The following is a 105,000-nucleotide window of genomic DNA, read 5'->3' on the forward strand; positions in this document are numbered from 1 at the left end:
GAAACATCAATGTGAGAGAAACATCAATTAGTTGCCTCCTATATGTGCCCTGGCTGAGGTTCGAACCCGAAACCTGTGTATGTGTCCTGTCCAGGAATTGAAACTGCTACCTTAGGGTGTACCAGACAACAATCCAATCAACTGAGCCACATCAGCCAGGGTGCATTATTATTAATTGTATTATTTTCCATACGAACAATTGTAAACCTACTTTGCCCAATATTTATGTGATGCTAAAAGTATTTATATAAAAACTACAAAGCTTCTCAATTTAAATTTTCATCCCTCTTTTGAGAGTTAGAAAAATACAGCTTCATTTTTTCATATATAGTTATCAAGATTATTCATTATGAGTGTACCCAAATGTTCATAATAGTTTAATATAAATATATAAAGCTTTTAAGTTCAACTGACCCATAGTGTATTGTATGGCCACCAACTCTTAACTTGTGGTTTTTTAAAAAAATATATTTTTATTGATTTCAGAGAGGAAGGGAGAGGGAGAGAGAGATAGAAACATCAATGATGAGAGAGAATCATTTATTGGCTGCCTCCTGCACGCCCCACAATGGGAATACAGCTGGCAACCCCAGGCATGTGCCCTGACCAGGAAATGAACTGTGACTTCCTGGTTTATAGGTTGACGCTCAACCACTGAACCACGTTGGCTGGGCTTAACTTGTTTTTATTATTTTTTTTTTTTCCTGACTTTTCTTACACCTAATTTAAAATAATAGTCATGCCTAGAAAATTATGTGTAAAATAATAAGACCTCTGTTGTTTTTTACTCTATACAGTAATCCCTCCCTTATCTGCGGGAGATATGTTCCAAGACCCCCAGTGGATGCCTGAAGCTGCAGATAGTACTGAACATAGTATACTCTGTTTTCTTCCTATAAATGCATACCTATGATAAAGTTTATAAAAATTAGGCAAGTTCATAGTTACAAGATTCATTCTTACTGTTCTTATCTTAGCAACCTCAGCATATTTTCTTTCCTTATTAAGTCAAGAACTTTCACCTTTTCACTTAAGGAAGCACTTTATGACTTCTCTTTGGCATATTTGAATTGCCAGCATCATTACTCTTGAACTTTGGGGCTATTAATAGGTAAAATAGGGTTACTTGAACACAAGCACTGCCATATCACAACAGTCGATCTGATAACCAAGATGGCTACTAAGTGACTAACGGGTAGGTAGTGTATACAGCGTGGATATACTAGGCAAAGGGATGAAGCAGGACAGTATGAGATTTCATCACACTACTCAGAATGGCATGCACTTTAAAACTTATGAACTGTTTATTTCTGTAATATTTTGTTTAATATTTTCAGATCACAGTTGACCGTGGGTAACTGAAACCACAGAAAATGAAAGCATGGATACAGGGAAACTACGTCAGTTCTCCTAAGGCAGTGGTCTGCAAACTCATTAGTCAACAGAGCCAAATATCAACAGTACAACGATTGAAATTTCTTGTGAGAGCCAAATTTTTTAAGCTTAAACTTCTAACGCCACTTCTTCAAAATAGACTCGCCTAGGCCGTGGTATTTTGTGGAAGAGCCACACTCAAGGGGCCAAAGAGCCACATGTGGCTCGCGAGCCGCAGTTTGCCGACCACTGTCTAAGGCAAATTCCTTTCCAGGGTCCTTCGTTACCCTGTGTATACTGATGATTTTGACCTATAGCTCAGAGCCAGATAGATCCAAGGTTTTCTGAGGCCTGAAGCTTACACAATTGGAAGACCCTCTTAGGAAAGTTAATATAGCTGTTTAAATATAGAATTGTTAGGGCTTGTCTCAGGTCCTTGAAGGGGCCTTTGCAAGAGACCTGAAGATTACTTCATCAGCTTTACAGCAAATCTGCCTCTGTGCTATAGATATACCTTAAACCCAGATATTTTTCTTAGTGAATACAGAACTATTCTCAAGTTGCCTACTAGATGGATATTTCTTTTTTAAAGTCCCCCTTAAAATTAACAGGCCCACAGTTGAACTTGGTGTCTCTCCTTCCCACTCCTCCACCACTATCACCAGGAACTTGCTAGTTTTCCTATATTCTCTAGATCAGGAAATAGCACCTAGTTGCAGAAGTCACCTCCCTATCCAAGCAAACCTTAAACCTTGACAAGTCATCTTCTAAACAATTTGACAATCACATTTCTCTAGTTCATTTACTTTTCTCCAGCTCTAATCCTACTCTAGTTCAGACCATCATCTTTTTTTAAAAAAAATTATTGTTGACAGTATTATAGATGTCTCCTCATCTTCCCCCATCCCCCCCACTTTGCCCTCCTCCACCCAGCTCCAGCCCTAGTTCAGACCTTCCCCAAAATATTGTCTGTGTCCATGGGCTATGCATACCTGCATATATGTTCTTTGGTTAATATCTTCCTTTTCCCTCCATCCCCCTCCGCTCTGAGATCTGTCATTCTGTTCCATGCATCCATGCCTCTGGACCTATTCTGTTCATCAGTTTATTTTTTTAATTCAATATTTATTGTTGAAAGTATAATGTATGTCCCCTTTTTTTGCCCATTGACCTCTTCTAGCCCGCCCCTGTCCTCCACCCCGGCCTTCACCACCCTATTGTCTGTGTCCATGAGTTATGCATATATGCACACAAGTTCTTTGGTTGATCTCTTCCCACTCACTCACCCCTGCCTTCCCTCTGAGATTCCATAGTCTGTTCCATGCTCTGTGTCTCTGGGTCTATTTTGTTCATCAGTTTTTTTGGTCATTAGATTCCACATCATGTGAAATCTTTCTCTGACTGGCTTATTTCACTTAGCACAATACTCTGCAGGTCCCTTCATGCTGTCTCAAAGGGTAAGAGATCCTCCTTCTTTACTGCTGCATAGTATTCCATGGTATAAATGTACCACAACTTTTTTATCCACTCATCTACTAATGGGCACTAGGGCTGTTTCCAGATCTTAGCTATTGTAAATTGTGCTGCTATGAATGTAGAGATATGTACATTCTTTCTGGTTGGCATTTCAGATTTCTTTCTTTTCTTTTTAATATATCTTTATTGATTTCAGAGAGGAAGGAAGAGGGAAAGAGAAATAGAAACATCAATGATGAGAGAGAATCACTGACTGGCTGCCTCCTGCACATTCCCTACTAGGGATTAAGCCCACAACCCAGGCATGTGCCCTTGACAGGAATCGAACCTGGGATCCTTTAGTCCACAGGCTGACACTCTATCCACTGAGCCAAACCAGCTAGGGCTGTTTCGGGTTTCTTGTCCTAGGAAAACCATCAATATCTTTCACCTAGATTATTCCAACAGCCACCTAATGGGTCCCCTAGCCTCCAGTTTTACCACCTTTCAAATGATTCTTCACATTCCAACCAAAGTTACCTCTCTAGAATACACATCTGATAGTGTTATTCCTGACCCTGAATACTTTACTGTACTGTACAAACTTCATTATGTGTAAGAAATGACTTGGCAGTGCTGTGAAGGGGAAAAAAAGCACACCAAAAAACAGTTTGGGGAACTTTAACCTAGTGATTTTGACTCAGTAGATCTGGGGTAAAATATAGGAATGGGTATTTTTAACAAGACTCTTAGGTGATTCTGAGGTAGGTAGTCATACGTTAAGGCACAATGTTTAATGGCTCCCCAGTTCTCCTACAAAAAAGTTCAAACTCTTTAATATGTCTTCCAATGCCTTGTACAATCTTGCCACTGCATACCTTTCCAGCTTCATTAATGACTTCCTGTACCCTAGGCTTAAGTTATACTGAATTTCCCCACATTTTTAAAGAAATGATCTGTTCTCCCTTGTTGATCCTACCCCATCTATCCATTCCTTCCAATAAACCAACCAAACACACAAAACCTCCTGCCATGCCAATTCCTATTTTCCATTCAGTTTAGACATTAATTCCTCTAGGAAGAATACTGATTTCCAAGTCTGAGTTAAGTACCCCTTCTAAAGGCTAGCATAGCATCCTGTATTTTCCCCTATCACAGTACTTATCTAAAGTAGTCTACTGACTTATCTGTCCTACTGAATCACTGTCTTGTTCTCCAATGAATCTCCAGGTGCTTAGCACTGTACCTGGAATATAGTAGGCACTCAATAAAAATTTATTGAATGAAAAGTAAATGAATGACTTTTACTTAGAAGAAGTATGAATGAACTTAAGAGAAACAAGCTAACACTTTTATTTATGTAATGGAAAATATGTATACCAATGAACAAATGCCAGGAGGGACAACAGAAAAATAACTATAGTAAATGAGCTAGTAAGAAAATGAACAAAGGATTTAAGTAAGCAGTTCACACACACACACACACACACACACACACACACACAGTTTATTCTCATCAACTAGACAAATGCAAATTAACCAATGATCTTATTATTCCACTAGTGCCCCAGTGCATGGATTCGTACACATTGAAAGGAAATTAATTAGAAGGTGGCCATTGGGGTGGGACTGAGCGAGATGGGCTGGACATGCCCTGGATCCAACTTCCCATGGTCCCTCCCTGGATGGCCACACCTGGGGTGGCGCCGCAGCTCGAAGGGTATCTGCGGAGTGAGTGGGGTCCCTCCAGCAGGTGGGATCCCTTAGCCTGGCCTGCATGCATCAGGCTGAAACCAGTTCTCTGACATCCTCTGAGGGGTCCCAGATTGTGAGAGGGCGGTTCTCAGGTGACACACTCCGGAATCGGGCTTCCTCCTCTCTGGTTCCGGGGTGCGTCACCCAAGAACCACCGTTGCCAAGTCACTGCAGCTTGGCAGTTCCTGCATTGAATGTCTACCCCATGATCATCAGTGTGCATCATAGTTACTGGTTGGAGTGTCTGCCCCCTGGTGGTCATTGCATGTCATAGCTACTGGTTGGATGGTTGCTTAGCCTTTTATATATATAGATAGATAGATAGATACCCATCAAACTGGCAAAGATTTAAGTCTGGTAATACCAATTTTTGGCAAGGATGTAGAGAAACGAGATCTCACACTGTGGGTGGCAGGGTAAGCTGAAGGTATATTCCTAGAAACTCTAGAATGTAAGTATAAGGATATCCTTTTAACATTGTTTATAACAGTAAAAAAAAAAAAAAAAGAAATAATCTGAATGTCCACCAGTAGTGGCATATGTATCAATGAAATACTTTAGAGCATTTAAAAATAGTTACACATACAAATATGGATAGTGCCTCATAGTGAAGAATAAAGAGTTAATGTCAGTAGTGCCAATGTTTAGAAAACAGAAGTAAAAAACAAAGGATCCAACACAGAAGAAAAGCAGAGGATAATGGTATAACTATCATTTGATTCCCTTAATCTGCTATTTTCCAACAAATTTCTTGTCATTATGTTTGATACGTGATCTATTATTAAACAACAATTTCTCACCTCATACAAACTCATTAAAATAAAACTTTAAAAATAATTTTATTGATTTTAGAGAGGAAGGGAGACGTAGAGAGATAGAAACATCAATGATGAAAGACAATCATTGATCAGTTGCCTCCTACATGTCCCCCACTAGGGATTGAGCTCACAACCTGGGCATATGCCCTGACCAGGAACTGAACCGTGCCATGCTGATGGAGCAAAATAAAACTTCTTTGAGCTTTAGCAGTACTGACTGCAAAGTGCTATCTTTTTAGCTTTTTGTATAGTTTTTGGGATTGTAACATTGTTTGATCCTACATTAATATCTACAAAATCCTGAATAACATTCACATTAATTTCATGTTTTAAAAATTCAATGAAATGATGCAATTTCTCCCCGCCATCTATCCATAGTGAAATTATTTCTTCATAAGGCCAAGGAGGTGATTCTAATAAATCAAAATAATTAAAAATGCCTTGTTTCTAATAAAAGACATAAATTCATTACTTTTTAAAAATACATTTTTATTGATTTCAGAGAGAAAGGAAGAGGGAGAGATAGAAACATCAATGATGAGAATCACTGACTGGCTGCCTCCTGCACGCCCCCTACTGGGGATGGAGCCCGCAACCTGGGAATGTGCCCTTGACCGGAATCGAACCTGGACCCTTCAGTCCACAGGCCAACACTCTATCCACTGAGCCAAACCTGCTAGGGCTAAATTCATTACTTTTTATTAACATACTAGAGGTCTGGTGCACGAAATTTGTGAAGGGGGGGGTCCTCAGCCCGGCCTGCACCCTCTCGCAATCTGGGGCCCCTCGGGGGATGTCCGATTGCCAGTTTAGGCCCAATTTGGCCTAAACTGGCAGTCAGACATTCCTCTCACAATCTGGGACGTCTGGCTCCTAACTGCTCGCCTGCCTGCCTGCCTGATTGCCCCTAATCCCTCTGCTTGCCTGCCTGATCACCCCTAATCCCTCTGCCTGCCTGCCTGATCACCCCTAACCACTCGCCTGCCTGCCTGATCACCCCTAACCACTCTGCCTGCCTGCCTGATTGCCCCTAACTGCTTGCCTGCCTGCCTGATCACTAACTGCTTGCCTGCCTGCCTGATCGCCCCTAAGTGCTCAACTGCCTGCCTGATTACCCCTAATTGCCTCTGCCTGCCTGCCTGATCACCCCTAACTGCTCATCTGCCTGCCTGATCGTCCCTAACCGCCTCTGCCTCGGCCCCCACCCATCGTGGTGGCCGCCTCTGCCTTGGCCCCCACAGCCGTGGCTTCATCCAGAAGGTCCTCTGGAAGGACATCCGGAATGACATCCAGAAGGTCGTTTGGCTGTCCAGTCTAATTAGCATATTACACTTTTATTATTATAGATTCTTGTGCAGAGCTTCACATTTATTTTTATTAAAATGGAATGTCTTTAAACTTACCTGACAAATCTTTTTTTTTTTTTCTTTTACAGAGAGGAAGGGAGAGGGATAGAGAGTTAGAAACATCAATGAGAGAGAATCATCAATCAGCTGCCTCCTGCACACTCCCCACTGGGGATGTGCCCACAACCAAGGTACATGCCCTTGACTGGAATCTAACCTGGGACCCTTCAGTCCGCAGGCCGACGCTCTATCCATTGAGCCAAACCCGTTAGGGCCCTGACAAATCTTTAATATGAGATTCATGCTTTCTACTACCAATTTAAAACTTTCCAAAGCTTTTATGGTGCATTTGATTAAATTTTTTACTTTATGTTAGTTCATCTTGACTGCAATACAATTGAAATTATGTCAACATTAAAAAATTTTATTAAAAAAAGAAAATAATGAAAATTCTTCAAAAATTTTCAAGGTTTTGCAAGAAATCAATGTTAGCTAATCCCTTTGTCAAACCAGAATTTAACAAAAGAGAAAAATGCATATTTTATGAAGGATATGACTGACATAGAGCAGTGGCAGTTCATAAACGACATGTTGCCCATCTCAAGCATTGTACTTGAGCAGTTTTAATAATTTCAATTTTTTTTGCTACAGTTTCTAGTTTAATTTTATTTTTGTTGGGTTGGTGATAAAATAAATTTTATCCAGAATATTTTTAAACAATTGACTTATTTTATTTTAGGTACTGAATTGCAATAAATGATTTAAACAGTGCCAAGTGATGACTTTAGGAAAATTTTCTAACAAATTTGTAACTACTCTAGACTTCCTTCCCACTACTGTAGGAACACTATTACAACAAAAATGCAATTAATTTCACTTTTAATTATTATCAAAGGCCTAATCATTTAAAGCAGACAATACTGAATTAGAAATATACTCTGTTGTAGCTGATACCAATTATTTTGAAGTAACAAATATCATTACCAGTAGAGAAACTGACTCAATTGCATATTAAAGATTCATTACAAAGTGCTTTTCTTTAATTGTAGATCCCTAATCAATGATAGCACATAACTGTCATTCTCTTCTATGATACTCTTAAATAGCTTCATATAATTTATTTTGCAATATATTTTGCTGTTCTTCCTTACTGCACTGTATCATGTATGTAAACAACTGCCTATATCCACTTCATCTTTCTCTTTTAACTCTATGCCCCCTCACTATTAGACAAAGACTACTGTGTTTTACTAAACTATAAAGAGTATTAAAAATTTTTATGATAGTATCAGTGTCTTTATTTAATTTATACAACAAATTGGCAATTGAGTCCTTAGGTGCTTACTGCAGCAGCACATATAGTAAAACTGGAACGATACAGAGAAGATTATTAGCATGGCCCTGAGCAAGGATGACATGCAAATTCGTGGAGCTTTCCATATTTAAAAAAAGAAATTGAGTCATTAGTTGATGCATCTGACAGATCTTGAATTATGATACAGTCTTTTTAAAAAATCATGTTCCCTAATTTACTTATTTATTGGCAGAAATTTGCCTACTAGTTTTATTAATACCATCTCAGGTTACTAAATATGACTTCCATTCCATGGACCAATGGACATGCTTTTCTGTTGTTACTCCTAAATGCTGAACTATCAAACAATTCTTACATCCATTCTTTTATTTAAGCTTTTTGTACCATTCTGAAAACACTCCTTTTATAGCCAATTTCATGCTACAAATGTGACAGCTCTGAACACAGAGTTGGGAATAGATACATTACACAGTATCTCCATACAAACAGATAACCTCGAGAGCAGAGTTATTAGTAAAATGAAGTTAAAAAAATAAATGAGTTTCGAATGTTTACCTGTTCTTCACATATTTAACTGTATATCTATAAATTTGATTTTTAATAGTGTTTATGCTTAATACCTGGCTCATAAAATCCATGAAAATTTAGCAATCAGCCTTGCAAACTGGTAAAAGCCAACTGTGTGTACAGTAAGGGAGGCTTTGGGAGAGCAAGTAATTTCCCTGAGTTGGTAAGTGGCTAAGTCAAGATTCAAATCTAAGTCCAAAACTCTGACACAGGTTAGGTTTCTTGGTGAATAAGGGCCATAATTGGCGTGTGTGTGTGTGTGTGTGTGTGTGTGCGCGCGCGTGTGCGCGCACACGCACGCATGTCTTAACTTGCAGGGGTTGGGGCATATACTGAGGTAACTCCACAGGCAAGGGAATTCATTTTCTGGACTACCATCTTATATTGATACCAGCGGCCCAGTGCATGAATTCGTGCACATTGAAAGGAACTGTAGGCCTCGGTGGGCACAAGGGCAGGTCTGGGGCCATCCTCCACACCCCCACCCGACCCCTCCTGCCATGGTCCCCGGTCCCCAGTCTGCCGGCAGCCCCGCTCCCACTGCTGCCACTCCCACACACTGAAGGCGCCAGCCCTAGTCGCTTCGTGCCTTTAGCAGGTGTGAGCTGCAGCTGCTGCCCCGATCGCCCCTCAGGAGCATGGGGAGGTGAAGAAGCCCTCAGAGATGATCAGGGCCAGCAGCCGCCACTCGCACCCGCTGATGGCGCCAAGAGATCAGGACCAGCACCAGGCGCCGGCAGCAGGTGCAAGCACCGGGAGGGACCGTGGCAGGCGGGAGCAAAGAATTTTCAGTAACCACCAGAGTCTGGTCCCGATGACAGCGACCGGCGCCCCACCTTGGTCTGGCGCCCCCGATCACCTGCTCCACCATCCCGCCGCAGCCAACGCTCACCATGTTCTGTGCATGCCCCCTGGTGGTCAGCGCAAGTCATAGTGACCGGTTGTTCCGTTGTTCCAGTTGTTCTGCTGTTCGATCTATTTGCATATTCACCTTTTATTATATAGGATTGCACACTCTTTTACATTCCCGTTCTGACTGGCAGTTTTGCTAGAGTCTTGATGCTTCATACCTATCCAGGAATCAGTCTAGGCTGGATACTTGAAGGAAGAGGGAGCAACTGAGTGGTCTATCCATTATCTGCTATTGGACATTTCTCTTTTAAAAATTTTTAAATTGCCTTAAGGAATGTAAATACAAGTGTTTCCCACCACAAGCCTCTTAACCAGGTGTCCTCAAACTATCCTGCCCGACGGGTGCCGCTACCTGTCCTGCTTAGCAGCCGACTCGTCCCCGGCCTGCAGTGCGCATAGGAATTTGTTCATAGCTTTTTTTTTAAACTATAAGTCTGGCCCTCCAATGGTCTGAGGCACAGTGAACTGGCCCCCTGTTTAAAAAGTTTGAGGACCCCTGCTTAACAGTACTACATGAAATTCCAAAAAGCTTCAGAAAACTTGTAGTCTGAAACCTTACTACACTTTGGGTGCAAGAAAAGGAAAGGGCACGCTTCAGTCCCAGGAAACCGGGGCAAGAGTTTGGGGACAGGAGAACCAAGTGCTAGCCTTCTTAAAGTTCTCAAAACCTTTCACACAGCCTTTTTCTGAGAACTGTGTGAAAGGCTGGCGCTGCTGGAGAGCTTGCAGATCTGCCCTTGTCCAACCCCTTCATTTAAAAGGGGACACTCTGCTCTAGTGGGGTGAAGCGACTTGATGAACGTCAAGTGGTCGAGGCAGCATTAATTTATAGCTCTTTCCACTACAACACACGGCTTCCTCTAAAATACCCTCCCTGCCAAGAACTTACCCCGAAATCACCAGGAACCTGGTTGGGGACTGGCCTACAGTTGAGAGCCTAGGTAGGACAAACCTCCCAGTCGCTCCTGAGGCAAACTGCAGTAACTGAGTCAGAGTTCATTAAGGTCAAACAGAGATGCACAAAGCCCAAGGCAGTTAAGATATGTGGATTCCTCAGCGAGGAGACTCGGCCAAGGGCTAAGCAGCCCCGCCTCTCACACGCGCGGCGGAGCAGCGCGAGCAGCAGCGAGGGCAGGGCACGCAGCGGGCGGCGCGCACGCTCGCCCCGAGGCCGCGAGGGAGGCGGGCTGACGTGCGCGCTCTCGCGGCGGTGGGCGGGGTTCAGGGCGGGGCTCTGAGCCGGACCGGGGCGGGGCCGCAGGAGCTGTAGGTGCTGCTGCTAGGTCGCGACAGGTGCGCGAGGCAGAGCGCCTGCGATCCGGGGCAGGGCTGGTACCGGTGCAGAGAAAAGACCGCTTTTAGCCAGGTAAGGGCCTTCTCCCTCCGCATCCTCCACAGCCGAAAAGTAAAGCGCGCGGACCGCGGCTTTCCTCCACACCGTCTTTCTCCCGCGACTTCAGGGGCGCGGGGAGCACAGGGAGAGGGAGCCCCTTACCCTCGAAAGAGGGAGTGGAGAAACCGCTGATTCTCTGCTCTTTCTTCACTTTTGGGTACTGCTCTGGGGTTGGAAGTAATTATATAGGGCTGAGCCTTTGCTGCCTGAGGGAGGAAGCTGATAGGAACTCCCTCTTCTTAAATCGGGAACACTCCTTGCTAACTATATATTTTTTGATGTGGTGGAAGGAGGTGGCAGTTCATCTATATTCAAAAGAATATCCCAAGAAAATACTATTATGATATTCAACTGCTCTTTTCCCCTCTTTATTTTTAGCCATTCCCTCCCTCTTTGACTTCTCTGCCCTTCCATTCTGCCAGTTAAACTCTGTTTAAGACACTTACGTCCTTTTGAGGTGTGTTGAGAATATAGCAGTCCTTGCAGCCGGATGTATCATCCCCGAATCGCTATCGTGTATATATTGCTGGCACCTGTCACTAACGTACGTAGGTGTTAATATAAGGTAACTGTACACCCTGACTAAACTTGAAGTTGTAGGTGCTAGGAGCGAACCATCTGGCGCTTGTCCTTGCCTCCTTCTGGCGCTTACAACTACTGAGTTTAGCTGATCCTGGTGAGAGATATTTGAACTACTATTGTCTTTCACTTAATTCCAGCTTTCAAAAGCCTACCTAATCCAGATGGTTCTATCAACTTGACTCTTTAAATTAGTCAAGGTACTTAGAGAGTTATCAGCCTTTAAGACAATGCCTCTGTAGGGGGTCGGGGTGTCTTCTTTTGAATGAAAGAGTCTTTCTTTTGCTCTTGATTTCAGTGGTTAAATAGAATACTTTTTATCTGCATAATTACTAACACTATTCACAAATGATAAATTCACAGTTTTAGGAACTGTGAAATAATACTTTCTTTTGAGGTTTGATGTATACACAAAAGAAGATGACCCTAACAAACATTTCTCAGTTCCTGTGGAGTTATAACCTGGATGAAGGATGATCACGTTTTAAGTATACCTTCAAGAAGTTGCAGAGTTAGAGGGGAGAAGGTTTTAAAGGAAAAAATAAAGAAAGCTGTGCATGCATATATATTTCCTTGTGTTGCATCAATAGAAAAACACATAACATGGCAATATGTAATTACTTTAAAAACATTTCTTTTTTTTTTTACCATACATTTATTAAGTGCCTCTTGTTTTGTCAGTTCTACTGTGAATTCAAAGTTCCAAATGGCCAACTGTAAAAGAGCTAAAAATCAAATGGGTTAGGCAGATCAGTGGCTATAATTTACAGTGTTGGTGAGGTCGATGCATAGGTCAGCCCAGAGTGCTGTGGGAGCGTGGAGAATAATGTTTGTCTGTTTTAATTCTGTCTTTTAGTTTCCCTTAAAAACAAAACAAAAAAGTAAAAAACCACAATAGTAAAAACCTTTGAGTAATAGGGTTCTCTTCAATTCATGAATTTGTATCATTCATATTTCTTACCTTGCATTCTGTCACCATTATGGCCTTTTCAAGATGGGCTTATGTCCTGTTGCTGGCACTGTAGCAGTTCAGTAAATAGTTGGTGGAGCTATTTTCACTGTTCTCTCATGAGCCTGGAAGTGTGGTTATCAGGTAGTTCCTGAACTGTAGAGCTACTGGGAAGAGAATAGAGTATTGGCAACATCAGTAAAGCAGTGCCACATTGTAAAAATTGCTCCATTGTGTAACTTTGTTTAACTTGGTACATTCAAACTTTGTTCTAGACTCTGGTTAAAGGTGGGCCAGATTTCAACCTTCTAATAATTATAAGAAAAGAAAGCTTCAGAAGTGAAAGCAATTCTATTAACAGCATACCTTGGTAACAGAAGATACTTTTTCTTGCTAAGGTGTCCTCAAAATGTCTTTCTCTTTCTTTTTTCTTTGGCAGCAGGGATAGGGTGGATAGATGGGTAGAGAAGGAAAGAGTCAGAAGTGTTTGAAGATTCTTTGTAGAGTCTTGATTATCTGAAGTCTGAGCAGTCTTGAGTGCTCGTCATATAGCTGTAGGCTTTTTTTAATTGCCTACTGTGTGCGCCAGTGCCCTAGTATACAGAGGATGAACATGACATGGTCCCTTCTCTGTGACTGTGTTTTTCATTTTTTAAGTAGAATTGTGAGTTAATAATACAGGTGGTGGTTGTTTCATTTAGTAATTTGAGCCATGACACTTGTTGGACACGTTTCTTTGACATTGCTTACCTCTTTTCTTTCTGTTTACACTCTAGGAAAGTGGTCTCCAGCAGGAATTTTTAGAAAGGTATATTTGCATGTAATTTGGGTACCTACAATGATTACATTGTTTTCTTACAATGTTTTCAAGTACAGAAGTTCTTCAAAGACACACAGACAAAAAAGAATGTTGAGAGTATAGGAGATCATTGGACAAGTTTACCATAAAAGGCCTCCTAACCACAGATTGGGAGAATTTGTCATTATTTATATTGACCATGAAACTAGTTTTCAGGCATTCTTAATTCCATACACTCAGAAGTAGATTATCTTTATTTAGATTGGAATTGTACTCCTTCTGCAGATAGAAAGGTGGGTAACTTGGTTCTGAAGTCAGGAATTTCCATAAGAAAAGACTGTTGGTTTTGTTTTTTTTTTTTAAGGTTGCTCTGATCTTTCACTGTATTTTTTTTTATAAGAAGTTAAAGTACTTTATTTTGGATTGTGTACAGTAATCTCTAGGTGACGTTAAATCACTTAACACAGACTCTCAAAGTTCTTTAGTAACAAATGAGTGGTTGTAAATTGAGTAGTTTCTACTTAATGATTGCCGAATTGAGATTCTATGGTAAATGGTGCTCTTGGTAGGACCATACTGATATGTTTATTCTGTGGCTGGATGCAAAGTCCTTGAGCCTCAGTCAAGTTACTGTGCTAATGAAGATCTCTTCTCATAAAAAGGACAAGGTTTGACCCAACAAACAATTCATTATTCAGCATGTCAAATGATTTTTTTTAAACTTGAAAACATTTCTAGAGACTTCACATGTCCAGTTTTAAGAAGTTAACATGATACCATGAAAATTTAGATTATTTTTATTTTCTTTCAAAGAATTTCTTAACAATGCTACTCTGACACTGAGAACTTTCATATTTTGAAAAAAAATGCAACCTTTTTTGTACTTCTGATAACAAGTTTTTCTATTATTTATCCTATAACAGAGCTTACTATTTAAAAATCTTACAGTCTCTCAAACATGTTTTCTCTTGCATGCCAAAGTATTGCCAATTTTTGTTTCATTACCTATAGATCAGTAACCCAGATATGCTTTTACTTGGCTTTAGATTTCTACAATTTTTTTTTTCTTCCATAAATTGAAATCAAGCAAATGGCCCAGGAGTTCTTTTCCTCATAGTCAATTTTACTGAACAGGTAACACTTGCTCAGATTTAGCTTCCATCTCCAGTACTAGAGGAAATCTGTCTGCCTATACATAGTCCCAGTGATTTCCCTCTAATGGCCCTGTCACTGTCCTCCTTACCACGTGGCAACATTTGACCAAGAGGACAACTTTTCTGGTTCTTCCTTTCATTTGGCTTTCTTGATGTGATTCTACCTGGTTCTCCATCTTCTAGTCGAACCACTTCCTTTCTTGGTCCTTCATTAACTCACAGTCTTTTTGCCCCTTAAATGTGGTGTTTGCCATGGCCCTGTCCAGAATCTTATTCTCATTATACTCTTTCCCTGTGCATTTTGATCTGCTTTAACACCTCCATGTGAGTGACTTGCAAATTTATCTTTAAAAAAAAACACGCATTAAGCCTAGCTGGTGTGGTTCAGTGGTTGAGCGTGGACCTATGAACCAGGAGGTCACGGTTCAATTCCCGATCAGGGTTGCAGGTTCGATTCCCCAGAGGGGGGCGTGCAGGAGGCAGCTGGTCAATGATTCTCTCTCTTCATTGATGTTTCTATCTCTCTCTCCCTCTCCCTTCCTCTCTGAAATCAACAAAAATATATTTCAAAAACACACGTTAACAATATAATATAATATAATTCTTGTTTTATTTTCACAAATACAACTATACATTCACATTTAGAAAATAAAAAGTACATATACTAATTATAAAAAACCTGGGACCAAATTAATTATAAAGAAGATAAAATATTTTATCTGTTCCAGGGAGAACTATAATCTGATGTATTTCCTTTCAGTCTTTTTTTTCTTTGACGCACAAACATACACACACTCACAAACATACAGCTAATTGGGTTCATACTATTACAGTAGATACAGTTTTGTATCTGCTTTTTTATTTACATTATGTCATAGTTTTTTATGGCATAAAAATCATTTGAAAAAAATTTAGTGGATGTTTAATACCATATTGCATTGATGTTGCATAATTTACCTGTGCACTTGGGTGTTTTGATTGTTACATTATTAATAAGTGAAAAAATTTGAGGATAAGTTTATGCATAAATCTTTGTACAAATCACTCATTATTTCCTTAGGTTAGATTCCCAGAAGTTGAATTACTGTGTCAAATGGCATGAAAATTTAAAAATACTAAACCTCCTGCCAAATTGCTTTTCATGAACACTAAGCTAATTAACATTCTCACCTGCAGTGATTGTGAGTGCCCATCATATTGCATTCTTTATAACATTGAATATTATTTTTTAATCTTTACTAATTTGATAAGCAAGAGTTATTTAACTTGTATTTCTTTATTGGTGAGAGTGAACACTCTTCATACATTCATTTCAATTTCTTCTTCTGTGAATTGTAATTTGTTTAATTCATTCCCATTTTTATTTGGGCCTTAACATTATAATTATGTTGTTTTTCTGTCTGGGGTTCTTTCATTTATTTGGGGGAAGAGAGTAGAAGTTTGTATTATTGAGTAAGTGGAATGACAAAGTAGAAAGTGTACAAGAAGTGTAAATTGTGGTGTTTTAAATGCCCATTGCTTTGAGAAGCCAGAGCTTGTGATGGCTGAAGCAGCACTAAAAACAGAAAGGGTACTGGCTGGCTTAAGAGTCAGGATTCCCAACTTGGTGTTGGAAACTAACCACCTAGGTTATCCTGAGTAAATCATTCATCCTCTCTGAGCTTCATCTGTAAAGTGAGAAGGTTGGGCTCTTGATCGCAAAGTCTGTACAACATGGATGACTTTTGATCACTGCTCACTGTATATTCTGAAATTATTTTATCTGCCATTCCTAATCTTCATCCATTTTAAATATAACAGAACCTGAGGAAAGACTGGGTACAGCAAAGGCAGTTTTCACAGGGGTAGCAAGGCTTAATGGAGCCTGGTGGCAATTTAATGGTTTGCGCCCACTGGACAATAGAAGTTGCATAGATTGACACTTGGCAACTTGATAAAGTAAGTCTGAAAAGCCCTGCTGATCTATGCCACAAAGCACCATCATCTCTAGTGAATGTAAAGCAAGTCTTATATTATGATAAAAGGTTTACGTTGCCATGCCAAGTTATTTAACAACTTTCACTATTTTGTAGGGAAATTATTTTTAGTGTTTTTCCTTGTGATATGTGTATAAGCTCTTCATTTTAAGAATATCACTTCTTTTGTTTAACTAGACAATTGTCTTTTAGTTTTATACATGATTTATTATTACTTATCTATAGATCTTTTTCTTTGGGATTCTTTTCTTGCTTTCATGCTTAAAAGTCTTTTGTCATCCAGAGGTGGATTAAGTATTCACTTCAATTTGCTTCTAATTTTTATGGTTTTACTTTTTTTTAAATATATGTTATTGGTTTTTTACAGAGAGGAAGGGAGAGGGATAGAGAGTCAGAAACATCGATGAGAGAGAAACATCTATCAGCTGTCTCCTGCACACCTCCCACTGGGGATGTGTCCGCAACCAAGGTACATGCCCTTGACCGGAATCGAACCTGGGACCTTTCAGTCTGCAGGCCGACGCTCTATCCACTGAGCCAAACCGGTCAGGGCTATGGTTTTACTTTTTATATTTAACTAGAGGCCCAGTGCATGAAATCTGTGCACTGGTAGTGTCCCTAGCGGCTGCTGGTCAGGGCCTCCCTCCCTTTCCCCGGCCAGCCTCACCCCCTGGTCGAACTCTCAGGCGAACTCCCGGTCGAGGGGACAATTTGCATATTATGCTTTTATTATATAGAATTATATAGGATTTTTTAATTTTTCTTTTTTACTTTGGAATACCAAACCAGTATGTTTAGTGCCTTTGCATATCTCTGAGCTTCAGATCCATATTTCCAACTACCTGGTAGACCATGTGGGTAATCCTTATATACCAGGCACCTGCATCCACCTAGTTTCCCTAAGGAAAAGGACTGAAGTGTTCCTTTTCTCCTCCCACATTTAATCACTAACATTGGTTTATTCTACCCCAACAGTGATAATGCCTCAATGCCTCTTTCATGTCTTCTAATTCAGATTCCCCTTTTTTACTAAAGTTGCTGAGCATCTTTAGAGTTGGCTTCAGTTTTGCTTTTTCAGTCATTAAAAAAAAAAAAAATAGAACACTGATTTTCAAAGTATGGTTTCCTCAATTACATGTTTCAGAATCACCTGGAGTGTTGGTTAAAGAGCTAGTAGATTCCCAGGTCCTACAGAAATCTACAAATCAATATATCTGGGGAATAGAAGTACCTGAAGAGATTAATTCACACACTTAAGGGGAACCAGTGCCCAAGTCAAGTCAGTAAGTTTCTCTGCATGCCACTCAAGACCCCCCACTCCCATACCCTGGCAGCCTATTTTTCCCGGCTTATCTCCCACATCACTACCCACCCACCTGGCACTGTAGTTACACAATGATTCCTGGTTTCCTGGACCCACCCAGTCTTTTCCTGCCTCTGTGCCTTTGCTCATGCAGTTCCCACAGCCTTATGCTCCTCCCCCAACTCCTGCTAAAATCCTTTTCCTGAAGAGCTCAAATAAAATACCAATTTAAAGAAAAAAAGCCTTTTCTAATTTTTCTTAGTTGAATCAGTGGCTCCCTGCTTAGTCTTCACTTAGCACTTTATGTTTACTTCTTTTTTTACCTTAATGCTGTCACTATTTATGAATTATTGCTTCCTTAAAAGATTATAAGCCTTCTAAGTAAGAACCTTGCCTCTTCATTTCATAGCTATTATTCATATAATAAGCAATTAAATACTCAGTACATGAAATATATCTCATCTTGCAAATATTATTATGTAACAATATGTTCAGCTTCATATCACACTTAGAATAAAATTGAAATATTAACCATTCATTTCTGTCTGTCCCGTGTTGCTCAGGTTGAATGTCAACCTATGAACCAGGAGGTCACGGTTTGATTCCCTGTGAGGGCACATACCTGGATTTCGAGCTCTTTCCCCATTAAGGGGAAGAACCAATGATTCTTTCTGATCATTGATGTCTCTTTCTCTCCCTCTCCCTTTCTCTCTGAAAACAATAAAAATATTTTTGAAATATCTTAACCATTGCTTATAAATCCTATTCAATCCAGCTTTCATTCATCTCTGTGATCACCTCACTTCTTATTCACTCACTAGCTGTATTTTTCCTGCCTCGGGGCCTTTACCTCTGCCTGGAAAAGTCCCCCATCTCTTCTCCTCACCTGGTTGGCTGCCTCTTTCCTCCCCATCATTCAGGTTTCACTCAAATGTCATTTACTCAAAGAGGCCTTCCCTGACCACTATCTAAAACATCTGCCCCCTTCCCTACCACCACTCCAGTTACTCTTTGTCTTTCTTCACAGCATTAGTCACAGTATGTGATTATCCTGCTTCCACAGTAAAATGGAAGCTACATGAGAGTAGAGACCTTGTCTGTCACTTTTAAGGTTGTATTTTTAACAAATCTGCTTGACAAGTGGTTAAATGCTCAATAAATACTTGTTGAATAAATTAATAAGGCTTGAAGATAGACTTTTCACTATAACAATTCTTGTTTTGGTTCACAATCCAAAGCTTTGTTGTTGTTGTTTTAATGGACAAGAGCTGAGGTAGTTCCCCATGAGGGTTCAAATCAGGTAGCAGTCTCTGAGGACTTCTGAAGGTAGCAGGACAAAGGTTTGGATATTGTGATAGGCAGGGCTCAGTTCCATCTGAGTGCAGGTTTTCCAAGGTGTTCCCAGGATCCAGGCCACTGTTTTATTACCTGTCAGCCTCTCCTTCCAGAATTATTACTGCTAGCCAATACTATATTTTTAAAATTTATTTCAGAAAGGGGAAGGAAGAAGGAGAGAGATAGAAACATCAATGATGAAAGAGAATCATTCTGCATGCCCCCTTCTGGGATCGGGCCTGCAACCTGGGCATGAGCCCTTGACCATACTCAAACCTGGGACCCTTCAGTCCACAGGCTGATGCTCTATCCACTGAGCCAAACCAGCTAGGGCCAGTACTAGTCTTTTAACACTCATTACATTTTTTTTTATATATATTTTATTGGTATTTTGCAGAGAGGAAAGGAGAGGGATAGAAAGCTAGAAACATTGATGAGAGAGAAACATCGATCAGCTGCCTCCTGCACACCCCCCACTGGGGATGTGCCCGCAACGAAGGTACATGCCCTTGACCAGAATCGAACCCGGGACCCTTCAGTCCGCAGGCCGACGCTCTATCCACTGAGCCAAACCGGTTTCGGCACACTCATTACATTTTTAAAAGCAAGTATAGCAAAACTAGAATCCAACTGACTAGAATCTTCAAGCATCCAGAAGTTTTCTTCTGCTTTCCTTCTCTAGATGAAAAATAAGGAAGCCACAGAAAATCTTCAAGGAAAGTATATTTTCATTATACTTACTATACACCCTGAAATAGGACAGTGTATTGATTGGAAGGACAGTCAATAACAACTTTAAACAAGGGGTTCTTGTTAACAACTAGTTGAGCCAGACAATGTAACTAACCAGTTCTAATATCTTCCTATTTCTCTCCATTGGGTAACCTTATTTTTTAATTCCATTTTTTCTTGAAACTGAACAAAAATTTTATTTAAAATAATAATAGCAATTTATGATCTTTCAAAATACTTTTACTTTTACCCTCTAATTTAATCCTCATAGCCATGTGAATTATTTTCTGTTTTTTAGATGAAGAACCTGAGACCAAAAGAAATTGATTTCCCATGCCAACTAAAAGGTCCCTCAATAAATCTCTCCCAAAAGCTTTTTTAAACAGCACCATAATTTGATGTAATTTTAGAAGGTAAACATTAAAATTTAATTAAAACACTAACATTAATATGTTTGTAACCAGTCCTCATTAAGAAATAAGATCCATAGCATCAGTTAAGATTAGCAGAATTTTATCACTTCTGTGGCTGTGTGATTGGTAATTCTTTATGTGAACAGCTTTGGTTGCCCTTGTCCTTGATTAAAGCATTGTTCCGTGTTAGCTTCTCAGGTTTTTTTTCAGAAAGGGAAGATTAGAGAACTTGCCTAGAGAAGAGTCACTTTTCAGTAAACCCATTTTAATTCTCCTGCTTAGGGATTGGTTAAATTGATCTGAGTTGGCTTTTCAGATTGAGCAATACCTGAAAAAAACACACCATCTAAAATTTCAGATAAGAAGAATGGAAGCCAGGCCCTTCCTGGAAATGGCCAGGAGTGAAACTAAGAAGCCCTGTATTTGGAGAAATCTTGCTTAATTATTAAGGACAAAGGACTGTATAAGGAGGGATATCTTTAACGGAAGCAGCCTTCTTAAAATAATTGTTTATATTTCTTCTGCTTTGACATTGTGAAGAAGACTCCTTTCATTATCCACTTTGTCTTAATTAAGCATGTAATTGGCAAGACCTGTGAGCGTATAGGCAGATATTCAATTATGTAGGTGGGCCTTTGTCAAGATATATGGCAACTGAGAACTAGCATATTACTGTTTTTCATTTGTATAACATATTTATTGAGCCCCTACACGGTTCTGGGCACTGACATTTGATGCACCTAATGATGAAGTATGGAATGGTACAAAGGTTAAAGGAGAAACAGGCTGTTCAGAGTAAACCTATGCTTTTGTGGCCTTGGTCAACTCTAAATTTCCACATTCTTTTTCCAGTTAACTATGCTTTTCTCTACTTTTCCCCTTAAGGGTTACTATCAAAATTATCTGTTTTTCTACTTTCTGAAAGAGATTTTACTTACTATGTATGAAAAAAACCCTTACTCACTTGGATTATGTTGCCCTTACCATGAGTTAATTATCAACTGGGTGGAAGGGAAGGAGAACTAAGTGAATATATAACAAATTAGATTTGAGAGAGAGAGTTAGAATTAAACTTGGATTAGATCTAGTAATTTCTTAATTTAAAGAAAAAAAAGATATGATTCTTTATGACCTAAAAATTTTAAACCAAAGTCAGTTTTTAAAGGCTGCAACTGGAGGTTATTCTTTTAACTATCTAAGTAAGATATATGAAGATTACCATGGTGCTCTTCCTCCCGGGAGCTTGCTGGTGCCTCTCCCTGCTTTCTCCCCCTCCCCTGCCCCAGGCACATTACCATTAGCTTCCTCACTCCCAAGCTCCAAGGGCCCTCCCTTTACCTCTATAATTTGTTTCCTAAACCTATTTCTTCTAGAAATTACTTTATCTACCTCTGTAATTTACCCAATAAATGTTCTCTTACAACAACAAAAAAGATTACCACATTTTTGTAAAAAACTAATTTGGGTTTCAAAAGCACCAGAGGATACTCAAGTGAATGAATAAAGTAAGAGAAGCCATGTAAGGTGATCCTTATATCATTTTCAACTTAAGAGTTTTTACAAAGGTGTTGAGAACACCTAAAATTTGGCCCTTACAAGGTATAATTTGACAGATTTAGATGTTTTGGTGCAGAGAAATGGTGTCAGGGTTTGGAGCAGATCTGGAGTTCCTGGTACTCACTATCAGTTTCTCAAAGTATTAGAGATATTGTCTCTTAAATTTCAGATTTAACAAAAATAAGTTGATCCTGAAATGCATTGTACAGTAGAACTTTATTCTCTGTGCTGGAGATCATTTTGTTTCTATGCCAGCCTCCTAAAAAATGAGTAAGAGATAACATTTATTTAACCTCTCTAGATCTCAGTTTCTAGATATGTAAAATGGGACCATGATATTCTGAGTGTGTTACTGAGTGTGAGGATTAATACCTTTATATATACAAAACAATTAAAACAGTATCTGACATATGGTAAGTGTTCCATAAATGTTAGCTACTTTTATTGTCATAATCGTTATTATTAAGCACATATTTTAGCACTGAGCTAAAAGAACACTTTATTTTTTAAAAATATTTTGTGCCAAGGCCGGTTTGGCTCAGTGGATGGAGCGTCGGCCTGCGGACTGAGGGGTCCCGGGTTTGATTCCGGTCGGGGGCATGTGCCTTGGTTGCGGGCACATCTCCAGTGGGAGGTGTGCAGGAGGCGGCTGATCGATGTTTCTCTCTCGTCGATGTTTCTGGCTCTCTGTCCCTCTCCCTTCCTCTCTGTGGAATATCAATAAAATATATTTAAAAAAATTCTTTAAAAAAAAAAATTTTGTATTGATTTCAGAGAGGAAAAGAGAGGGAGAGATGGAAACATCAATGATGAGAGGGAATCATTGATCAGCTGTTTCCTGCATGACCCCCCCCACCTCAACCCACCCCCGCCCCCCACACACTGGGGATTGAGCCCACAACCTGGGCATGTGCCTTGACCGGGAACTGTGACGTTCAACCACTGAGCCACACCGGGCGGGCTAAGAGAACATTTCAGAGATGATGAGGCTGAGGCTTTTTTCCTACTGTTACCTAATAAGTAAGTGGTAGGCCGAAGATGTAGGCCTGAGCTGAAAGGAACCTGGGCAGAGCTGGCCTAGATATGAAGCATTACCATTTCTAGTTTCCTTTTCTTTTTTGGAGTCTTTTTTGTGAGTTTATTTGAGCCAAACTGTCAAAGTTGCCAGGAAGCAAAATCTCAATGGATTGAGATAATGCTCCCACCATTCCTACTTTTGAGATACTTAGGACGATAAGACTGGCCCAGACTACCCTCAGGTTCTGGGAAGATGTTAGCACTAAGTTGTTAGAGCATGGACATTAGGATCTCTTAGACTGTTTCAAATGCTGGATCTGCCTCTTACTAGCTGTGTGACCTTGAGCAATCTATTTAACCTCTGAGCCTCGATTTCTCCTGTAACATGAGAACAATAATATTTGTTTCATGGTATCATAGGATTAAGTGAATAAGATCAGCTGGAATGAATCACCTTGCATAAGACATGTACTCAATAACTGATCCCCAGGCTTATGCTAAGGTGGCCCAAACTTTTGCTTGATTCTGACACAGTCCATCTAGATGGTGGGTGATTACGATCTGTGTCTGCCTCCCTGCTCTGGCCTAATAACTCTGGGATCAAGCCAAAACTAAACTCTCAAATCTGTTTTTACATGGGAATGTAGGGGACCCTTTTCAGAAAAATTAGAAGTGTTTGGACTCCACATGAGATATTCACATTGTAAATATAATCCTGATATTCAGAGAACCCTCCCTTCACACATACCCCCCCCCCCCAACTGAGAGGCATTAGACTGGCCAGTTGAGGGTAGCAGCTGGAGCACAACCCCAAACAGTGATCTCAATGCCTGGATTGTCATGCGGTGTCAGTCAGACTTCTCCGAGGACTGTGCTCTAGTGGGAATGTTAATGAGCAGTCAAGGGGTAGATGTCCTACAAAAGGGAACTCTACAGAAACGAGGATCTCATCTGTATAGCCAAGCAACAATTCTATGTAGAAAGAATATTAATGAGATCTGGATAGGAATCAGACACCAGGAAAGGACAGCTGCTGTGAGAGGCAATTTGAATTGTACAATGAATTACACATGATATTCAGAAAGTCCTTGTGCAATTTTAAAAAGTAATTAAGTTGTAGAGATAATAAACAATTTATAATCGAAAAGTAAATGTATTGAGTGGCCAATACACATTTGAAAATATACTCAACCTCCCCCATGATTAAAGGAATGAAAACTAAAACAATCATGTATTATTTTTCCCACATCTAGCAGATTGGAAAAAATTAAAAATGTTTAATAATGCTTAATATTGACAAGGATGTGGTGAATCAGCTTTCTCTTTTAGCTGATGGTTCAAATATAAATTGATGCAAAAATATATATAAACTCAAGCAACTTTTTTGGAGAAACGTTTGGGAATGTCTATTAAAATTTTAATGCATAGGCCTTTTGAACTACAAATGCTGCTTCTAGGAATTTATACCATAGATGCACATCTCCAAGTAGGCAATAGCAGAGGCATGTTCGTTACAGCCTTGCTCTCAATAATGAAGAACCTAAAGCTACCTAAATGTTCATTGACAGGGTCCTGGTTAAATAAGACTATTTTGGAGTGAAATAATAAGTGGTCCTGAAAGGTTGGAGTAGATCTGTATGTCCTGATGTGGGAAGATGTCCAAGGGGAAATAAATAATGGCTATAAAGCACATTAACATAAAACCATTGTCATTTTTTTAATGTGTGTTTGTGCATGATGTGTGTTAGTATCTCTGTGCCTGAGTTTTCTCATTTGTAAAATTAGCATCATAATAATATCCACCTCATGACTTATTGTGAAGATAAAATGAGATACAATATGTAGAATGTTTAGAACAGAGACTGACACATAGAGATATGTGTTTATTATTATTATTATTATTACTACCACAAATAAGCAATATTAGGAAGCTTATATTCCAAAGTGTGACAGAGGTTATCTTTGGGAAGTAGAATGGGCTTGGGGGAAGGGGTGGACAAGAGCAGGCAGACTTCTATTTCTTATTTCTTTTATTGATTTTTTTTTATAGACAGAGGAAAGGAGAGGGAGAGAGAGAAAAACATCAATGAGAGAGAATCACCTATTAGCTGCCTCTTGCACACCCCCTACTGGGGATCAATCTCACATCTGGGGCATGTGCCCTGCCAGGTTATCAAACTGGCAACCTCTTGGTGCATGTGTCACCACTCCACCAACTGAGCCACACCTGTCAGATCAGATTTCTATTTCTTTTCTTTTCTTTCTTTCTTTTTTAAATTCTAACCCGAGGATATTTTTCCATTGATTTTTAGAGAGTGGGAGAGAGAGGGAAAGACAGAGAGAAGTAGCAATGTGAGAGAAACATATCAATTGATTGCCTCCTACACGAACCTTCCCCCCCCCCCCCCCCCCCCCCGCAACCAGGGCTCAGGCCAGGGAGGAGCCTGCAGGCGAGGTACATGCCCCTTGACAGGAATGGAACCTGGGACCCTTCGGTCCATAGGCCAATGCTCTATTCAAACCAGCTGGGGCCAAACCAGCTAGGGCCAGACTTCTATTCCTTATTGCTTATGATAAGCAGACCCATCTCTTGATCAATCATTCTGACTAAGGAAGTTACTGAAGAAAATGACAGCTCTGGTTTGGAGTGCTTGTTGAGACTTCTGGAGGAAGAGAGGTCCCCAAAGGAAAGGAGGAGGGTGAAGGAAGGTGGGGCTGTGGGGAGAAAGGCGGGATGCTAATGGATCTCACCTTGGCTGCTGAAACTCTTTTGAAAACCACTAACATAATTAAAGATTAAAATTTTTTAATTGTGCAAGAACCTTATAAAGGCCCAACAATTATATCTGGACTTACCCTTTTTGCAATTTAATAAAATTTTTACTAACACAGTGATTTATGTTTAATTTGACTTTTGAATTAAAACTACAAAAAGTAATTGCTCAAAGTGGCCAGAACAAACATTTAAAAAGAGGTAGTTTTTCTAATAATTATAAAATTAAAAATTTAATGGTTTAAAGAGACCCATGTCATAATTTTTCAAGTTTCATCCAATACTGTGGCATGTATCAGTATTTCACTTCTGTGGCATGTATCAGTATTTCACTTCTTTTCTTTTTTTTAAATATATTTCTTTATTGATTTCAGAGAGGAAGGAAGAGATAGAGAGAGATAGAAACATCAATGATGAGAGAGAATCATCGATTGACTCTCTTCTGCACGCCCCCCACTGGGGACCGAGCGCGCAACCCGGGCATGTGTCCTTAGCCAGAATCAAACCTGGGACCCTTCAGTCCGCAGGCCGATGCTCTATCCACTGAGCCAAACTGGCTAGGGCAGTATTTCACTTCTTTTCATGGCCAAATAATATATGTACCTTTATATGGATAGACCACATTTTGTTTATCCACTAATCAGTTGATGAACATTTGGAATGTTTCCACTTTGGGGCCATTGTGAATAATACTTTATGAACATCCTTGTACAAGTTTTTATATGGACATGTGTTTTTATTTGTTCTCTTGAAGATACAACATATGTTCTCTTGAAGATACAACACCCCCCACCACCACATATATCTAGGAGTGGAAATGTTGAGTCATTTGATAATTACATGTTTAACGTTTTGAGGAAATACCAACTATTTTCCAAAGCAACCGCACCACTTTACATTCCCATCAGCAGCATATGAGGGTTTCAGTTTCATCCTCACCAACACTTGTCAAGCAATATTTTTCTTTTCAAACAATAATTCTTAACCACATCCCACAATAAAAAAAATTAACATTCTTACCCAGTTTATATACACACACACATAAACAAAAGCTTTATAAAAGAATACCTATACTATGTGTGATGCATTCTGACATTTTCTATTTTCATTCTAGTCTTTTTCATTAACGCAAACAAATAAACATGTTAGTTCTGTCCCACTGAACTGATTTCACAACTCACTAATTTTGTGACCTGCTACTAGAAAAACTCCAGGCTATTTTACTAGTATCCCTTTAATTTTACACAAAGAGGAAATTAAGGCCCTGGGCAGTGGCAGCTCGTCCCAGGCTAACCCCCTGAACCTGTCTCCAAGGCCCCCTATTCTCTGACTTTCCAGTGAGCCACGGCAGCCCAGCCTAGGCTCCCCTGTTGCTCTTCTATGCCCTAAGTGTGTTTTTGCTTTGGTCAAACAAGTTCTTGCTTACTTTCCTACACGCACACACACAAAGATTGCCGGTTCGATTCCGGTCTGGGCACATGCCCACGTTGCTGATCAATCAATCTCTCTCTCTCTCTCTCTCTCTCTCTCTTTCTCTCTCTCTCTCTTTCTCTCTTTCTCTCTCAACCACTCTCACTTCCCCCCTCTCTCCCTCTCCCTTTAAAATCAATAATAATAAAAATCTTTTATTTCAGTGTTTTTCAATGTGTGATGGGTATACCTACAATGCTACAATCACTTCAAGGTTCTTGTTAAAATGTGGTCTACCTAGGCCCTCCTCCAGACCAAATGAATTAGAATTGTGGGATGAGACCTGGAAGTCAGTATGTTAAACTTCCTAGGTGATTCTTATATACACTCAAGGTTGTGACCTACTGAATTAATTTTCCTTCTTTTATTTCTCACATTAGCTCCTTTTTTTGGGTTCTAGAATTATTATTTGGCGTTGTTACCTGAAAAGCCAATAGTTATTTGAAAGAATTAGCATTTGTAAGAAAATACCTGTATTGCACTGGCTGGAGTTGCTAAGTGGTTAGCAGCCTTGGGCAAACTACGGCCCGCAGGCCGGATCCGGCTGTTCTATCCGGTTCTCTTGCTCTCCCCTCCCGCTCCTTTACTTTGAATTTATATTAGTTCACACAAACACTCCATCCATGCTTTTGTTCCGGCCCTCCGGTCCAGTTTAAGAACCCATTGTGGCCCTCGAGTCAAAAAGTTTGCCCACCCCTGGGTTAGAGCCTTAGCCCCTGCACCAAAGGGTCTAGAGTTTGATTCCTGGTCAAGGGCAAATACCTGGGTTGTGGGTTCGTTTCCTGCCCCTAGTTGGAGTGCATGTGAGAGGCAACCAGTCAATGTGTCTCTCTCACATCAATGTTTCTCTCTCTCTCTCTCTCTCTCTCTCAAAATCAATAAAAGTACATATGTTCGACCATGTGGCTCAATGGTTAAGTGTCAACCTGTGAACCAGGAGGTCACGGTTTGATTCCCAGTCAGGGCATGTGCTTGGATTGCAGGCTCAATCCCCAATAAGGGGCGTGCAGGAGGCAGTGGATCAATGATTCTCACTCATCATTGATGTTTCTATCTCTCTCTCCCTCTCTCTTCCTCTCTGAAATCAATAAAAATATACTTACTTATTTTTAAATATATTTTATTGATTTCAGAGAGGGAGGGAGAGGTAAAAATATATTTATGTTAAAATATATTTTTATATATTTCAGAGAGGAAGGGAGAGATAGAAACATCAATGATGAGCGAGTACTAGATCTATCCCAAACACTGATTACATTGTTGTTGTTTTTATTAATCCTCACCTGAAGACATGCTTATAGAGAGAAAAGGGGAAAGAGAAAAAGAGAGGAACATTGATGTGAGAGAGAAACATTGACTGATTGCCTTCCATATGCGCCCTGACCGGGGATCGAACCCACAGCCTAAGTATGTGCCCTGACCTGAATTGAACTGGCAATCTTTTGATATACAGGGCGACGTTCAACCAACTGAGCTACTCTGGCTGGTCCACATTGTATCTTTTTGGTGCATGGGACAATGCTCAACCAACAGAGCCACACCAGTCAGGGCTAGATCTAGCATGTTAGGAACTTAAGACGAACCTCCTAGAGCAGGCTCCAGGGGTCAGGGAAGGCATATGGAGGAAAGTGTCATCTAAGCTGGGACCTGTAGCATAAGACCATGGAGGAGAATGTAAGGAGAAAGGCCAGGGATCAAGAGAGATAAGTTGGGTGTGCCTAAAGATATGAGAAAAAGTGTATACAAAGTCCACATGTAAAAAAAAAATAAAAGAGTTGTGTGAAATACTACTTACTGATTAATAATAATGATGATAATATTAAAGATTTATTGAGCATTTATTAAGTGCTACGAGTATAGTACATACTTGTCATTTAGGAACTTGTGTGTGTGTTTTTTTTACATATATTTTTACTGATTTCAGAGAGGAAGTTCCTTGCCGAGACTGGGCAAGCAACTTCTTTTAATTCTCAAAACAATATTATGAGGTAGGTTCTTTTCCCCCAATTTAGAGAGTAGGAAACAGAGTGTAATAACTTGCCCAAGATCACACAACTACTGAGTGGTATGAGATTTGAACAGCTAGATTTAAACTCCAAGGCCTGTCCTCTTAGCCTCTATGCCATTCTCTCTGCACTGTGTCATGTGGTAGACATTATATATAGAATTTTTTTAAAAAATATATTTTATTGATTTTTTTATAGAGAGGAAGGGAGAGGGATAGAGAGTTAGAAACATCGATGGGAGAGAAACATCGATCAGCTGCCTCCTGCACACTCCCCACTGGGTATGTGCCTGCAACCAAGGTACATGCCCTTCACCGGAATCGAACCTGGGACCCTTCAGTCCGTAGGCCGACACTCTATCCACTGAGCCAAACCAGTTCAGGCTATATATAGAATTTTTGATAAGCCAAGGTAGTTGATGGTACATTTCTCAAGGAAGTGAATAAATTGCCTATGGTCAAAGGAATTGGAAAAGGGCAGAAAAAGAACCTGTAAGTCCTCTTTTTAACTTCAGACATTGTACACATTTTGTTATATCATACTGTCTTTTATGTTACATTGTTTTGTTTGATATAAGCAAAAATACATATGCCATTTCATCTTTTGAGAAAAATTATTTGTGTTTAAATAAACTTACTTTGAGGGGTAGAAGTAAAGGAGGAGGATACATATGATTCGGGCTGTGTCTTCATGGGACATAGGAAACTATCCAGCATGCAATGGAAATTCTAGGACTGGAAGTCAGGAAAGTTAGGACTTAAGATACAGCTTTGGGAATCATCTGGTGTAAGTGACCTTTGATGACTTGAGAGTGGCTGAGCTCACCCACAGAAAGGAGAGAAACTGACACTTGACTAATGCCTAGGAACAGGGGTGAGTGGAGGGCCAGAGAAGGGATTCAGTGAGAAAACTGAGAATGGTTTGAAAGATAGGAAAGGAATCAGAAGAGTTCCATTTAAGAAAAAAAACAAGGGAAAATAAAATTTCAAAAATGAGGAACTAATTAACAATTCAAATGGCAACAGAAAATGATAAAAACTGAGATATGGTCCTTGGATTTGAGTTAAGAGATCTTCAGGAGAATGTTAGTAGGATGGTAGGAGTAGAAGCCAGAGCCAAGTGGGCAGAGGGATGAATAGAAGATGAGGAAGTGGAAACAGTGAGTATCTGGAGATTAAGGTTTGGCTGTGTAGGTAGGAGTAAGGTGAGGAGGTAGTTTGAGCGGGGGAGGGGGGGAGGGGGAAGAGGGGGCTGGGAAGGTGAGGGGGTGGGGGGGGAGAAAGCTTAAGAGAAAAAGGGGTTATTTATTTCATCCATATATACAAATTTCAAATATGTATACACACATATCAGAAATGTGAGCGTGATTTTAGGGCAAAGTCAGAGATGGAGGTGAGACGAGGTTCTGGGAAGATAGAAGGGAAAGATCAGGGGCTCAGATGGATTGTCATAACGCTTATTTTTCTCCTGACATATAGGCAAGATAGGGGGAAAGATGATTCTACCCAAGTGTACTTTTTTTTTCCTTCTTCTTTTATCTTTGAGTGGTAAAGTGTGAATCACTACAGATGAATGTAAGTGCCAGGTGAAAGTTGCTCTGTTTCTTTGGTAAGCAGTTTCCAGAAGTGACATTGTTCTCATTTATACAATCTGTTCTTCATTATTATTCCTCTAAATCTTAGTGTTTTTTATGAACAAAATATCCTTAGAAGGAGAGGAAAAAAATGTTATTAAAGTGAATTTGCCTTGATGCAAACATCTATGTCCTTGTTGAGCCCTGGGAATTTGGTCATTGTTATAATTTTCCTATTGTCTGGGATACATGTTTCTACAGAGGCCTGGCTGAAGGTCTTCCAAGAACAGTAGCAATGATTATCCTAACATGCCTACAGACTTGTCTGTCACCATGTTCCTGGATAATAGAGCAGTGAGTCTTTTATGTATAGTATTTAAAGTTATTTAATGGTCCCATTTTTTTATATCACTTGAGTTTATCTCAGAGTTTAAATAAACTAAAATTACTAATCCACAGTTCTGAAAAAATGATATGTCCTTTCTTGACAATTAGTTTTGGACTGCATAAATAAGTATTTTTTTGTACTGATAGTGTTTTGGATAAAATTTAAATCTTCATGCAGTTTTATTCAAGACAAATTTATAGAGTTCCTTTTATTTATAAAGCAATATACCTGATACTAGAAGAGCAAGAGGTCCCTTGACCTCAAGAATCTTTCTTGATAAAAAAGATTGATAAAATTATAAGGCAAAGGAAATGACCTATGCCAGTGGTCGGCAAACTCATTAGTCAACAGAGCAGCAAACCGCGGCTCGCGAGCTGCAGTTTGCCAACCACTGACCTATGCTGATTGGGAATAGGTCAGGAGCAGTTCAGGAAAGGTTCTGCGAGAGGTAGTCTCTCACTTGAGTCTTGAAAGGCAAATAGATTGAGGAAGGGGTAGCATTCCAGCTGGAATGAAAAAAAAAAAAATACAGTGTATTAAGGGAGTAGATAATGGTAATGGCATAATTTTGGAATTCTAGATTTCTTTTTATGTCAAAATTCTATGGAGATAGGCTTCTCACTATCAGAGAAAGAAGTTACAAATAAATAAAAGGGAATATGTACTAGAATGAACCTTCTGGTGCTAGATTGGAGTCAAAAGTATCACTATAAATTTATAGTTTAAAAATATGTATACAGACAGGTAGATATAGAAATATAGATATGTATAGATACATAGGTTAATATACATATATATTTCCTGGTTCTGTCCCCTAGAAGCAGTGACATATCAGTAGTAATGAACACACCAGTACCCAGATCTTGGTTTCTCCAATAAAAGGAATCAGGCACTTTGGAGAAGTTGTTGATTCCAGGGCCGGGGCAGGGCAAATACAAGATAAGTCTGGAAGAGCTTATAGTGCTGGAAAGTGAAGAAATGCTCAAACAATAAAAAAATAAAATAAATTGGTAGTAATTGGAAAGGACACCAGGGCCAAGCTGAAAGAGCTCCAAATGGCCAAAGGTGGAACAATTTGAGCAAGAAAATAATTCAGGGAACAAAGTCTGTAGTTTAGTTAATGGTATTGTACCAATGTTTATTTTTTACTTTTGTTAATTATATTGTGGTAATGTAAGATAAAGCTAGGTGAAAACTATATGGGAACGCCCGAGGATATTTTTCCATTGCTTTTCAGAAGAGTGGAAGAAAGAGAGGGAGTGAGGGGGAGAGAAAGGAAGAAAGAGAGAGAGAGAGAGAGAGAGAGAGAGCTGTGAGAGAGACACATTGACTGGTTGCCTCCCACATGCACCAACCTGCCCCAGAGTACTTGCCCTTGACTAGGAATCGAACCCATGACTCTTTGGTGCCAGGGCCAATGCTCTAACCATTGAGAACACTGCCAGGCTATATGAGAACTTTTTAAAAAATATGTTTTTTATTGCCCTAGCTGGTTTGGCTCAATGGATAGAGCATTGGCCCACGGACTGAAGGGTCCTGAGTTTGATTGCGGTCAAGGACATGTACCTCAGTTGCAGGCTCCATCCCCCTTGTGGGGTCCATGTGGGAGGCAACCAATCCGTGTGTCTCTCTCACATTGATGTTTTTCTTTCTCTCTCTGTCTGTTCCACTCTCTCTGAAATCAATGGAAAAATATCCTCAGGTGAGGATTAACAAAAAAAAAATAATAAAATAAATATATTTTTTTTATTGATTTCAGAGAGGAAGGAAGAGGGAGAGAGAGATAGAAACATCAATGTCCACACTCAACCACTGAGCAACACTGTCCGGGCTATCTGGGAACTTTTGTACTATCTTTGTAATTCTGAAAATCTAAAATGATTTCAAAATAAAATGTTTTTAAAAAGCTATTAGCTTCTAAAATTTTTTTCAAGTATGTGAATTTAATCACTACCTTTTATACAAAAATATAGCATTAGAAATAAATGTAGTTTATATTCTGGAAATAAAAACAAAACATTATGTGGGCATATATTTCACATTGCTTTTATTTAAAATTTCCCTTTGTGCCTTCAAGATTGTTAATGTTTTTTTCCTTTTAACTAGTTGCTCCCGTTTATCTGTTGACATCTAAACTGAAGAGTTTTTGGTTAGTAACAAAAAAAAACTTTAAAACTCTGCAATCTAAAAAACAAAAAACACTCTACAATCTATTTCTAAAAAAATAACATTTTCTCTGAACAAGTGAGTTTGTTGTACAATTGACCCTTGAACAATGCAGGCAAGGGTGAGGGAGCTGACCCCCATGCAGTCAAAAATCTGTGTAGTCAGGCTAGTGTGGTTCAGTTGATTGTTATCCCGTGCACCAGGAGGTCACCGGTTGCGTTTGCAGTTAGGGTACATGCCCAGATTATGGGCTCGATCCCCAGTAGGGGATGTGTAGGAGGCAGCTAACGGATGTTTCTCTCTCTCCTCTCCTTTCCTATCTCTGCAGTAAAAATAAATAAGAAAATTTGCCCTGGTTGGTGTGGCTCAGTTGGTTGGGTGTCATTCCGTTCAGCGAAGGGTTGCTGATTCAATTCCCAGTCAGGGTACATGTCCAGGTTGTGGGCATGCAAGAGGCAGCCAATCAATGTTTCACTCTCACATGAATGGATCTCTCTTTTTTCCTTTCCCTTCCTCTCTCTCTAAAAATCAGTAAAAAAAAAATATTTTTAAAAAAGTCTGTATAACTTTGTACTTTTGGACTCCCCTAAAACTTGACTGCTGTTAACCCGAAGTTTTACCAATAACATAAACTGTCAATTAACACATACTTAGTATGTTATATGTATTATCCTAATAAAAGAGTAATATGCAAATTGACCATCATTCCAACACACAAGATGGCTGCCCCCATGTGGTCAAAGATGGTTGCCCCAGTGTGGACACAAGATGGCCACCACAAGATGGCCAGCAGGGGAGGGCAGTTGGGAGGGACCAGGCCTGCAAGGGAGGGCAGTTTTGGGTGATCAGGCCAGTAGGGGAGGGCAGTTGGGAGGGACCAGGCCTGCGAGGGAGGGCATTTGGGGGTGATCAAGCCTGCAGGGGAGGGCAGTTAGGGGCAATCAGGCTGGCAGGGGAGCAGTTAGGCATCAATCAGGCTGGCAGGGGAGTGGTTTGGGGGTGATCAGGCTGGCAGGCAGGCGAGCAGTTGGGAGCCAGCAGTCCTGGATTGTCAGAGGGATGTCCGACTGCCCATTTAGGCCCGATCCTACCAGGGGTGGATCCCTCTAGATCTGTCCTGGTAGGATCGGGCCTAAACGGGCAGTCAGACATCCCTCTAGGGGTCCCAGATTGGAGAGGGCGCAGGCTGGGCTGAGGGACACCCCCGCCCATGCACGAATTTTGTGCACTGGGCCTCTAGTTTACTATATTCTTACAATACAGTAAGCTAGCGGGAAAAAAGTTATTAAGAATATGGACAAGAAAATGTTAATGGAATTTACTGAAAAAAAATCTGCATGTAAGTGGACCCGCACAGTTCAAACCCATATTGTTCAAAGGTCCACTGTACTTTGCTCTCTTTAATTTTTCAAGGCTATATTCAGGCAATAATGCCTCTTGCACAAGTAGCCATCTCAGGAGAGAGAGATAGAGAGACAGAGAGGGAGAAAGAGGACTTAGATTGGGCTTATAAGAACAGGATTCAGGAATTTATTAGTGGCGGCTCATTTGCTTTTGTCCCAGCCTGGTTTCTGGGAGCCAATTCATTAGGTTAGGTAAGCCTATATCAGAGTAGGTTTCCTGGAGCAGCTAGAGACCTCACTCTAAGCAATAGCTGAGGAAGCTGATACCTGGGGCCAAATATCCCAGTGAGTCATTGCCCAACCCTTAAACTTTCAAGGACCTTTGTTCAGAGATCTTTTTTTCCAGGCTCCACCTCACCTGTAGAATGTTTAGCTATTCTACCTCAACCTATCTAGTATGATAACAAAATAACAAAAAAAAAGAACTTGAACTGAGAATTAGAACTCTGGCTCTCATACTAACTACCTGGTGAGTTTGGGAAATTATTGGACCTTTATGTGGTTTAACTCCCTTACTGTAAAAAAAAAAGTGTGGGGGGGATTTAATTACTGATTTCTAAGCTGCTCTCTTGTAAAATTCTGCACATGTATCTAAAGTTAAAGACATCTTCCTTCATAGCAAACGATTCCCCATTCTATGTATCCCCTTTTTATTTGATATGCCATTGTCCTTATAGTCTCTGAGGCTAAAATCTTAGTTATTTTTGTTACATCTGTTTCCTTTAACTCTTGCACACAACTGTCAACCATTCCAGCAGTTCTTTGTTCACAGTCAAAGTGGTAATAGAATGCATATGACCTTAGAGGTTGGGTTTGGAGTCTTGTTCACATACAGAATGTCCAAAACTGCAGAGAATTTTTATAGAGTTTATTTAAGCCAAATTGATGACAATGCTGGGAAGCGAAATCTCAAATACTACAGAGAACAGTTTTGCAGTTTCTTTTTTTTTTCTTCAAATTCCAACTTCTATGCAAACTTTTATTATTGAAATTGACGTTTCTTTTATGCATTTGAAATTAAGAAGGGAGTGTAAGAAAGATTACATGAAGATGGGAGAAAGCTAAGTGGGGATTGGTTTATAGGTTAGTTAAGATTATATGCTTTCTTGAGGATGGTTACACCTTGGAGGAGTATTACTTCTGGCATTTCAAAGGGGTGCATGTGAACAATGAACAGGGTTTGCTCAAAAACCTTTCACTAAAGAAGTTACAGACCTGTCATATAATTACCCACCATGACCAGTCCAGTTAGGAATTTATGATCAGATCACCCTGTGAGGTTATCTTCCGAAGAACTCTTTTTTCGTCAACAGTCTGAAACACTGGATTCTGCTTGGGACATACACTGAGTGGCCAGATTATTATGATCTCTGAATACATAATAATCTGGCCAATCAGTGTATGTGTGTGTGTGTGTGTGTGTGTGTGTGTGTGTATGTGTGTGTGTGTATATATATATATATATATATATATATATATGTATATATATATATATATATACATACATATATATACACACACATATATATTAGAGGCCCGGTGCATGAATTCGTGCATGGGTGGGGTCCGGCCAGCCTAGCCAGGGGGAGGGGACATGGGTGGTTGGCTGGCCTGCTTGCTGGTCAAACTCCTGGTCGAGGGGACAATTTGCATATTAGCCTTTTATTATATAGGATATACACTGAGTGGCCAGATTATTATGCTTTCAGAGGTCATAATAATCTGGCCACTCAGTGTGTATATTAGCTATTTGACCTTAGGCAAATTATTCCACCTCAATGAAACACATTTTTGAAAATGGAAATCATACTCTAGGGTTGCGAAAGGATTAGTTGAATTAGTAAGTGACCAATAAGTGATAGCTGCTGTTACTATTTGTTTTGTAACTTTATTTATTTATTTCCATCACCATTTATCCCCTGCTGCTGTTATTATTTGTATATGGCAGTGGAAAAAATATTCAAGGATATTGTAGCAGCCCAGACTGAATACCTTCTTCTGAGTGGGTCTTTCAGGTGTTGGTACATGTCCTTTTCACTCTTAGCAGGATTTCTGGAATTAAGGAAGTTGTTCTAAAGTCTGAGAATAGGACCCTCATTTGAAAGTATGTGGGGGGAGATATCATACCGTTCTTTAATGTAAACCCATGAAAGCCAAGATAGTCACAATGGAGGGTATTTCAAGTGGGCCCAAGTATCTCTGATAGAACAAATGATTATTTCTGATGCTTATCATTCTTGGAAGATACTTGCCACTATATTCTCATTGAAAGATAGTTTGTCTGAGTTTGCAGCTCGGGGTTCAGAGATTTTGCTACCCAATTTTCTACCTTGGCTGAAAGATGATTTTAATCATGATTTGTTACTTGTAGTGGAAAGAAAATTGACTATGGAATCAAACAGAATATGGGTTTAATAGCTAAGTGATCATTATAAAGTTATTTAAACCTCTAAATCTCAGTTTCTTCATTATAAATATAAAATAATAAACCAATTTTGTAAAGTGGTTGTGAGGATTAAGTGAGATATGTACTTCCCAAAAGTAGATGTTTTAAAATGTTTATTTTCTTCCAAGAGTCTGATTTTTAACATTAGCCTTGATTTTTTAGCTTCCTGTCGTGTATCAGTAGTATTTGTATTCTGACATGTATATCTCAACATGTGTGAAACAAAATTCATCATTCTCCCTCTTCTTCCCATATTCACTCTCTCTGTTAATGGCAGCAACATTCAACATTATTCAAGTTTGATGGTGCCAGTTTTGATTCCTTCTTCTATCCTAAGTCCTTTTCTATTCTAAGAATGATCAATTCTCTTTCTTTCTTTTTTTTTTTTAATTCTCACCTGATGATATTCCTCACCCCCCCCCCTCATTATGTTGTAGAGAGAGTGGAAGGGAGGAAGGGAAAGAGGGAAAGAGAGAGAGAGAGAGAGAGAAACATTAACGTGAGAGAGACACATCAATTGGTTGTCTCCCACATGCACCCAGACCAGGGCCAGGGATTGAACCTGCCACTGAGATATGTGCCATTGATCAGAAATCGAACTTGCGACCTTTTGGTCCCCGGGTCGATGCTCTAACCACTGAGAAACTCAGCCAGGGCTCTCTTTCCACCTTTCTATTTCCACCTATTTTGATTTTAACCTTGATTACCTATCACTTAGACAGTTTTAGGATCTTCTTGACTAGTAATTTACACTCCCATCTTTTCCCCTCTTCTCAAACTACACACTGCTGCAGAATCATTTTTTAAAACATGGCTTTTGCCCTGGCCAGGTAGCTTAGTTAGTTGGAGCATCGTCCCCTACACCAAAAGATTGTAGGTTCAACTCCCAGTCAGGACACTTACCCCGAATGTGGGTTCGATCCACGATTGGGGCCAGTTCGAAGGCAATAGATCAAGATTTCTCTCACAGCCGAAACCGGTTTGGCTCAGTGGATAGAGCGTCGGCCTGCGGACTGAAGGGTCCCGGGTTCGATTCCGGTCAAGGGCATGTACCTTGGTTGCGGGCACATCCCCAGTGGGAGGTGTGCAGGAGGCAGCTGATCGATGTTTCTCTCTCATCGATGTTTCTAGCTCTCTATCCCTCTCCCTTCCTCTCTGTAAAATATCAATAAAATATATTTAAAAAAATTAAAAAAAAAGATTTCTCTCACACATCAATGTTTCTCTCTCTCTCTCTCTCTCTCTCTCTCTCTCTCTCTCTCTCTCTCTCTCTCTCTTTCTCAAATCAATAAAAAACATATCCTTGGGTGAGGATTAAAAAACAACTAAAAACAACAACAGCAACAACCCAAAAAGTCTCTTATTAGGGTGCTTACTTTTTCAGAAATGTTCTTTGTCCCACCACAGAGACTGAGGAATTCACTACAGAGTTCTTTTCTTACAAATGCACATAATGAGGCTCAGGGAAATTATTTTTTAATTTTCCAAAAAGATCATATCTGTGCTAGGGAGTGGCACCTTAAGATTACAAGACCTCAGCTCACTCACAGGCTAGTTCTCTCCACTATTGGAATATGGCCCAAACTCTAGCATAGTTTTCAAGCTCTTCCCATTCTATCTTTCCATAGCTTATCTTCAACTTCTAGTGCACCTAGAGTCTAACTCCATTGAAGTCTCCTGTGCTATTCCAACTCCCTAATGGTGTAATACTGTTCCTCCCACCCTCACTTGTTGAAATTCTGTTGTGTTCCTAAATCCCAAGTCAATCCGATGTCTCACCCACCAAGCCAGAAAATCAGGTCCTGTACTCCAAAACATGCATTGCCTCTAACCACATTCTGCCTTGTGCTATAATTATTTATGTAAACGTTAGCAAGCCCTATAGATTATGCACACTATTTGGGTAGGGCCCTCTCTCTACACCTGTCGGAAGTAGTTACTCAGTAACCTCATACCAGGTGATAGTTTCCTTTATTTGTTTCATAGGATGCTAATTATAGTGCTAAGAAATAACTATGCTTCTGTGAAGAGAAGTGTGATCAGGATGTGAGCCACCTCATTCCTCGATTATAAAGTGTGCTTACCCTCGCCTTATACCAAAATAGATGTTCTGACTTTTCTTAACTTTCTGGACAAGAGTAATCAAAACCATGGAATTAGACTTAGGAATTAAACTCCTTTTCTTAATCATACTCAGTCCCTCAAATAATTTATACTTTTCCTTTTTTACAAACAAACTTGAGAACATATCTTTTGTATTTTTTTCTTTGATTCAGAAATGATCGCTGTAAAGAACTGACATTTATACCCACACCTATGCTAGAAGCATAATTGTACCAAATAATGTTTTAAAGTGTTGGTCATTATTTTCTAAAGGGTTATTACTGTGGTTTTACATAATGAAGTTTAGTTGAATTGTTTGTTGTTTCAGTGTCTTTTTCTTGTTAGGGAAAAGGCTGACAATGTTTGGTGGGTTTGTCAGTTATAGACTGGAAAACAAATAGAGAAATATCATATAGTATTTAATACATTCAGGTTTATTTCAAAGAACATGTATAGAATTAAGGTTATTTATCCAGGAAGAAGAGATAATATAAAAACCAAACATTTATTGCTTACTTATTCTATGTCAGGGTATTTATCTTCTTTATTCCTCATAAGAATACGATGAAGTAAGCACTATTATAATGGGTGAAAAATCTAAGATTTAGGGACAGACACAGCTTTAAGTGATGGGGCCAACACCCATTTAGATGCCAAAACTGTCTCTAATACAAGAGCTCCTTACCATTAGAGGGTTCTATGTTGGGTTCCAACTTGGGGATTATAAAACAAATTAGTAAACAAAAATAACAAAACTAGTGTTGTTTTCACACAGAGCTTTAGTTGGGAGAACAAATACTACACGTGAAAAAAGAAGCCCGGTCTTTTAGGGCTGCCTATCACGCACTTTGTATCATAGGACTTTTAGTGTGAAATGGAAGCCCAGGTTGCTTGGATAAGCGCACGGTGTGTTCCGCTGTTGTCAAGGCTGTTGGAAGGAGTACCCGAGCCATACGTTCTACCAGATCAGTTATGCTCTGCGGTTGTAAAGAGAGCTGCAAGTAGTCCTTTCATCTATATTTTTCACTCTTTAAATAAGGAAACTATTGACTCATTTCTAATCTCATCTCTTCTGGACAAAGGTTGGAACTCCTTTGGTAATTACTGGGGCAAAAAAAAAACACACACACACAAACAAAACAGGGTAGGGACCAGGTGATATCAAGGGCAAGGTTCTATGCAGTCTTTGACTTGAAAGGATTTTAGGAAAGGATTTAAGTATAGAGGTTTTAGCCCCCTGAATTTAAAGTCATTATAATTTCTCCAATTGTTAAAAGGCTTAAAATAATAATAATTATAACAAAGCGGTTACTAATATATTATACTTTAAATGCTCTTAATACTACTGTAGCATACCTAGTATTTTAAATATATTATCTCCTTAAATCTATATCAAAAGCCTTATAAAGGTAGGTAGTATTCTCATTTTTTCAACTGAAGAAACTAACACTGAAAAGATGACATATTTGTTTAAGGTAACAAAGTTATGATTTTAACTGAAGTCTAACTTGCCTTAAAGCCCTTGCTCTTTGTATTATCCACGCTCTGTCCCCAGCACTTTCCCCAACAACAAGTAGTCAGTGCTGCAGAGCTTGGGGAGAGAGGGCAGCCAAAAGAAACTTGGATGTAGGTAGAACCTAATCTGGACCTGAGTCTACAGAGATGCTGATTGTACCTCCCCGGGGATGTAACTCAGAAGAGTGGAACATTTCACTCCAAATGTGACTTTGGAACAGACTTAAGTTCAGGAAAAGGCCAATCGATGTTTGCACAGTAGGGTCAGTCATAAAATGATGGAACTGGAAAAGACCTTTGAGATCATCTGGTCAAACCTTCTCATTTTACAGGAAACTACAACCCAAAGACATTGAATCATTTGACCAAGGTTATGGTTTTTGAGAGAACTGGTAGAAGATTGTGGTCTGCTGGTCTAAGACTCTCTGCTCACTCTCAACATAACACTGCCAGTGCTTGGATGCTGGAGAAATCTCTTCTATGTCTCATATTCTGATTTCCTTTATTTAATAGGTATTTCAGTATCTGCAGACAAGATGGAATCAACTCCATTTAATCGACGGCAGTGGACTTCACTATCATTGAGGGTAACGGCAAAAGAACTTTCTCTTGTCAATAAGAACAAGTCATCGGCTATTGTAGAAATATTCTCCAAGTAAGTGCTGATTCTGGTCCAAAAGGACCATCTGTCTTGAGCAAACATTACCACCTGTCAGGGAAATCAGTAAAGGAAGTACATGGTATCAAATGGCTTTATTGAGCTCCTTTTGTATTTTTTTTAAATATATTTTATTGATTTTTTACAGAGAGGAAGGGAGAGGGATAGAGAGTTAGAAACATCGATGAGAGAGAAATATTGATCAGCTGCCTCCTGCACGCCCCCCACTGGGGATGTGCCCGCAACCAAGGTACATGCCCTTGACCGGAATCGAACCCAGGACCCTTCAGTCCGCAGGCCGACGCTCTATCCACTGAGCCAAACCGGTTTCGGCACTCCTTTTGTATTTTAAGCACTATATAGGCACTGTGGAGAAGGTGGATGACTATAATAATCGGGAGACACATTTTATCTTTGAATTTTTGTTTAGTTGGGGAAAGAAAAAGTTACAAATTCAAAAGATAATTATAAAACACATAATTACCAAGCAAAATATCACAAGTCCCAAATAAGTAGGAATAAGACCTAGATACAGAGTAAGAGAGAGAGTGACCATCATGGACAGAGGCTAGTCACAAAGGCTTCCTGGTTGAGATGAGTTTTAAAGCAAGTTTTGATTTAGTTGAAGAGACTGGAATGTAAGGTGCACTCTCTACCTGCATTGTCCACTATAGTAGCTACTACATATATGACTATTTTAATTAAAATTAAATAATATTTAAAATTCAATTCATCAGCTGCACTGGCCACATTTCATTACATGTAGCTGGTGGCTGCCATATTGGACATCACAGAAACATTTCATCATTGCATGAAGTTCTGTTGAACATTGCAAACTATGTAGGCAAACTGTTGGCCACTGGCTGCATTTTAGTAAATAAAGATTTACTGGAACACAGCCATGTCCATTTGTGTACTGTCTATGGTTACTTTCATCTACAACAGCAGAGTTGCAGCAGAGACCATATGGCCCTCAAAGTCTAAAATATATACTATCTGACCCTTGAAGAAAAAGTTTGCTGACTTCTACTCTGGACCATGAGTTCTTTGATTTGAGGGTCCCTTTCCTGCTTATTTTGAAATTTTTTCTTTTTTTAAAATATATTTTTATTAATTTCAGAGAAGAAGGGAGAGGGAGAGAGAGATAGAAACATCAGTGATGAGAGAGAATCATTGATTGGCTGCCTCCTGCATGCCCCCTACTGGGGATCAAGCCCACAACCCGGGACCCCTCAGTCCGCAGGCCAACACTCTACCCACTGAGCCAAACTAGCTAGGGCACCTGCTTATTTTGTATCTCCATTGTATAGCATGTTGACTTGAACATAGTAGACACTCAACAAATATTGAAGAAATACTATCTATATATATAAAAAGGCAGTGACCGTGACAACCGGAACAACCATTCGACTGGTCACCATGCTGTGCTAGCATAGATGCATAGACACAGGTAAAGTCTATGAGTGAACTAAGAATGAACAAGACAAATGCTTGCCTTCATGGAACTTGCACTGTAAGAAGGTTAGGTCAGGGATGAGAATTCAAAATTGCCACCAGCACAGACCTGAGGTGCTGCTTCTCAGAGTGGTCAGAGATACACCAGTAGCGGACTGGGGGTATGACTGAAGGGCTGGTGCTGACATGAAGGCGGGGCCATTCTGGATTTCCCAGAGGAGCCAATGGCTGCCTAGGAGGTGTGTGCCGTGCCAGCACAGCCAAGGTTTCAGCAAGTCTGAGGGAGGGCGGCGAAGGATGTAGAAAAGACAGACAAAGAGAATAAACTGGGTCTAGGTGGATCTTCCTGTGCCTGGCTGAGGCCACAGAGAAAAGATCCAGACAGCAAGCTGAGCCTTTATTTTATAGCTAGAGGTAAACAAGGTAGTGGTCACCATAGTTACAATGTTCTTGTGAGTTTCACTTGTTTTGGCAGCACTTGCTGCATCTCCCACAGCCCATTAACTACTCAGATAAGATCTAGGGGTGAGTTATAAGGTCAAGTTTAATTATGCTAAGAGGGCTGTGCCCTCTAAGCTGGGACTTGTTTGTGGCTTTCCCAACAGGTCAGTCTGAGGCTTAACCCTATAGCCACTCCCTACAGAGGTGGAGCTTTTGACGCTGACTGGCATAGAAACCGACCAATCAGAACCAAATCTGGGTGAACTGCGAGGAGCCAATCAATGGCTGCCTAGGAGGCAGAGCTTTTGACGCTGACTGGCATAGAAACTGACCAATTAGAACCAAACCTGGGTGAACTGCGAGGAGCCAATGGCTGCCTAGGAGGCAGAGCTTTTGACGCTGACTAGCATAGAAACCAACCAATCAGAACCTAATCTGGGTGAACTGTGAAGGCAGAACCTAAGGTGGGGGCTGAGGAGGGGTTTTAAGGGCAACAGCTGTTTGGTGTAAGGTGTAAGAAAGTGGTTCAATTTTTTAATAACCAGTTTGGCAGTATAGTGCATATGGCTGGCTATCAGTCCAGATATAAGGGTTATGTATTTTTGTCTGCCAAGAGCATCTCCTCCTGCTGAAAAAGGCTCCCCACCCCCATTTAAGCAATCCTATCCTATATAATCTATCTATACTAATAAAAGGGTAATATGCTAATTAGACCGGGTCGACCAGCCATCTTCCGAACGTCTGACTTCCTTCTGGACAAAGCCATGGTGGTGGGGGCCGAGGCAGAGGCAGTTCGGGGCAATCAGGCCGGCAGGGGAGAGCAGTTAGGGGTGAGATCAGGCTGGCAGGGGGTTAGGGGCAACCTGGCTGGCAGGGGAGGGCAGTTGGGGGTGAACTGGCCTGCAGGGGAGGGCAGTTGGGGGTAAAATCAGGCCGGCATGGGAGGGCAGTTGGGGGTGACCAGGCTGGCAGGGGAGGGCAGTTGGGGGCATTAGGAAGGCAGGAAGGTGAGTGGTTAGGAGCCATTGGTCCTGGATTGTGAGAGGGATGTCCGACTGCTGGTTTAGGCCCGATCCGCAGGCATCCCTGCAGGATCGGGCCTAAACCGTCAGACAGACATCCCCTGAGGGGTCCTGGATTGGAGAGGTTGCAGGCCGAGCTGAGGGACACCCCTCCCCCCTTGCACGAATTTCGTGCACTGGGCCTCTAGTCTATATATATATATAAAAGCCTAAGTGTCCGAAACCGGTTTGGCTCAGTGGATAGAGCGTCGGCCTGCGGACTGAAGGGTCCTGGGTTCGATTCCGGTCAAGGGCATGTACCTTGGTTGCGGGCACATCCCCAGTGGGAGGTGTGCAGGAGGCAGCTGATTGATGTTTCTCTCTCATCAATGTTTCTAGCTCTCTATCCCTCTCCCTTCCTCTCTGTAAAATATCAATAAAATATATTTAAAAAAATAAATAAATAAATAAAAGCCTAAGCGACCGTTCAACTGGTAGCTATGATGTGCACTGACCACCAGGGAGCAGACGCTCAATGCACAGGCATGGAAACATGGAACAGACTGATGAATCTCAGAGGGAAGAGCGGAGGGGGTAGGGGAGAGGGCCGGAAGACATTAACCAAAGATTTAATATGCATACTAGAGGCCCTGTGCACTGGTGTGGTCCTTCGGCTTGGCCTGCGGGGATTGGGCTGAAACTGGCAGTCTGACATCCCCCGAGGGGTCCTGGATTATGAGAGGGTGCAGGCCAGCCGAGGGACCAGGCCTCTAGTGTGTAAATAATAAACCATGATGGCAAATACATTGACTTTGCTCAATAAAGATGCCACAGTGGGGAGGAGCTTAGGGAAGATGGTAGTTTTACCTCACTAGTAGTTTAATTGATAGGTAGCTACAATGCATTTAAGAAAAGGATGGTAAACATTTGAAGAAAGTAATTCTGGGAGCTATGTCTAGGATATAATTAAATACCAATAAGAGGTTCTGTAATCTACAGTATCACCTTTTCTTCAATAACAAATCCATCAAGCACCTGCTGTGTGGAAAACACTGCCCTTTCAAACTGTTGACCTTGGTTATTGCTTAAGGTGAAGTGAAGGTTGCATGAGACCTCCTAGCCCTTTTACCTTCTACATTGTGCATTTTATATTGCTGTAATTTTTGTCACACATGTATTATTCTTATATTTAAAAAAAGAAAATTAATGAAGCTATTTCAGACAAAAAGGATTAAGATCTGAAGGCTATTAGGACTTAATCCCTGACCTCAAGGAACTTAATGGTATGTTTAGTATAGTTTATATACAGGGTATCCCCCAAAAATGTATACACACTTAACAGCTGATAGCTCAATTGATGTTTCTTTCTTTTCAGATTTAACCCATTGGAAGTAAAAATTATTCAAAGTGTGTATACATTTTGGGGGCACACCCTGAATAAAGAAGTCCCCAAACTTCTGCATCTTAAGGATCACATGGGGTACCAGTTATCTATGCTGCATGAAAAAAAAATCTTCAAAGTTTAGTGGCTTAAAATAATGAGAGCATTTATTTTGCTTATAAATCTCTAATTTGGGCAGAGCTTGCCTCTGCTCCTCTCAGCATCAGCCAGGGTGGCTCAAAAACTGGTGACCATAATTTTACCTAAAGGCTCACTCAACTCACAAGTGAGGAGGTCGAAGCTGGTAGGCATCTGGGCTCTCAGCTGAGGCCCTGTTTGGAACACCATGTGGCTGCTTGGCTTGGTTGGCTGCATTCAAAGGGCAAACATCCAGACACAGAGGGAGTGAGGGAACAAAGGAGGAAGGGAGTCAGGGTGAGAGGATGTATTGCCTTTTATGACCTAGCCTCAGAAGTTACACACTTTTGTCACATTCTCTTCATTAGAAGCGAGTCACGAAAGCTGGCTCATATTCAGAGGAAGGGAAGTTTGACTCTACTTTTATTTGTTTTAATCCTCACCCAATGATATTTTTTCCATTGATTTTCTTAGAGAGAGTGGAGGGGAAGGAGGAAGGGGGAGAGAGAGAGAGAAACATCGATATGAGAGAAGCACATCAATTGGCTGTCTCCCGCACATGCTGGGGATGGAGCCAGCAGTAGAGATATGTGCCCTTGACCAGGAATCGAACCAGAGATCCTTCAGTCTGCAGGTCAATTCTCTAACCATTGAGCAACTGGCCAGGGCTGACTACTTTTTTTTTTTTTTAATTTTTATTAAGGTATTATATGTGTACATATCTTACCATTGCCCCCCCCCCCCCCCCACTCACATATATGTCCTCACCCCTGCTGACTACTTTTTAATGGGTGGCATTTCAAAGGTTGTTTTGGATATGTTTTTGTTTGTTTGTTTTTTTCATGATAAAGCTTTTTGTTCAAACATTTTTTTATTATTGTTTAAAGTATTACATATGTCTCCTTTTCCCCCTGATTGATTCCTCCCTGGCCACTCCCACCCCCCAGGACAAGCCCCCACTGCTCCAGTGTCTGTGTCCCTTGGTTATGCTAATATGCATGCATACAAGTCCTTTAGTTGATCTCTTACCCTCCCTCCTCCCCTGCCTTCTCTCTGAGGTTGGACGGTCTGTTCAGTGTTTCTCTATCTCTGGATCTATTTTTGTCCATCAGTTTATGTTGTTCATTATATCCCATATATGAGTGAGATCATGTGATATTTATTTCTCCGACTGGCTTATTTCACTAAGCATAATGCTCTCCAGGTCCATCCATGCTGTTGCAAATGGTAAAAGTTCCTTCTTTTTTAGAGCAGTGTAGTATTCCATTGTGTAGATACACCACAGTTTTTTAATCTACTCATCTGCTGATGGACACTTAGGCTGTTTCCAAATCTTAGCTATTATAAATTGTGCTGCTATGAACATAGGGGTGCATACATCCTTTCTGATTGGTGTTTCTGAATTCTTGGGATATATTCCTAGAAGTGGGATTACTGGGTGAAACGGGAGTTCCATTTTTAACTTTTTGAGGAAACTCCATACTGTTTTCCACAGTAGCTGCACCAGTCTGCATTCCCACCAGCAGTGCACGAGAGTTTCTTTTTTTCCACATCCTCGCCAGCACTAGTCGTTTGTTGATTTGTTGGATATGTTTTAAAACCATCCTATATGGCTTCCCTGTCTCCTTCCTCCCCCTAAAGATTCTGATTCAGTATGTCTGGGATGGAGCCCAGGAGTGTTTTTAACAAGTATCCCAGGTGATTTTTACCTCTAAGGAAATTTAGGAAGCACTGGTAGTGGAAGAGAGGGATTTGTGAACTTGAACATAAAGCAGAATGATAGACTGGCCAGCATAGCTCAGTGGTTGAGCGTCAACCTATGAACCAGGAGGTCAAGGGCATATGCCTGGGTTATGGGCTCGATCCCCAGTGTGGAGCGTGCAGGAGGCAGCTAATCAATGATCCTCTCTCATTATTGATGTTTCTATCTCTTTCTTTCCCTTCCTCTCTGAAATCAATATAAATATATTTTTAAAAAATAAAGCAGAATGATAGGTTCATACAAAGGACTGTAGAAAGCAGAACATGAATAAAGGAAATAGGAAAGCAAGCCATCTGGCATGGGGAATAAATACAAAGGGGAGAAGGGACTGGAAGGCGATAAACAGTGGAAACAATTGAAGGTTTTCATGCAGGGAGAATATCATGATCAGACTTGTATTTTAGAAAGATGCTTCTGGCAAAGGTGTAAAAAGTATACTGGAAAGGGAGAGATTGATAGCACGGAGACAAGTCATGAGGGTCTCTTGAGAACCAAAGTGAAAGATATTAAGGGTGGGGGGCAGCAGGGATGGAAAGGAAGGGAAGGATTTGAGACAGTGTTGAGATGTGATTAATGGAACTTGGAAACTCCCTGTTCTGTAGAGAAACTTCTCCGCATTCTTACCCTTTTCACCCTCTCTAGCCCCATCTCTCTTCAACTGAACTTGGCTTTTCCTTGACATGCATTCTGTCTCTGAGTAGTGTCTGCCTGCTCTTTCTGCACATGCTTCCCTGAAATATTCTGGCGCCAGGAGTCAGGGGTGCTACTCCCCTACATCTCCACTACTGTTTCCCATCTCTTGTATTTTGTGCCTTTTTCTGAAGTTCTAACCCTGTGCTTTTAGACTCACAGCTATCTATACTATAATCCTCTTATCCTCCCATTTGTTGCATTGGGGGGTCAGCCTCAGGGTCAAGCTCCTTGCCTTCACTGGGGACACTAGCTTCCAGATTCATTCTCTTCTCAATGTTTCTCAGTAGGGGTGCTATTAGCATTTTAGATGAGGCAGGTCTTCTTTATGCAGGATGTTCATCATTTTTGCTTTCCTTCAAATGCTGGTAGCACCCTGTGACATTGTGACAACCAAAAAAAGAAAAAAGGGGTGGAGGAGAAACCCCAATAAGATTCCCACACTTTTCCAAATGTCCCGTGGGGCCAGTAGTGCCTCCAGTAAAGAATCACTGGTCTGCCCTAGCTGGTTTGGCTCAGTGGATAGAACATCATCCTGCGGACTAAATGGACCCAGGTTCGATTCCAGTCAAGGGCACATGCCTTGGTTGCGGGCTTGATCCCCATTGGTGTGTGTGGGGGGGACGTGCAGGAGGCAACCAATCAATGATTCTCTCTCATCATTGATGTTTTTATCTCTCTTTCCCTCTCCCTTCCTCTCTGAAATCAATAAAGATATATTTTTTTAAAAAATCACTGGTCTACATAAATGATCTGACTGATATTCTGGACTCACAATTTCTTGATCTCCCCTACTTCTTCAACCTGCACCTTGTCTCTTGTGCCCCTGTATCTAAGCCCAACCCCATCATCACCCAGACTCTATCTCTGAAATGTTATATTTGGAAAGCCTACTCCCTGATTAGAGCCTCCTGTGCTTCCATATGTTATTCCCACTGATCCTGCTCTTTGGTCACACCAGGACACCCAGGCTGTGGATGTCGGTCCCCTTCCTGGCTTCACTTCCTTCCCTGCCTGACTTGGTCAGTCATGTCAGTGAAACTCTCACACTTTCCTCACTTCCCTTCTCACTTCTTTACCTTGTCCTTGTCCAGCTCAGTCAATTCTCAAGATAGAGGGTTTGAGTCTAGCAGTAGCACTGATGAGAGTTAGGAAGTTGGAAAAAGCTGTTCATCTTAGGGGCTTTCTTCATTTTGCAGTGAGAAAGTGCAAAGGGATCTTAGTGATCGTTGTAGCATAGTAGTTTGTCTTTTCTCCAGGAAGGTTATAAGGGCAAATGGCAGTTATGCAAAACTGTAAATCCCAAACTCATTAATTAGAATTAATGTGCCCAGTACTCTTGATAGAAATAGAGACTACTTCTAACCCTAACAAAAACCCCATGAGGGAGGGTCATTATTCCTGTTTTATAGTTGAGAAAACTGAGGTGTAGAAAGTAACCAGCCCATATTAGTATTTTGTTTCTGCCTGTTATTTTTCTTCTGATGCTTATATCCTAACTATTGAACTGGCTTTGAAGGATGAATAGAATTTTATTTGGTTGGTTGGGAAGATAGTGGTGACATGGCCGAGGAAGGGGTAACAGGAAGTAAGGCACAGAAGTAGGATAGGGCACGATGTGAAAATCAGATATCTGCCTGGATTTCTTCTCCAGGTTTCTTACTAAGTGGAGACATATTGCTGATATTCCTTAAGGCTGTTAGGGTTCACTCACTGTAGGCTCCCAAAGCAGATTGCAGGACTGTGTTCTACAAGGCATATATGAATGTCTACTTCCAACACCTAGTGACCTGATTTTCTCTTATTTTTTGAAACACTCTCTAGTATGGAGTTTGGAATTAGTAAATCCTATACAAGCCTACTCAAGAGACTGTAGGAACACATAGGAGATTTCTGATCAGAAATTAATATAAAATTTGGAGGAAACTTAATCTGGCAGACGTTCATAGAGTTAGCTGGGCTTTGCATTTTTTTGTGTCAGTGAAAATGACTAGCATTTAAAATATATTTTAATGAGAACACTTTCTCACTCTGTAAATAAAAACTCATATCTGAATATTTTATTTCATTATTTTTTTTTAAATATATTTTATTGATATTTTACAGAGAGGAAGGGAAAGGGATAGAGAGCTAGAAACATCGATGAGAGAGGAACATCGATCAGCTGCCTCCTGCACACCCCCCACTGGGGATGTGCCCGCAACCAAGGTACATGCCCTTGACCGGAATCGAACCCGGGACCCTTCAGTCCGCAGGCCAACGCTCTATCCACTGAGCCAAACCGGTTTCGGCTTATTTCATTATTTTTTAATCCTTACCGAGGATATGTTTTTATTGATTTTAGGGAGAGAGAAAGGGTAGGAGAGAGAGAAACATCGATGTGAAAGAGACACATTGATCCATTGCCTCCTGTGTGCACCCCGGACCAGGGATCAAACCCACAACCTAGGTATGTGCCCTGACGGGGAATCAAACCCACAACATTTTTGCCATTCAGGATGACGCTTCTACCAACGGAGCCACCCACCCAGAGCAAATCTGAAACTGCTCTGGCATGAGGACTTAATAGCTCCCTGGGCTACAGGGTTTTTGACATGACACCACTAATTCCCCAGTGCTCTTGAGGAACGTGTGAGTCATGTCCTCCTTTGTTGGAAGTCCTTGTGACAGCCTTCAGGGGCTTGCTTCTTGTCAAATGTTCAACCACTTTCAGTTTTGGGTTCACTAAGGAATATTCTTGTGAATTTAAGGAGTATGTGCTTTTTCTAATTCAAGCATCTTTAATACATATTTTCCCTAACATGGACATCTTTTTGTACTTTTTATGCTGTTAACAATATGCAGTTTATGAGGGTGCTGTGGATCCCCACCATATTTTTCATGAATTCCAGGTGAGGGCTAAAACACCATATTTTTCATGAATTCCAGGTGAGGGCTAATTCCAAGTCTGGAATTCTTGACTTGGTAAATTTGTGATGAATCCAGTCCATACAAACAAGGGATTCCACGCCTTTTGTCATAGTATGTTATCTCCCTGGGGGCCTGTGAACTATTGAGCGCAAAATCCCAGCCAGGCGTGTGGTGACTGTTCTCTGTAGAAGCCATCGACAGGAAGTTGAGCAGAGGAAAGGCCGCTGGGTTTTTCTAATTGTTAACAATGCATTTACATGTATATGTATATAAGAGTAATTTTTCTAGCATCAGAGCTTGTCTCATGAGTACTTTATAGCTCCAGAGTTTTCTTTTACTAAACTTCTCTACTGTGTAAATAACTGAATTTGAGGTAAGGAAGGGCCTATTGATGGGTCCATTTGAATGGCTAGCTTGGATTTCACTTACCATTGACTTCAACAGAACATAATCCTTTGCTTGATTAAAATTTGACTCTTTTGGTGGAATTTTGTTTCTTTGCAGAAGGTTCCTGTTTGACTCATACATTTTTAGAATTAAAGGGAATCTAGTTCAGTAGTTTTCAAACTCTCTTAATGGAGTTCTTCAGAGGAATCTCAGGGGACAATTCTGAGAAAATGGGAAGATCTAAAGGGCTGAGCCTGAGCCCTTTCACCATAGTTGTCCTGCTTTGATCCCTTTTATATGTTAGGTTCTAAATAAGATGTCATTTGAACAGAGTATTCTGCAGCGAAAAGAGTTTAAAAACTACTGATCTGGCTAACCTTCATCCCATTCCTCTGACAGAATATGAACTTGATGTCCAGCAACTACGACTGAAGATCACACCCTACATAGTGGCAGAACACAGCACACATATTCCTCCCCCTCCATGGTGCCTTCCCCCATGTCACAACTCTTCCCACTCTTGTTACCTACTCCATAGTCCCAAGGAAGAACAGGGTTTATATTTAGTTTTCTTCTTCAGTAAGAAGAGAAAAAAAATTGACCCTTAGATCTTCCTGGTTAACCTCTTTGCTTCTTTGTAATATTTTAGTGGTGAAATTGTTCCAGGAGAAAAGACATTGACTAAAACTTGGGAGTTTCCATTTTCCCTTTTTGGCTCAGTGTTCCCTTTGCTCTATTTGAGGGCTTATAAGTAAGAGTCATGGCTCAGGAACTTTGTTTTCTGGCCTTAGAAAAGTTTGAGACACTGTTATTACTCCCCAGATAATTTTAGCATCCTCCATCAGCTGCCTGCCTCACAGCTGAGCATTAATGAGCAGTTGCAAAATTAAATTCAGCATGTGAAGAAGAAAAGACTGAAGGGCAAAAAAAAAAAAAAATCTGGGCAGGGAAGAGGGATGATATTTTAATCATAGAAATCTCATTGCAAATATTTCCTCCTCAACTTTAAATCTTCAGAATGCCTCAGCCCCTTCCTCAAATCAATAACCTTCATATTTTGTGTCAGAATAATGCTAATTGCTCTAAATGCCTTTGAGGAAAGTCTGAGGCCAGAATCCTGGTTTAACACCAAATTCAAAAGAATTACGCCTTAGCATCTCTTAGCATTCTGTAAAAGTAGCAAGAACCCGGCTTGGAAGAAAGCAGTGATGTAGAACCTGTCTCCTTTGAATCTACTATTTTGCAAGTACTTAATTACAAATAAAAGGTGGGGATATTTGGTTGGGAGTTTCAAAACAATTCAAGACAGCCATCAGTATATATAGATGCTTCAGTGCTAAAAGGTCTGGACTGAAGATGAAAATTAATTTGATCTTCTTTCTTTAAATCTGTGTTACTGTTAAGACAGTAAAGGGAGCCAAAACTGGTTTGGCTCAGTGGATAGAGCGTCGGCCTGTGGATTGAAGGGTCCCGGGTTCGATTCCGGTCAAGGGCATGTACCTTGGTTGCGGGCACATCCCCAGTGGGAGGTGTGCAGGAGGCAGCTGATCGATGTTTCTCTCTCATCGATGTTTCTAGCTCTCTATCCCTCTCCCTTCCTCTCTGTGAAATATCAATAAAATATATTAAAAAAAAAAAAAAGACAGTAAAGGGAACTTCTGAACTTATTTACCCAACTACCCACAGTGTAAATATTTTGCCTTGGAGAACAATTGACTAAGAATAAATCCATTTACTGATTGGCTCTGGCTTTCATATATTGTATTATTGCTCTAATATACTGAAGATGATTACCAAGTGTTGTGGAAACACAAGTTCAAGGCAAGTTCTAAGTGCCTTTTTAGCTATAATCCACTGTGTTTCTGCAGTGGCATTTTTAGGTACTCTCTCGGACATATATGTATTAACACAAGTTGGGAGGGAGGGATATATGTACAAGGACATTCACCAAAGCACTATTTACAATGGCAGAAAATTAGAAGCAATCCAAATGCCTATTAAAAGGAGTATGGTTAAATTAATTATACTGTATTGGTAATGGAAGAAGATTGCCAGGGTAACCAAGGGCTTCTGTGTTGCTAAATCGAGATGTTTGTTAGCCTTTGTCTTGCATGACTTCTCACCACTTCTTCCTTCCCACATTTTTTTCTTCTCTTGACCTCACTGGCAGTTTCCTGGTTTTCCTCCTACCTCTCTGCCTGGTCCTTGCCATTGTCTCTTATCACCTCTTCTTCCTCTTCTGACTGCTAATGTTAGGGTCTCCAGGACTGAGTTCTGGGCCTTTTCTTGCACTACACACACTTTGTAGGTGATATCATATACTCCTGTGCTTTAATAATATCCATGGGCAGACAAGTCCTAAATTTATAGTATTAGCTCAGATTTCCTTCTGAGCTCTAGACACATGTATCTAATTACTGCCACCATCAAATGGATGTTTTCGTTAACATGACTAACACTGACCTCTTGATCTTCCCTATCCGCAAATTCACTCCTCCTTCAGAATTCCCCATTCCAGTAAAGTAAATAGTACTTCCATTGACCCAGCTGCCAGAAATCTGGGGATCACTTTGACTTCTTTTTCCCCTACCTCTCATCACCAATCTTGTTGATTCTATCTCTGAAATATGTTTCAATTCTATTCACTTTTCTTTATCTCCAATGCCACCACCCTGGGCCAAACCAGCATCATCTCTCGCTAATGCCACCTCCATTCTCAGCCCCCTCCAGTCCATTCTCCACATAGTATCCAAAGAGCTCTGTTAAAAACATGAATTGGATCAATGACCATTCGTTGTACCTAGGATTTTTTAAAGTTTTTTCCCCCACTGATTGATTTTAGAGAGAGGAAAGGAGTGAGGAAGAGAGAGAGAGAGAGAGAGAGAGAGAGAGAGAGAGAGAGAGAGATCAATTTGTTGTTCCACTCATTTATGCATTCATTGGTTGTTTCTTGTATATGCTCTGACCAGAGATCGAATCCACAACCTTGGCATATCGGGATGACGTTCTAAACAACTGAGGTACCCGGCTAGGATTAAGTTAAAAACTCTTACAAAGACCCTGCTTCCAAGCGTCATCCCCTTTCTCAGTGCACTTCAGCAACACTGGGGGGTCTTTGTGTGCCTATACACGAAACGCTTTCTTGCCTTGGGGCCTTTGCGTGTGCTATTTTTCTGTGTCTGGAATGTGTTTCTTGCCTCATTGTGCCTGGCTAATTCCTTCTGGTCAAACTTCAGATCTCAGGCTAGAGGTCATTTCCTCAACGAGGTTTTCCTTCACACACACACACACACACACACACACACACACACACACACACACACACACACTGACCACCCCTGCCCTTTCAGTTTGTTCCCTTTGTTAGGTTACTTAATAATACTCTTCTTCTTTGAAGGATTTATCACTGTGTATGTGTGGTATGTGTATATGCTTATATATGTGTAAATATACATGTTTTTATATATATACTTGTGTGCTTATGTGTTTAATATCTAAACTGTAAGCTGTTTGAGAGCAGGAACTATGTCTCCTTTGGCTATTTATTTCACTACTTTTTCTCTAGTGCTTAGAACATACTTCTTAAATGAAAACTTCAGCTGTTCTAAAGTGGAGAAAGGGAGATGCAGAATAGTATGTACAATATTATCCCATGTTTGTTATTATTTTAAAATTTGTATGTTTTAGGTATTAATCCCTTATCAGATATATGACTTGCAAATACTTTCTTCTACTCCACAGGTTGCCTTTTCACTCTTTGCAAAGCTTGATAGTGTCCTTTGATGCACAGATTTTGTTAAGACTAATTTATCTGTATTTTCTTCTGTAGCCTGTGCTTTTGGTATCATTCTGAGAAATTGCCTAATCCAATGCCATGAAGCTTTGCCCCTATTTTTTTGACGACTTTTATAGTTTTAGTTCTTACACTTAGGCTTTTAATCCATTTTGACTTGATACTTGTATGTGGTATAAAGTAAGGGTCCAACTTCATTTTTTTTTTTGCATGTGGTTATACAGTTTTCCCAGCATCACTTATTGAAAAGTCTGTCCTTTTCTCATTATATGGTCTTGGCACCCTTGTTGAAAATCCTTTGACTATATATGTGAGGGTTTATTTCTGGGCTCTCTATTTGATTCCATTGATCTATATGTCTGTCTTTTTTTTTGTTTGTTTCTTATTCTTTTCTTTTTTTTTTTAATCCTCACCTGAGAAATGTTTAGAGAGAGAAAAGGAGAGTGGGAAGGAGAGGTAAGGCAGGAGGGAGGGGGAGAGAGAGAGAGAGAGATGAGAAACATTGATTGGTTGCCTTCTATACATGCCCTGAATGGGAATCAAATTGGTAACCTTTCCATACACAGGATGATGTTCAACTAACTGAGCCACACTAATTGGGCTATATGTTTATATTTTCTTTTTTTTTAAATATATTTTATTGATTTTTTACAGAGAGGAAGGGAGAGGGATAGAGAGTTAGAAACATCGATGAGAGAGAAACATCGATCAGCTGCCTCCTGCACACTCCCCACCGGGTATGTGCCCGCAACCAAGGTACATGCCCTTTACTAGAATCGAACCTGGGACCCTTGAGTCCGCAGGCTGACACTCTATCCACTGAGCCAAACCGGTTAGGGAGGTCATTTTCTTATTAATTTGTAAGAGTTCTTTGTATTCTAGTGAAATTAGCCATTTTGTGTAATACAAGTTGCAAATATCTTTCCAGCTTGTTGCTTAACTTGTACATCCTAGCATTAATGCAATGCCGTATCCTTTGACTAATCCCAAGGCAGTTTTACACACGTGATCTCATTCAGTCTCCCTGCAACCCTGAAAGTAGTATATAAAATCATTTTCTAGATAAGAAAACTGAGGCTTAGAGAGGTTAAGTGACTTGCCACACATCATAGTTAATAAGTGAAGAGACTGGGACTAACACCCCAGACTTTGCGGGTACTTTCTGCTCTACCCAGTTGTTTCCCAGCATTTGGCCTCATCAACTTGGATATGTTGTATCAGAGCAGTTGACAGGAACAGCAGGAAGTGAGGGCTACTCTGATTCTCTGCTTCTTCTGATAGAGTTGTTAAAGACAGTTGCTGTCAGACATAGCTTTGAAAAAGTCATTTTCTTAAAGATTGAAATAGTAAAAGTAAAAGTTTAACTTGAGGACATTCTCTTTTTTTCTCCCCTTCTCTGAAGGTACCAGAAAGCTGCTGAAGAAGCAAATGCGGAAAAGAGGAGAAATGTAAGTACTCAGAAGGCCCGGGGCATGTGAGGCCTCAGGAGCAGAGCCTGTGTGGCCCAGCCACCTGCAGCCTCTGTGGGGCTTGGGCTCCATGTCAGCTGAGCCAGGCACTTGTGCCAGCTGGTCTGAATTGTGAGCCATTTGCTCAGGAGAACTTGGCTTAGGTGGAGGGAATCATTTTTTCACAGATGTACTCCTTTTGAACCACTTTTTCTTTCCTGAATTGAGTGAAAGACAGAAGGCCAAGTGCTTTGCCTGAGGTTACTAAAATGGCTAATTCTGCTCAAATTAGGATACAGGGCTTCCTAGGCCGCAAATCAAACACCCAGAATTTCTGTATCTCTGCATTTAAGTGGCAGCAGCTATGCAGCTATTGTCCTCCTCTGGGTTCATTTGAAACAAACTTCTTGACCCAGTCTAGTTAGCGAGTTTCTTAGCTGCAGGATCCATCAAAGGCTTAAGCCTCAGACCAAGCTCTGCTCGTACCCATTCTCTGCTCTCCCTGCCAGCTAACTTTCCAGCTGGGCTGTATGGTGTATTTCTTTTGAAATTTTACTCATTTAATCTTATTGCAGGGGTCGGGGGCGGGGGGGAATTTCATGTATTTGGACAAGAATTCTTTAATTTGGCTGGCATTATGAAAATATCCTCCTGGCAGTTTTGAGTACCTAACCTATTTAAATTAGTATATAACATGCCCCTGTCAATTTGTTCTCTCTAAAGGGGGGGAGGATGCTAAATGGGTCCTTAGCTTAATTTTCCTGTAATTCAAAAATTGGCCCTAGCTGGTTTGGCTCAATGGATAGAGCGTCAGTCTGCAGACTGAAAGGTCCCAGGTTTGATTCCAGCCAAGGGCACATGCCTGGGTTGTGGGCTCAATCCCCAGTAGGGGGCGTGCAAGAGGCAGCCAATCAATAATTCTCTCACATCATTGATGTTTCTCTCTCTTCCTCTCCCTCTCCCTTCCTCTCTGAAATCAATAAAGTAAAAAAAATAAAAATTGGATCTCCTCAGGTGCATTGTAAGAAAAAGTTACCATCATTTCACTTAGATGCTAGTTTTTTAAAAATCTTTTTATTTATTTATTTATTTATTTATTGTTTTATTGTTTTATTGTTTTATTGTTTTATTGTTTTATTGATTTCAGAGAGTAAGGGAGAGGGAGAGAGAGATGGAAACATCAATGATGAGAGAGAATCATCAATCAGCTCCCTCCTGCAGGCCCCCACTAGGTGCCCAGCTCCCAACCAGGAATCCAACTGTGACCTGCTGGTTCCTAGGTTGATGCTCAACCAATGAGCCACACCAGCTGGGCTCAAATGCTGGTTTCTTTTCTTTATTCCTTCTCTCCCCCTTGCCTGCTATTTCCCCCCATTCTCTGTCCTTCCTTCTTCCCTTTTACTATTCATTTAGCAAATATTCAAAGAGCACCTACTATGAGCCAAGCCCTGTTTTAGGCATTCATACAGACTACCTCCCTGCCACCATGGGGTTTAATTTACATTCTAGTGAGAGACAGACAAATAAAGATATTGTGTCCGTTGATGATTAGAACTATGAAACACATGTAGCAGCTAAGAGAGATAGAGTGTAGAGAGGTCAAGGAAAGGTTCTGATAAGGAGACATTTGAACAGAAATCTGAAGATGTGAGCCAGGAGAAGAATGATTCAGGCAAAAGATAAAAGCACATGCAAATGCTCTGAGGCAGAAACCTTCTTCGTATACTTGGGTAATAGGGAAAGCAAGGCAATGTAGGGCCATTGTGAGGACCTAGACTTTCTTTTTCTTTAAAAATAATATTTTTATTTATTTCAGATAGGAAGGAAGAGGGAGAGAGGTACCAGAACATCAATGATGAGAGAATCATTGATTGGCTTCCTCCTGCATGCTCCACACTGGGTATCGAGCCCACAACCCAGGCATGTACCCTGATGGGGAATCAAACTGTGGCCTCCTGGTTCATACGTTGACGCTCAGCCACTGACCCACACAGGCCTGGCTGAGGATTTAGACTTTAACCCTGATGGAGTGTTTGTATGCAAAGGAGTGATGTGATCTGGTTTAAATTTTAAAAAGAGGAGAGACTAGAGCTACAATGGCAGAAGTATGGAAACAAATTATAAGACAACTAGAGGCCTGGTGCATGAAATTCGTGCACGGGTAGGGTCCCTAAGCCTGGCCGGCGATCAGGGCCGAAAAGGGCCTTCCAGCTGCCAGCCGGGGCCTTTCTTTATTCCGAGCTGCCCCCTGGTGGTCAGCACACATCATAGCAAGCGATCGAACTCCTGGTCTCCTGGTCAAACTCCCAAAGGGACACTTTGCATATAAGCCTTTTATATATATAGACTAGAGGCCCGGTGCACAAAATTCGTGCATGGGTAGGGTCCCTAGGCCTGGCTGGCGATCAGGGCCCATCTGTGGGGTGACTGGTGGGGCAATTGGGGGGCCCCGACTGGCACTTGCCTTGGCTGGCCTGGCACTGCCCACTCACCGGCCCCGCCCCCCACCGCTGCCAGTTACCTCAGCAATTGGGGGGCTCCCCGCCGGCACCCACTTGGCTGGCCTGGGGCCTGCGGGCTGGGGGCAGCTCCTGCATTGAGCGTCTGCACCCTGGTGGTCAATGTGCATCATAGCAACCAGTCGTTTCGCTGGTCATTCTGCCGTTCGATCGATTTGCATATTAGGCTTTTATTATATAGGATTGTAGTGATTTAGGAAAGATATGGCAATGGATTGGACTGGAGTAGTAGCCACATAGGTGATGAGAAGTGGTCAGGATTTATACCGAAGGTAAAGAGAAAAAGAAGAATCAAGAGTGGCAACAATGTTTTTGGACCAAACACCTGGGAAAATGTCATTAATTGCAATGAGGAAGACCATAGTAAAAGCAGGTTTAGAGTAGGAGAAATATTAGAAGCTCAGCTTTGGACTTATTAAATATAAAAATTTTTAGTAAGATATCTCAATGGAGATGTCAAATAGGAACTTGGATGTACAAATTTAGAATTGGAAGAGATCTGGGCTGGAGATGAGAAGAGATATATATCAACATGTCAGTGGTATTTAAAGATGCATGGAATGCATGAGATTACCTAGGGAGGGAGTGTAGCTAGAGGGAAGTTCTGAGGACTGAGCTGAAAGGTACCTTGGTGTTTAATGGTTGGAGAGATGAGGAGGAACCAGCAAAGGAATCTGAAGGAGAGCAACTGGTGAAATAGCAGTGAAACAAGAGAATGTCAGGAGTCAAGTGAATAAAGTGTTTCTAAAAGGAGAGTTCTCAACAGAGTTAAACACACAGGCTGACAATTGATAGTTGGATTTGGCAACATGAAGATCATTGGTCATCATGTGCTGTTTGGGAGTGGGATAAAGGCCTGATTGGACTAGGATCAACAGAAGTTGACACCACAAGTGTAAAAAAACAATTATGGAGCATAAATTTATGGAGGAATAAGATGTGCTTCCTGCCTTCATGGGACTGTTCAGAGTTTTGAAAATAGAATTTATAATCCCAGTGTGATAAGTACCATATTAAAGAAATACTCAAAGTGCTGTGTTTTAATTTAGGAAAGATTTATAACCTGGGCTATGCCATGTCAAGGAATGCTTCCCAGAAGTGGTGCCTGCTTGAGCCCAAAGGACAAATAGGAATTAGCTTTAAAAGTAGGGTAAAGGAGTGGCAGAGGAAGCAGCATGTACAACGTGGAGGTATAAGAGAACAGGCATCTTTGACAGTTGAAAACATAATTGTCACATTCACCAAGATAGAGAATTCGGGGGGAAAAAACACAGATTAGTCCAGGCCAGTGTGGCTCAGTTGGCTGAGCATCATCCTGTACACCGAAAGGTCGCTGGTTCAATACCTCATCAGGGCACATGCCCAGGTTGTGGGTTCAATCCCTGTCAGGGTGCATGCAGGAGGCAACCAATTGATATTTCTCTCACACATCAATGTTTCTCTCTCTCTTACTCCCTCTCCTTTCCTCTCTATCTAAAGTCAATAAAAATATATATTGTTTAAAAAGAGTAAAAAAAAAAGGGGGGGGGGATATTAAAGTGTAAGGAATGAAGGGAAGAGAAGGGAGACTTCAGCTTTAGATAAGGATGAGTGTAAGGTGCCTGTAGCATTTCCAGGAGAATTAATAGGTAAGGAGAGATATCTGGCTAGACTTACAGGTTATGAGTTATCAACAGATAGCAGGGGGCTGAAACCAGATCATCTATAGAGAATATGTACAGTGAGCAAAGAAGAGGACATAAGACAGAGCCTCAAGGGACCCCACCATAGAAGAGAGGAACAGGGGAAGAGAAAACTATAAAGAAAATTGAGAAGTGGTCAGAAAAAATGGGAAGAAATCTAGGAAATGGGGGTATTGCATACACCATGGAAGGAAGTAATTTTCAAAGCTGGGAGTAATCAGTAATCTAAAATGCTGTAGAGAGATCAAATAAAATAAAGCAGAAGTGTCCATTGCACTTGACAATTGAGGTAAAAGAATGTGAACAAGTAATTAAAGAAGAAACAATAAACATGAACAATGCTTAGCCTCACTAATAATCAAAGAAATTTAAATTAAACTATTCATGAACTATAAATTGTAATGTAAATAGCTGGCAGACTTTCAAATGGATAATATTCAGTATGTGATGAAGTATGAACTCATACACTGTTAGTGAGAAGTCAGGCAATACCTATTAAAATATTAAATATATTTCATACTCATTGATCCAGCATTTCTACTTCCAGAAATTATCACCAAAAAAAAAAAAAAATCACAAGAAAAAGAAAATAAACTTAAAAGATACATATTGCAGGATTTTTATAATACTGAAAACTTTGAAATAATTCAGATATTCTCAAAGGAATGATAAATTATGGTACATACATTCAGTAGTATATTGTGTTGTATATTATAATATATATAGTATTATACTATATGGGTAAGATTTCATGTACTGACATGGACAGATATCAAAAGTACATTAAATGATTAAAGCAAGGTACAGAACAGTAAGTATAGTATGATTTTATAAAATAAATATAGTTTATAAAAATAAGGGGGAAATTGAGAGCATATACACCAAAATGTTGGCAGTGTATATCTTGGATGGGAGGGATGGGGGTGTCAAATAGGGAAAATTATAGCATATATTCAAGACATGTATGTATATATTCCTATATTGATTTGTGACTTTTTACTCCCAATAAGTTTTTTTATTACTTTTGTAATTGATAAAAATAAAATAACAAGATGGAAATTTTTAAGAGGTAATTTGTGATCTTGATTAGTGCTACTTCAGAAATATTTTGGTAGTAGAATTAGAGTGAATGGAAAGGGATCAAGTGGAAATAGCAGCTACAAGACATTTAACTCTGAAATGCAAGAGAAGCAATAACTAGAGAAAGACATAAAGTTGAGGGAGGGTTGCTATATTTTCTAAACAAACTTGTTATTTTGAAATAATAATGAGCCTACAGTAGAGTTACTAAGATAGTACAGAGAGTTCCTATATACCTCCACCCACCTAGCTTCCCCTAATGGTAACATCTTACATAACTATGGTACATTTATCAAAAATTAAGAAATTAACATTGGTGCAACACTATTAACTACAGACTTATTAGAGCTTACCAGTTTTTCCACTAATGACAGAGGGTTGTTTTTAAGATCCACTAGACTTGTAATAAGTCTGAACTGTCTCCTGAAGAACAAGAAGTGTCCATATAAATTTATAGAAGTGACTGACCAGGTGAAAGAATACTTAAAACATTCTACCATGGAAAGCAAGTTAGAGAAACATTAGGGAACAAGTAAGTAAATTTGTTCCTTTAGCAGATAGTGAGATAACCTAACTTTCCAAAAAGTTACTCCTCGTTTTCTCTTCCTCTCCCACCTATTCCTAGGACCCAGAAACACAGACCGTTAATACCACCACCAGTTATATTTCCAGGTTCCCTTCAAGCATGGAATATGCCAGTTCCTGAAATCTGTGCTGCCTGGGCACTCACCTCCAAAATGACTGGCTGTCACTTTTCTGAGCAGCTCTCAGCCTAGGAATTTCTTCCCTTCCTTGGAGGCTGTACATCCAGGTAGTCCATGTTTCTAATTCCACTGCTGTGTCCTACCAAACAGCCTCCTGCTTTTTTAAAAACATATTGTGTTGATTTCAAAGAATAAGGGAGAGAGACGGATGATAGAAACATCAATGATGAGAGAGAATCATTGATAAGCTGCCTCTTGCATCCTCCCCCCGCCCCCCCGCAAGGATCAAGCATGCAACACAGGCATGTGCCCTAACTGGGAATCAAACTGTAACCTCCTGGTTCATAGGTTGATACTCAACCACTGAGCCATGCGGGCGGGCCTGCTTTTAATATGAACATTCCCATGTCGATTTCAACATTAAAGCTCATTCGACTCAGCCTCTTCATTTTACAGGTGAGATAACTGAGACCCAAAGAGAGAAAGGGACTTATTCAGGGTCATACATCTCAGAGTGACAGAGCGAGGGCTCACCCTAATTCCAAGTCAGATGCTCCTGCAGAAAGGACACTGTGTTGGATCTCCTTGGTGTTCCTGATCTGGATTCAGGCAGCCAATTATGGTCTAGAGGCAGATCTGCCAAGATTCTCAGCCTTGCTGGGTAGAATGAACAGTGTGCTAGATGTCACTTGGAAAAGAGAGGCTATGTAGCAACCAAGGGCCCTTGAAAACTTGCAGCATTCTTGACTTCCCACTGCCTTAATCTAAGAAAATAGTTGGGAAAAAGTTAAAACCTTGATACAAATGACATCAACTAGGATCTTACCTTATTTTGTGTCCCCACACTTACAGTGTAGAACAGTAGAGACTATAGAGAAAGGAGAAAGAACAGTAAGAGACTTTAACTCAAGTTCAGGATTTGGGAGATGACTGGGTTCTGTGGATGATCGCCATTGTGAGATAGGGCTTAAGGGGTAGAGGGGATCATCCATCTAATAATAATTACGACTTACTGGGTGCCTATTTATGTCAAATGCTACATTACATGCTTAATATATCCTCATTTATTCTCCACAGTAGCCCTGGATGGTAGTTTCCAGAAATTAAGAAACTTGCCCAAGGTCACTTGGTTGGGTGGAGCTGTGTTATACAAGTAATACATATTTATTGTAGGAAATAAAGATAAAGAGAAGAAAATATAAGTGACCCATAATCCATTATCCAATGATAACCCAGACTATCTCAGTCCAATACTCTATTCACTGTGCTGACCAACCTGCTTTTAGCTGTCCTTTTTGTTCTGTACTTTCTTGCATCTCTTTCTTCCCCAGAAAGACTGTAGGCTCTGCTCCTTCCCCATTTGTGCTTCCCCTGGGTCCTAAAGACCTGAACACCTGGCATGAACTGGAAGTGCTGCCAGGAATGACTTAAGGGTGTGGGGCCTTTAATGCTGTCAGACCACACAGCCCTGCCCTTCCCCTTTTTGTCTCCACTCCAGCACTTTTGAACTTGTATCCTTAAGTGCTCCTTTTAATAAAAGAGCACATTTGCTCCTCCTCAAAATGCCCCATAGGGATGTTCTCCACCCAGGCCCTTGTTTGGGACACTGCTGGTATTCTATCACACATCCCTCTCTTCTCAGTCACCACGAGTAAAGTAGAAATGACAATTTTCAAGCTGCTTCCAGTAACATCAAAATTATTTCATATTCTGTAGAAGCTTTTTTTGTGATATGAAGATGTCTAATTTTATTTTTATATTCATTTTGTTGCACAATGAGTACATATTTATTATAAAAAGAAAATACAAATGCCCATAATCCATGATTCAAGGGCAACCCATTAATTTCTTGATGTTTTTTCTTCTAGAATACTTTTCTGTGCTTAGATTTATAAAAATACATGTGTATTACAAAATGGAATCATGCTGTCTCATAATTTGCCTTTTTCCACTCAAAAGCATCTTTCCATGTTAATAAATATACATCGATCACATGATTTGTCTCTGAGAAAGGTAGTGTCCAGTTACCGAGGCAGAATGCCACTTTGATTCTCAGGGCTCCTGTCTGGGCAGGGCAAGGGCAAGGCAGGTAAAGTTGGAGACCAAGATGACTCATCCATTGTGTGGCAGGAGGTACACAGAGCCAAGAGTGCCGCTGGCAGTTAAGGTAGCACCAGCTTCCAGAGCTGGGTTTTTTTATGTGCTTTTTTTTTTTTTTAATTCTCTCTTTCCCAACAAGAAAACTTTTCATGCTGCTTATATCTCTGATCCATACGTTTTCCCCCAGTGAATCTTGTCAGCTAAGTTTTAACACTAAAATCAAGCAGTTGTTCTGTAACTTTTTAAAAAACCTTTATTAAAAGTATTACATATGTCCCCTTTTCCCCTACTGACCCCGTTGCGCGCCCCCCCCCCCCACAAGCCTCCCCCTCAGGCTGTCCTGTAACTTGTTTTCAAGCCTTGTAGCTACTTGATGAAGTGGCTCTCAGCGTGTGTTCAGAAGAGGAATAGGGAATCTTAATTCCCAATATAGCTGCTAATCCTGTTTAATTCCCCCGGAAGTCGTTCACTACTAGGTGGTTTGCCTTTTCTTTCTCAATTGAAAGATGGGTGAGTCACAGACTACAGGAATGGAGGGCAAGAAGGGAGTATTGGAATTTGTGGTTTGTTGGGAAGGTGGTGCTGCTCTGTTTAGGAGTACTTTCAGAATATGCAATGCTGAATTTTATTTAAACAAACATGTTTCCTCTGTTATTGTGGAACAACATTGACAGTTTCCAGGTTGTTTTCTATCTGTCTTACATTTTGAAATTAATTCCATTTTGACCCAGGTGAAAGTGAGCTCTTCTGAGATATTTAAATATCTGTCCTTCAATCAAGAGAGTGGGTGTCGGTGCTTTCATATGAAGCCTGGATATTTCTCAGCCAAAGAATCTCTAAAATAGTGACTTTTCTGATAACTGAAAATTACACATGGACAAACATGTAGAGAAGAGCAGAAAAGAATTAGATTTTTACGTAAAATTTGACTGTTTCTATGCATGTAAATTGTCAGATATAATGAAATATTGTTTATGCAAATACATGTAAAAGCCTGGTGACTTCTTTAAATTTCTACAAATAGTAGCAATCCTTGATGCTACTCTCCACAATTAATGTATTCTGTAGTTTCAGCTATATTGCCTTTTTGTTTTTAAAATAATCAAAAAAAGCAGGATATACCATATAATTTTGTGGCATGTAATGATGAACTTTTATTAATGCATATTTACAGAGTTTAAAGTACCTGGTGTTTGCTTCTTCTTTCTCATTTCCCCCATTGATCTTTGGATAAAAAAATCTCTTGTCTCCAATGTAACTGTCATTAGATCTGGGCTCTCCTTTCTCCTCATTTTGTCCTTATAAGGCTATCCTGTTTTATCACTTCCTGCTTCAGCTCCTGACTTTTTCTCTCTTCCCCTCTCCCTCTCCTGGGTGGATGCTTTTTCTCCATGTGGCAGGGCTGTAACTGTTCACAGCTGTCTGAAACGCCAGTGGACCTGGGGCAGCTTGGAGTTTTAACTTTCATTTTACAAAGAACATCATGTTTGATTGTTTCAGCAGGCAAGTTATAACTGGCACTTACTTCTTGTTCTTCTAGAACACCGAAAATCTCCCCCAGCACTTTAGAAGGGGAATCCTGACTGCGTTAAAGAAGAAGTGGGAGAACCCAGTGCTGGGAGCTGAGTCTCACACAGACTCTCTGCGAAACAGCAGCACTGAGGTCAGACACAGAGACGACCATCCTCCTGCTGAAGTGGTGAGCAACTCTGCCTCTGGGGCCGAAGCTAACCGAGGGGTACAGGTCCATCCCAGACCTAGACTTGGATCACCTGCTGAAGCCCATATTCAGGATCCGTATCCCCGCATTGAGGACAGTGAACCTCTAAAAGACCACTCAACAGAAAAGAACAAAATGGAAAACTGTCTAGTAGGCGAATCCAGGCATGAAGTAGGAAAGCCCGAAATCAGTGAAAATACAGAAGCTACAAACAAAATAGAGAAATACAATGTTCCGCTGAACAGGCTTAAGATGATGTTTGAGAAAGGCGAACCATCTCAAACCAAGGTAAGGATTGGGAGCATTTAAAACTTGATACAGTCATTTCTCATAAACAAAGCTGGTTTTCTAATCCAGACAGTTTGAATAGTGTGGAGCATGTGGTCTGTATGTCTTGAATCAAGTTCAGTGAGTTAAGTAAAAATCTCGAATTATTTGCATAGATGGTAAGATTTGTGAGGTTCCAACCCAATTTCATGTGAAATCAAGCTCACACAGGGCTTCAGGTTGATGTCTAGAAATGAAGAGAGTTTGATGCCAATGTGATTTTGTGTTTTTTTACGCTTGCCCTTTTAATTTGTCTTCCTGTGTCTTTTGTCGTTTGTTGGTTTGGGGGGTGGAATTACTGCTGAATCGTTCTCTTGGACACAGCTGCAGGCTGAGTGTTAGGGCCAGATTTTAATGTTAAGACTGAGGCTTAGTTGTCTCTGCTAGCTGAATCCTTTCTCCTCTTCTCAACTTCCTCATCTGTGCCTTCCAACAAATGTTTTCTATCAGCTAAAATCCTCTCCCAGGAAAAATCAATGAAGATAGCCAGACTAGCTGTAGCCTTCAGGATTTTTGACTTGCAAATGCACAGGGTTGCATTTTCCTACAACTGTTAATGAAATTTGATCCTCCGTGTGGATTGCAGACCAGGTCCCCAGAGGGAATTACTTAACTAGAAAATGAGTTACATATGCTGGTGACTTATAACACAATCCAGGGGCTGCAGAACTGGTAAATTTTTCCAGTTTTCTCATACTTTCCTGCATATCTGGCTTTGTACATGAGGATGGTTTGTTATAACAGTCATTATAATGAAATAAACAGATATGATGGGTAGCAAAGCCATCATTTACTTTAGATTCCATCTAGATGGGAAAGCTGAATTTTTTTAAGCTAAATAGTTGGCCCAAATCCCTATATTTGTGAAGTAATGGTATGAAGCGTTCTTTCTGAGATAAAAAATAACTATCCTAATCCTCAATTATATATGGGGTGACTTAGTCAATTTCTTCCCATAACTTACAGTTCCTGGAGCTTTCCTGCCTAGAAACATTCTTGAGTGTTTAGGGCTCATCTATTTGAGAATGTAGAAAGAATTTTTTAAAGGTTTTAAAACCTAGAACCCTGATCTGTAAATGAGTTTTAGCTCTATTTTAACACTGAAACCAGTTGGCAAGAGATGTAACCACAAAGCAGTTTTACAACTTTTCTTAAACTCTCATCCTTCCCAACTTTTAGTCCTCTAGGCCTGCCAAATCCCTCTTTCTTCTTTATGGTCTTAATAAAAAAAATTTTAAAATTTAAATGGGAAAAAGAATTTTAAATGGAAGGAAAAAAATGTCAGAAATCCTAAATAGAGAGGAAGGGGCTTTGTTGTGACTCAAAGCGCCATTGTAAGTCTCCTCCTCACAGACCCTGCTAAGGGGCAGAACAGCTGATGTCATGCCACAGCACACACAATGTAGGTTCAGTGCAAAAGGCTGCTGCATGTCAAAACTGGCCTAAGGTGGGAAATGACTGGGATTGCAGCAAACAAAAATGCTGATTATGTGTAAGGATCTGGTGAGAGACTTTTTTCTCATAAGTGCCTGCTGAGAGATGGGTCAGAACAAGCCTGTCTCTTTGTGGCTGGTCAGAGTGGAGAAAAAATTTCTTATATAAAGAATTGTGAGTCCCCAACCCAATTTCATAGGCACTGAGCAGCTAACGGTCTAGGTTGGGGGTGGGGTGGTGGTTGTCCTAAGATTAGACTTTTTAAAGTGCCTTTTTAAACTTCTGAAATAGTCATTTGTCACTTAATGGACTGCTTAGGGAGTGTAATACACAGCAGCCCTTGGTTTTATTAGCTGTTTCTAAATAAGTAGCATTATCCATGTTGGAAACAGTATAGATTACTTTTAAAAGTTTTGTCTAATATTTCAGTAAAACTGTTAAAATTTTGTCTAAGGCTGAGGAATAACTAATCAGTTTGAAACTAGTTTATGGTTATTGTTAACATAATTTCAGCTTTAATAAGTATAAGGCTATAATCAATTTAATTAATTTGTTGTTCCACTTGTTCATGCATTCCATGATTTTCTTACATGTGCCCTGACCAGGGATGGAACTGCAACCTTGGTGTATCTGGAAGATGCTCTGTTGTAGGTGGCAGGAAAGGTACCAGGTGTCTGACCAGTGGGATCAGACCAAACCTGGGTTCAGCAACCTCGGTACTTGGGTTCTGGCTAGGAAAGAATTCATAGCAAGACCCAAACTATAAGAGAACACTTATTGGGTAAATTACAGAGATAGAAAAAGTAATTCCTAGAAGAAATAGGTTTAGGAAACAGGCTCTAGAGGTAAAGGAAGGGCCCTTGGAGCTTGGAAGTGAGGAAGCTAATTGAAACGTGGGGGGTGGGGGGAGGGTGGCACTCGGTCCTCCCTCCTAAGTGTTTTAAGGGTGGAGATTTTAGCGGAGGTCCCAGGGGAAGATCTTAATAGAACATTTCCAGGTGTGTTCATTCAGAATTGTGGTCTCCACTGGTTGATTGGCTGGCACCAGGGCAGGGGGTTATTATTCCATGCAGCTGGTCCTGAGGTCAGCCTTGACTGGTTTTGCTACTTACCTGGGCCTGGAGCTGAAATACAACTGAGGCCTAAATGTTATCTCTCAGTGGGAAAGGTCAGGGGGTCCAAACCTCATGACCAGTGATATGCTAGAGGAAGTAAAGTCATCCTGGGGGCAAGGTCCCATGCTATAATTGATTGTCCATTGCTAGCCACCTGGGGCTTTCCACCCTGGTGATCTTCTGTACCTGGCCCATTGTCCTTGCTCTGCTCATGTTTGTCTGCCTGCAACTGTGGTCGGCAAACCGCGGCTCGCGAGCCACATGCGGCTCTTTGGCCCCTTGAGTGTGGCTCTTTCACAAAATACCACGGCCTGGGCAAGTCTATTTTGAAGAAGTGGCATTAGAAGAAGTTTAAGTTTAAAAAATTTGGCTCTCAAAAGAAATTTCTATCGTTGTACTGTTGATATTTGGCTCTGTTGACTAATGAGTTTGCCGACCACTGGCCTACAACATAACCAACAGAGCTACCTGACCAGGGCCTCATGGTATAGTTTAGTTCTTCTAGTTAGTCATATTTTAGTTGTGTTAACTTGTTTTAGATTACAAAGGTAAAATAGTACATTGGCTAAGACAGAAATAACTGAAATAAAAATGGAAGTTTCCCTTGTCCCATCCCCTTTTCACTTCTTTGCTACTTCGCTCCCCTTAGACTTCTAAACCCATGAATTTCCCATAGAATTTCTGTTCCTCTTATTATCAGGATCATTATATGAATGGCTATCATCAAAAAACCAACAAAACTTCACTTGTTAATATGAGAGAACAACTGTCCTTCAAATAGTCCAAAATTTTTGTGGTTTTCCTTCTTATAAGTTCCTGGAAGTGACGCCTAGTATTTTGTGTAGCTTTATATAACACTGGTACATACCAGTGTGTATGTGTTGGTGTAGTGGAGCAAGCCCTTGAGAAAATAAGGAAAGTAAGCTAAAGTCTGATCTGTGGTCATCAGCTATTTTATCTATAACCAACGAATCTATAATCTGCATCAAAGAAACATTTTATATTTGCCTTCTTGAAGAATGGGTAGGTGTCTATAGGGAACCTCTACATTGTTATAAAATTACCCATAACATTTTATCTTCTCCTTTCATAGTTAATAATTGTGTGTGTTCCCTTATCTACTTAATGTCATCTTAATAAGATTTTTTCTTATGCTTTCTTAAGGTCTCAAGTAAATTAGTTGGAATTAAATTCCAAGAAGAATACAGTTTTGAGGATGTTCATAATTGGTATCATTTGCATATTTTTAAATCATAATTTTAAGATGGGCTTAGAGAGGAAAGGGATTTGAATACCTGTCAACATTACGGTAGTCATCCTAGTGTAGGGTAGTATATCTTTAATTTGCTTATCAGAATTATAAATCTTAAATTGACCCAGCATCCTACCTCCATTAGATACATTGTTAGTGCCTTAAGTAAAGATAACTGGTTTTGTTAAATAAACACAAGAATTATCCTTATTTTTCTATCAATGCCATCTTTCTCGTGTATCTTATTAAAACTAAATTTTGCTGATTTATTACTATTCACTCTTGAGTAGTTTATAGCTTCCGTGATTTCAAATGTAAGAATAACCTCTATATAGTGGATAATTTCTCATAAAGACCTCATACTAGTATAAATAATTTTTATTTATCCCTACTTAGTAACTGAGTAACTGTTTGGTCTTTTGTGGTAAGATGATAATGGACCCAGGTATAAAGGTGCCAGTCAAGGAATTCTGATCTTTTTCACTGTTTGTTGCCCTAAATAGCTGTCCTTGATGTGCCAACTGGTGACCAGTCATCTCTTTTCTGCTTACTTTCATGCCAAATAACTACTTAACTGGTTTCTAACTGGTTTTCATTACAATAAAACATGTTGAAAAGTAATAGCAGGAAACTGGAACATTCTCTAAGCAATGTTGGCTACATTAGAGTTTGGAGGGGTCAGAAGGACATCATTTACCTTCCAAATATTTACCACCTCTGTCTTCTTGCTATTGGACTCAATCCTGGGTTAGACAACATGGTGTGCATCCAGATGAATGTATTAGTCATTTCCTCTAGCCTTCTGACTTATCAATGAGTTACAAGGTGTGAGAAATCTCTATCATGTTCGTAATCCAGCTCACTGCTCTGAGGCAGTTAAGATATTAAAATCTATATTTTATAGATGGAAACAGCCAAGGTCAGAGGACTTAACTGATATACCCAATGTTCTGTGGCTGATTAATATCACAACAAGGACTGAAATTGTGTAGTAACCTTTCTACCATATAACACTGTCTTTATGAATATTATAATAACTGTTTATTGGATAAAAGCAACTGGCCATGGCCTTATACAATTTTGAAATCTAAGGAAATTAAAACATCAAGAGCTGTATTCTGAAAGAATTTAGCTCTCTATCATTTCTCTTCCCTACATTTTATAGTCTCTTAACTAAATAAAAAACATGAGGGCAATGAAGAGAAGAAATACATCATAATACAGCAGATTTGTACTAAAACTCTTGAATTAGAAGCTTATGATTTGGGGAGGTTTGGTTTTCTTATATAAATGAAATAGTCATCTGAACAATTTCTCTCTCTCTCTCTCTCTCTCTCTCTCTCCCCCCCCCCCTCCTTCCCTCCCTCCCCCTCTTCCCCTCTCTCTCCCTTTCACACACACACACACCCTCTCTCTCTCTCTCTCTCTCACACACACACACACACACACACACCCTCTCTCTCCCTTTCTCACACACACACACCCTCTCTCTCCCTTTCTCACTCACACACACACACACACACACACACACACACACACACACACACACAGTAAACCAGAAAGGAGAAGAAAAAGCCAAGTAAACCAGGAAAAAAGAGTAACCATCATCAGTTGTGCACAGTAATATCCTTATCATTGCATAACTAGTTTTCACATGGTTTTAGTCACTGTATACTCACTGTTTTGTATGCTTATGCTTTATCTTTTGTTTTTTTATATAGACCTTTCTGTGTATCTTCCTAGTTCATGTAGTTATCCTTATATGGCAACATGGTATTTCATTATACTGTTTAATCATTCCCCAGTAATTAGGTTCTTTTTTAGCCTAATAAAAAAGCTCTAAGCGCCAAAACCGGTTTGGCTCAGTGGATAGAGCGTCAGCCTGCGGACTGAAAGGTCCCAGGTTCGATTCCGGTCAAGGGCATGTAACTTGGTTGTGGGCACATCCCCAGTAGGAGGTGTGCAAGAGGCAGCTGATCGATGTTTCTCTCTCATCGATGTTTCTGACTATCCTTCTTCCTTCCTCTCTGTAAAAAAATCAATAAAATATATTTTTTAAAAAAAGTTGTTTTTTTTTAAAAAAAAAAAAAAAAAAGCTCTAAGCATCTTAGCAGAAACATTTTGTTTTAGTTATTTGGGATGTTATCATGGTCAAAAATTATAATTCATTAAATATTCTTCTTACATATTTTCAGCTTGTTCTCAAAGACTATATTATTTTAAACATCACTAGCACAATCTAAGGACATAGTCAATTATCCAGCACCTCATCAGCATTGGTTTTACCATTTATATGTGTTCACTAGTGACCCGGTGCACGAAATTCGTGCACGGAGGGGGGTGTTCCCTCAGCCCAGCCTGCACCCTCTCCAATCAGGGACCAGGGATCAGGCCTAAACCGGCAATCAGATGTCCCTCTCGCAATCTGGGACTGCTGGTTCCTAACTGCTCACCTGCCTGCCTGCCTGATTGCTACTAACTGCCTCTGCCTGCCTGCCTGATTGCCCCCAACTGCCCTCCCCTGCCGGCCAATTTGGTTCTGATTGGTCGGTTTCTATGCCAGTCAGCGTCAAAAGCTCCACCTCCTAGGCAGCCATTGGCTCCTCACAGTTCACCCAGATTTGGTTCTGATTGGTCAGTTTCTATGCCAGTCAGTGTCTCCGGGCCTAACTCCGGGCCTGATCAGAGAGACGGGGCTGATCAGCAGCCCCCTCGGAGGCCCGGAGAGAAACAGAGGCGTGGCTGCTGGCGAAGCCCGGAGAGAAAGAGAGAGGCAACGGCTGATCAACAGCTGCCACGGAGGCTGTGGACCAGAACCTGCCTCTCTCTTCAGGCCTCTCTCTTGGCCTGATCTGCAGCCCCCTCAACAGTCAGTGCTGGGTCGCCACGGCAACCCAGCACTGACTGCAGGACTGACTTCCCATGTTCAGTGGAGCCTTCAGTCGGTCATTATGGACCCTGGGTTTTTATATATAAGGATATTAATTTAATAAGTATGAAGTAATGCCCTCGCTGGTGTTGGTTGAGTGTTGTCCCATGTACCCAAAGGTCGCCAGTCAGGGAATCATCCTAGTCAGGACACATGTGCAGGTTTCGGGTTCAGTCCTGGTCAGGGTATATGCTGAGGCAGCTGATCAATGTTTCTCTCCCTCTCCTTTCCTCTCTAAAATCCATAAAGATGTTTTAAAAATAGGTATGAAGTATTACCTCTCTTTCCTTTTTTTTTCTAATTGTAAGAGTAACACATAATTTTTGTAGAATTCTTAGAAATACAGAAAAAGGAGAGACATCGCAGCACTGGAGATGAGTGCTCCTTCTCTATGTGTTGATTAACTTAAATGAGGTCTATTTTTTCTAAGAAGGTCCTTGGAGAAGGCAATGTTTATCTCACAGTACTTTGAGAAATTAAGGCCAGCCCTATGATAACCATTCATAGTTCAGCAAAGTCTCATTTTTCCTTAAAAGTTATCCTTCCTCCACCCTTGACTTTGGAGGGATGAGAGTCTGCAAGAAGGTCAAAGTTGAAAGGTTGAAGGAACTGGCTGAGAGAGGTAGGAGCCTCTTAGTAAATTAAGGTGTTGGAAAATCAAATTTTAAAGAGAACTTATTTTGAAAATAGTATGGAGGGACAGGAAATCTACTTTTTACTTGACACTTGGGACCTAACTTACTTTATTTCTTAAAAAAAAATTCCAGAGAAAATAAATGTCATGGACCACTAGCTAAAAGCCCCAAACTCTTACTTTATTATTTGTACACGTTGATTTGTTTATGGATTCACAGAGAATGTTTAAATAGAGTTACTACAGTCAGCTGACAGGAAGGAGGACATGTGGGGTGGGGTTAGGTCAAGCTGTAGGAAATTCCAGAGAGTCTTAAAGTGTCTTGTCTTTTCTTAACAGATTTTGATGATTAAGGCTCCCTCAAACATCTGAATAAAAAGAGCTGAAATGTGATAAAATATGTTACAGAAGAGTGTTTCAGTATCACAATTCCTGTTTTTTTCTTTCTGTGTTCCTCTGCTTCCTTGAGAAATATTGGAGGAAACCCCTCCTTCTTCCTGTACTTCAGATTACCACTGGTAAAATGAGGGTCATAAAATTCATAGTAAATGCATTTGAGAAGTTGTTATTCTGGATATTTGAGTGGTTTGGAGGTGAAAAGGTATTTAGAAAATGCTTAGTGCTTCACCTGGGATCTCATTAAAAGCAGTCTCAGATCTCTATTCCTCCTCAGAACCAGTGTCAGTGTAACTTCGATTTCCAGAGACATTTCTATTTTTCTCTAAGACCAAATAGCTTTGCACAGTCACTTTTTTAGTACTTGAAAAAAGGTAATATAGAGTATTGCTATCTCATGAGCCAGAAGGCTTTTCTTTTTCCTAAAGGCTCTTTATTTAACCCAAAGGTTTAAATGAAAAGCTAGCAAAGATTAGAAATTTTATGCATTTAAAACCAAAGAAACGCTCTGCCCTGGCAGGGCATATGCACTGGTTCTAAATGGCCTTGCTCCCAGTTACACCAGTGCAGGGCCTTCCCACATGACTATAAGTACAGACAGAAAACTGAACACTCAGCAGATTACGAATGTAACACAGACCCTTTGATTTTTTAAAAAATATATTTTTATTGATTTCAGAGAGGAAGGGAGAAGGAGAGAGAGATAGAAACATTAATGATGAGAGAGAACCATTGATCGGCTGCCTGCTGCACATCCCCTACTGGGAATTGAGTCTGCAACCTGGCTATGTACCCTGACTGGGAATCAAACCGTGATTTCCTGGTCCATAGGTCGATGATCAACCACACCAGCTGGGCCACATACTCTTTGAATTGTACTGAAACTTTACCTTGACAGGATGTAAGTATTTAAAATATTGCTCTAGTATTAAGAATGCAGAACTTGTTCGCTTTCATTTTTTTTAAAAAAAGTGTATTTTCAGGCTTTCTCTCTTTTTGAGCCCTGAAAATTCTAATTTTTATAGTGATCATCTTACAGTGCAGCAGCATTTGGGATAAATCTTTGGAATTTCCTTTACTTTAATTATCTGCAAATGAGAAATGTTTTGAAAACAGAAAAAAAAAATATGTATGGGAGGGTATCCTGCCAAATTTATCTTTTCCCTTTGGCAAGTGATCTTCATTTCCATATTGGGGGCTGGTCTCGGAGCAACAGTAGGTTGCATCATATGAGTTACCTGGATATGATTAATGATGCAGCTGACCTGAGTATAATGTGGTAAAGTTAGAGTTGCTATAGTTTATCTTGATTTTCATTAAAAATAGATTCAGGGAGCATTTGATATTTTGCTCTCAGGCATATGTCATCTGTTTTGGCTCAAACAAACTCATAAAAATAAAAATAAAATCTATTCAACTAGCCCAGCCAGTGTTGCTCAGTGGCTGAGTGTTGACCTATGAACCAGGATGTCACCGTTTGATTCCCAGTCAGGGCACTTGCCTGGGTGGCGGGCTTCGTCCCCAGTAGGGGGTGTGGTGTGCAGGAGGCAGCAGAACAATGAGTCCCATCATTGATGTTTCTGTCTCCCTCTCCCTTCTCTGAAGTCAATAAAAATATTTTTATTTTTTAAAAAAAGATTCAACTAATAATGTTAAGTAGCAAAGCTTATTTGAGGTAAGTTATATTAATTGTATATTGAATTTGCAAGAAACTATATTCTTTTTGGTATGGTACAAGCAAACCAATCCTTGGCTCTGACTTCTGAAGTGGTAAGTTTTTTTATGGGGGGATGTGGGGGCACTTAAAATAAGGGATAGTTCAGTCTTAAACTTTATTGTTGAGTTGATTAATCCATTGAACTTAGAGGTTTAATAGCTATTTACTAATGTTGAATTCAAAAGGGTACTAAGTCTGATCTGTTATACTGGATTTCAGTTATCTTTTCTACTTCATGTTACCTTGAGATGTAAATGATAGGATGTGGTTGAAGGCTCTCATTACAATCTGAATAAACATGACATGCTGTGTTCTATGGAAACATTCTGTGACTATGTGCCTTTCTATTGAGTCACTTTTCCAGGCTTAAAAATTATAATTTGTAATTTTAATTAGAGATCTACCTTAGATAGGAGAGATAGAAATATAGTGATTTACAGGAATCACAAAATACTTCACTAAAAAAAAAATGTGTATCATTCACTTTTCTATTTTTAAAAAAGGCATAGTCTCTTGCCCTCGATAAGCTTCCAGTCCAGTAGAGGAACACAGAGCAGTTTGATAAGCATTGTCATGGAAGTGTAACCAGGTACTTTGGGTACAGAGGAAGAACAACTTAGATTTATGTAGGACAGACTTCACAGAGGGAAAGTTGCCTAGTTTACAGAGTCTTGAAGGAACAAGCATTTGCTATACAACAGAAGGATAAAACGGTAATCCAGGTAGAGGGAACTAATTTACATTATCATGCCCCTCACAGCAGTTTGCTTTGCATGGAGGGTAAAGGGTGAGGAAGAAAATATACCCAAAGAGGGTAGGTAGGGGCCAGATCTAGAACTGGTCTTCTGTGACATACTAAACACATTAGATTTAATTCAAGGAGTGATCAGGAATCCTTAAAGAATTTTAAACAGGCCTGGCCGGCATGGCTCAGTGGGTGAGCATCAACCTATGAACCAGGAGGTCACGGTTCAATTCCCTGTTGGGGCACATGCCCCGGTTGTGGGTTTGATCCCCGGTAGGGGGCATGCAGGAGGCAGCCCATCCATGCTTCTCTCTCATCACTGATGTTTATCTCTCTCTCTCTCTCTCTCTCTCTCTCTCTCTCTCTCTCTCTCTCTCTCTCTTCCTCCCTCCCTTCCTCTCTGAAATCAATAAAAATATTTTTTAAAAAGAATTTTAAACAGGAGAGTAACATAAATTATATTTGGGGATAATTGCTTTGTATTACTTGGGATAATGGCAGCATCATAGAGACTTGATTGGAAGGTAGAAGAACCAGTTAGAAAGGTAATCAGTAGTCCATCTACTGCAGCAGCAGCAGAGATAAGGTAGGACATGGAAGGGAAACAGCAGATATTGCTGTCAGGACTTGGCACTTTGGAGATGTATGTCATTGTGATCTGGGACATGAAGATTCCCCTCAATGATGTTTAAATTATGAGGCTTTCTGGTTAAGCTGGTTAGGTACTGATCGTTAGCAGAGACCATAACCTTGATAGAGTGAACTTATTTTTCCCTGGGCACTTGTGAACATGTAGTGCTTACTGATAATATGGAAAATATATTCTGTGGAATATAAAAACAAATATAAAATTTAATCTCTTCTGGATTTTTATTTATAAAGGAGATTTGCAGTCCTCCTTTTTGAACATTGCATCAAGATTTCCCATCTTCTATCAAAATTTATTGCTTGGTTTTGTTTTCCAAACAGATTCTTCGGACCCAAAGCCGAAGTGCAGGTGGAAGGAGGATCTCTGAAAACAGCTATTCTCTGGATGATTTGGAAATAGGGCCAGGTAAGCAGAGAGTTCTATGTGCATGACGTTCTCTGGGAAGTACTCATTAGTAAACAGTATCTTTTGGCCTCAACACCAATGCTTTTGAAGGAAGAGTGGTACAAATTAAATGGAAGCCTACTGGTATTGGAGAGATGTCTTTCTCCAGTGCTAGTGGGAGTGATGTATCCCTTTCCCCATTGGGTGCTGCGTACTTATGATATCGAGAAAAAGAATTTTCTGAGACTTGCATGGGAGGATGAGTGACTTTTATTTGCATGTAATTATACCCTTGGGTTTCAAAGTTCCATTTCCCTTAATCCAGTCATGGAAGACATGTAGCTGGGGATTCAGTAGAGCTAGAAGCAAAGCCAGTGTCCAAAGTTTCCTTTCCGTGGTGGAATTGGGTGGGGATTAGCATCAAGCTGGTTGCAGTGCTTCAGTCCACAGTGTGGGGTCCACATGGCCACTGGCCATGTGGGCGAATGCAGGAGTGTGAGAGTCCCGCAAGGCAGGAGTTAAACACGAGCAAGCAAGAGGCAAGAGTGCAAACCAAGACTGGCCGGCAAGGGCTGGGCAGTGATTGAAAGTCCACCCTATGAAGCAGGAGGTCACAGATTCCTGGTTGGGGGCACATGCCCAAGCTGCGGGCTTGATCCCCAGTGTTGGGCATGCAGAAGGCAGCTGATCAATGACTCTTCCCTCATTAATGTTTCTATCTCTCTATTCCTCTCCCTTCCTCTCTGAAATCAATAAAAATATATTTTTTTTTTTTAAAAAGGAGTGTAGCCAAAACCGGTTTGGCTCAGTGGATAGAGCGTCGGCCTGCGGACTGAAAGGTCCCAGGTTCGATTCCGGTCAAGGGCACGTACCTTGGTTGCGGGCACATCCCCAGTAGGAGATGTGCAGGAGGCAGCTGATCGATGTTTCTCTCTCATCGATGTTTCTAGCTCTCTATCCCTCTCCCTTCCTCTCTGTAAAATATCAATAAAATATATTAACAAAAAAAAAAACACCAAAAACTAAAACAAAAAAAAAGGAGTGTAAACCAAGACAGTGAACTCCTTTGTTTAGGAGCTTAAGTACCTCAAGTCTTCCCATGCTTGCAGTGGCTACACTACTCTGGCCAATGATCTGTTCCCAAGTGTGAATGACAGGCAAGAACCTTTCCTTTATCGCCCAGACTTCACTGGGCATGCATTTAAACTGCAGCTTCCTGGCAAAACTGTACAAATGACTATAATATTTGGCCTTCACTTTGCTCCTTTCCTGCTAATTAATAACTAGGTTAAATTACAACGGTATCAATACAAGCCATTCCCAAATGTCATTGCTCTCCACAAACAGCTTCTCTGTATTTTTAATCCATCCTTGTTAGTGGTAACCTGTGGTAAATATCTGGTACCTTTGCAGGATTCCAAGGGAAGGACTACAGAGAATTTTGGCTCCATAGTCTTTTGAGGCTTGAGGGGCTTTCATGGATGGGCAGTATCAAAATTGGTTATCCTGATCCCTGGTCAGATAGCTCAGTTGGTTAGAGCATTGTCCCCATACACCAAGGTTGTGGGGTTTGATCCCCAGTCAGGGCACATACAAGAATCAACCAACGAATGTATAAATAAAAGTGGAATAGCAAATTGGTGTTTCTCTCTTTCTCTTTCTTTCCCCCTAAAGTCAATAATAATAAAAAATGTATTTAAAGATAGGTTATCTGTACTACCAGTGGTAACAAAACACCTTAAGGTTGGAATTATTATATTTGAAGGGCATATAAGGGAAAATACATTACATTACAATAGCCCCAAATTGAGAATCTTGAAACCACTAAAGTCATATTTTATCTTCTAATAAAGCATCTTTTTGCATACTTTCAGGTCAAGTGTCAACTTCTGCATTCAATTCGGAGAAAAGTGAGACTAAGCGAAACCTGGAGATCCCGCGCCTGTCAGAAACCTCCATAAAGGATCGAATGGCCAAGTACCAGGCAGCTGTGTCCAAACAAAGCAGTTCCACCAACTACACCGTATGTGTTCGGCATCATTCATTTATTCATTCATTCATTCCTTAATCCAACAAATGGATTAAGAGCACAGGAACTAGAAATGTCACCAGACCCTGACTTGTGAGCCCTGGCTCCTTCCCTTGTCCTCCCAGCCCCTATTCCCTTTTCACATAGATCCTACCCTAGCTTTATTTCCATCCCTATCATGTTCTATCCTGTTTTGCTTTCCTGGGCCTCATTCCTACCCCACTCATTTTTTGTATAATGTTACCATTCAGTAATGTCATAGAGTTTTTCTGTCTCTTCTGCTTAATCTTGTTGTTAAAGAAGTGGTATTTTATTAGTTTTTACAGAAACATCTATTTTTGTTTCTGTTTTTGATTAAAGAAAGGGCAAATAGTGGAGAGAAATATCGTATATATTTGACATTAATATGGGTGGGTTTTTTTGAAAATTTGTATTGATATATAATTCATATGACATAAAAATCACCATTTTAAAGTATAATAACTCAGTAATTTTTAGTATATTCACAAGGTTGTGCAACCATCCCCTGATGGTTGTCTAATTCCAGAACATTTCCATCATCCCAAAAGAAACCCCATGCCTGTGCAATTACTTCCAATTCCCTCAGCAGGCACTAATTTACTTTCTTTTCTTTATGGACTTGCCTATTCCAACATACTAGCTAATAAAAGAGTAATATGCAAATTGACTGTCACTCCAAGACACCAGATGGCAGTTGTGGGCAGTTAGGAGTGACCAAGCCTGCAGGGAAGGGCAGTTGTGGGGGGGACCCCGGCCTGCAGGGGAGGGCAGTTGGGGGGGCTAGGCCTGCAGGGGAGGGCAGTTGGGGGGGACCAAGCCTGCAGGGGAGGGCAATTGGGGGGGGGGACCCAGGCCTGCAGGGGAGGGCAGTTGCGGGGGCTAGGCCTGCAGGGGAGGGCAGTTGGGGGGGCAGGCCTACAGGGGAGAGCAGTTGGGGGGGACCCAGGCCTGCAGGGGAGGGCAGTTTGGGGGGACCAGGCCTGCAGGGGAGGACAGTTGGGGGGGGGCTAGGCCTGCAGGGGAGGGCAGTTGGGGGGGACCAGACCTGCAGGGGAGGGCAGTTGGGGGGGCAGGCCTACAGGGGAGAGCAGTTGGGGGGGACCCAGGCCTGCAGGGGAGGGCAGTTTGGGGGGACCAGGCCTGCAGGGGAGGACAGTTGGGGGGGGGCTAGGCCTGCAGGGGAGGGCAGTTGGGGGGGACCAGACCTGCAGGGGAGGGCAGCTGGGGGCGACCAGGCCTGCAGGGGAGGACAATTAGGGGAAATCGGGCTGGCCAGGGAGCAGTTAGGCATCAATCAGACTGGCAGGGGAATGGTTAGTGGGTGATCAGGCTGGCAGACAGAAGAGGTTAGGGGCAATCAGGCAGAGGCAGGCAAGCGGTTGGGAGCCAGCAGTCCTGGGTTGTGAGAGGGATGTCCAAACGGGTGATCGGACATCCCTCAAGGGGTCCCAGATAGGAGAGGATGTAGGCTGGGCTGAGGGACCCCCCCCCCATGCACGAATTTCGTGCACCAGGCCTCTAGTTTCTTATAAATGAAATTGTATAATATATAGCCTACTTAATCTTTACTCTTTGTGATGTGATGATTTTCTAAAAAAAATTAGAATAGTGGATGAGAAAAGGGGAGAGAAATGACAAGATGATGTGCTCAGTAAGAACAAAGAAATTGGTCTTCTAAATAAATTGGAGAGTTTTTCTATTTTATACTTACCTAGGCTTAACTGGCAGGATGACACTATGGAACTGTTTAATTGAAGTTGCCTTTTAAATGCCATTTATTCATATGTACACACGCATATATACACATGTACACATACCTATATATATATATCTTTCAAATATTTGTTCCTTCTAAGATTTCAAATTGCAATCCATTAATCTCTTTTTTTATTATTATATTTTATTTCAGAGAAGAAGGGAGAGGGAGAGAGAGAAATAGAAACATCAATGTTGAGAGAGAATCATTGATCAGCTGCCTCCTGCACGCCCCCTACTGGGGATCGAGTCTGCAACCCGGAATCAAACCCGGAACCCTTCAGTCGGCAGCCAAACCGGCGAGGACCATTAATTTCTTGATGTCCTATTTTTTAACAAAGTTGGAAGACTAGTATTGAATTTTATTTGTTCCCAGCCAGACTGAAACTGCCTATTAGAAATTGTAATGTGTATTTCACGAGTTGAGCCTTCTTTTTCCCACATTACTAAGTATGCATTCTCCAGTAGTATTTATTGGTGGGCTAAGTCTCAGGGCGATGAATGATTTCATCTTGATTTTTCACTGTAATTTTAAGAAGAGATGTGTGTAAATCAACAGTGAGTGTGAAAAGTGAGCAAACTTAGACTTCTCTTAGAAGGCAGGTCAGGAGATACAGCAAATCGGTGATCTGTGCAGCTCTGTTCCTTCCTGTTGCAGGATTTTGCTGCTTCTCAGTGCCCTGCTGCTATAAACATTCCGACCAAGTGACTCCCTAAGTGGAAAAACCTGTTCAGTGACCTTTTTTAAAAAACTCCTAATAGAGTTTCTGCATTGCAGTCTCCATCTCTGAAACTTTTAAGAGTTGAAATGCTTTAGGAATTCTTATAAAAAAGTACATTTTATCTTTTCCCCAAAGAATTTCTCAGGCCCCCTACAGAGGATGGTTGTAACAAGGCACATACTCTATGGCAGTGATTCTGGAGGCTGGGCTCTGAGATGGGGTCAGGAATGAGTGGTTGGACTGTTGTACTATTGTCTTCTGCAGTGCTGGCTGCCAGCTCCTTCCTATAGATGCACCTCCAAAATGTGTGCCTTAATTTGGAATTCCACACCTGATTAAGTCAGTCACACTCACACTCCCTTCCATTGGCCCTGTGGCCATAATTATGTTTTCTCCCCATGCCTACAGAATCACAGAGAACAAAAAGGTACTATATTTCTAGCAGACTAATGATAGGAAATGTTCATAGTTATCTACCTCTATATTAATTTTGGGTCTAATATATAAAGTTAATTATAATATTTTCCCCCAAGTGTTCTCAAGGAAAAAAATTTGATTATGCTTATTCCTATGATAGTATTAATGCCTGCTTGGTATGTTGAGGCTCTGTTATGAGAAGTAGAATAAGGTACGTCTTTAGTACAATGTATGAATTTTATGCAAAAAAAACATGTTTTTTTAAAGTCTCACTAAAAAAAAGGTTGTTTTATAGTTATCATTAAATATATATAATTTGTTTTCATACGTATACATCATCCCTGTCTCTCTTTCCAGGCCGGGCATATATATATATATGGTCAGTATATTTTCTTAATTATTGGCACTTGGCATTTCCTTTCCCTGCTCCAGAATGGTCTTTTCTGATAAAACTCACAAGCTTTGCATTCCCACAAGCTCTGCTGCTAGAAGAGTGAATCACAAGAACATTGTATGCTGGGGGTGGTCTGTGTGTGTCTGTGTTGATGTGCATATATTCTAATGAGCATCCGGTTTTAGACTAGTGTACAAATATTTAACTCCGAGGTATGTGTCCACAAGCTGCTTTTGTCGTTTCACAAGTCAGTGGGTTTTGCTTGTGAGAATTAGGGGGTTGATTTGATCTGAGGCCTCTTAAAAGAAATTTATTTTTCACATTCCAAGTTTACTTAATAGATATGCCATGAAGAGAATAGTGAGAATTTATTTCATTTTATTATTTTGAGAATTAAAAAAAAAAGTCACAGACTATTTTTATTTTCTAGAATGAATTGAGAGCCAATGGCAGTGAAATCAAAATTCATAAGTTGGAACAAAAGGAAAATGTGCCCCCAGGTCCTGAGGTCTGTATCTCCCATCAAGATGGAGAAAAGGTGGGTTTAAAAGCCTAATGTCCAGTTGCCAAAGAAGCATGTGTTCTAAATTAGATGCTTAAAATTAGAAACCACTCTGACTCTGGGCTGTAGAGTGTCTGGGAATTTGGTAACAGCTGCCAAGACAGATTGTTGTTTTTGCAGGTCACATAATTTTGGTTGGGGAGCTCTGCAACTTATAGCTGACCAAATAATGAACCTTCATTGGAAAATTCCTTTGCTCAGCAAATGCTTAGGGGGCATAGAGCTAAAGTGATTTTTGAAAATCTGTTTTGATTAGAAATGTTATCTTCAAAGTATTTGTATATTATTAACTTATTTTATGCAATAAAATTTCATTCTTTCACTCAGTATTTTGAAAGGTGGGCACTATGCTAAGCATGGGAAATGCTAAGCTTAAAAACTAAATATGAACATACCATTCTATGTGGTCTTTATCTGCAAGGAAGCTAATAGTAGAAGGGAGATGAGTAACCGGTTGGCCATCATAAAACAGTGTGACCTCTGCTGTCAGAGGGCTATTCAGGACTGTGGAAGCTGAGACTAAGGACACTTGCCCTAACTTCCTCAGGAAGGTCATGTCTGAGCCAAGTCCTGAAAAATGTGTGGAAATAGGCAAAGTGAATAAGTAGAAGTTTGAGTAAAGAAAGAGAAGGGTATTCCAGACATAACAGAGGTTGGACATTGGAGATCTAAACTAAGATGACTTGGCTGACCTGGGGAGGTACATACAGGCCATGATGAGAGACAGGTGGAGGGAGAGGGCCAGAGTGGGTCTTGAAGAGCTTTGTAGGCTACCCTTAAGAGTTTGGGATGTAGCCCTGCAGTGGTGGAAAGCCAGTGTAAGATTTTAAGCAAATTAGATTTGTATGTTATGCATTTATTGTTAGATGAATGGCTTAGTTGGAATAAGTAACAATATGACTATCAAGTGAATTTATCATTTTTCTTTTCCAATCCATTACCCAATCTCTTTTATCTTTTGGTCAATATTATAGTGAAATGTTAAGTTAGTTAAGGAGAAAGAGCTTTCAAATCTATTACAGTAATTAATCTTAGGAGAAAAACCATTGTTTCTGTTGTACATATTGATACCTGGAAGCCATTCTTCCAAAAGGTGAAGATATCATTAAAATAGTTCTCAAACTTATTTCACTCTAACAGACTTTATTTTTTAAATATATTTTTATTGATTTCAGAGTGGAAGGGAGAGGGAGAAAGATAGAAACATCAATGATGAGAGAGAATCATTGATCAGCTGCCTCCTGCACGCCCCCCACTGGGGATGGAGCCCACAACCTGCGCATGTGCCCTGACTGGAAATGGTTCATAGGTCGATACTCAACCACTGAGCCATATCGGCTGGGCCCTCTAAAGTTTGCTGTATTGACAAAACACTGACAGGAACTCATGAAATACACTACACACTTGATTGGACCAAAGTAGTCACACAGAAAAATGATCTCAGATTAATGGCTACACAAGTTGAATCATAAAATAGAACAGGAAAAAAAATTTTAGAAAAATTAAATCACTTTACTTTACAAAAAATCACAAATATATGTTGAAATAATAAGACAAAATACTTGGCAGTAATGTGTTTCATAATCATAAAATTACCAAATAAATTACATACATCCTTGCAACAGTGGGCTCAGGCATCAGTCACATGAGTCACATGTCCTGTATCAAGTGAGTTCTCTCATAAGGCTGCCTGGGTTTCTCATTTTTTAAGTGGAAGATTATGTCTTAAGAATAACAAAGTAAATATGTTTGGAATTTTTTCTTATGGCTTATAAAAAAGACATTTAAAGGAAAAATATTCCCAGCATTGAAATCCCCAGTGTACCCTAGGAGCATAGTTTGAGAAATGATCCTCTGGAAAACAATACATGGATTGTCCCTATATCTAATTTCATGTTTTCTTCTTGATTGGATTCATGCTGGTTTGAAATTGGAACTCTGAGCTGAACTGGAGGATCGGAACATTTTAATTATAACCTAAAAGAGCTTCAGTGCAACTGAATCACGAATTGGGGAGTGGGTGGGGAAGAAAGGTGTTAAAGATAGGGCATCGTCTTCAAGCACACACTGTGGGTTCATAAACGCTTGGCTGCCTTAAAATTCATAACATTTTTCAGAGCCTCAGCTATCCTTTTGGTTGTTTGCCTAGTTTTGGTTAACCAATACCTAAGAACTATTTGAACTTTGATTTGTTACAAAAGGACATTATAGTGCGAGGGCAAACTTGCCTCAAATAGAATATTTTGTAAAGGTATTGTTCTTCCCTTTCTTGTCCTGTGAATGAATTTGTACTTTCCTTTAATGAAATGTTTGAGCAAAATCTCACGTGCTCTCTCCTGGCTATTCCTGCAGTGAAGTCATCTGGTTGGACATGTACAATGATGTCATGATTGGCATTAGCTTTACCTTTTAGGTTCAAGGTGACCAAATTAGAGGAGAAAAGAAGAGCATCCTGGGATAGATACACCCACTAATTAGCAAGAATTGAAGAGCTTTTTATGGCCATGCATGACTCAGAAATTTTATTTCATATCATTAAATTAAATAATGCATGTAAGGTCATCATTTCAGTGAGCATAGTAAACACTCAGTAAATATTGGCTGTTATTATACTGGTTCACTTTATACTATGTCAGAATTCCTGTAATGAAAAGAGAGTAGTGGGGAAGAACCAACCATGCTGAAATTCAGGTGCAGTCAGGCAACAATTTAATGTCCAATATTTTATCATCATAAATGTATTCAGTCATTAGGCAGCCTGGTATAAACTCTCAGCATCGCACATAAAGTCCCTGACATCCGAGTGAAAGAATTATTACAGGTAGAGCCCATACTCGGTCCCTACTGACCCCTCATTATTTTGAGTGTGGAGGAAGACACCAGGAAGGCTAGGGACCAGGAGAAAGGACAGAGAAAGCTAGTAGAAAGTTCTTTATTTAACCTTGATGGTTTCTGGGGGGAATCTGCACCTACACATAAGATCTGTCATCTTGCTAAACACTGCTATTTTGAGACTAGGGTTAAAAAGAGAAACTAACCTTGAAGGTAATACCAGAGGTTGGTTTTAGATACATTTGTTGTACAGCTATCAGAAAGTCTTCTGTGCTAGCAGAAGCATGTATTTGGTTGGGAAATAAGGAATTAGGAAAATTAAAGAATAATAGTAGTTTCTATATGTAAAGACTTTATTTTGCCTTGGAGTGAGTTATGGTTTATGGTGAGGAGCTTTGCTCTCCATGATAGAGGGTTTGTTTGCCGCCGCCCCCCACCCCCACCCCCACCCCAACCCAAACCGGCCCTTTTTGTTTTTTGAGAATCGAAAGATATGGTTTAGAAGTTCTTTCATAAAGACAGATGATGCAGGATTTTGGCAGTGGAGTGCAGTCTGCTTCTGGCCTTACTCTGTAATTGAGAGGCATGTTAATATCCTCATAAAAGACATTTTGCTGCCTCTTGTTTAAATGCTCAGCTGTTCTGGGGCCCGTTATTTCCCCCAGGCAGCCAGTGACTGACTGGAGTCAGCAGGTTTCTATGGCACTAACAGCAGCTTGTTCATTTATTTTTAATGTGATTCTTAATCCCACCCCTCTTTTTTTGTAGGTTTCTGCAACTGAGAATAGCCTGGCAGTCCGTTCCCCCCCTGCTGAAGTTGACTACCGTAAGCATTCATTCTTGGATCTGGAGGGTGTCCCCATTGCTGTCAGTGCTGAGAAAGTAACATTAAATTCAGCCGATCAGATCTTTCCCTTGGTTTTCAGGAGTGATGCTTGAATACCCTTCACACATTTCATGGCTTAGGGAGAAGTTAAATTCAACTATATATTACTAACTTGGGGCAAACTGAACACTTTTTTAAAAAATATGGGAGAGGGTAGAGAAACATCAATGATAAAGAAACATGGATTGCTGCCTCCTGCAAGCCCCATACCGGGGATCAGCCAGCAACCCAGGCGTGTGCCCTAACCAGGAGCAGAACCAGTGACCAGTCTCGTTTCATGGGTTGACACTCAACCACTGAGCAACACCAGCCGGGCAAAAATCTTTTCAGGTTTAAAGCTGTAAAAACTAATTTTGAAATTTCATTTAATATATATATATATATATATATATATATATATATATATATATATATATAACGTATTTTTACTGATTTCAGAGAGTAAGGGAGAGGGAGAGAGAGACAGAAACATCAGTGATGAGAGAGAATCACTGACTAGCTGTCTCCTGCATGCTCCGCTCTGGGGATCGATCGAGCCTGCAACCTGGGCATGTGCCGAGACCTCCTGGTTCATAGGTTGATGCTCAACCACTGAGCCACGCTAGCTGGGCTGAAGTTTCATTGTAATAAAAGTTTAGCCAAAGATTTCATTCATTTACAGGGATAAAGAATTAGTATTTGAGTAACACATTAAATATCTTTCCCTACTTATCTAAATGTGTACCATAGTCTACCCTCTAGACCAGTGGTTCTCAACCTTTCTAATGCCGCGACCCTTTAATGCAGTTCCTCATGTTGTGGTGACCTCCAACCATAAAATTATTTTCGTTGCTACTTCATAACTGTAATTTTGCTACTGTTAATGAATCGTAATGTAAATATCTGTGTTTTCTGATGGTCTTAGGCTCTACAGCAGTGGTTCGCCTAAGACCATCAGAAAACACAGATATTTACATTACGATTCATAACAGTAGCAAAATTACAGTTATGGCCCTAACCGGTGTGGCTCAGTGGATAGAGCGTCGGCCTGCGGACTGAAGGGTCCCAGGTTCGCTTCTGGTCAAGGGCATGTACCTTGGTTGTGGGCACATCCCCAGTGAGGAGTGTGCAGGAGGCAGCTGATCGATGTTTCTCATCGATGTTTCTAACTCTCTATCCCTCTCCTTTCCTCTCTGTAAAAAAATCAATAAAATATATTTTAAAAATTACAGTTATGAAGTAGCAACGAAAATAATTTTATGGTTGGGGGTCACCACAACATGAGGAACTGTATTAAAGGGTCGCGGCATTAGAAAGGTTGAGAACCACTGCTCTAGACAGAGTCTAGAGATTTTCCTGTTTTGTTAAATTTCATCACCTTTTCATCCTATTTTGGAGTGATTTTGAGTTTCACTTTGCCCAAAGATAAAAAACTTTGATTTTCTCTTTACTATATCCCCTTTGATTCTGATCTGCAGTATTATATCTACACTAACAAAAGAGAAACATGCAAATTAACCATCACTCCGCCATGCTTACCAGCCAATCAGGAGGGAATATGCAAATTAGAAGGGCAAAGATGGCGGCTGCCCAGCTGCTCCAGGTGCAGGAGTGGCCGGGCGGGGTAGGACGCCTGCTATGAGAGGGAGGGCGGGGGGCGGGGGGACGGGCGAAGAGATCTACAGGAGGGTACTCCAGAGTCTGGAGCAAAGACGAAGACTGCAGACTCCCGCTGGAGTCGGCAGCGAAGCAGCGAAGACAAAGATGGCAGACACTGGCTAGAGCGAAGGCCTGGGTCCCCGGTGCCAGAGGAAAACCGGTGCTGGAAGCCAAGGGAAGGAAGGCCTATTGCACAAAGAGATTCGTGCAACAGGCCTCTAGCATATACATATTTGGATTTCTACCTTCTCCCTTAATTAGTTTATTAGACACTTAAAAACTCAACAACTAAAGTAAAGCTAAACAAATCTCTGGTAAACCCTACCTTATAATTTTAGAGAGAAACTTTTGCTGCTTGAATCCAAGAATATTTCTTTTGCAATCATTTTGCTTGGATAGAAATTTTTCTGGTCCTGGGCAGTGTGGCTCAGTGGTTGGCCTATGCACCATAAAGGTTGCAGTTCGACTCTCAGTCAGGGCACATGCCCAGGTTGCTGGCTCAATTCCTGGTCGGGGGCATATAAGAAGCAGCTGATCCATATTTAGCTCTCACATAGATGTTCCTCTCTTTCCCTTCCTCTCTCTCTAAAAATTAATTTAAAATATTAAAAAATATTTTTTCTGAGTTTTGACTAGGTTTGCAAAACTTTTTTTTTTTTTTTGAAAAATGAGCCTTAATCTTTTAGTACTTTGTTGACTTAACTCTATATTATGAGGAATTATTTTATGTTTCCTTAGTAGCTGTATAAATGGCTTTTCTGTGCCTCTTCTTAGTTTTCCACATTATGAATGTATTGGCAGGAAGTTAACTTATGAAGGTGACACATCAGTGATTTTGAAAAAAATTTCATGGAGCCTTTTTCCATAATCTTTAGCCATGGACATCTGCTATAGGACTAACCAAAAAGATAGTGTCAAATCTCTCTCTCTCATACACGTTTTGAAATTTCTGCTCTCAAGCACCCAGAAGGAGTTAGTGGGAATGGTAACTACCAGGACGTCATCAAAGACTATAAACAGCCTTTAAAAATGACAGAAGTGTCCTGAGGTCCAGAACCCTGTCCATCCCAAGCACTAAGTTGTTTGAGTATCATCCCCTGCACTGAAAAGTCACCAGTTCAATTCTGGGTCAGGGCACATGCCAGCATTGTGGGCTTGATCTCCGGTAGAGGGTGTGCAGGGGCAGCTGATCAAAGTCTCGCTCTCACATTGATGTTTCTCTTTCTCCCTCTCCCTCGCTCTCTCTCTATCTAAAATATAAATATTTATTATTTTTTATATATATATATATTTTTTATTGATTTTCCACAGAGAAAAAGGGAGAGGGATAGAGAGTTAGAAACATCGATGAGAGAGAAACATCGATCAGCTGCCTCCTGCACACCTCCTACTGGGGATGTGCCCACAACCAAGGTACATGCCCTTGACTGGAATCGAACCTGGGACCTTTCAGTCCGCAGGCTGACGCTCTATCCACTGAACCAAACCGGTTTCGGCTAAATATTTATTTATGTGTAAATATATATATAGAAAAATATATACACTGAGTGGCCAGATTATTATGATCTCTGAACGCATAATAATCTGGCCACTCAGTGTATATCCTATATAATAAAAGGCTAATATGCAAATTGTCCCCTCAACCAGGCTGGCCGGACCCCACCCATGCATGAAGTTATGCACCGGGCCTCTAATATATATATACCAAGTGGCCAGATTATTATGCGTTCAGAGATCATAATAATCTGGCCACTCAGTGTATATTAAATATATATATCTTTTTAAAAATGACCAAAGCTACAGGGCAGCAAGTTCCTTATATAGGGTGGTTTGGATTCTGGCAGTTTATGACAAAGGGTGAGAAAACCTCCTGGCTGAGAACCTGATTTGTGAGAGACCCTAGGACATAGCTTTTAGCATTAGAATATTCCATAAGAGAAAAGCAGTGTTTTTCCTGGTGTTGAAAGGACCTGTTTTAGTGAAGGTCCTTTCTTTGCTTTGGGGAGGAACCTTTTCTCTGACTTCCCATGACGTCTAAAAAATGTCTTCCTTTTGTAACTCAAGCAGGTAACTCCCAGGTTAAGAGTGAGGTCCAGCAACCTGTCCATCCCAAGCCACTAAGTCCAGATGCCAGAGCCTCCAGCCTTTCTGAGAGTTCTCCTGCCAAAGCAGTGAAGGTATGATGGCAATTTCTCTGTGAGCCTTTAGGCATTGGTTTACTGGTGGAGTTCATTGCACCTCTATCATTATGTTCATTATAACCTGTTTTTACTTTCCAGGGGATAAAAATACCAAATAAGGATACACTTAAGGCCAGTCACTTTTCCTGGAAGTCTTGTTACTTCTGCTCAGATGTTTGGGTCAGGAGAGGGGAGGCTCACTAGTAGCACTCAGTTTGAAATCTGGAAAACTCATGAAAGTTTTAAGAAAACCTGAAGTTAAAGAAAGTAAACTGATTTTTTAAAGTCCAAGTTCATTAATCTGTGAATGGGTAAAAGCTCACAAATAGAAAATATGAGAAATCCGTTAAACTAAAATCAGCCCATTGGACAGGAATGTGCAATGTCAACTTCAAAAGAGTGGCTCCCTGGTTTGGGGAACTTTACCATCACATGATTAGTGGTCAGCATATTTAAAGAAAGAATGTGTACATTCCAGAGGGGGTTGGCTAGCCCATTTGCTGTAAAAAAAATGGACATTCAAGTAACACTTATGTTTTGATATACTCTTATATGTAAAGGAATGTACAAAATTTTTGTACTTCAAGAAAATTTTACTTGGCTATTCAACCTATGATCTCTTTTTACTCATCAATTTAAAAAAACCATCTTTTCCCTTTCTACGAACAAATATATCTTATATAATAAAGAGCTAATATGCAAATGGTCATCATGCCCTCACGCCTTCACAGCTCAGACACTCAACCCTGGGGAGAAAGGAATGGGGACCAGCCAGGCACAAATAAGCTTGAGAGAGAGGAATGGGGACCAGCCAGGCTGTGGCCCAGGAGAGGGACAAGCCGCCCACTCTGCGGTCCCAGGCGCTAGTGGCTGTGGCTGCAGCCCGGGAGAGGGACAATCTGCACACCCCACGGTCCTGGGCGCCTGCGGCTGTGGCCCAGGTGAAGCCATCTGCCCATGGTCCCCTGCGGCTGTGACCGGCCCAGGCAAAGCCAGCCCGGGTCCTGGGTGCCTGCAGCCAGCCAGAGGGAGGGAATCCTGGGTCCTGGGTGTGGGGCGAGGCAGAGACAGTTAGGGGTGATTGGGCCAGCAGGGGAGCAGTTGGGAGCAATCAGGCCGGTAGGAGAGCAGTTAGGGGTGATCAGGCAGGCAGGCAGAGGTGGTTAGGGCGATCAGGCAGGCAGAGGTGATTAGGGGCAATTAGACAGGTAGGGGTGATCAGGCAGGCAGGTAGAGGGGTTAGGGGCGATCAGGCAGGCAGACGAGCGGTTAGGAGCCAGTGGTCCCAGATTGTGAGAGGCAGTCAGACATCCCCCGAAGGGTTCCAGATTAGAGAGGGTGCAGGCCGGGCTGAGGGACCCCCTCCTCAGGCATGAATTTCACGCATCGAGCCTCTAGTATTCTCATAAAAATAAACAAAGGTTTAAAAATATCCAACACCTGTTGTAGGCTGATTATTATTAAAGCTGACTTGTTTTCATTGAATGCTTTGCCAATGTTGTGCTAATTGACTCATTGGGATTAATAAGCAAACATACCTGCATTTCTTTAGTGTCTTTCTCCTCTGGTGCTCTCTTAAGTTTTGTTTCAAAACTTAAGTTTTGAGAGAAACTCAGCAGGCAGAATTAGTTTTCAGGTAGTGGAGGCTGCCCCATCCTCATGCGCACATCTGCTGTGCTTGTATCTCTCAACTGTGGGCATGATTGGTCCTTTAATGAAAGTTAGTGCACAAAAAGGATGAAGAGAAGAGGACACAGGTGAGGAAAAGGGAGAGTCCAGTATTTAAAGGGTGGGTTAAAAAGAGGGAGGATGGGTAAAGAAGATAAACATGAACGTTTAAAAGGAAGCAGGAAAAAGAAAGGAAGCAGAGATTCATGAAGACAGTAAGATGTATTGAAAAGGAGCAGAAGGTAAAGAAAGTAGCAAGAGAAAGTGAGTATAGGGAGAAAGAACTGAGTTACAGTGATCAAATCTGCAAATGTATTTGACATGGCCATCTTCTGTGCTGGCCTTAAAGATCTGCTCATGCGTCAGCACTTTTCTTTTTCCAGTATTTGGAGTCCAACAAAGTAGCAAATGCCACAGGGTTAATTTCCTCTTCAATAACAGCCCTGTCCAGATGTGAGTCCTTGGATTATAGTTCTGGATTAAGAACAGCTAGCAAATCTGACTTGTCCATGGGTTCTGTGTGACTGAGGGACTAGGGAAATTCTATGGCTAATGTAAGAACTGAAATCTGCTCTTGAATGTTTTTGAATTCTCAATCCAGTCCTAAGTCCCTCCCTCAACTGCTAGATCAGCCTTCCTTGCTATTTCCTGATTCAAACTCCAGGGTCTAAGCTGATGAGCGATGAGCCATAGACATCTCACTTAGGTCTTCCTGGCATACCATGAAGAGGAGCTGAAGGTAAAGCTCCCTGTGCACCTTCTCCAGACCCATGCCTGCTTCTTTGGCCCTGGTCACTCAGCAGTAGAATGCAGACAGGCCTGCCTTCACCAGCCATATACTGCAGGTTCTGAACATTGTCTAAAGACAGGAGTAAACTGGCCCACTGCCCATGTTTGCCCATAAATCAAAACTCAGATGCTTGTGGTGTACAGAGCCCGGGGTGAGACCCAACCACATCTCCACTTTTGTTTAAGAGCAGTTTGTTTTCTCTTCCTCAAAGGTACCCTTTACATTCTGCAGGCAAGTATTTAAACACTTTGGCATAACCTGTCTCATAGTTACAGACCATGAAACAGAAGGTGCTTCTCCATTTTGGGAAATTACATACAGCTAAGAATAAACTTGTTCACTCAGAATAGATTTTTGGGTCTCACGAAACCTGGAAAAACTCTTTGTGTCTTGTCATTTATTGGAAATAGGACATCTAAGTCGAGGCTCAACTCATTTCAAATTTTAGCTTAATTTAAAAAACACATAATACTGGTCTTTAAAAGTAAGGATTTTTTTTTTTTTTTGTATAATTTGAACACTGGCTAAATAACTTAGTTGATGAGACTTGGTGCTAATAAAGTTGAAGTTGCAGATTCCTTCTCAAAAATGTGTTATTCTGGGTGCAGAGCTCAGTGGACCCTGTGAGAAGGATCAGAACCTTTTGACTCAAGAGACCCAGAGGTCTCTTAAGCTTTATGTTTTCCCATTGAAAGAAGTTATCCCCTAAATGTTCCTAGAGGGAAGAATAAGGGAGGAAGTACAAGGAGTTTTAGCTGGCCCTGGGAACACCTGCTTGCCCCACTGTGTCCAGGACAGCCCTGTGCCCGGCTTCCTTGGCTGCTCCTGCTGATGAGTGTGGAGAGAGAACATGGCAGACTGCATGGGGGGGGGGTGTGCACTATGGCATCCGCCTCCCCGTGCCTGCCAGCTGACCCTTCCTCTACAGACAGGGTAGGAGGTCTTGGGCTCTTTTATAGAGTGATCAGAATTACACTAGAAAGGCATCCAGACTCTTTTCTCATTATCTACATCATTACTGCTTCCTCAAAGCACTAACCTCTCCTCTACAGGTAGAGCAGTCTGTTTAAGATGTGAATATCCCCAAAATGCTTTCAAAATGTTTCACAGAAAGCTAGGGGAACAGTTACGGCTGTATAGAACTGGCCCAATCATTTACTGTGTGGCAAAGAAGTTTAATTTAATTACCTAGCTGTTTTGCACAAATTGGAAGGAGAGAATGACAGGCATTTTGTGGTGTTCGGGGAATAGACGTCTGACATCCATACAAAATTTCCTCCTGATTTCACTATGTCTAAAAGCTAATAGTTAGCTGTTGCCTCCCCCTACTACAGACACCCATATATACCCCTCCCCTGGAGCCTTCATTAGACTAAGAAATATACTTAAGATAGGAGACTGAAAGCAAGTAGATGAAGTCATGCAAATTTGTTGGAAAAATTGCTTTAAGTAGATGCTGATTAGCAGAGGCCCTGTAAGATCCCTCAGGTGGGAAAGACATGACAGTGTTTATGAACATCAATTATGTATATATTATCTCATTCATTCCCAAATATCCTGAAGTTATTATCTACCTAAGACTGTATTTTGTTCAAAATGCTGTAGTAAGATTATTTCCATTTGGGTTAGCATCTGCTCTCTTCTCCCAAAGAGTTTCCTTTAGTTATGGAAATTTAACAGTCCAGGAAAAATTTAAAAAAGCTTTGTGGGTTTGTGAGTCAGTGGTTCTGAGTTTTAATTTACTGACGGTGAGAACTTTGATAAGGCACCTGATATCCTGGCGAGTTAGTTTCTACATGAGAAAAAGGGTGAGGGAGGGGAGATGGAAAAACATCTTACATGCTGAAAAAAAATATATTGTAAAGATTTTCAAACGTCTAACATTCTAATATTGGCAGTGTTTTAAGTGTGACTGACTGTGCCAAGTCCGAGCATGCCATGAAGGCACGGGCAGGATGTATGCCAGACCTACCATGATGGTAGAGATTTTTGGGCATTGACTACACTTCCTGTTGTCTGAATAGACATGGGGGCGATTACAGAAAAGTGGCTGAGAGCCCAGGACAGAGGAAATAACGGAGAGGCACAGCCACAGCTACTCTGACTTGGCGTTATACCATGTTGCCAGCCTCTTGTCTTTATGAAACTAGAAGGGCCCTTGGGCAGCTGCCAAATAAACCTTAAATAATATTAAAAAGGGTTTATGTAAAAAATGAATAGGAATAATGGGGATCTGGTAGGTCTGGTTAGTTAGAAGTTTGTGGTTAGTCAGATATTTGAGCAGCAATCTATAGACATACCTTGGAGATATTGTAGGTTCGGTTCCAGACCACCACAATACAGTGAGTTGTAATTTTTTGCTGATGGAAGATTTTGCCTTTATTTTGTAAAAAACACACAACATCTGTGAAGCGCAATAAAGTGCAATAAAACAAGGTATGCCTGTATGATTTTGATATTAAAGAGGAAGAATGATTTTTCACTTGGGTGGGTGAAGGCTCCGCTCCATTCAAGGAAGAGCCATTGTGGGTCAAGGGTAGAAGGTAGTAAGACATTAAAGAATTGTTAATGAAACACTTCTTGTGTGGGTGAAGGCTCATAAAAGCCTCTCTCCTGAGCTGGGGCATGTGCCAGCCTCAGGTAGATATGGGTGAGGCTGATTTTGCCACCATTAGCAGAGTTCGTTGAAAAAGAAAGAAAACGTGGTCTTATTCGTGGATCTGAGTCTGTAACTGAGTTACAGCTCAGCCGCAGTAAAGCGCTCCAGGGCGCACAAAATGCTGTGTATTCATTGAAGGTTCCTGTTTGTCTCTTCCAGCTTCTGCTTCCTGCTCCTGGTACCTAATTTCTGCTCCTGCCTTCCACTTTCCTCCTAATGTGAGCTCAACTTTCAGCTTTCTCTCAGGTTCTCCCTTCTGGCCACTGGGCTGCACCCCTCTCCCACAGTGTGCCCTCTCTCTGTGTGTACAGTGGAGGGGCGTTCTTTAACCTTCCGTTCCACTTTAGCAGAATAATACCCAATTCCTCCTATACCATGGGGAATTTGTCTCCTGCTCGGTCTTTACTGACCAGAATGAATACTTATTTTTCTAAGCCAAGTGTTAAAAAAAAAAAATACAGAATCCACCCAGCAGCTGAAAAATATTTTCAATCTGATAAATACATTTGTCCTATTACTTTCACATTATGTGAATTGTGAGTTGTAGCAGCTCTCTCCGGTGGCTTCAACTGTACTATTGTACCGAATCATTCTGCATTTTAATGTATCTCCTGCTTGCTAGATAAGGGCCTAGTCCTTTTAGAGAAACCTAATTAAACTATTCAAGGACACCTCCACTTAGGTCCTATCTTGTTAGAAGTGTTCATAAGAAAAAAATAATTCGGAGCTCCAAACAATGCCTTAATTACTTCCAATGGCATTCAATATCGCAACATTTGATCACATTTGAATACCTCCCTTATGCTTGGTAAACTAGGTTGTAGCCTGTGGTCTTTGATTCTTTAAGTTTTTCTTTTTAGGACTGTACCCCTAGGAATGGAGGGGGGTTGTTATTAAGGAGCCATTTCCACTCAGTTTTGCTCCTTCATTCTTAAATACTTAGGTGCTATTTGGGAGTTTCCCACTAATTTTATTAAACTCCTTTTTACAGCTCTTCCCCTTTACTTCCACTTCATGCCCATTTTCTATTCTCGTTTCCTGTCCAAATCTGCTTGAAAAACCATTCCTACTTTTTGCTTTACCTCCTAGTGAATCATGTGACAAGTGAACCAGCAGTGTGAAATTTTTATGGGTCTATTTTCAGGTTTTTTAAATCAGAATTCTATCTTGCCCATACCTGGTTTGTTTTAAGCTTACCTTAACCATTCGGGTCCTGGACCTTGGAACTCATTTGCATTATTAACACCACACGGGTCTTGGCAGCAACGGGGCCACCCACGTGCCTGTGAGAGCCTCCTGGCCACCTTAACCTAAGCTGCTTCTGCATTTACTGGTTGAGGTGTTTCTGTTTGGGCAAGTGAAGAGTTACACACACCTAAGGACTTGGAACCCCCGCCCCTAGTAGCCATGTAACCATTTTTTATTATGTAAAAACTTACAGTTTTGGAATTCTGGCTTTCATCAGTGCTTGAATACCAAGTATTTTATGCTCTTTAGGATTGGGTTTACCAGCTAGAACACCTGTGCTCACCCCACCCTATTCCACACTTTACAAACAGTTCATGATTCTCAGTCGGTTATGATTTCCCATTTTTTTAGTTTTATTCTCCATTGTTTTGTGTGGGGGTTTTTAAGGTGTTAGAACTTATAGCTTTATTGGGCTATGCTTTCTTCTGGAGTCCTAATAAAATAGTTTGTGGCTCTTTTAAATTGTTCCATTTATATGTCAGTTTTGACTTATTTTAAAAAGATTATGCCTCGTGAATTGAGCAAGTCAAGATTATAAGCAGAGGGAACTAAAAGATGCTTTATCAAAGTGTCTTTTCCTAATTCCCAAAGCCAAATGTTCTTCCTCTCCTAAAAAATTTTCCCCTTCAGAATTTGTTCTTATGAAAAGTCTGTCCTGTTTTTCCTTGGCACTTGAATGAAACAATCACACTTCTTTCTTCTTGTGTGTGATATATTCTCCTAATTTCCTGTCTGCAGAAACATTTTGTATGTGCCATTTTGTGTGTTGTGGCCTGTCTAAGCCTTTCTCCACAATCCAGCCCCAGACCCACCCATCCTCAGTGGCTGCTACACTTAGGGCAGCCAAACAGTCTGGGAAGGGAATTCAGGACAGCCTCTTGGCTTCAAAGAGCCAGCTTTTACAATCACAGTGGACTTAGTGTTCCTGTGAAAATTAACAGGCCAGGTTAGGGAGCCCTTAGATAGCAAAATAAATTTCAGGGCCCATCTCAGCAGAGTACTAACTTCTCACTGCCTACGCTAAGTGAGAGTTGTCCTTTTCCTTTTCCTAGAAGTTTCAGATACCTGCAAGAGAGACCTGTGTGGAATGTCAGAAGACAGTCTACCCGATGGAGCGTCTCTTGGCCAACCAGCAGGTGTTTCATGTCAGCTGCTTCCGTTGCTCCTATTGCAACAACAAACTTAGGTAAGTGAGACTAAAGCGAGCCATTTCTCTGTATAGTTGGACCCCCCCGAAGGGAGTCTTTGGCTTTTAGAGTGCTGATACTAACAGCTATTGTGCTGATAGGTGCTATTGAAGGCCCCTGAAAAAAGTAAAAAGTACTATTTAGTGACAAGTATTTCATATCAAATGGTTGCAGTATTTGGAACTTCTTGGTGCATTGATATATTAATTTACATGTTAGGACTGAAGCTTAAATAATAGAGTGGCAGGTAAGACCTCATATGACCTAATTCAATAGAGTGTTTTCCCTTTGTGTCATAGAATCATAAAGTTAAGAAATTTCAGGAGGATAATTATCTAAGCTATTACTTCAAACTGTCCTGAGTACTGTATAAATGGTAACAATAGCAATAATCATAGACCCGGAAGAGCATGTATTTTTCTGTATGTTGCTTTGTTTTCTCTCTGAGAAAAATAGTCATTATGTGTATCATTTCTTCCAAGTAACTCAAAGTATGGATGTAAATGTGGCCAATTGGGGGAATATTCCATATTAACTCATTGTAATTATGAAACCAGGATGTCATTTCCTTCCAGAGCAAGCCTCCCTTCTAAAATGCCCTTGAAAGATGTCCTGGCATCTGCATGACAGCCAGTTCCAGTGTGAGATGGCTCTAGCTTGACAACATTCCTTCCACTGAGCCAGTGTGTGCCTCTCTAACTTCTACTCATTGGTCCCTTTTTTTCCACTTCATTTTTTTCCCCTCCAAAGCACATTTTTCTGAATTTTTGAATTTTTATATTTCTTCTGTGGAAAGGCTGCTGTTTTTATACCCCCTTTAAAATGTCTCACCCTGTGAGAGACAGCAAATCTCCTAAAGGCCTGTCCAGCACTGACATTATGTTAGACTTACTTCCCGGCAACTGCGTACTGTTCTCCTATTAACTGTATTCAGTCACTAGTATCTGTTGAGTGCCAGCTTTTTGCAGCACATTGTACCCATTCCTGTAACGATGTGCTTTTAAATTATAACACAAATGAGCCGAAACCGGTTTGGCTCAGTGGATAGAGTGTCGGCCTGTGGACTGAGGGGTCCCGGGTTCGATTCCGGTCAAGGGCATGTGCCTTGGTTGCGGGCACATCCTCAGTGGGAGGTGTGCAGGAGGCGGCTGATCGATGTTTCTCTCTCATCAGTGTTTCTGGCTCTCTGTCCCTCTCCCTTCCTCTCTGTGAAATATCAATAAAATATATTTAAAAAAAAATTATAACACAAATGGGAAACTAGGAAGAAGAAGATTCAACTTTTACAAAGGAATATCATTGTAAGTAGCTATAGGTTGTAAATACTTGGGAAATATGTGAGTGATCAGAGATAGGTGGGATTACCTAGGCAAGAGTTCCTGGATAAAGTTCTGTTTTTGTTTTTTTAACAGTTTTGACAAAGGGTAAGGAAATCATTTGAAAATGAGAAAATGTACCAGGTAGAACGATGTCTTGTGAAGGTTCAGGTCTGAAAGTGGGCATGTTTTTTTATAAGGATAATAAAACTGTTGGGCTTTAAAAGAGTAGAGAACCCAGCTGGTGTGGCTCAGGGGTTGAGCATTCACCTGTGAACCAGGAGGTTACAGTTCAATTCCCGGTCAGGGCACATGCCCGGGTTGCTGGCTCGGTCCCCAGTAGGGGGCATGCAGAAGGCAGCCGATCAATGATTCTCTCTCATCATTGATGTTTCTATCTCTCCCTCTCCCTTCCTCTCTGAAATTAATTTTAAAAAATATTTTGAAAAGAGTAGAGAAAAAAATAAATAAATACACCTTATTACTACAAAATATAAATAAATAAATAAATAAAGTCGATGATCCTAGGTGATTGATGTGTTTTTATATTTTTCTCACTTGTCATCTTCTGAAAATACTGCAATTGCCAGATTTCAGCCTGCTGGTGTAAATAAGAACATACAGATTTGTTAACTTCATGCTCTTTTTCTTTTAACAACAGTCTTGGAACATATGCATCATTACATGGGAGAATCTATTGCAAGCCTCACTTCAATCAACTCTTTAAATCTAAAGGCAACTATGATGAAGGCTTTGGGCACAGACCACACAAAGATCTGTGGGCAAGCAAAAATGAAAATGAAGAGACACTGGAGAGACCAGCCCAACTTCCACATGCAGGAGAGACCCCTCAGAGCTCAGGGGTAGAAGATGCCCCCATTGCTAAGGTGGGTGTGCTCACCGCAAGTATGGAAGCCAAGGCCTCCTCTCAGCCAGAGAAAGAAGACAGGCCAGCTGAAACCAAGAAGTTAAGGATCGCCTGGCCGCCCCCCACTGAACTTGGCAGTTCAGGAAGTACATTGGAGGAAGGAATAAAAGTATCCAAGCCCAAATGGCCTCCTGAGGATGAAATCAGCAAGCCTGAAGCTCTGGAGGATGTAGATCTGGATCTGAAGAAGTTGAGACGATCCTCTTCACTGAAGGAAAGAAGCCGCCCATTCACTGTAGCAGCTTCATTTCGAACCACTTCCGTCAAGAGCCCAAAATCCTTGTCCCCACCTTTCAGGAAGGGCTGGAGCATGTCAGAGCAGAGTGAGGAGTTTGTAGGAGGAATAGCAGCAGGAAGGAAACAAGTGGAAAATGCCAATGCCTCTGAGAAGAATGGGAGTGTGGGGAAAACAACCTGGCAAAACAAGGAATCTAAAGGAGGGGAGACAGGGAGGAGAAGTAAGGAAGTTTATGGTTTTGAGATGGGGAGTGAAAATCTTGTAGAAAATGGTGCAAATTTAGATGAAGATGATAGAAACCTTTTCAAACAGCAGTCTCCACTAGAATCCAAGTCTCCAAATTGGTCCAGCTTTGCCGACACCTCTCCTAAAGAATTCACTACTCAGAATCAGAAATCCCAGGATGTGGGATTCTGGGAGGGAGACGTAGTCAAAGAGCTGTCTGTAGAGGAGCAGATAAAGAGAAATCGGTACTATGATGAGGATGAGGATGAGGAATGATAAACGGCTATGGTGCTGGGCCTTATCTTGTGCTAGTGTAGTGAGCCACTGCCCTTTGTCAGAGTGATGTATGTATACAGTTATCTTAGCATAAACTGTAATTTATGTGGAAGTAATTTTGGGAAACAGTTCTTGCTTAAAAAAAAGAAATCCCGTACTGCAGCTTATCTCTATATGCTAGAGATAACATTACCTAAATCCTCTATTTCAGCCATGATGATATACATAAGTGCTTTAAGGTCTTATAAAAGAGAAGGGGAATATTCCACTGATATAGTCCAGATTCCACTGTATTCCCGAAAGGCAATATGAAATAGATAGATGATTAGTATAGTACATTGTTACACTAAAAATTGAATCATACGGAGGGATTTAGGGGCCTAAACAATATTACTGTATGCACTTTAGTATAAAGGGCACAGTTTGTATATTTTTAAATGAATACCAATTTAATTATTTAGTATTCAACTATTAAGAAATCAAATATTTAGTCTTTTTAAAAATTTTAGGTTAACTACCTTACTCAGATATATATGGGGGATTTATTGCTTTGCATTCCTGCTCTTTAAACCACATCCTAAACTGGATTCTTGATATAACACAAACATCTTTCTGAAACATCTTTTAAGCACCTTCGGTGCTTGGAGAGATCCATTGTCTCCCAAGTAAACTATAGTATTTGCCAATAAGTGTGACTATACCCCAAGTGATTGCTTTCTTCTCTGGTGGTATCTGTGCTTCTCATAATTTGCTAAAAGATACAATATTTTATTAAGATCTTTTATATTACTGTTTGCCATGTTTCATGTTACAGCAAAATGAGTTTAAAGAAGGAATAACGGGGCGGGAGGGGCGGGGGGAGGGACTGCCTTAAACCACTTGAGCTCAGACCCCCAAACCATATATTTCACTTCAGATCCCCTTTCTGGGACACTAAGTTTTTAATTCCTATCAGCTCTGAAATGTATTGATTTTTATGGCAGACAGTATTCCCAGGGTGCAATTAAACCAATGATAGGCTTTTGTGTGTGTGTGTGTGTGTGTGTGTGTGTGTGTGTGTGTGTGTGTAGGGGCGGGGGAGGGGGGGTGGGTTCCTAGTGTTATGTCGTTGGAACATTATAAGCTTGAGTACATTTGTTGTACATAATTGATATTCCAAATTATATGTGGAGAAGGGAGGTGTTTTAAGCTATAGGCTTTTCTTTGTACTGCATTTTTAGAGATTTAGCTCTAATATTTTTTAGAGATGTAAAATGTTCTGCTTTCTTACAGTCTTGCTTAGTCTGAAACATTTTTATTCAATAAAGCTTTAAATTTACATTTGAACTTTTCAATGTTCCTTTTTCATTATTATTTTTTTACATTGTTACAGACTCTCAGGATCTACTTTTACCGTAGCAGTTTGGAAAGAAAAAGATCTGATGTGGGTTTAAGTGAAGTGCTATTAATATACCTCACCACTAGGTGGTGGTGTTGGGATGATTTTGGGGGCTTTCATCCTGAAGGTAGACAAATTTTTCTTGAAAATTGAAAGCAACTTGGCAAGAGAATTGTGTACATTCAAAATGAGCCGTTTGTTTTACCAATTCAGAATATAATGGTGGGTTTTTATTGTTAATTGTACTCAACATTTAATAATTTACCTTACAATTAGGCCTAAAATGCCAAATGGAATTTCCAAATGCCTCTGCTGAAAATGGACTTGTTTTCCACTCTGAGCAAAGGCATAGTTGGTTGTTTGATTTCCTTGCCTGCACAGGCAGTCGACCCAATTGTTAAGGCACTTTTTTTTTAATGGGAAATGTGAATTTTCTTGGAGAGAGGCATGCTTTTTGAGTCATCTGTTATGTTTTCCAGGGGTACTGTGCATTTCAGGGTTTTGCCTGGTTTTCTAACTACTTTTTGCTCTTGCTCCACCATAAGCTAAAGTCGGTTAGAAAGCCTTGTTCACTGAACAGTTATCCAGAAGCTCCTGTTGACCTTCATAAAATATCCAATCCTGGCTTCAGTGTAGCTACTCTTACTGTGACACACTGCTACTCTAACCTATCTACATGATACAATATCTCCTGACTTTATACAATAAAGTCTGAGTGCCTATGGCTGACATTTATGGTTATCAGTTGAGTATGTCACCATATATCAGGTACATGGGCACTGAGATTACACTTAGAACCCTTTTCTATGCCTTTCAAGGGCTAAGGTAGACATAGGTATGAAGAGTAGAAACAAGGACTAGCTCCATAATCAATATAATAAGAGTCATTTTAAGAGAATGACCAGATAAACATTCTTAGAAAAAACAATAAACATTCTTAGAAAAACAAAAATGACAGCCAAATAAAAAGTGTTTATTGCTTATTCTCTCAGCTCTCCTGAATGAAGGCAACTTGTTTGGACTTGATATGTTGATGGTGGCAATAGGATGATGTTTCTCATTTGGTGAAGTGGGAAAAGGAGACTCTTCAACACCATCGTGCTGGTGGGATCACTTCTGGCCAAAGCTTTCATTACATTTTCATGAGCAATAAGTTTTGTAACAGCCAAGAGGTTGAGAAATGATACAAATGTGTTTTTCTGGGGATAGATCTCATATACACACACACACACACACACACACACACACATATATGTGTTTTATATATATGTATATACATTGTTTATATGTATATATATGGTTGTGTTTTTTTAAGAGAGGGAGAGGGAGAGAGAAATACTGATGTGAGAAACAATGATCGGTTGCCTGCTGCACGCACCACCACTGGGGATCAAACCTGCAACCTGAGCATGTGCCCTGACTGGGAATTGAACCTGCAATTCTTTAGTGCATGGGACTACGCACAACCAACTGAGCCACAGGAGCTAGGGCTGGGGATAGATCTTGAGACCAAGATCATTGTGTGTTCCTACATGCCAAGTTAGCATGTTCTCTGTTTCTTGGGGCTCTGATTTGAATTACCATGGGATCATGGAGGATTTACTTCTT

The 105,000-nt window shown here is 40.6% G+C and overlaps 1 protein-coding gene and 1 pseudogene across 2 annotated transcripts; one reads left to right on the forward strand and one right to left on the reverse strand.

Annotated features, from left to right (window-relative positions):
- Positions 1-10,758: 10,758 nt before the first annotated feature.
- On the forward strand, positions 10,759-103,337 carry LIMA1 (LIM domain and actin binding 1). Its single transcript, XM_080659243.1, has 11 exons — positions 10,759-10,908; positions 41,106-41,247; positions 56,611-56,656; positions 66,282-66,749; positions 77,980-78,064; positions 79,918-80,066; positions 83,812-83,919; positions 87,544-87,601; positions 91,367-91,476; positions 98,897-99,030; positions 101,009-103,337. Exons 2-11 carry the CDS (start codon positions 41,129-41,131, stop codon positions 102,012-102,014), a joined length of 2,283 nt encoding a protein of 760 aa, XP_080515369.1. The 5' UTR covers positions 10,759-10,908; positions 41,106-41,128; the 3' UTR covers positions 102,015-103,337.
- Positions 50,681-51,556, reverse strand: LOC308243325 (large ribosomal subunit protein uL30m-like; annotated as a pseudogene). The gene is made up of 2 exons: positions 51,458-51,556; positions 50,681-51,210 (listed from the first exon to the last, which is right to left on the reverse strand). The product of its transcript is annotated as a large ribosomal subunit protein uL30m-like (transcript).
- Positions 103,338-105,000: the final 1,663 nt, after the last annotated feature.

This window comes from Plecotus auritus (assembly GCF_963455305.1).
Source record: "Plecotus auritus genome assembly, chromosome: 3".
Classification (NCBI taxonomy): Eukaryota; Metazoa; Chordata; class Mammalia; order Chiroptera; family Vespertilionidae; genus Plecotus; species Plecotus auritus.

What these genes read in the sequence shown, in the direction of transcription:
- LIMA1 (XM_080659243.1), top strand. Translation starts at nt 41,129, where the DNA reads ATGGAATCAACTCCATTTAATCGACGGCAGTGGACTTCACTATCATTG. An exon ending in CCCATCAAGATGGAGAAAAG is followed by an intron (nt 83,920 to 87,543) that starts GTGGGTTTAAAA and finishes CTTTTTTTGTAG; the next exon opens with GTTTCTGCAACTGAGAATAG. An exon ending in CCCTGCTGAAGTTGACTACC is followed by an intron (nt 87,602 to 91,366) that starts GTAAGCATTCAT and finishes TAACTCAAGCAG; the next exon opens with GTAACTCCCAGGTTAAGAGT.